This window comes from Macrobrachium nipponense, chromosome 23 (assembly GCF_015104395.2).
Source record: "Macrobrachium nipponense isolate FS-2020 chromosome 23, ASM1510439v2, whole genome shotgun sequence".
In the NCBI taxonomy this organism is placed as follows: domain Eukaryota; kingdom Metazoa; phylum Arthropoda; class Malacostraca; order Decapoda; family Palaemonidae; genus Macrobrachium; species Macrobrachium nipponense.
In genome coordinates, this window is record NC_061090.1 from 16,279,932 (window position 1) to 16,402,257 (window position 122,326).

The window sequence follows — 122,326 nt, forward strand, 5'->3', positions numbered from 1 at the left end:
GTGACAGTGAGATGACATATTTACTGTTTGTATATATCATCAGCGTTTCACAATTAGAACAAGACTACGAAAGAAAATATATACAAAAAAAAATCCATAGGTGAGTAATATATAATTATGGCTACTGGTACAAAATCACAGAAAGCCAAATTGCGACTTTTCAAATATGTCTTATCTCGTTACCGTCATTTACAAAAATGGTGTCTAAAACCGTTGTTTGTGGGTAATGCGGTAGGAGTTTCGTCCCTCTAATTATCAATCAAATACAATAACCCTTCTAATTTTATGGTTGAGCATGATTGGAATTTTGGAAGTAAAGTTGAAATGCATGTGAAGGATAAGAATATGATGGAAGGATTGGAATCTGAGCTATCAGAGTTCAGAGTTAGATGCTTGAATTTTTACATCGAACTAGCAGGACAAATTTGTAAAAGACTTTCCGGCATGAATGAGATACTGCCTTTGCTAAATGCGCGTGATCCAGTGGTAGCAAGAGAAGTCTCTGTCAAAAGTGTAATTCCTCTCCTCACTAAATTTCCCCAGCTGGTAGACGAGGCTTATTATGATCAGTATAATGATGAGAGGAGACAATTAACATTTCAAGGGGAAATTAAGTCAATCAAATGATCCTACTAAATTTTGTTGCTCTGTCAGGAAAAGGAAATGCACCGATGGGACACAAATATTCCCTAAAATTTCTCGGTTTATGCTAGATTTAATGGTGCTCCCACACTCTTCTGCTGCTGTGGAAAGAATATTCTCACAGGTGAAATTAGTAAAAACTGATGTGCGGAACAGATTGAATACGGAATCAGTAAATGGCATTTTGTTGACTAAAGGGAATGGAGGAGATAACGATTGCTATGAATAGGAGCCAAGTGAATCAATGATTCTATCAGCTCAATCCCTGCATAAGGTAGATGAATAATGGCTATCCAGCAGCAGCTTGTGTATTACATAATGAACATAAGGTGATAATTAGATATAAAATTAATATTTCGTTGAATTTAATATAAATTGATGATCATATGTTTAATCATGCCAGGTTGCCATAATGCAAGGTTGCCAAGTTAATGCCTCTATTTCCAACTATATAAATTCTATAAATGCTATATTATATCAGGCAACCTGTAGTTCATAATAACATACTAAACCCATACTTTATAGTTCATAATAACATACTAGAATTATAGACAAATGTTTTTATATTCTTAACAAAATAGACATGTCACTGTGTGGTTCGTTGCCAGACGAACGATCAAAGCTGCGTTGATGTAAGTATGTATTTATTATTTTAGTTATGCAAATTTATCTTATGTTTGTGCAGGATGATGTGATACTTATTTTGATACTTTTCTGAAAAAGTGATGATACATTCTTAAGTTTTTTGAAAAATTCACGATACTTTTGATAATTTATCACGAGCAACACTGTATGCTTACCGTCAGACATATCACCAAGTAGGGTTTCTTTTGACTTAGGACAGTGGGTGACAAAACCATCCGCTTTAAGCAAATGAGGAACTATTGAATTACATTAAAAAGGGCATATTCGAGATAAACCCACAATTATGTTGCTCACTTTACCAGAAATGATTTCTTTCGTAGTCAAATCATATTAGTTTTAAGTTGAACCCATGAACTCTGAAAGCTAAACATTCAAATATATATATATATATATATATATATATATATATATATATAATATATATATATATATGATATATATTATATATATATATAATATAATTATATTAATATATATGTAATATATATAATTTAATTTCAATTAAATGTTCTTTCCTTTTGACCAACCACCCGCAACATGCGACTCCTCTTCTGTGAGGTTCTATTATAGCAATTATGAAACATGACATTGCTTTTTTATATTCTCTTAAAACAAAGAAATTTCATGATGACCTCCACAAACCTGCAATTACTGAAACGTGTAAATGACAGGACGCTTCGAATAGTTTTAGGACCAAATATTTTGATTACGGACTGTACTGAGAGCCAAAGTACGCTTCAGTCATGACAAGTCTGTGGGGGTATTCATGAAATCCCTTTGTGTTAAGAGAATATAAAAAAAGCAATGTCATGTTTTATCATTCGGATTTTGTGTGGGTAGTTAGTGAAAAGGAAACACCAGTAATTGTAAATGAATTGTCGTGGAACGCTGAAAAATACAGGAGGATTTTCTTTGGCTGTTTTAGGTCGTTTTATTCTTGCAATTCTTAGTTAAGTTGTGCACTTCCCAGAAGATACTATGAATGATTTCTATGCACTGAACAGAACAAAACTCTTATCTTGAGCAGACATACCGAGTCACGGTTAGGTTGTACAAGACTCCCTCAAATAAAAATCCGGACGTTGCTTGGTTTTTTATGAAAAACTATTTCAGGATTTAATCTAGGGATTGTTGTAATACCGATAAAAGTTACTATCGCTTCCTTATACGATGTGCATTCTTGATCCATATTGTGTTTCTTGCATACAACATCCTAGTCTTACTATAATTCTCGTGAATCAAGAACTTCAAGGAAACGATTCTCAATGGAAGGTAAGTGTAGGAATTTCTTTGCATTAAATTATTTACATTGTCCCTTTTTTAATCAGTAATTCTAAGTTCATTGCAAAATACTGTCCGTGGAGAAATTTTCTTTCAACGTTCATTTCATAAAAAAAAAAAAAAAATAAACGTAAAAACGACTAGTTGAAATTTAAGCAGCAACAAACATTTTTGTGCACTGATAAGAGGAACGTATTTAACCAAAATAATAATAATCGAGACATATCAATATTCCTCTTCCATCAACAACTTGGATATACTGCCTTTCAAACGTTATTCTCGTTTCTATTTATACGGTTTTGCACAGTAACGTTTAAGGCAAAGACACGAAATTTTCATGTCTCTTATGCCTGCAAAGCACTTCGCTATATATTCCTTTGCTCGTTATTTGTAGGCTCCCTCTCCAGCTGGGAAGCTTGTTTGTTTGTTGTACTTCACTCTTGTAGGCTTAAAAAGAAAAATAATACAAGGCAGAAACGATCTTCCAAACAACACGACGTCTTAGAGCAAATAGCAGGATGACTTGAGGAACTACACGCCCTCGTCACCTACAAACTACTGAAGGACTAGCTGAAATCATTGTTCAGCATGCCATCCGCCCAGAGAACCAGGAAATTCTTCAACCACAGCAGGGTACCCATAGAAGACAAGTGACCGTCGCACTTCTATGGGCAGCTATGGCGGCTCATCATGCTTCTACCACAGGCAGCCAACCTGAGTCATCCTTGGGCATTGTGAAGGAGGTACCCCTTACAAACTACCCCACCAAACAGTAAAAGCCATGACCAAAGCCTCCACATGACCACAGAAGAATTCCTGAATCTGGTCGATGAAGTGCACATGGGCCCACAAAACACCGAATACCACACAGCCAACAGCACCACCACCACCACGTCCTACCCAGCAGACAACTGACATGAAATCCAAAAGTGATCCAGAGGGAACAGCTACCCACATTTACAAAAGAAACTTCCCCAAGCAAGTTATCAAGGGGGCGACCAAACAGAAAAAGACGAACCTACTGAGGGCATATGGTTTTTTCCAAGGGAAATTCAGAAATAAAGGCCTGAACGTGTGACAAACACTGCCTGTTTTCAACGTCAGCGGCAAGCAGAGTGGTTGCCTCATAAGAGAAGCCATGCCTGCTCACTGCTGTGGTTCTTCCATGTATGAATGAAGGGGTCCCACATGCTTCTTTATAATAAATGAGAGGCCCAACATGGAGTCCCTCGTGGACACCAGAGCATGCAGATCATTCATACCAGCCAGTCCAAATGAACGGTTCAACTCCGCTCCCCACCAATCTATATGTATTCACCGGTAGTGGAGCAGCACTCACAATGTACGAAAGGCTGGAGATGAAATTATCTTTCAACAAGAAAGACTACATTTGGACTTTTCATTATGGCAGACATGACGATATAATTGTTGGAGGCGGATTTTTTAGCAGCACACAACCTACTAGTTGACGTAGCAGCAAAACAGCTAATTCTGAGAACAATGCTGTCATCATCTCCTCAACAAACAAACAGATGTAGCGCCACAACACAATCAACGAGGCAACAAAAACAGCAGATATGCCCAATCACACCAGCTGCCCCACCATCAGAAATGCTTGCCTATGCCAAGCAAGTGTTCAAAGAAATGGAAGAAGCAGGATAATGCCAAAACACCTGCAGCACATGGGCATCACTAATTCACATGGTACCAAAGTCTGATAGAACATGGAGCCTATACAGAGACTACCAACGGCGAAACATCAAAACAAAACCAGACAGATACCCACCACCAAATATTGCAGACATAACCAACTAAATGAACGGAGCAAAGATCTTCACATAAATAGACCTGGTGAATGAACACTTCCAAGTCCCAGAGCAAAGAAAGCTATCGAGAAGAGCGTGATCATCACCCCCTTCGGCACTTATACATTCAACTACAGCTGCTTCAGCGTCCATCATTCAGGGGCAACATTCCAAAGGCATTGATTGTTGCTTGAAAGTACAGTATGTCCACTGACAAATCTCATAGTTGAACTACTCGTTTTCCTAGTTTTATGCATTTTGGGTGCCGTTTAGTGAATTTTAACTGTCACAATGTTTTGTTTGTCCTTGGGAAACCCTCTTACTAACAAACTGCCCTCGTCAAGTTCCAGTGAAGAATGAAACAGTCAGGCTTTATCAACTTTGTTGTTTCTCTTTAGACTTTCCTTCATGTGGAATCGTGGTACATAGTTACTTCTTCGTAGCCATGAAGACTGAAGTTTATTATTACTAACTGACCAACCCGGCACTGCCTGTGAAAACTCTGAAGGACTTAGAAAAATTTTCCTACACCTCGTTGTGCTGACTGTCCCTTTTATCCATGAATTACTGTTCTGACTGTCCTCTTTATCCAACTACTGCTATACTGACTGTCCCATTTATCCACAAATTACTGCAGTAACTGCACCTTTTATCCAGAAATTGCTGTAGTAATTGTCCTTTTATCCAAATATTACTGTGTTGACTATCCCATCTATCCAGAGATTACTGTGGTAACTATCCCATTTATCAAGGTATTACTGCTGTGACTGTACCTTGTATCCAGGTATTACTGTTCTGCCTGCTCAATTTATTCAGGCATTACTGTGCTGACTGTTCCTTTTATCTACATATTACCCTTTTAACGTGGTATTACTGCTGTGCTGACTATCCCATTTATCCAAGAATTACTGTGTTGGCTACCTTTTGTCCAGGTATTACTCTGTTGGCTGTCCCTCTTATTCAGGTGTTACTGTAATGACTGTCCCTTTTAGCCAGGTATTACTGTGAGCCTCTTTTATCCAGGTATTACTGTAGTGGCTGTCCCATTTATCCAGGTATGTCTAGAAACTTAGAATCTGGTGATTATCCTCGTCTTTGGAAAGATATCCAGTCTTTAAACCCCCAAACTAAAAAGCTATCGCAGAGAGTAGGGAAAGCAGTCGGAGACGAAGCTATTGCAAGTATGTGGGGCGATCACTTCAACAATATCCTGAATTGCATAAATGATCAAGATTCCCGAAGGGATGTAGATAACCTCCTTACTGACAATATTCAATTTCATTTTGCAGACCGTATTACGCCAGGTAACATCAGCGATGCCTTAAACAGCCTACCTAATAATAAATCGCCCGGCTGTGATGGTCTTCCTGCAGAGGCCTTCAAACTCTGCCATCCGATAATTTACATTATTCTAGCTGCCCTATTCAATGCGTGCATAATTCACCGGTTTCTTCCAGACTCCCTACTCTTAGTTCACAAGATACCATTAATCAAAAACAAGCTAAAGGATGCAGCTGACCCTGGCAACTACCGACCGATTGCAATCACAACAATCGCATCGAAGATACTTGAGTCTGTTCTTCTAGTGAGACTTCTCCCCTCTCTACACACCACTGACAACCAGTTCGGGTTTAAAGCAAACCACTCAACCGACACCTGCATCTACATACTGAAAGAATTGCTGAACTACTACCTATCATCAGCCTCTCCTGTTTTCCTTTGTTTTGTTGATGTGAGAAAAGCATTTGACAGAGTAAACTACCTGAAGCTCTTCCTGAAGCTGCGTAAAAGGGGCACACCCCTGTATCTAATTGGCATTTTACATTGCTGGTTCTCCACACAGCAATTCTGTGTCAAAAGGGGTAACGTATTATCTTACTCCTTCGGCTCTCTAAACGGGCTTCGGCAAGGGGGCATTCTCTCTCCATACCTGTTTAATATGTACACAGATGCCTTGAATGTCAAACTGAACTCGCTCCCAATCGGATGCACCGTCAATGAAACAACTATAAACAACCTCTGTTACGCCGACTGATTTCCCCATCAGTGCAAGGTCTCCAACGACTCATCGACACTTGCCGCCAATATGCAGAGGAATTTGATATAATCTACAACGAAACCAACGACGACCTAAAAGATACGGCAGACATTGAACAGAGGCGTCGTAAACTATGTGCAGCTGGCGACGTGATTGCAAGGAGGTTTGCCTTCTGTCACCGAGACGTGAAACTGCTGCTATTCCGCTCCTACTGCTACAGTATCTATGGGTGTTCCCTCTGGACGAACTATTCCCGAGAGACCATGAGACGCATCACTGTTGTGCACAATGACATTCTGAGACGCCTCACAAACACTCCCCGCTACCACTCTGCCACACAGATGTTCATTGAAAACCAACTGGACAATTTAAAAATCATTGTTAGGCGAACAATGTCCAGTCTGGTAACCCGAGTGAGAAACAGCAGCAACTCGCTCATACAAAGCATCCTAAGGAGTGAAGCAAGAAGAAAATCTAAATTGTGGGAAAGATGGGAAAATGAGGCCTTTGTCCCCTAAAGGACTTAATCTCTGTATTGGCAAGATGTCATCTGCAGTTTTTGTCATTATTACATTTGTTGCCGATATTTTAATTTTTCATTATTACTGTGATTACTATCAAGTTAAAGTTTTATTTACATTTAATTTATGTATTAAGCCCTCTAAGGACCTGACTACTGTAACACCTAGTCTCTAGTTGAAATTTAAGTTATATAATATGTGCACTAACTGTTATTACTCTCAATGCATATCTTTTTTTTCTCACCAATATTATTACTGTTATTACCAGTACGATGATTACTAGCTTTTATGCTACCTCAGCTATTTTGTGGATGAGTGCCGATTATTCATTTTCTATTTCTATTTTATCATGTTTCATGTATCTAGATTGTGTATGTTACTGTCTGTATTTTGTATATTCAATGTATATGGCCCCGAGCTGAAATAAAGCATATTATTATTATTATTTTATTATTATTTATTATTATTATTATTATTATTAGTACTGTTGTACTGTCCCTTATATCCAGGTGGTATTACTGTGCTGTCCCACTGAAGCCAAACACACCCTCCCATACCTAAACATACACTCCTACTAACTTAAACACACTCCTCCACTAAACCTAAATACAACCTTGATACAGAATTACTAATCACAGTAAAGAGAAGCATTTATCAATAATATATTTATGTGGTATCGAGCACATGAAATGAAGTATGATAAACCCAAAAACTTTATTTATATTAGTCACTAAGTCTACAGGGAGCACCAGCCCTGTTTCAGGGAAAGAGAAGGGGGTGGGGGGAAGGGAAGGAGATAAGGGTTTGAAACCTTCCCTATTATCTAAGTTGGGTCAAATGATGGCCACGTGCCAAATTTTGTCTAGATGGGTCAAGCGGCTCGGATTTCCATAGCACACAAAGTTACAAACAGAAACATACAAACATCCACTTTTATATACCATAACATGTCGCCGAGAATTCTGACTTGCCTCGATTCGTATCGTCATAAGAGACCCACTGTCTTCGACAAAGAGAAATGGCGAGGCTTCAGTTCAAGTAGGAAACTGCAAAACATAGTCTTCTCTTCCTCGTTTTTTATGACCATAATAATAACGACAAATAAATAAGTCGCTTTGCTGATATGGAAAATGAAATTATAGCAACAACCACATCGACAGTGTGCTGAAGAGAATGCCGAAACTTTCGTTGAATCAGAAAAGGAGCATGGGGAATTTCTACGAAGTTATACCGTTAGAGTGACAACATATTACATATGTTGCCTCCGAGAAGCAATATCTGGTCATAATCATTTGCTAAATAAAAAAAATACCAACGCCTAATACGAGATTTTCATTGGAGTTTTTAAGGAAGTGACGAAACATGTCTTCAGACTGGGATTCAAACTCAAGAACTCCACCAGGAAACCTGACACTATGCAAGTCTGTATAAAGTTTTATAAATTAAAAGAAAATTTTGTTCTTGCGAAAATGGATCAAAGACGTTAATTTTAGCTCGTGGTAATGGCTATGGTTTATACCTCTGCTGTGTCGACTTTTATTACTTTCCAGGACTTTTAAACGAGGCCATTGCGCCAATTAAGATCGACCCAGATATTAATGTCAATTAAGCTGACAGAGAAAGTATAATACTATCCATGGATAAGACCGATTCAGGATATCATTAATAGGATCAATGGTCAGAGGCTCTTACCATGCCCTACCTGTATGGTAGGGTAAAAATCCAAAGATGGAAAACCCCTTCGTCCTGCTTAGGTGCTGTTGGGAACCGTTTCGCATAAATCATCAAAATTTTTAGTATATTCTCTTCAGCTACTTGTGGGATCTAATTCCAAATCTCACGCTGAAATTCACTACACTTTTTCGTAACGTCCAGTCAGATGATTTAGTGGTTCGCTTTGACTCGAGAAGCTAGTTTACTTGTGTACCTATAAAAGATATTGAAGCTGTTTACGAGGTCACTTCACAAAATTTGCTTCAACTTCTAACTCCTGTTGTTATTGCAGATTTAGTAAGTTTGCACACTGCTGACACGCATTTAACTTTTAAGGGAACATTTTTTGGGCTATTCTTTATCCTCCGTATGACCTAATTAATGTATACATAGACTCTTTTGAAGTGGGCATCTTCTCAGACATTGATTTTTGGGTAAGATGTGTGGACGATAATTTTAGTCTTAAAACAGGAGCAAAATATAGATTCAAAGTTCACTAGTCTTTAAAGGGTAAGTTCTGTCCATAAATTTTATGTGCATAACTCGAATCAGTCCAGAACAAAGACCTACGATGTCGGTTATTACAATAATTTCAAGGCAAATGAAATTTACCTGTTTTGATCTAGCTAAGAAAATATCTTATGGAATGAGAGTTACAACTAAGATTAGTTACAACTATACATCAGCGCGTCTTTCCATTCATGACATGGTTTTTCCACTTGAACTTTTAAGCTGTTTCTTTTTCCGTCCCTTTCACTGTTGGCTGTTCACTCATTCACAATATAGTCCACAGTACGACGAATGAAAAAAAGAATCGCATAAAGTGTTTCAGGGAATCAAAAGAAGAGATTAGTGGGGTACACTTAGATACAACCTCCTACGAGGAGAAAAAAAATTACCAAAAGCAGTAATTTCCTTCCACAACTTTTGTGAAAGTTACAACGAACTATTTTGAATTTCCATGAGTCAATTATAACACTGCAAAAGGTTACCTTGCGAGTGAGAGGCATTACGAGTGTCACTAGATGTAAACTGACATTCAAATAAGTTATACAAACTGCCACAGTCAGTAAAAAAATTCCTTAACAGAGAGAGGTAATGCGATAAACCAAGGACTGAAATTGGAAGATGGAATCGTTTTCCTTTCAATTGCTTACCTTAAAAAAACAAGGGTAAACAAAAACTAGTAACGTTGGGCAGATGGAGAGACTGCAAAGGCTATACGAATTGAATTCACCGACTGGTAAAGGTGGTCAACTTATTATTTTGCCCTTAGGGACTAAGGAAGGAGTCGTCCCAAGTACAGGTACTAACAAGCGTAAAACTATGGTCATTAGAATCACCAAATGATCCAAGCTGTATCTGAGGAATGGTTTCAAACGAAGGCCGGGTCTTCTATAGTTATAGACAATGCTCGTTATCATTGGTTGGGGTTGATAAGCCACCGACAGTGGTACAAAGTTAGATATAATGAGCTAGCGGGTGGGGACGATCACAGTCCAAAGTCATCAAAATCGTATCAGGCTGATGTGAGGGAAGTAAAACAATCAGTGGCTAATCGTAATGATTCGAAAACAGCTGACTTGAAACACCTTGAATTCTGTGGCTCCTGAACACTGGGTAAATGATGTTCTTAAATAAAATGTTTATTTTGTAACCGACGTCAGCCCACCATCACACGAAGCTGAATATTGTATTTAATATGAACCTTTATTATTATCATTATTATTGGAGAAACAAATCCACATTTATGTAAATGTATATATATTTAAATTTAAAACTTTAAGGATAGCTTTCGGAAATCTGTTCGGTTCCCCTCATCAATCTCAAGGGGAACCGAACAGATTCCCGAAAGCTATCCTTAAAGTTTTAAATTTAAATATATGTACATTTACATAACTGTGGATTTGTTTCTCCATTTGAAGACTCGTGCTACTGTGAGGATTGTTTAATCATTATTATTATTATTTTTTTTTTTTTTTTTTTTTTTGCTCTATCACAGTCCTCCAATTCGACTGGGTGGTATTTATAGTGTGGGGTTTCGGGTTGCATCCTGCCTCCTTAGGAGTCCATCACTTTTCTTACTATGTGTGCCGTTTCTAGGATCACACTCTTCTGCATGAGTCCTGGAGCTACTTCAGCCTCTAGTTTTTCTAGATTCCTTTTCAGGGATCTTGGGATCGTGCCTAGTGCTCCTATGATTATGGGTACGATTACCACTGGCATATCCATATCCTTCTTATTTCTATTTTCAGATCTTGATACTTATTTCCATTTTTTTTTCCCTCTCTTTCTCTTCAACTCTGGTGTCCCATGGTATTGCGACATCAATGAGTGATAGTTTCTTCTTGACTTTGTCAATCAACGTCACGTCGGGTCTGTTTGCACGTATCACCCTATCCGTTCTGATACCATAGTCCCAGAGGATCTTTGCCTGATCGTTTTCTATCACTCCTTCAGGTTGGTGCTCGCACCACTTATTACTGCAAGGTAGCTGATGTTTCTTGCACAGGCTCCAGTGGAGGGCTTTTGCCACTGAATCATGCCTCTTTTTGTACTGGTTCTGTGCAAGTTCCGGGCATTCACTTGCTATGTGGTTTATGGTTTCATTTTTCGTATTGCACTTCCTACATATGGGAGAGATGTTATTTCCGTCTATCGTACTTTGAACATATCTGGTTCTTAGGGCCTGATCTTGTGCCGCTGTTATCATTCCTTCAGTTTCCTTCTTTAGCTCTCCCCTCTGTAGCCATTGCCAATTGTCATCGCTTATTATTATTATTATTATTATTATTATTATTATTATTATTTTATTATTATTATTATTATTATTATTATTTATTATTATTATTATTATCATATTATTTCATTTAACATTGTGTGAAACAGGTTTGGGAATCTTAGGAAATATGAATAAAATTTAAGTAAAAAATATCAGTTCTGTTCATTATTCATTTGCTTCCATCATACTTTTAAGCATCTGATTTCAAATTACTCTAGCTGCAAATTGTATCAACAAATAATATTGTTGTCCAGGCATATTTCCATTTAAAACATAAGAAGACTACGAAGATCAGTAAACTATATAACAAATTATGATATAAAACACATTACATCGAGAAATGAATTTATAGTCACCAGAAATAAATTCCTCTGATTCCACGCTGACTGACAGAACGAAGAATCGAACTTCGGACTACCGAATCGGTAGGCGAGCACGAAGCCCACTCATCCAACGAGGAACAAGGAAACAACAGTATCTAGCATTCGAGAAACGGAATATTATAGCCCCAAGTCCCCGTTCAACAGTTTGCCGATGGGGCTCTGAATTATTAATGACTTTGTCACGTTTCGTTTACTCGGCGAGTAAGCCTAGTACAAACTACTTTGTTGCTGTTGTGGAGGCAGGAAGGCCTACAAATGTGTGGAAAAGGTGTTTAGAGTTGAGTTAAAGATACAGGAATTCTAGGACAGGTTATTTATGACTTATTTATTAGATGAAAAATGTAAAAAATAAATAATGTGCATGCAAAACAGTACAAAAAAATTATTTCTAATAAAGTATAGCATATTTATTTTAATTTTCGTCGGTAAAACAACGCTTTATTTGACCGTGGATTCTAGCACGCGCCCTGAGTAAGCTGGAGATCGGATCACGCCTTGTTTCATCACCCATCTCAACATTGCCTTAGCTCTGATTGTTGAAACTGTCTCGATAGTTATTGGTTAGTGTCTGGTGGTCGATAAGGGTCATTTAAATTCCACTGAAGGAATAATCATTGATCATAAAGCTCACATGATCAACCGAAGTAAAAGGCCTGAATGAAAAAATGCATGGAATGGTCTTATTTCGTCAATCCAAATATTCCATCATTTCTTGCAACTGAAGGAAGTGCGCGCTTTCAAGAAAAATAGATAGTAATGCAACCATAAGAAATATTCTACACAAGCTTTGATTAAATATACACTACATACATAGTGTATATATATGCATACATACATATGTATATTTATGTATGTACACATGTATATTTATGCATGTACACATGTACCTCATAATGCCCTGAACATTTTTTATATTTCACAAATACTAAGCTACATGTTTCTCTTGATTTGCAATTTCACACCTCAGGACTGATCTACACCCAAGGGGAAATATTGGCGATAAGTGCTTCGTCACCATCGTCCTTTCATATATATATATATATATATATATATATATATATATATATATATATATATATATGTGTGTGTGTGTGTATATGCTTCTGTTTGAGTTTGTATACGTGTTTTCGTGCATAAATGTAACCGTGCATGTATACTGCAAGATCACATAAATGGGATGGTTGATGCTGATTCATTATATTTTTTCGACTCATATTAAATGGTATTACTCAACGTGAAATGAAAGATTGAAGGGCAATTCTTTTCAGAATGATATAATCCCAATATACTATACGAGAAGTTATGAAAGGCCTAGGCATCAGGAAACAGTAAATGAAACACGGTAACATGAGAGAAACGGGAAACTGTAAATGAAACATTGTAATATGAAAGATAGGCCTAGAATGAAACACCGTAACAAGTACGAAAAAAAGGCCTAGCATAACAGTAAATGAAACGCCGTAATATGAAAGATAGGCCAAGCATAAAGAAACTGTAAATGAAAGACCGTAATATGAAAGATAAGCGTAACGTCAGGGAACTGTAAATGATGCACCGTAGTATGAAACTGGCTTCGAGATCTCGTTTGTTCTCGGAACGAAATTCATACAGAATTCTTGCCCAGTAAAAATCTCAGCTGGAAACTACTGTCTCCTGAGATACCGACATGACGTTGATTGAGAATTTGCAAAGTTTTTATTTGCTTTCAGTAAAAGACGATTTTTTGTCAAAATAGTCCTACAGCAACGAAATGACATGAAAATCCGCCCAGTCACCCATCAGAATTTTTTCTTTTATTGATCATGCAACACGTGCTATTTTATATCTCAAGGTTTCAAAACGGTAGAGTGAATGATTTTAAGCCTACCGTTAATTTTCCAAATTTCCAGTAATCTGTGGTTGTTAATATTGTTATTTTTATTATCATTATTGTATATTATTGGTAGTAGTGTTTCCTGAGAGGTGACGGAGCGATTATAACAGAATCTTTAAGAGAAAAGCCATAATGATCGTGAATAAGCTGTAACAGTTCACATTTTTCTTAATGAATAAAAAAGAAAAAAGAAAAAGTTAACAACTGGTAACTGGGACTTAAGTGTGAACGCATTTGAATAGCGAATAGGTGGATATGAAAGCGTAAACCAAGATATATAATATCTATGTCAGTCCCCCGGTAAATGATATGATGATAATAGGGGACAAACAACTCATGTATTTCGGTCTTCCTTTGCAAGTACCGGTGCCAGATTAAGACCTTTCGGACCTTTTGGCTGAGGATACAGAGGGGCCCTGTCTGGGGAACGAAGCAAGCCAAATCGAATAGGCCGAGGTTATTTCCAGGGCGCCCTGTACCGAATATGAGAAACCCGAATTGCGTTCATCCTACAAATGCTTCTTGTGTTCAGGGTGCCATGTACTGATGAAGGTAAATGAACTTGCGTCCAGGGTGCCCTTGCTTCACACACTGGAAGCTTTTTTTTAATTTTATGGCCACAGGGCGCCCTGGAAATAATCACTTTGAATCGGGTTGGGTTTTTGAAATATGCGCAATTCGAAGAGCATTTTGAAACTATTTGCAAACCAATACATGGACAATTTTCATAAATTTGACCTCTAGTTCCTCGCGTACCATTCTTTTCATAGTTATAGTTTTTAATATTATGGCTGGTTCGATTGCACGCCCCTTACCCACCCTAAAGATTTGGGGGTCCATGGTCTTAGCCTATGTCGGCCTATTGGGTAATACGTCACTGTCCTTTGCGGTCATTTAACGAGTTTCCTCTCAAACGTATTAATGTTGTTTAAAAGATATCGCTTATTTCACAACAAAGATGAATATAAGGAAACACACTAGCTATAATGAAAAAAAACAAAACTGAAAGACTCACGTCTCAAACGGTTGAAAGTTAGGCCTAGTACTCAAAAAGACTAATAGCTTAAGTCTCATGGTGGTTGGTAATGATGTGGGTATTTGGCTCTCAAAATTTAATGCATGGAATCGTCTAAACTGCAATGTCTCGAAAGATCCATTAGCCAGAAATACTTAGTCAAACTAATCATTAAATTACTCACTGAAACGGCACTGTAGTAGGGGAACACGGCCTTTTCAACCGATTGCGTTTTAGGTAGATCTATGGTGCAGTTTGAAATTCCACACTGAAAGAAATACTAATTTTCGATAAAAACCACGGACTTTTTTGGCCTTAAGCCTTCGCCAACGACTTCCTAACCTTGCAGTAGCGCGGCGTATACTGAAACACCTGCGCAAGTGTTTCACAATGAGCGCATGCGCACACGTTACTCATTGCGATGCGGTTGGGTTACGGTAACTAGACTTAAACTAGTATATAAAGCGAGGCTTCGGCACTATTTTTCAAGCCACTGGTAGGAACACATCCTTTTGAGCAAAAGCTTTCTTGCTGATTACACTTCTGTGACTCCATTTGCAGGGAACCATGAAGACAATCTTGTCTCTCCTTTTCATCGGTTGCATTGCCTTTGCAGCAAACAACTCTGCCGTAAGTTTTCTTCTCCACTACGCAATGGAACACTAACTTTTTTACCCCAGCCCATATATTCCACACACAAAACTATAGTGCCACCCAATTCTCACGTCTATTTCTTTTAACAAACGTAGACTGTATGTAGTGCAATAAATACCACCATTGTTCCACAATCAAGAAAATATATTAATGCAGGTCTATATTTCCGTCACAGGAAATAAAGAAAACCAAAGCGAAGTCATATGGGACTTTAAAAAAAAAACAATATTCCTAGGCTTATTATATATCAACTCTTGATTTATTCCCCTCCAGGCAAACTGTATCAATAAATTTCAGGTCGTAAGAGGGAGCTCATCAAATATTTCACTGAAGGTCAATGCTGGGTCAATTCTCCATTTTTATTTAGACCTCAGAAAAGTTATACAGAATACAATTTAACTGCTTTGTCAGCTTCATTTTGGGCCTTTAAACGTATCTTGATATTAACAAATATCTTCTTAACTCTCTTACGACGTCTGTATGGTCTTGCTTGTTTCCAACTTCATTGGAATGTTGTCAAGGGATCCTCACTTCACGATTTTTTCTGCTGCACGAAGACCAGAGACGTTACTGTCAGTCAGATGTGATTTATAAATTATATTCTTCATCACCTTTAGTACTTGATTTCAGTAGTAACCTTCAATAAGGAAGCCACTCAGATCTGTTGCTCACATTCAGCAGAACCTTGTTTTTCCAAGTATTCCCAGTCACAATACCTGTCTGGTATTCCTTTACCTGTTAGAAATAAGTGCCAGCAATAGCCTATGGCCCTAAAGATACGAGATGTGCTACCACCGCTTTTAACATGTTTTGATAACAATTATTCCAGGTATGAATACTTTGTAATTCCAGTAATTTTTCTAAAGCACAATTACTATAGTTTAATGCGAAACGTAGCCATTCTTATCGACAATCAAATTTTTAATTCAATTGTTCTTCATTTTACAGCAAAGTGAAGATGGAATAAACACCGCAGGTGAGTGCAAGCGCTTCTTCTTTGAGGATTTTCTTAGTTTGCTTCACAGCATATTTTAGGACAGATATTATTCTCACCTCCAACATACTTTGTACTATCTTGAAGGAACTCCGTCTGAGGTAACGTCTGTGCCAGACTAAATAGTTCATGAGTATTTTTCAGTTGCAATTCCCATTATTCGAAACAACAGAATTTCAGAAAGTTTAGATTTACTGTCCTGTACATTTGAGATAATATTTAGACCAGCTTTTCCGTTGCACATCCGTTTCAGAGTTTTATCTTGCGCTGTAGGTCAGTGAAACCTGGAATTGCAAAGGAAAATAAAGCGTTATCAATTTCGGTACAATAATTATAAGAAGAACGAGAGGAAAATGAACAATGTCTTATGCACTCACAACAGATCAGAGGAACTCTCAAGTTTAAAAGAAGTGGTTGTATCACTATTATTGAGATTGCCATGCTCGCAAGTTTATATATTTAAGATGCAACGGATTCTTTTGATATGAATATTGAATTATATTTGATTTTCCATACATATATCCGATTTAAACATACGGAAGTAAAAACGTGTGGGTGTATTTCTGGAGTCGTGTTTGTATAGAGAGAAGTGTCTAGGACTGATTTTCAAACCCTCACCCCAAACAGCTAGCTGCAAGCCCAGAAAAGAATGCGCTGATTACAAAGGCTTCTGCGTCCGAGACTCTGATCCAACAGCATGCTCCAAAGGACTCCTCTTCCCCTCGCTGTGCACCAGCGACCACTGCGCTTGCTGCATAGGAGGTAAGAATGACTGCTGTTGTCTCGTGTAGAATTTCGGATAGGAAATGCAAACCCTATTTTCGACAGTCAACTGCTTTCTAATGTTGGTGAAAATTCCATCACGACTGAAAGGGATTAACACTCCCGATTCAGATAAGTATCTATATTATAAGAATATGTATAACTTCCTTTTCCTCAGAAAGCATCCAAGGCACTGTATCCGTCAACCAGAATAAGTGGTTTAACATACTTATTTTTAATTCTTTAAAACTGGAGATAAATACCTTTCCTTGTTTGATAAGATTAACCATTTACATATGATTTTAAAATCATTAACCTTGCAGAATACCATGATGCATACTGTAATTTCAATCAAGGGTGTGGAGGAAGAAGCAGATGCAGGTCTGTGTTCCTCTGATCTCGTTCGTGATCTAGAGTTCATAGAAAGACAAGGTTTTGTAACTTCTCAAGGTAAACTGCAACAACTAAACATGACACTGTCTCCTAACCGAAGGGAAACTTCGTCTTCTTTTAACTGCCTTTTTCCAAATTATTCGCTGACATTAATTTCAAGTATTGGGGGAAAATATGGAGACTTCGAAAAGTAAACGAATTTTAAAAAGCTATCTTTATTATTTACTGGCTTATGCGAAGTTTCACAGGCCATAAAATCCCTTATGGCTTATGTACTTATTCATCTTGATCACTTATCAGGTGACAAGTGCTGCATATAAAATACGTAAGGTGGTAATGAACCACACCACCAGTGATTACAGATGTGTTCGTGCTCTGTCTGTCTACCCATCTAGCTGGCTATCTGTCTCGTACTACACGCCTAAAATTTCTTATCTTTTCCCATTTCCTCAGACAGCTGTTCCAATGCTACTTGTCCCGCCAATTCGACTTGTGTCAATACTCTCCGAGGTTACGAGTGCACCTGCGCGGAGGGATACAAAAAAGTGAATGGTACTTGTGAAGGTAAGAACTACAGCCTCATTTCTCACTTCTCGATTGTAGTACAACATATTTTCTGTTATTCTGAGATTCTTTTACTCAAGTGAGGTCTCCTGAGAATTAACTACGTTACTCTTCCAACTAGGCAGTGGTCAATATCATAGGAGAACGATTAGTAGTACAGTTCTATGCAAGTTTTCAGTTTGTTTACATGGGTTTTCCTTTAGTACTGATATGATCAGGGTGTGCGTACGCATCACTTTGCATTCCCATGGGGGTTTCTGGTGCCTCATTTCAATTTGTGGCCGCGTTGCGTTCTCCTGGTTGTCAGCATTGATGACCATAGCCATTTTGAAGCGAGATTCCAAAACAAATCAACCTGAAGTGCCTCCACTGAAAAAAGGACATCATCGCTACATTCATCATTTAACTGCAGGCAATTTCCCTTGCGTCACCTGCTTTAAATGCCTGCATTACCAGTGTACTGTAGTACTACTTGTGTTTACAATTTCACTCGAACCTTTTACAGCTCTTCCTTCAGAAACAAAGACGACTTTCCTTCTACTACTTCCCTTCAAAATTAGGATTGAGACAAATTCTCAGCGACTGATGTCGACTGTCTTTGACGTGATCAAAATACCTGAGCTAACCTGCATCCCATAATAGCTCCTGGGGTCTGAACTGTCCCTTCTACTCTGTAACAAATCCCTTCTTCCGTCTTTCTATCTCGACCGGTTGCGTTTACTCTTAAATATCTCCCCTGAAGAACCGCGTTCACCCCATCAACATCCATGACATTGTAGTATAATGCTCCATAGCATAAGGTTCTACTTGTCTTCAAAGGCTACTCTTACTGAAAGACATTTTCAGTTTTCTCCCGCAAAAAGAACACGCAGACTCTTCACCAACTGACATCGTCTCCGCAGCAATATTAAGTCTGCCTCACTTCATCCACGTTATCTTTTACCTGGAAAACCAGCACCGACGGTGCCGGTCCTCTCTTGACTTTTCTAATCAGTCTATCAATATTATTAGTGAACTTAAAGAAATGTTATATGTTTGTCTTAAGCCACCTTTGCACTAAATCACATACTTTCAAGTTCACACTCTCTTCATTTTCATCGTGAAAACTACCATTTCTACCCAACAATCACATTATTGTCCTACATATCCTCAGCGGCTCCTTGCTCTAGCTCCACCTGTTCTATCATGAGCTCTGTGGGGGCTTGTCTGTCTACTGAGTATATACAAATATTTCGTGTACCTTTTTCATAAAACTCACAAAACTTCACAAAACTCCAGGGTATTTTTTAATTGTATTTTGATTTCCAGATATAGACGAGTGTTCGCAGCCGTCTGCTTGTCTTCCCGGTCAAAGATGCACAAACACTCCAGGGTCTTTTGAGTGCAGCTGTAGAAGTGGCGAGCAAGCGATATGCATCAGTAAGTAATTGCTCCTTTGAGATCAGTTCTGTCGAGTGAAGGAGCTTTTTTTCTTGTTCATATGCAGCAAAAACTAGATAGAGTAAGTTTATGTATAATGACAGTTGGCATCTCAAATGTTGTTTAACGGAAACTGAATATCTGCAACCAATGTAGATATGAATGCGTTGGGAAAGGGTGATATTTTGCATGCACCTTCCACAATTGCGTTCAATATTTGTGTGCAGCTTTGCTTGCATAAACAGAAAAGATGCAATTAGGATCTTACTGTCGATGACTGTATGCATGATGTGTTTATTTTGTAGACTTTTGGTCAGCTTTCCTTCAAGATTCATTAAAAAAAATTATAAAAAGACGATTTCAAGTTTCAGTAAATTATGGAAAAGATTTTTTCATTTTGGGTTTAGATCTTGACCTCCTACAGTTCACCGCAGTCGAGGGAGTACTAGGTGCAAGATCGCTAACTTTTGCTATTCATATGCCATTCGCTTTTCCTTAAGGACAAGAATAACTTTGATGTTCATCGACTTTGCAGAAAGATGTCCTCTCTACACCAGTTATTATCCTGCATATGGTTGCGTTACGAAGATTTACGGACCAATGACCCAAGAAGATGCTAGAATGAGATGCGCTTTTGAATACGGAAGTTTGTTGGAAATCAATAATACTGCAATGCTGAATGACACGAAACTTTTTGGAAACTTACCACGTACGTAACATTCAAGTCTGTTTTATTTTTCACTCTTGTGACGAGACTTACTGCATGGCTATATGTATATATATATATATATATATATATATATATATATATATATATATATGTGTGTGGTGTGTGTGTGTGTGTGTGTGTGTGTGTGTGTGTGTATTTATGTATATATATACATGTATGTATATATATATATATATATACTAATATATATTAAGATATATATATAATTATTATATAGGTATATATTATATATATATAGATATAATATATACATATATATATATATATAGATATAGAGAGAGAGAGAGAGAGAGAGAGAGAGAGAGAGAGAGACATCCGAATTTCTTAATTTCTTCATTTGGATGTAAGCTTAGTACTGGCAGGCGTTACCAAAGTGGGAAATTATCATTATCAACGAGTTAATAATGTGGACTGAAAAGTGTCCCTGTTGCTGAAACGGTAAACCTCTGTAGTTAGGTCCTGTGATCTTAGAGTTCATCTACAACGAGACTGAGACTAGTGCATAACATGGCCATCGGCGTCCATGAAGAGTTCTGATATTCTGCAGATATTTCCTGTCCCGATCATATCTTTTGTAGGCCATCAAGATTGTCACCCTGCAGGAACCGTTCCGCTGTAGCTTTGTGCATATCAAAGCCTCACAACATGAGGAGATAAAAAAAAAACTGCATGCAAATCATCGAAGCTATAGTGTAGTCGTGAAAATTGTTCGTGAACTCTTTCGTACAGCTGGCACATCCGGCTTTCGATATTTAATATATCATGGACAAAAATGAGTGATATTCAAAGCACCCTGCCCCCAAAAGTAAATAACAAAAAATCCTGCATTTCCGTATCTCTAGAATTAGTCTTCTGCTGCAGTGCATGAGCTAAGCCTGAATCCATTTCACCCTCAAATTCCTTTCTTTGATCCTTTTAGTTTACTAGACATATTTCAAATGTGAGAAACGTTGTTAAAAGAAGATGCAAATACGGATGTAATTTAGAAATTTTTGATTCAATACAAAGCCAGGGGACTGAACATTTTACCAAGAATATTAAGTTCTCCTAAGACCGTTGTTGTTCTTCGTTTGGCAAATTTAAGACCACATACTATGCTTGCTACAGAATATATTGAACAAGAATGGATTGATAAGTCACCAGTAATTCGTCATTAAAATATTTCATTTCCAGTGAAAGCGTGGGTAGAGGTAACTCTACCTGAATGGAATTCATCGGCCTGTTCGTCGTCACCTGCCATTTCTACGTCAACATCTGGACCTACTTCCTACACACTTTCGGGCACCGACTGTATGACGAGACTGAGTACAGCCTTCTGCTCTGTAATACCCAATTGGCTTTGAAGGATCATATTATAAATATGAATCAAACCTACTGCTGAGTAGGCTATTAAAGTTTGATTGCATTGCTTTAGAGTTTTAATTTCCCCATTTTAAAGATATGAATATCTTCATTTTTTCTCTTGGGTTTACGTCACACGTGTTTTTCAAAATACCATAAACTTTATATATATATATATATATATATTAATATATATATATATATATATATATATATATATATATAGAGAGAGAGAGAGAGAGAGAGAGAGCGAGAGAGAGAGAGAGAATGAGAGGAGAGAGAGGAGAGACCTTACCGGTGCGTACTATCCCGAGGCAGACATATGTGAATTCGAGACGGGTGGAAGGAGGTTCTGGGTAAATGAGGGGTTAGTTGCCCTCTGATGTGTGGTGGTTTAACGATATGAAATTAATTAGGTCTTCACCTCCACCAACTAATGAGAACTGCCATCAGGATGGATAAAGACGTGAGAATGGTTTCTTACATGTCTGTACTGTAATGGCCTGCAAGGGGATCACAAAGAATACACATACAATGTAATAAGCAAGAAAGAAACCTTATTCTGCGCAAAACACTTGACAAAGTTAAATTAGGTGAGAGCGTCGTCTGTCATGTTCGCTTTTGCTCATCAGCGTAGTACTGCGCATGCACCAGATATGCTTCATTTGTTTACAATCTCTCCTATATAGATAGTTTTGGCCCAAAAATTTAGAGTAGAAATTGCAAATCCAGTACTACTTCATATAAACCACATATAAAACCCGATGGGAGAACTTGTGAATAGTCGCCGTTAACAAAGCCGGTTTACATATGGAAAATTTGTGCATGTCTTTGCATAAAATGTTGCAAAATATTTTGTTTAGACAGGAAAATGATGAATCATGAATGCACTTAACCCATATGGGAACCGACAGGGTAGCCCAGTCAAGCATTCAAAACGAATAGTGTCGTTATTTTAGTTTTCCCAGTGGTGCTACAAGAAGACGTTATTTCTAACGGTTTTTTTAAATACTTTTTTTTTTTTTTTTTTTTTTTACTTTTAGCAATTTATTTACAACCTCACAACGTTTGTTGGCCGCAGACTTCGCATATCAGTCTACTATTTCATTGAAATGATAAACATAATGAGTGGCTATGGTTTCTCCGACGCTTGCTAACGTGTTTGCTGATGTCAGACCCTTGACCTCAGTATCCATCGTGGTTGGTTATGGAGGTCACCGTCAGACCATTGATCTACTTATCCATTGGGGGTTAAAGATGTCAGACAATCGGTGACGCTTGCCGTGTAGGCTAGACGTCATTTTCCGCCTTCATAGAGTCCGTAAAATTCATACACATCATAACAATCGCTTTTAGGCTGCGAAACGTCCTTTTTCCCTACGATAGGAATTTTTAAGATATTAAATTAAAAATAATAATGATAATTCGTATTATTTATAAAAATAATTTTCAGGCTGAAACGTCCTGAGCTTTTGAAGCTAAGCAATCAGCTGAGGACGTATCTCTCCCTGAAACTTGTTTATTCTGAACTATTTCATACAAAATTTGCACTTCGCTCCAGGGATGTTAAGAAAATACTGAATAATCTTGATAGCTGGGGTGATGATCCTGATGGTTTCTTCCCTTTGTTTATTTTTTAAAAGGCTCTTGGTGTGTTGTCTCCCAAGATTACTAGATTTTTATGTTGACGTAGTATCGTTGTGGATTATCGTAAGCTTAGTAATACAGTGCCTGTTCCAGAGTAGCATATCTGCTGACTGCAGTGACTATAGGCCGATCTCTATTCTCCTGTGCTCTTTAAATTGCCGAAAAAACTTATTTTTAAGCCCCAATATAAGTATGTGGAATTGTTACCTGCTAGTCATGATGCATGCAGGAAGCAGATGGGCACCTATATACCTGCAATGCTCTTTTACACTTGACATGCCATTTGCAAGAGAACCTTGATAAGGGTTTTGAGTGCAGAGTAATTCATATAGATTATAGTGCTGTTTTCGATTTAGTAGATTACAAGACATTATATATATATATATATATATATATATATATATGTGTGTGTGTGTGTGTGTGTGTGTGTGTGTGTATGTGTGTGCGTCTGTGATATGTCTGTATAATAAGTTATGCATAGCCATTAAAATTCCACATTAAATACTGTGTTTTACTGAGACGTGCACAACTAAATCATGAGTGTTTCGACTGGTATGTTTATACTGAAGTATTATTATTCTATCAGTATTACGTATTTAATATATTTAAAAGTGCAAGTTGAAATTGCTTGTAAACGTTGCTTTTGGTTCCATGGGAAACCCCTGGTATATGACAAATTGTATTGGTCATTGAGATATCCGAAATCCCGAAATTAGTCAAGACTTAATTATGAGTTAATTTTTTTGTTCAAATACTGTTATTGATTTTTGTATATAAATAATACTGAGGCATTAATACCGTGTGCCGAGGCAGAATAATTATATTGCAATACACCCCCTGAACACCTGAATAAGCCCTGGTCACTTACCAGCCCGAACCATCATTTATTAAAAATTTACCAAATCTTTGGTTAAAATAAACGCTCAGTGTTGCCAATCTCCTGGCAAACACCCTCGTTACCTAGTTACCAGCCCACCGCTGGTAGCCCTGCCTCACGGGCCGGTCACACCTGCCCTCTCATGTCAATCACTTATCGTTCGCGGTGGAGTACAGATGTATCCACAGCGAACTCCTTTTTGGTCTTGCCCGGCCTTCATTTGCACCTTTGATTTGATTGATTTTGGTGACGAATTATGCATCCCTTTGGATTACGGTTGGATTACTCTTAATACCTTGTCATCAGACATTGATTCTGCAAAGGAAGAAACAACACAAGCTACGACAACGACTACTGCATTCTCGGCCACGACATCACAGAAAACGACAAGCGGAAGTTCAACAACGTATCGTCTTTGCCAACAATGCAAGAAAAGGATGAGTACCCTATGACACGATAGTCATTCCTTATGCGTAAATTGTAGGCCTGTTCAATATAATGTAAAGACCAGATGTTTGGAATGTCAGGAGTGGTCTTTGGACCAGATGTTAGGGTATCTCAAACATAGGAAAGGTCTCGTATTAAGAAGTGTAGGCAGGAAGAGACTAACGTAGATCAAGATAAAGACTTAGAGACAGTGCTCTTTAAGAGACTTGAGAGTAGGCTGACATCGAGTATGACATCTCTGTTACCGATTTCATGTCAAGATTAAGTGAGGATAGATCGAGCAATAGGGATACTGAAATTACTAATCGTTCTTTTCCAGCTCCCCTGCCTGTTCCAGAACCAGCCCTAACCGGTGCTGGGGGTTATGGGGATCCGCAAGCCCACAGGGCAGGATCCGCCGTCCCCCCTGGCGCGGAGCAGGCAGTGTTGGCAGCAGATTCCCCTTCCCTCGATGTGGAAGTTCTCAGGATGATAAAAACTTAGGTCAGATATAGACGAGTAGGGATAATAGGCTACATAGTGTTTTAGTTTAGGAAGAGAAGTGCAGGCTTCTTGGGCGGGTCGTTTTCTATTAAAAGTAGTAGTTTTATAGAGGCACAGTGTCCTTAGAGCATCTTTAGGCTTTTTCCTGCTTCGAGTTCCTTGCATCAGAAGCTTTTAGGCCATGGTTGGTCTTTCAGATATGCTCCTTCGTCTTTAAGGTTACTTTCCTCTACTTATACGATACGATAATTGTTAATATCAACTAATTCTCCGTTCAATGCATATTGACTTACGATATTCAGTATGGAGAGAAATCGAATAAAATTAACTACGGTTAGCCTAGTGTTCACGATGATATATCGTATGCATATTCAGTAGCCTAGCCTAGCCTAAAGTATTCGCTGTACAACATATCGGTAGTTATTTTTATATTGGCTAACGCTGTAGGCTCAAGGCATTCTGACTTCGGATAATTCAGTACAGGTGTAATTGAAAACGAACGAGAATCCGATCTGAGGATAATTAATATGAATGTAATCGAACAGAATGAAGATCGGATTCTGTCCGACTAAAGCATTATAATTGTATTATATGTATCATCATATTAGCGTAGTTAATAAACACTAACTCGGCAGTCATTCACGCTGGAATCAGCGGATGACGAATACGGGTTTACGTCGCCGTATCCATATCATTCTCTCCTGATTGCCTAACAAAATGACTAACGTAACAACACTCTCACTTATGCCAAGTTTGTACAGACGTCTTGAAGGAGACGCGTGTTCAACTATGTTGACATTTAACATAGTCAATGAGGTATCTATCTTGGGGCATATAATCAGATGTCAGGAATTCGTATGTATGACGTCTTCATATGTTTAACAGACTATTGCCGTCAGTAATTACATTGCGCTTATGTCAATTACAGTTACAAATTATTACCAGTCGTATTATCAAATTACAATGACAACTGAAATTAATATTAGGCTATTAAAGTTAATTTAATTACCTTTAAATATTATTTTATTACTTTTCAATTAAATTACAATTACACTAGCCTGTCGTCAAACACACTATTGTAAGGAGGTGTGGCTTAGACAGACAAGATGGCCGGCTAGTCTGTTTTTTTTTTTTTTTCCTTGGCTCCAGATTCAACCATATCACTTGGTCTCGGCTAATGTTTTTGTCCCTAGTTAGCATATTAATGAATATCTAGATACTTAACTTATGAAACGAAGTCATACTGTTCGTCTTACGATGTAATTTAAGACCAAAATTTGACTGATACGTCTCATTGGAAGCTAGTTTTTCCCTCGGGTTAGATGGCGTTAAATTTAGGATTCCGTTAGTTTTTCCCTCTTTTTCATAGGTATTACGAACCTTACACTATATATACTTTATTAATCCTTTGTCTGTGTGAAAACAACAGTAATGAGCTCTTTCATGCTATTAGTTTCTATTACCACGGCTGCGTTTGAATTCATACAAAAGCTCGGGACTTCTGTCCAGGTTGCTGATGCACGTAATTTTGCCTTATTAGCTTCAGCTGCATTTATAACATGAATACAGGAATTACCGTCGCACGCGGATGAATACAATAACGGATGTTGTTATAGGAGTCGATCGCATTAGCAACAAGTTCTCGTTCGGTTGTTCATAGCTGTACGGAGTTATACGAGTATATTATCGTTAAGATAATACCCTTTTAACTTGAAGAGGGTGCAATTTACGGAGATGTTAGACGATTGTAATTTCTCTCTCTCTCTCTCTCTCTCACTTCCCTGATTTTATATTCTCTCTTTATCCTAGACGATTGTATTTCTCTCTCTCTCTCTCTCTCTCTCTCTTACTTTTCTGATTTCATATTCTCTCATCCTATTTTCCACGCTCTCCTAACACTGGACTCATTGTGTAACAGAGGTTTTTCTTCCTGTCACACCTTTTCAAACTTTGTCAATTTCCCTTCAGCGCTGACTGACCTTATAGGTCCCAATACTCGGCCATTGGCCTAAATTCTATTTTTAAACCCAACAATCTTGCTGTCTGAGTTAGTATTAGAGTAGGGAGCGAATATTAGGAATATGTATAAGGTATTCATGATATGATATATCACGAGAGGATTTTAAGTATTAGGACAGATAGGAAAGAACATGTCTGGGTCTATCTGAGGGTATTCTTCCAAGTGCCAACCAGGCAGAGTACAGACAGGCAGGTACAACACTACAAGAGAGGACATCACTACGATCGACGACACCGTCGCAGACGCACCGATGGACATGGTTGTCTCCTCCGTACATGAGAGGCCTAAGGCCACATGGGAGGTCTTCAGTTTCCCTCCATACATGAGAGGCCGAGAGCCACATGGGAGGTCTTCAGATTCCCTCCATACATGAGAGGCCGAGAGCCACATGGGAGGTCTTCAGATTCCCTCCATGCATGAGAGGCCGAGAGCCACATGGGAGGTCTTCAGTTTTTTCCTCTACTCAGGTGAGGCACATAGCCAGCTGAGAGGAAACAGGTTTGTATCCCTCCCGCACTCAATGAGTTTTGACCTAAGGGTAGAGGTGCAGGGAGTTTTTCCCTCCACATATGAGAGGCCTAGAAGGCCACACATGGGAGATTAGTTTGGACGAGTGACAAATGAACTTGAGACTGACCCGCATACTCAATTATATTGACTGACAACTGGTACAGTGGAGGGCCGGGTAGATTTGATTCCCCACCTCCAAATTAATGTTGTTAATCGGGCTTATTCAGGTGTTCAGGGGGTGTATTGCAATATGAAGTTTTTATTGTAAAACTAATATTGTAATACCTACCTGAACACCTGAATGATTCCCACCCTCCTCCCCTCTCATACAGAGTTATTGAGTTATGATTGACATGAGAGGGCAGGTGTGACCGGCCCGTGAGGCAGGGCTACCAGCGGTGGGCTGGTAACTAGGTAACGAGGGTGTTTGCCAGGAGATTGGCAACACTGATCGTTTATTTTAACCAAAGATTTGGTAAATTTTTAATAAATGATGGTTTCGGGCGGGTGGTAAGTGACCAGGGCTTATTCAGGTGTTCAGGTAGGTATTACAATATTAGTTTTACAATAAAAACTTCATTTTGATTTCGCTAGCAACGTTTGAATTCAAACGTAATATAGTTTACCTCCATCATGGCAGCATATCCAACACGCTTTACAATAAGGGAAGACGGCTTGTTGTGGGCTATATTTGTAAAGTATTTACAGGGAGAAACATGAAACTATAATAAAATGAAATATTCTTTTAGTGAAATAAAATAAATAGAAAGTTAGATAATTGGCAACTATGTTTCAAGTTGTCTGCTGCCTCTGCTACTGAGCGATGTTGACGTCCCCTCCTAACCGGTCGTTACTTAGTATATGTGGATGAATAATACAAAGGTAAGATACCTTATTCTATGTGGCGCCTCTTATTGCATTTTACACAACTAGTTATTGCAGCGAGTGGGGCCTAAAATATATGATTGGCTAGTAGTGGCGACAGTTTTGATCTTAGGCTATAAACTGGCATACTTACTAGGCTACTTACCAAAATTTAAATGGGATTTTTGGGGACTTAATTACACCACCACCTTGGTCTTCCCTAACATTTTTAAGGATATGTTTCCACTTGAACTGAACACTACCTTATATAGTATATCCTAACCTAACCAGTCAGGATTAAAGCTGAATGAAGAGAAGTGTGTGTTCAAGCAAAAACAAATTGAATTTCTGGGGCACATCATCGGTGCTGAGGGAGTCTGAATAAATCCAGAAAAGGTGAAGGCTATTTTGAACATAGATAAACCTTCAATGTACATGAGTTCTGTTGCGTATGGTCAATTTTCTGGTAAGGTTCCTATGAAGGTTACAAGATGTAATTCAACCACTTACCCTCCTGTTGTCCACAAAGAATGCATGGGTTTGGGATCAAGATCAAGAGAAGGCATTTCAATCCTTGAAGAAAATTTAGGCTTTGGCTCTAGTTTTGTGTTATTTTGATCCCAAGAATCCTACTAAGGTTTCTGCAGATGCAAGTTCATATGGGTTGGGAGGAGTGCTAATGCAGAGGTATGGTAATATATGGAGGCCTGTAGCATTTTGTTCAAGATTGCTGTCCGAAGCAGAACACAAGTGGGTGCAAATTGAGGGGTGCCTTGCAGCCACGTGAAAGGTTTCAGCAGTTTTTGATATTAGAGCCTCTTTAACTTTGGAGATGGGCCATAAACCTTTGATACCACTATTGAATTCATAGGAGTTACATTTGGCGCCAGCTAGATGCCAACGGATGCTAATGAAATTGGCAAGATTTTCATTGGTGGCTGAGTATACGCGTGGGAAAATCATGGCAGTAGCGGATGTCTTATCCCAGGCCCCGGGCATTAATAGGGATCAAATGGAAGTTTCATTACAGGCAGAAGTAGAGGGTTTTGCAGGTGGCATAGTAGAAATTTGCCAGTGACCAGCAATCGGTTACAGAGGATTAGAGAAGAGCAAACGAAGGGCAAGCTAAAGACAAGGACTTAGTTTAGTAATTAGTTTTGTATTGGGGGGTTGGCCGGAGACTGCCGGTAATGAGGCAGATTTGTGCAAATACTGGGCTCCCAGGAGTTATCTAAGTGTGGTGGAGGGAGGTTTGTTGCTGTATAATGATAGGATAGTCATTCCAAGTTCTCTGCATAAAGAAATGTTGCAGAGGATTCACTCAAGAGGGACAATTATGTCTGAATTGCTCGTTTTCTATACGAAATAGTAGTTGGCAGCAAAGGGCAGAATCTCTAAGGCCAACGGTGCTGCCAGGAAAGGCCACAGTTGAAAATAGGAATGGATTTGCGTTCATACGAAGGGAAGGAGTATTTAATAGTACATAGTGGATGGACTATTACAGCAGATGGATTGAGATAGTATATCTTTCTGAAACTATACTTCATCATTTGTTATTGGGAAGCTGAAGAATATGTTTGCCAAGTTTGGAATCCCAGAGGTGCTGGTGTCGGACAATGGACCGCAGTTTGGGTCCACAGCTTTCCAGCAGTTTGCATTAGATTATGGTTTCCAACGTTGTACTTCAAACCCCCATTTTCCTCAGGAAAATGGATGTGCTGAGAGGGCAGTACTGACTGCCGAGAGATTTTTATCGCAAAATCATGTGTTTTGGCATTGATGACATACAGGGCTTCTCTATTGGATACTACAGGATTAGGACAAGGCTACCAATGATCAAGTCCAAGTGGTTCCCCAGTGGCCAGATTTGCAGAATGTGGCAAAAAGTGAGGCTAGAATGAAGGCTGCATCGGCCCATAGTTATGACAGGCATCATGGAGAAAGGTCATTGCCTCCTGTGGGGGTGGAAGCCCCCGTTCTTATGAAATCTGATGGGGGTAAACAAGTGGGAAAGACAGTCTACTTTGGTAAGGTCTCAAGTAGGGATTAGATCTTGCTTGGTAAAAAACCGAAGGCACAGAAAATCTTTACCTATGGTCTTGGTACTGGCTCTTAAGGTTTAGTGCGCTCGCTACACCTTGGGTATGCCAGAGCAGGAACCCCTTCCTATGCCTGTCAAGGAGAGGTGTCCCTTAGTTATGAAGGAAGGGACCAGGCAGGAGCATGAGAATAATGCTGATCCCAAGTATGTTGTTAGTATTAGGTCAGGAAGACATAGTAAGCCACCTTTCCGGCTAGATTTGTAAGGAGATTATTTTGTATTTGTTTTTTTTTTCCTTTTATTATCTTTTTGCATAGAGGTAGGGGACATATTTATTTTGTTTTGAAGGGGAAAGATGTGTAGATATGTACATAGACTTGTAGGAAGTACGATACTTTTGTGGGTAAGTATGATAGCAGGATGTTTCCTGCATGGGAGAACGGGAAGATTTGGACAGGGGTTGTTAGCTAATGGCTTAGGAACATGTCATGGCAAACCTGAGTAATTGTATATGATATGGGTGAGTTTAGTTGCGTCATCACTTTCCAACATTCCTACACACACACACACATAAGTACCTGCACAACTATGCTATGCGCATGATTACGTGGTTATCCTATTACAGTAGTACCTCGTACTTCGAACTTAATCCGTTCCAGAAGGCTGTTCGAAGTATGATTTGTTGGAAATATGAAACAAATATCCCCTTAACCCATAAAGGCCTGTCCACACGACCGGGCCTGATCGGCGTGCTCCAGGGTTGACGGGCAAATTCTGGCGGATTTATCTGTGAATGTTGTCCACACGGGTGAGGCGATGGAGAGGTGGGCGAGCCCGACGGTGCCAGTAGTGTGTTCAGTGCGGTACGATAAACATGGTGCCTACCGCAAAGAAGAAGATAGCGTAGCATGATAATTGCTTTGTGTGTGATGAAAAAGAAGAGAATGTGGTGCAAAGAATGGCTCAGTAAAAGAAATGTATATGGTTCACGTACGTCTGCTAGGGTCGAAGCTCAAGCCATCGGGCACCACCATGGTGATTTTGCTACTAGACCCATCGGGCAATTTGACGGTTTGCCCGTCAAGTGTGTCCGTTAGAGGGGAAGTCCGCCGATCAGGCCCGATCGTGTGGACAGGCCTTAAGAAATAAAGGGAATCAGGGTAATTCGTTCCAGCCAACCCAAAAAGTCCCCCTTTTCATATTTTTTCTATTATTAATGTGTTCAAAAGTTAAATCAAGAGTGTAAAGTAATGAAGCAGTACGTTATATGAAGTAAAATTTTCTCAATTTTATTTTTTCTGTGTAGGATTTACGAACTGTTTGGTAAAAATGGCGCCGGCCGGCTGGGGGATGGAGGGAGGAGAGATGGGAACCCTTTGAGTAAACCGAATTGGTTGCAGTTTGCAAAGGTTGATAACAAAATAAATTTCACTCACATTAGGTACAAGGATAATCAAAGGAATCGATAGTGTGTGTGTGTCCGATTGTTTCTGAGAGAGTAATCAGCGTGTTTACACTTGGTTCTTAAGGGCACGAAATAGATTAATTATGCCACAATACATCAACTTACTGTTAGCAAACGGCAGACTTTTAAAACAAACATGAGGATTTTACAAACAAATAAGTAATATGTCAAGAATGCAAGAAAAGGAAAGGGAGATAAAATAACTTTTCACAAGGAAGCCGCTTAAACAAACAATCGAAGACATTCAGAAGCTGAAAGCGGCGCCAGTTTGTTTATTACAGAGCTGAGTTACTTACAGTAGTAAACAAAATCGTAAAAAGCAATTATCACTAGATTGATATTTTACCGTAACAAAAATACAAGTGATTTGGGCAGATCGAGTGTAAGTGATAGAAATGGGCGAATAATCATCCCAGATCAGCTATAAAACAAGTCAATGGGAAGCAGAGCCGTTCTCTCTCTCTCTCTCTCTCTCTCTCTCTCTCTCTCGTCCTCTCTCTCTCTCTCTCTCTCTCTCTCTCTCTCAGCGCACCGAACACTGACTCGAGCAAGCGTTTTGTTTTTACCGTATTGCATTTGTTTTCATGTTTTATCATTATGTTGAATTTATTGTGAAATATAATTTTTTATGTGAATTGGTACTGCTTTTATACGTACATATTATAGTAAAGATTTTACTGTCTCTTCATCTCTCCTCATCAATACCACGACGCACGATAACTTAGAATCATTCATTCGTTATTCCTAAAAAAAATATAAAGGCTACCTCCCTCAACGTCAAGTTAGCTGTGAATCACTGCAGTGACGAATGATTTTGTTAATCATTGGTGCTAAATTTTGTTGTGAAAAGCTTTGTTCTTTGATTTACTATTTTGTTAATATTGATCAACTCAAGGTCCAAAGAGTATAGGTCTTGTCAGCGCTGTCCCAAAATAAGCTGCTTCTGCGCAGGTCGAGAGCGTGACGTCACTCAACCTTGCCTTACGCTACCACGAGGAAGGTCGTTTATGAATCCAATGGACAACAGCTAATACTATACGTGTTTGCGGATGCTCTACATCTAGCTAAGCTTTTTAGAAATAATTCTCTTGACCATGGATTCATATTGCTGAATGGTACAGTTGCCTCAAAGTCTAGATACATAAAATAACATGATAAAAAAAGCTTAATCGGCAACCTCCACACTTGCTGATGTGGTATAAAAGATGGTAATCAAAATAATGATTATAACCGTGATTAAATTGAGAATAGTTAAATAATTGAAAGTAACAAATCTATATGATTATAATCACAGTAATAATGAAAAAAGGAAAATACCAGTAATAACAAAAATCGTGGCAATATAATAATAATGACAGATTCTGCAGATGACATATTTGTAAAAACAGAGATTCAGTCATTTAGGGAACAATGGCCTCATTTTCCCATCTTCCCCACAATTTAGATCTTCTTGCCTCACTACTTAGGATGCCTTGTATGAGCGAATTGCTGCTGTTTCGCTGTCGGGTGATCAGACTGGGCATTGTTCGCCTTACAATGATTTTTCAATTATCCAGGTGGTTTTCTGTGAACCTCTGTGTGGCGGAGTGGTAGCGAGGAGTGTTTGTGAGGGGTCTCAAAATGTCATCGTGAAGAACAGTGATGTGTCTCAGTCTCCGTGGTGTAGTTCGTCTTCAGGAATCACCCATAGATGCTGTAGCAATACGAGCGGAAGAGCGCACACATACCTAAAACTACAAGCTTTTCGGCAGTGGGGCTGGACCTCCGACAATGTTCACCTTTCATTTCACACCAAGCCTTTGGTTATGAGGTTCCTAGCCCCATGGCCATTTTCCCCCGACTGCGACCTATCACTGTCAACAGAGGCACAATGGATTTTTTCAAGAACCGTCCCCAAGTAGTTTTTCTGTCCCTGGGACTGATCCCCGCCTCGTCCCGTACAAGGCCTGGTTGGAACCAGGGAGCTAAAGAGATCCACTAAGAGTTATACGGGTATACACACACACAAATAAACAAACGTACATACACATAATGCGAATGTGTGGCTGTGTGTGCTTATAAAAGCGAAAGTACTGGGTATGAATCTCCCGATTCTTTTTCCTGTGGTTTTCGCTTTATCCATTGCATCGCCCGTGATTTTCTTTGGCATATATACATACATACATACATACACACACACACGCACACAGACACACACACACACATATATATATATATATAGAGAGAGAGAGAGAGAGAGAGAGAGGTTTATATATGTGCATATTATGTATGTATATATATATGTGTGTGTGTGTGTGAATGTGTATGTGTTTGCGAGCGTATATTCGGTCAAGATATACGCCTTTTCCTCTTATATGGTGCGGCGTCAGATGTGGCTCAGGGTTATTTTTCCCTCATCAGAAATACTAATTGCAATGCACTTCAGCCAAACTTCAAGAGCTCCGGAGATCCCAAACGAGGACGGATGAGAGGGTCTATGGGGAGGTAATCCGGTGGGCCAAAAAGGTGAAATACCAGATTACCTTGACAGGTAACCTGTTAAGATCTTTTGAGGCCGCTGGGCATAAGTCACTGCCACAGGCCAGAAATACGTTTAAGTGATATGATTGATGACTAGTGATGTCTAAATTGTCGACAGAGATTTACTGAGTTCTTGTATTAATTACAGCTGACATGATAAACAAGAATTCGACGTCAAAATGTAAATTTTGTTATAATTATTTAAAATGAACCTCTCCTTTTTTTTTTTTTTTTTTTTTTTTTTTTTTTTTATCCAGAAATTATAGAAAATGCACAGGTGCAAAGTAACAACTCACATTTCTGAAAAATAAAAACATACTCATTTCTGAAAAGTAAAAAAAAAAAAACATCAAAATGCTAGTCCAGGTCGATTAAAATAGTTGCGAGTCCTTCACAGGGCTTTAGCGCTCAGTAAGGAACATGTTAATCTGCCGAGTAATGTAACCTCTTTCTAAAATGGAGTTATTCGTGCCAATATCTAACGTGAGATCATGATTTTCATCATAAACCAAGACAACGGCTGTAGCTAACGACGTCTTCATGAACGCAATAAAAACTGGCCGGGACTATATACCGTTAACCATGATTCACTTGTTTAGTTAATCTAATTCCTCAATATTTTATACATGTTTATGTTTGTTATTTCGTGTGTATATATACTACATTATAATATACATATATATATATATATAATATAATATATAATATATATACATATATATATATATAGTATATAATAATATAATAATATATATACATATACATATGCATATATATATGTGTGCATGTGTGTGTATATTTCGCCAAGTCCAAGAATCATAAACGAAACAGTAACTATTGTCTTGTTTTCCAGTAGCCATCCTTATAGTATGGAAAACGGTTTATTACGTTTGATATCATATATATATATATATATATTATATATATATAGTATTTATATTTATATATTATATAATGTATGCATGTTATTTATAACCTAATAAACCTTTCCCCGCCCCCCCCCCAAAAAAAAAAAACCTCCATCCCAACATCGTAATGATCTTCTCTCTGGTTAATTATTCGTTCGAGTTTGTGAAAAGGTAACTCCTCTAAAAAGGAAATGAACCACGAGTGAGTTTATTCAGAATCAAGGTTCACGTCCTGAGGGGCGTTAACATCATAAGAGCATGTAATGGAGGGCATTGGGCATGTTAGCTGACCACAGCAGGAGGATGTTGAGAGCGCTGTCAGCGCCATACACTGGGAGAATTTCAATTTGAATATTTTAATTATCTTGCAAATTAGACTAAACAGGAAGATTACTACTTTTATAAATGGAGACCACCATGTCAAACGTTAAGACACTTTTAGAGAAGAATTGTTATTTACTTAAGAGTCTCTTGAGTGAAATAGGGTAGAATTGAAGAAGTTGGACTGAATTGAACTGAATATAGAATTTAGGCCAAAGGCCAAGCACTGGGACCTATGAGGTCATTCAGCGCTGAAACGGATATTGACAGTAAAAGGTTTGAAAGGTGAAACAGGAGGAAACCCTCAAAGCAGTTGCACTATGAATTATTAGGAGAGGGTGGAAAGTAAGATGGAAGAGAAGAGGAAAAGAGGTACAGTAAAAGGATCGAAAGGTGTTGCAGCTAGGGGACCGAAGGCACGCTGCAGAGAACCTTAAGTAATGCCTGAGGTGTGCTGACGGCACCAACTCCCTGCGGAAGATGTTTTAGTGCCATCTCAAGTGTGCCACAAAAGGCAGCTCCAAGTTGTAACACCCTAAGCCTAAGGAGTTAACTGTGTAGGGTGTAAGTCATCGGATATCAAGGAAAAACGCCATCTGGCCCTAACGAAGTCCAGTTACATATGTTAACCAAGGCGCTGATGATATCTCAAAGAACGCAACAACTGTAATGAATTCTTGCAGATTTCAACAACTGTTCGAGGGCGTTTTGACAATGAGCAATCTAGACAACAATGAAGGCGGTTCTACAGAAAAAGGGTCAACTGGAAAGGCAGACATTTCTGTTGTATGGAAATGCCGAGGCAGATGCCCACGATGTCGGACTCAGTCAAACCCACAAGGATGACAGAGGAATGAGAAACGGCTGTTTACTTTGGCCATTCCTTTACTCAAAGTATTATGTGGAGATGACGCGCCGGGACTCGGGGAAAATTTATGCACACGTTTTGTTTGGTTTCAGCTATTTTATATATATATATATATATATATATACATATCTATATATATATATATATATATATATATATAATAATAGATATATATATATATATATAAAGTATATCGAAGGACCTGAAGTCAATTTTGGAAGAGAGTAAAATTGGTATAATGAACTTTACATGACAAAGACGGAGAGATGGTTTAGTTGGAAGTTAAGGTAACGGTTAAAGCTGAACGTTTGTGGCTGGTAAAATTATGGCGAAAAATGATTAAATTGTTAAGGATTTGATCGATCAACTGGAAGAAATGCACCTTGAAACACGCAATTAAACATCGAAAAAGTTTTAATTTAAAATCTAGAAAACTGAAAAGAATAACATCCCAGCAATATATAACAAGTAATATCTAAACTATGGACGAAATTCGCCTAAAAGAAGTTCATTGGACGAGTGGGTTGCGTACTCTCCTACCAATCTGGTACCCTGAGTTCGCTCCCACCCGCCTCCAATGGGGAACCAGATGAATTTATTTCTGGTGATTAGAAATTCATTTTTCGATATAATATGGTTCGGATCCCACAATAAGCTGTAGGTCCCGTTGCTAAGTAACCAATAGGTTCTTAGCCACGTGAATGAAAATCTAATCTTACGGGCCAGCACTAGGAGAGCTGTTAATCAGCTCAGTGGTCTGGTTAAACTAAGATAGACTTTTTTTTCGCTTCAATTTCCTATTCCAGATCCAACTCCTTCTCCTTACGGGAAAAGGCAACAAACCGGTATGGAGAAAGAAATCAAGAAGTCAAGAATGAAAACGTAAGATACGTAACAAAATTGTTATATTGAATAACAATAAGTGATGTCAACGGAAGTCAAGTTTGAAGCTTTTATATAACGCAACAAACTATCTTCAATGCACGACAAATAGAGAGCGTTTCTAAACTTAGCTGAGAAAAGATATATGTAAATAAAAGCACACCTTACGCATTGTTTGTTTGTATGGTGTTTTTACGTTGCATGGAACCAGTGGTTATTCAGCAAAGGGACCAACGGCTTCACGTGACTTCCGCGCCACGTCGAGAGTGAATTTCTATCACCAGAAATACACATCTCTCACTCCTCAATGGAATGACCGAGAATCGAACTCGTGACCACAGAAAGGGCAGGCCAAGACCATACCGATCACGCCACTGAGGCGCATAAACTGCTCGTAGTGAAAAAAAAAAAATAGAAGACCCTTAACTCCAGCTCCAAGCCATATACAAAAGCACAAGGCAAATACAACGATGTTCCAACCCCCAAAAACAATAATCCCCTCAGCAGACCCCAATTCTACAGGCGGTGCCGGTTCCATCGCAACCAAAAAAGGACCTTCGTAGGCCCATGCAGTAATCCATGTCACATCTTTCACCCTCTCCCCTTACAACGCCATCACCCATAAACGTCCTATTCCCTTCTCTTCCCGCCGCCCCCCCCCCCCCCCCACAACGCCCAAAGAGCAGAGGGTGGGCGTACTCTTCATTACCAGGGCAGGTGTTAACAAGACGGATGAGTCGAACTCCAGATCTCCTATGTAGAATGAATCTTCTTCTTCTTCTTACCCATTTCCAGGATACCTCGACGAGAGAGAGAGAGAGAATTATAAGGATTAGAATGTCTCAAAGACTTGTTAGTCCATCCGAGGAGAGAGAGAGAGAGAGAGAATTTACCACCTCTTTGTAAATTGAGAATAAATTTATTGGTATATGAAGAAGACTTGATATGGCGAGAGAGAGAGGAGAGAGAATAATATTGAAAGTATCATGTTTGTTGACAATTAATTGTTTTCACGAATCAAAAGTGGCGGAAAAAAAACTTGCATTTTCTTTATTTGAACGAATCTATCAGAAGATGTATCTCGTTTCTAAAGAGTACCTATTTCTTATTCATTAGTCGAGTTAAATGTCGAAGCGACAACTCTACTTTCTCCACTTAGTGGGTAGGTGGAAGAGGGTTAGGGAGAATAAGGATTAAATGCCCCATTTGGGACGACTTCAACACAGCCATTTAGGCGATACGGTTGCAGAGCTTGAGCTTCAGTTTGCGATCTATGCATGAATGTTGCTGTTGTTGCAGTTTGCCGGTGCGTCACTATGCAATCTATGTATACCAAGCTATCATTTTATATGAAATATCGCTTTACACTTTCTTCCGAATTACTACAAGACGAAATGTTAACTGCAATCGTTGCCCAAGTCAAATGAGCCCTTTGACGGTATGCACACACACACACACACACACACAGTCTGGCAGGACACAAGCATTCCGACCCGTCACTCACACACACACACACACGAGAGTAGACTCAAAAATTGTTCATGAAAACATTCTAAAATTGCAAAGAACCGCGGGGAACAAATGTCCTTAAGAATAACCGAGGTAATAAAACTGATACACGAAATGTGAATTAATAGACTGCTCCCCGAGTGAGATTTGCCGATGTTATTCTAAGTGCTGTATCTAAAACCAGGCTGGTCAAGAACAAATCAGCGGATAGTACTGCGAATATAAAAATGTCAGAAAAACAGCATTAACTAGGCTCTAAGGAGAATTACATGTGCAAATAATAATAATAATAATATTAATAATAATAATAATAATAATACATGCTTCTAAGTATATCTGCAGTAGCAACAAGTTACGTAACATTAACAAAACTCCAAGGGTAGAATTACATATTCATAAAAAATGCTTTTAAGTACATCTACAGTAGCAATAAGTAACGTCTCATTAACAAAACTCCGAGCATAGAATTACATATGCAAAAAAAAAAAAACTCCAAGAGTACATAATATTAAGTATATCTACAGTAGGAAAAAGTTACGTCTCATTAGGAGACCAAGCTGAGTAACCTCCCATGACACGAACACGTAACATTTAAATGGATATGATATCAAGATGTCAAAAGTCTACTAAATGAGACCCCGAAAATAACATATCAGCCATAAAAAAGGAAGCAATGAGTGGTCGTCATTGAAAAGCGGTTGGAGAGCGGCTGTTAAGATCCCTTCTACCTAATATAGCTGCAAGACTATCTAAAATCAAATTGAGAGGCAAGAATAAGAGAGCGAGCGTAGTTTCAAGGAATAATAACAAAAAATGATTGTGTGGAAGCGTTAACTGTAGACCTTCACAGACAGACCTGGTGAAGAAAAAAATACATTCTCCCACGGATAGTGATCTCGATAACAGGTTAGAGTGCGAAGTTCATCCTACTGTATTGCAGAGCGTCCAAACCGTCAACAATTTCGCTAATGCAAGAAAGGGTCGAGGTGGCATACTGATATTGGGGCTAACGGTGAGAAAGGCTATTTCCAGATTGCACAACATTGAGTCTAAACGTGGTTTCATTACCGGTTCACTATTTTTGTTGCATACACAAACAAAAACAAAAACGTAGATACACACTAGATTTCATTATATAGAGTATAGAAAAGAATACAATTTAGGCCAAAGGCCAAGCACGGAGACCTACGAAGTCATTCAACACTGAAATAGGAATTGACAGGAAAATGGTCTGAAAGGGGTAACAGCAGGAAAACCTTGCAGTTGCACTATAAATCTGTTGTAAGGAAAGGGAGGAAAGTAAGATAGAAGAAAGAGAATGAGAACGGAGGATTTCATCGAGAAGAAGAAAGCAGGAATAAGTAAAATGAGGTCAGCACTGAAGGGGAATCATCTCAGCATACGACAAGACAAATTGTAGAACAATTCACTATATCTTAGTTTACAGCAAAGATAAAGAAAAGTAAATCTATACTAACTCACTCATAAAAGCCCAATGATGCAAAGGCTCCGTGACTTTTGTTACTACCAAAAGCCTCAAGACTTTTGTTAACAGCAAAATCTGAATATTTTACCTTGTAACATAAAACTGCAAAAATATCATGAAACAGAGAAATTTATTAAGTCAAGATTTATCCGCTGACGTAACAGCCATTCCTATAGTTGCAATCAAGAACATCCTAAGCCTTGGCAAGGGATTGGAAATGTCACCTGGGCATAATTCGAGCGTCAGTGATCGCCGAACACCTGTAATCAACACCCGCACTGAACCCCTTTCCCCCGGACCGCCCACTTCAGCCTTTCGACTCTGTTCGTCACCGACAAAGGACACCCCTGGGTGGTTCCCCATGAAAGGGTACGCGACGACCAAACATTTCCTGGAATGACGGAGACGAAGTGACCAATAAGGAAGAGAAATACGAACCTGAGGCTATGAAATTCTCACTCCCCTCATTTAGGGCCATATTTTCCTTTCAATTTCCCAGCCAGGAGGCGAGTGAGTCCAAGGTCAGTATGGCTGCTGCGCCCAGTTTCCATTTCCCTGTCGTCTCTGAAAGAGGTCATTCATGACGAATTTCGATCAGGCCAAGAGTGAGTCTTACGGGATTTCAAACGCCTTTTATGACACCTGCATTCCTGTTTCACACCTAAAATTCCTTACTTTGGGAGAGTGGAAACTCAGATTGCATGACGGAGTCAAAGTTAAATCATTGGTTTATTTTTACATTCGCACAATAAACAGCGATTCCAAGAGATCTGCCAATAGTCTCTGAATGCTAATACAAAGAACCCCAAATAAAACTCATTATTTTTCTTAAGGCTTACGGCTTTCAAGAGTACTTTAATAAACTTTCATAGATAATTCTAAGACAGCAACTAAAGGGACATGAAATCAAATTCCTTAGGGAATAAGATAAAGATAACATGTCCATTGCCTTGGCTGACTAATACATACGTAACTTAGGAAATGAACTGTGATTTAAGAGACTTCTCTAAGTCTCTTTGCCAAAACGAGATATTCACACACTTTATATTGGATCAACATTTATTATTATTATTATTATGTACATTTACATAACTGTGGATTTGTTTCTCCATTTGAAGACTCGTGCTACTATGAGGAATTTTTAATTATTATTATTATTATTATTATTATTATTATTATTATTATTATTATTATTATTATTATTATTATTATTATTATTATTATTATTATTATTATTGTTGTTGTTGTTGTTGTTGTTACTCAGTAGATGAAACCTATTCATATGGAACAAGTCCACAGGGGCCACTGACTTGAAATTCAAGCTCCAACAGAATATGGTGTTCATAAGGAAGAAGTAAGAGGAAGTGAAGGAAAATACAGAAAGAAAGATGTCTTACTTATTAAAAAAAATACAAAAAAGAAAAAGAGAGATCTCGTTTATGAGAGAGAGAGAGAGAGAGAGAGAGAGTTCCTTCGTCGACGCAAGAAAAAACAAGGCTTTCATTGACTCTACCTTTATAAAGCGAAATATCTTCATTAGTATTCAGTCCGCCGCTCGAATAACTAACGCGACGGTTATTTTCCGATTCAAATTATAATAAGTAAAAGACCCTTTGGCCTCCATTACTCCTGGTTGTGGTAGGTGGAGGTGCCATAAATCCCGCCTTTTGGAGATCTCCGCTTCCTTTCACAACTGCAGGTGCGAATGGCTCCCCTTTTGTCGTGGCTTGTTTGCCAAAAGACTCACTGTGCAGTCAAGGGGGGCACATCCCCCTCGAAAGGGAAGTCCCCGACGTCTATATATAAAAGGAAAATTGAACAGATTTTTTTGTGTCACTCGCATTCCTTTCTTAGAGACAAGCTGGGCACATTCAGCATCGCTGGTCCGTAGCAAATATTCCTTTCACGCTGGGAAAAAAATCACGAGTGTTTTTCAGTACTTCACTGTGAACACTACAAACAATGAATTTAAAAAAAAAAAAAAATAAATAAATAAATAAAATAAACATAAAAATAAAAAACGGACCCAAAAAATCTTACAAGTTAGCAACAAGTTACGAGCAGCCTGCACTGTTGCTCTACACAGTTCATGTTATGAATGACGATTGTTTAATCTAAAAAGTGGCACCAGGAAAATATTCCGTTTGAAATGAGTGACCGTTTTGATTAGAAAAAAAATAGGGGTGGGGTAGAAGTAATATACTGCATCTAAATTATACAGACCACAAACAGAAATTAATTATATCAGCTGGAACACGAAACACGGAATTCAGAGAAAAATGGCCTCCACTTCACCCATACCATAGATTGCATCTCGGTCGCGACAGGTCCCTTGGAGACCAGAGAATGTAGCCAAAGACGAGGCCCTGTATAGGGAACACGAATCGGCTTCCATCTCGGAAGAGAGAGAGAGAGAGAGAAGCTTAAAATCCGTCAAACCCGCCTTGCTCAACAAGAGTTGCGAGTGGTCCTTAATGTGTGCAAACATGTTCATTCATCAGTCGGTCTGTCCAGTTTCACAAAAGGCGCATTTGATTCTAATGTAAAAGTGAATAGCCTGCAAGTAGCTTGGCATAAACAGGACTAAAGATCCCTGAAAGAGGTAAAATGTGAAGATGGGATGGGGGAAGAAGAGGGGGGTTGGGGGAGGAGGTAAATAGGAATATATTTTACAGCCCCCATCTCCAGTGTGTGACGTTACGAGTAGGCCAGAAAGATACAGATGGTAATGGAATGGCAGAGGGACGGCGATGGGAGTGGAATATGAGGAGGAGGAGGAGTGGAGAGAGAGAGAGAGAATCTGACCACGATGAACATGAGACATGTATATTGTTGCTATACTGAAATAACCTGTAATAGTTACCTATACACAACATACAAACTCATAGTGTAATGGTGTTTCCACAAGTGATTCAGTCAAATAAACCATGAAATCAGTTGGCACAATAAATCTGAACTAAACAGGCGTTAAAGCGTCCGTTTATTACTTCTTTGCTGACAGTGACATCGTTCGGTTCATGGCTTTATGGCTTAAATAATTATGCCCATCTGCAAGTAACCACCATGATTTGATTTTCTTTGCCCTCGCTCGGTGTGACATGGGAGCGTCCTCGGTTTGATCCCCGGGCGTTGAAAGAACAGCTATTACTACTTCTCTATATTATAATATATTATATATATCTATATATATATATATATATATAATATATATATTATATATATACATATATATATATATATATATATATATAATAAATATATAATATTATATATATATATAATATATATATTATATAATATATTGTATGTATATATATATATAGAATTATATATATAATATATATATTAATATATAATATATTATATATTAATATATATATATAATACCGAGTTCCATGAAGTTCCATGACGCCACCTTTCAATAGATTTCTCAACATCTGTGAATCCCTTTAATTAACAAATACTCCTACATCGATTCAACCTGATTGCAATTTAGAAAACCTCTTTATCACATCATTTATACATTACTTGTTGGGAAAAGCTATTTAGTATTTCAAGAAATGTATGCTTACTAAAAAAAAATCCAAATCAGTTGTCTATAGTTTGTCCTATGACACCAAATTTGCCAATATGACTCATTAAAAGTTGTATTCCTTGATATTCTTACCATTAAATACCAGTAAAAATTAATGCTTGTTGTTTTATTATCTGTATCATTACGATTTTATCTTTTAGCCTGTGTAAAACATTTACTTTGAATGTTAACAATGAAAACATATCTGAAAAACATTTTAGTTCCAGGGAAATCCCTGGATTATTTTCTTATTGTCCCGAAATACCGGGATCCAAAGTCGGGCTCAAACTGGAAGCCCTAATTGCGACCTTACCTAAGATGAACTTGTTTCACTTCTTATCTCAACCAACAGTTCAGAGTAGTGAATATTGGCTGTTCGGTGTCAGGCTATTGAACCTAGGCTTTTATTAATATAATTATTATGCCTATGGATGGAGCTTATATGGGATGACGGCAGGCCTAAACCTAACATGTTAACTGAGTGGGCGACTACCCACCTACAAAAATAAATTGCCAACCCACTAAATCAATTTCGCCCAAAAGGTCTGTAGGTGATTTGAATATAACTAAAATGCCACTTCTTGATTATGACAGAATTTTAAAACTATTTGTGGCTGTAGGTAAAAAAAAGACAAGGGTTCAATTAAATAACAATTTCATTATATACGAACAGTTATTGATAAATTATACAAAGCTGAGGAAATGAGTGTACAGTATGCAGGTATGATATTTTATATGCGATGACTAAGGGGAGGAAAAATAAAGTCCAATGCCCGCCCACTAAAACATTCTTAGGTTTAGCCATGGATGACAGCGTTGGAGATGACAATTATTTTACCATACTGTTATTAATTTCTATTGTGTCAGTTTGATTCATGAATAAAGAACGATCATAATTAGTTCTGCCTCTAGAGAGTAAAACTACTGTAAATTTACGATGAGAAAAATAGGCATAACGTCGACAAATTCGGCAACTATATTGCTCGTGTGTATAAAATCTACAACAGGCAGATTTAAGATTTTTATTTCTACATAAAGTACACACTATCGGAGCTCCCCGTGGACGAACTACACCCGAGAGACCATTAGACGTATCACTGTTGTTCACAATGACATTTTGAGACCCCTCACAAACACTCCTCACAACCACTCCGCCCCACAGATGTTCACAGAAAACCACCTGGACAATTGAAAAATCATTGTAAGGCGAACAATGCCCAGTCTGATCACCCGACAGCGAAACAGCAGCAATTCGCTCATACAAAGCATCCTAAGTAGTGAGGCAAGAAGAAGATCTAAATTGTGGGGAAGATGAGAAAATGAGGCCATTGTTCCCTAAATGACTGAATCTCTGTTTTTATAAAAATGTCATCTGCAGATTCTGTCATTATTATTATATTGCCACGATTTTTGTTATTACTGGTATTTTCCTTTTTTTCATTATTACTGATTATAATCATATAAATTTGTTACATTCTTAATTTAATCACGGTTATAATCATTATTTTCATTACCATCTTTTATACCACATCAGCAAGTGTGGAGGTTGCCGATTAAGCTTTTTTTATCATGTTATTTTATGTATCTAGACTGTGTATGTTAGCGTCTATTCTTTGTATATTCCATGTATATGGCCTTGAGCTGATAATAAAAACTAAAACTGATTATGATTAAAATATATATACAACTATGTATTATGTATTTTATAATTACATAACTATTGTATGTGGTTTATATACATATACGTATATAGTTAGTAATATATGGTACACCATGAACACACATGTGATTATATGTATATATGTACATCTTTATATACTCATATGGTAATATATATATTAATATATATATATATAATAATATATACAAATATATATATATATCTATATAATCTTATTATATTAATATAAACTACTTACTCCAGTAAGTAGTTATCCATATCCAGGAATATGGATAACTACTTACTGGAGGAAGCATTGAAGTCTCCGGGAATATGGATAACTACTTACTGGAGGTAGCATTGAAGTCTCCAGGAATATGGATAACTACTTACTGGAGGAAGCATTGAAGTCTCCAGGAATATGGATAACTACTTACTAAAGGAAGCATTGAAGTCTCCAGAAATATGGATAACTACTTGCTGGAAGAAGCATTGAAGTCTCCAGGAATATGGATAACTACTTACTGGAGGAAGCATTGAAGTCTCCAGGAATATGGATAACTACTTACTAGAGGAAGCATTTAAGTCTCCAGAAATCTGAGGAATAAACTTCTTACTGGAAGGAAAGAAAGCATTGAAAGCTCTTCCAGGGAATATGGATAAACCCTACTTAACTGGAGGCAGCCATTGAAGTCTCCAGGAACTATGGATAACCTACTTACTAGAGGAAGCATTGAAAGTCTCCCAGGAATAAATGGATAAGCTACTTAACTGGATATATTCTGGGCAAGCATTGAAGTTCTCCAGGAATATGGAAACTAACTTAGCTATTAGAGGAAGCATTGAAGGTCTCCAGGAATATGGATAACTACTTACCTAGGAAGGCAGCATTGAAGTCTCCAGGAAATTGGACGGAAACATACGTTACTGCGGAGGCAGCATTGAAGTCTCTATTCTATTTCTCTTTTAGTAGATTTATGGAAGCAAATCTGAACCTTCAGCAAAGGGAGGAAGGAGGTCCTGACAATTAGTCAAACCCAATGCTTGTAGTGTTTGCCTTACTGTTGAGGTTACATTTACCTCCCTCATTCAAAAATGGTTCAGAAATCTGACATTTGATCGCACAGCGCACAGTTCCCATACGTACTCCGATTAGTTTGCCAGAGGCAAGGTTCTCTCCCTCGCTCAATCGACCAGGAAGAGAATCCCAGGTGTGGCGGACTCTCAGTTCATAAAGACTCATTCAGATTCCTCACTCCAGTGAGTCTTCCTAATGTAAAGGACCGATGGTTTGGATATCATGTGGGATCAAATCACAAATTTTAAAGGACTACTGTAAATTGTATTTTTCCTAACTGTACAAAGGTGAGGTCCTTTACATTTCATGCCCACCTTAATCTGTCACCTGGGTCAAAAGACATATTGGAATGTTTACATTTGGGCAGGCGGGCCTTGCGCCTACTGGACAGCAGTTAACTGCCTAACCACCTTGTTTGAAAGTTCAATGGCCATTTTCCAGCTCTGCTGAGAGCCTTGTATAGTTAGGAAAAATACAATTTACTTTAAAGAAATGTGATTTTTAAGGTACCTTCTAGTTTATGAAAGAATTTGTTAAGATATTTCCACTCACCTTTGAAAATTTCAAATTGAAATTTTAAAAATTTTAAGTGATAAACTTTATCAGTGCTGGTATGAAGCATATTTCTCCATTATAGAGGTAGTGGTGTGTTTTGTGTAATATATCTCATAAACAATACAGTAGCATTTCTATTGCCATGTTTATTGCATTTTTTTTTTTTGCACAATGACTGTTGAAACTTTGGCCACCATGAAAAAGAGAGGATTAAGCGTACTATAATTTTAATGAAATATTTTCAGGGAAGCAAGTTTTAATTATCTTGTAACAAACTCTTTAACACTGTAAGAAAAGAACTAACACAGATTGTAACAGCACTGAGGATTGTCGAGCATGAGAAACGTGCTGACCAGGTTGCCCTACAGGTACGTATTACTTTTGACTATAAGTTTAGTAGTACTAATAGCGTTTTTTAGGGATAAATTGTTCACATGTATTCTTGTCGAAAGAATTCGCTAACTGAAAATCATACTATGGTAAATGTTTAGCATTTTTATGGTTATTAATGTACAAATCACCTTCAGAGACAAAAAGGATCTGGTTTCTTGCCACCTGGGTGTCTAAAAGAAATGGCGTGAGAAGTCACATAGTGTGTTCGAAGGAGTTGTTGCCTAGCCAAGTGAAGGCAACCATCTTGAAAATAGAGAAAATATGTAGTAAGAGTTGGCTTATAAAACATTTAAGAGATCATAAGGCATACACACTTTTTTTTGTACATTACACATACGTAATACAGTGTAAAAGATGTGCATATAAGGCAATGCATAAGTAAATCATAAAATTATTAAGGAAAACATGTCAGTTCTTGGTGATTACATCATATTGTATCTATCCAAGATTGTCATTAGAATATGTAAAAGAAAATGCCTTTAGTTATCAAGATTGACATGATTAGATTGAAATGGTGTACAGCAAAGTAACATGGCTACGTCTAATGTGATTGACAGACAGTGGGTCTCGGTGAGACCTGAGGGCCACAAGGTGAGTGGTAGTGAGAGAGAGAGAGAGCTATGCAGATAAATATGAATCTTTCCTGAATATTTTTGTGAAAAAACATTAATTTTTCTCTTGTCTTTATAAGCTATTGACATCTGCAGATATTTAGTGGGCCAAAGCCTCCTGGCCCCCCTCTCATGGATAATAGGGCATAAAAAAAAAAAAAAAAAACTGAAAACCAGTGCCGCGTTGGTTCCTCTCTCCCCCGGTAGTGGGCGGGGATGTCGCTTAGCCAAAACAGATAGCCTACCGCAAATTTTCAAATTTCTAGCTGTCAACGGTTTAGAAACTATAGCTATGTAACTACTTGGTAAGTATACATAAAGTCTTATTTTATAAAAATTTCATGTTGCTAACTTGGACCTTAATTTGCTGGACAATAAGGTCTTAGATGATCGAATATCAACTACCTTCAAGGTAAGGACATTTCAGAATTCTTAGAAAAAGTATGTTTATTGATGTTAATTGAAATTTCATTGAACAGATGCAGTAACAATTAATAATACTGATTGCATTAAATGCTTGTTTCTCTGGCAGGTCAGTATTTCATATTTTGTCAAGTTTTTGAATTTCTCCCAATTACTGATTTAATTATTTGCAGTATCAGCATATTTATTTTGTAAAATATTTTCTCACTGATAGGTAGTTTGAATGGTCTGTGATCAGTATAAAAGAGATATATTGTTGGTTTTCCTGAAATCTTTCAGAGGGCTGTAAGTATTCTCATTAGCTGTCCTTTGCCATTGTCAGGAACATCTTGGCATGGTTACACTGGGCCCCATGATCTGAGGTTCCACGCTGCTATATTGTCAAGTGACATGTTTTGGATAGTAGTCACTGCAACATTGTTTTTCCTTGCATGATACATTTTTTTTATAAAGGAGTATTCCCAGCATGAGCGGGAAATGGTTAAGTTTAGAAACAATATGGATTATTGGTGGTAAGTGGATCAGGGGTTAGGTTCCCCCTCAAGTGTTGGAAACCTGGCACTTTTGTGGCTGCCCCCGTTTGCTTGATTTTGGACTACAGTTGTGTGATTCAGGATGTTTGTTTTACAAAAGAATAAGGGTTTGAATGATCTGCATACATGTACAACATGAATGACTGGTTGCTTCATGTTGTCTTTAGCTGTTCATCCTCTCTGTTCGCTCTTATTTGGAGGGGTACAATCTACAGTCATGAGTGTGTTGGGTAATGTCTTTTGCAATTGCAGAGTTACTGCAGGAAGGACAGGAGGGCCAAATAATGTTCCCTGGAATCTTCAGAAGGGGAAGGCTCTCTTTTAACATTGCCAAACATTTTCTGTCCCTTTCGGCTTTTTCTGCTTGTTCTTCCCTGGCTTGGTGTGATGTGGTATTTGCATGGAAGAGGCGGCACAGGTTCTCCAATATTGAGTGAAGGTGTCAGTGTAGCTGATTCACCTGGTTAGACCCCTGTGCATTGTTGAATGTTCCAAACATGGAAACAGAGCTGGGAGTTGATTAGGATTAGTTTTGATATTCCAGGCGACCGGTCATTCTCTGCCAATTGTATTTGGCTAAGAGATCCAGTGCTGACGTTGCTGTTCCTGCCCAGGAGGCCAACTCCATTGACTTTCTTGTTGCAATCCTCTTTCCTGTAGGAGTCTTTGCTTTCTTCCTATCCTGACTTCATCTGCTGTCATCATTGGAGAAAAGAGTGAGCCCTTGGGCTGGAGTAAGGTGAAGTGGAAGCACGCTTTATACTCCTCTTCCTCCTCTATTTCTTCTACAACTTCTTCCTCTCAAAGAAACAAATAGCAATCTTGGGAGTCCTTGTACAAGAAGTTGAGAGATCAGGATTACAATCATGCCCCTGGCAAGAGGTACAAAGGTCTGAGGGTCCACATCAAAGGAGGAGTGAAGATTGTTACACCCCTTGCCGCTAACCCCAGGACACACATTGGGGGTTGACGGCCTTATACACAGGCTTATCAGATTCGTGGCTTTGCATTGTATTACACAATATTAAACCACATATTGCACAATATCAAACACATATACACAATCAAAAACAAGAAAGATCCCTTGTTAATGACAGTCGGGTGGAGAGTGAAGGAATACATGCCTGCACAGTACGACGGCCGAAAACAAATTGGAATGTTTACAAGATGTAAATTATATCTGGGCAGGCAAGACTTCTTCTTACCGGATGGTTAGTTAACTGCCTAAATACCTTGTTATAAAGTTTAATGCTCGTTTTAGCTTCACTGAAAGTAATTCCTAATGTAAAGGACCGATGGTTTGTAAATCATGTAGTAACAACCTGTATTTATGGATTTTGGTTTGATGTTGAAAAAGTTACCTTTTGTGAAGCTTTTTATAAATCTGAAATATAAGCCATTATAAAGAATGAGCCTCACTTATGAGTGGTAGCTATGCTTGAGAATGACAAGTTTTTTTCATTATCTAATGTAGCTCCAAACTTAAGTTGAATTGACCTTTTTAAATTTATACCTTTCATATTCCTAAAAAAAAAAAACATTATGGGTCAGCATTAGTAATCCCATCACTTCCTATACTGATAATGAAGAAAAGATGTAAAGCAGCTAAGAATTTTGTTGTTCCAAAGTGAAATGTAGATGGGTTAGAATACCTGGAAAGTTTTTCCACACACAATAATACATAAAGCAAAGTATATTTTTTGTAAATTATAAGTTGTATTATATAATTATATAAAACTAAGCTATGATGTAAACACTGTATAATTATTTATAGCTATACCAGTTCATACATCACCATGATTTCATAATCTTCATTAGTTTATAAGCAGCATTTTTCTTCAATACAATTGTGTAGATGTGACAGGAACACCGTAACTTGAATCACAAGTTTAAACTGCTTTGCTCTCAAGCTCATCAATAGAAGTTTGGTACTATACTGGTTGAGAGCTAAGAGATTAGTAGGCATTTGTGTATTTGATGACTAAAACTAGTTGTAGATATCTTCAAAGAACTAAGATAATGTCAATATGCCAACTCATGTTTGCATGGGAAAACATGAATATTTTGGGGAAAAAATCTCTGGAGAAAATGTGAATTAGTATGCTTGTGTGCTTGATCAACAATATGTACTAACTATAATTGGGGGAAATGTGAATGAGAATGCTTGTGCGAGTTTGATCAACAATTGATACAAAGTTATTTCCTAACTGGCAAGTTAGGATACATTCTTTGTGAATTAGGGCACACAAGTTTCTTCCCTTTCATTGGATCACCTGCAGTAAATTTTGGCATGTTTTATTAGAAAATTTAGAATGTCTACCTTTCTGTTTCTCATACCAAGTTAATTTGATTCAAAGACCAAAGACTATCTGTTGCCAATGAAGTCAAGAATGGCAAAACTACTTGTAAGGTCATTTTGTGTCTCCGATATCACAGATCTTTCATGTAATATCATCCCATTGCCTCACTTCCCAAAAGATCTCTTAGCATATTATCTCTTTTACATTCATTGTTCCTCACATGGCGTCATTTTTTTCATTGTTAGTCTCATTCGTTATGAATATTCAGTGTTCTACAGGATAACTAATTTGCATTGCTTTGCTGGCTATGTCAGTGTGATTTTCTGCTGGTGAGCTACAACACAGCATGTATGAGTCAAATTTTGCTTGTTTGTTAAATACTGGTCTTTCATCTTGTGTGTACTAAATATTGGTCTATCTTTTGATACACCATAAGTCATATGTAGGTTTTTCAGGAATTTTGATCTTATAGTACAGCTATCACTGAATACTGTAGCTGTGTGATACACTACAGCAATTCTTCACAAGACTCAACCTCAAAACCCAGGAAGATAGGAAAATGATTGTCGAGCGGATAATTGATGCAAGTTGAATTCAGTTTTGTTTTATCATAATAGTATTAGTTGTGAACCCAGTTAACAAACAGTTTAGTTGTTTTTAAAATACTGACCTGTTTGTAGAGCTATTTACCTTAAATTATGAATGCCATTCACATTGAGGAACCATTTCACTTTTATCTGTTTCATGGGGTTAGTCTTGAGACTAAAATTTTATTTATATATATATATATTTTTTATTTTATCAAATTTAAGTTTCATCATTCATAGGATAATCTTTGAAAGTTGGTACAGTAAATGGATTTAAAATGTATAAATACTTGCGGTTAAAGTTATTTAAAAAAAATTCGTCGATTAAAGCTTGGGTCATCTTACAGGTACCCTGACATGACAAGTGACCACTTGATGCACTACTGCTGTTGAGAGGGGATTTGAGTCGACTGGATGTGAGGCAGTAGTGTACTGATAAAATTAGTAGTATATCTATTATAATAAATTGGATTTACAGGACAAATTAGTTTGTAAATGTCCCAGGACTAACAGGGACATTTAACTACTCCTATTATGCTCAACTAAGTACTGTATTTCCTGGATTATGTGCTTTTTCAAGTTTTACATGTTTGCCATAAGCAGCTGGTTTCACTGATGGTCAACAAATTGAATGCTGGAAACTACAGTATCTGCACTATGATTATTGTTATTGAACTTTCTTGAATAACTACTGGCTACTGATAAATATTATTTAAGTTGAAGCATACTGAATCAAATGACTGTTTTATTGCTTTAGAGGAATTAGCCAGAAAACATTATCAGGTACTTCCTGTGAAAATATTATAATTAAGGGCAATATAAGAAAACATGATTACATGAATATACTTTATTAAAAAATCCAAGATCACCCAGCTTCTTAATAAAGAGGTCATAATTTGGATGGAACCTGAAATGATAGAAAATATATTAGAAAATACTACTTAAGGCTGCAAGCAGCTTATTCATTTATCAATATTTTGATTTACGTATTTTTGTTAATAATAAGGTGCCCCAAACAAATGTTTATTCCTTAATACTGTACTCATATTTCCTCACAAAAAAAAAAGAAGAACAAGTAGAAAAAAATAATGGGGAAAAAAGTAAGTTTCAAGATTCCTCGCAAAAAAAGAGTAAGAAGAAAAAAACAAGGAAAAAAGTAAGTTTCAAGAAAAAAAAAAAAAAAAAAAAAAAAAAAAAAAAAAAAAAAGGGTCGGGGGGTTGCAAGAATCCTGAGAATCAGGACATATTGAGCATGTTATCCCTCTCTCTGCAGGACATGTCAGTGACAGGGATATTTTAGTGGGTTACTATTTTTGAATAATTTTTTTTTTTTTTTTACACTTACACAATTTGTCCTTCACAGTGACATGCAAGTGAACAAAATTGTCCATGAACTAATCTTAACTTAAAGCATTACATAGTGCTAAAAAATGTTTATTTACATACACAACACAGTTAACTCAAACTTGATCCTATCCACGATCATTCATAGACTTTTTTAAGTATTATAAATTTGGAGTTCAGTGTCATAGAAGCAATGAACAATAATGTCCATGAACATCCAAAATAATTTTTTTTAGCATTACTGCTTCAAGATATGTTTTACACAAAACAGTTGAATACTGCTAATAACTAAAATTCGATAATTCCTTTAAATTCGATGGTCATCACAGCCCTTAACCCAAAGTAGTGAAGAAAGCCCTTTTAACTGAAAGAGAAGTCCATAGCACCATCATTAACTTGTACCCCTCAATAAGACATCTTCCGCTGCAAGGTACCAGACTGAACAAAGCTTTTAATAGCCAACAGTCATAGCAGACACAGCCCTCAACTATTCAACATCCTGCAGAGCAAATATACTTTTTTGCAGTCAAGAGGAAGAGGGCAAGGACCATACCACGGGCAACAAGCCGGGGGCCCATCATGATCAAGTACAAGCCGAGGGCGCGGTGCTAGGTCAAATCCAAGAACAAGATAACTTGGGAAGAGCTCATGCCCAAAGAAGGATGTGGCGTCTGTGACAGTTTTTGCACACTTTCAGCCAATATCTTGTCACTTCCAGGGATCCTGAAGAAGTAGGGAATTAACCACAGAACCACCCATGGAAGTCTTGCAACCAACCAACAGTTTCTCCAGGAGATTTGATCTCCTTAGGGGTCAATGTTTGGCATCTCTTCTATAGGAAGAGAGAATGCAAAGTAAATACCGAAGGATAATTGCAAAGAGAACAGGCACCCCTGTTTCTTTAGCAAACAAAGAAAACAGGACAGAATAAAATACTGGCACTCCTCAGGAAGGTGCCATACAATCTGCACCTGCACAGGAAGACATTGATAAGAGTTTATTATAAAAAACCAAGTTCTGCTGTAAGCACAAGTTACCAGTGGCAAACCTGCAGACTTCTATAAAACAAAACAGTTTCTTGAAACAAGAAAAACAAAATTCATCTGTTGTTCAAGTACTCATGACAAAATGAACAAACAAAAACTGTTTTAATTGTTTACTGAACCCCAAAACAAATAACACAAAGCTTAAAAGCAAAGTCAAGTTCCTTGACCAGAGAAGCAGAGACATGTAGACTACATTATCAAAATAGAAAAAGAGGGACTGGGTTACTAGCAGGTGAGTGGGCAGCATCCACCCACTCATGTGCCTGACACTATCTTGTTACAGGCTTTAATTACCTCAGCAGTCACTTAGTTATTCATATAAAAGATGAAGGTTTTGTATCCTCATAGGAACAAACAAAAACTTACTAATACAGTACAGGTAACTTAATGCTTCTAATGTAAAAATTACTTGAACAATTTCTGTTAGTACCTTCTAATTTTGTAAAACAGTTACTTGAACATAATTTTTGTTAGTACTTTCCCAAGTTTGCTATCGATTTCCTGAACAACCAACATGCTATCCAACTATATACATGATTAAATTGAAAAACTACTTGAAAAATATTTGTGAAATGATTAAGGAAAGACTGAAGTAGCGAAGACAGGATAGACAGCACAATAATTGCAAGTGAAAAGTATTTTACAATGGCCAAACTCAGGTTATTATAATCACAATTTTAAGTATAGGATGAATTCGACAAAGCTACTATGAATTATGTTGATCTGGACTTATTACCATGTTATGGTGGAGGCCTTCATAGAAAAATAATTATTACTAGACAGTTTAACCAAATAATAACCAGATTGCTAGAAAGGCCTTTGTTACAACTTTGAAGCTGTGTGGTTTGTAGAAAACTACATGAATATACTGTTGACGCATTTTATTTATGAGGGAATGTCAAATTAATGCCGTAACTCCAAATTCAATCAGCAGTCTATCAAAAATTATAATTAATTTGGGTATATATATGTTTAAACATTAACTAGGCAAATGATGAAAAGGTAAGTGCTTCATTTCTGGCTTGGCAGTGGACATGCCTTGAAGAGGGAGAACTATATATATGGGAAAAGAGAGGCGAGATGTCAAGAGAAAGATTTTGGGAAATGAAATCAGGATCTTAACTTAAAATTATATTATCCCACTAGTAAATAAGAGAAAAATACAAGATCATGTCTTACTTAAAAGCCAGTATACATCAATTATGTAATAATCTTGGACAATCCTAAGAGCTAAGAATTTTGACTCAAGGATCCAATTAAACTATTATAATAATAATAATAACATACCCCCATGCAGTACAGGAGACTTAGGACATTTTATGGGGTACCTTTATCAAAATGGTCTTGGTTTCCAAGTATTCTGCTAGACCCTCTTCACCTCTGAAAAAGAAAAATCCACATCTCATATTAGGACACAGCAATTGGGCTTAATATCAAATCCAAATATTTCATCTCTCCTTTTTCCTTGCATATGGGTTGAAAGATTCTTCAATTGTACACAAAAAGATTATTTATTTATAACATCTGCTCTATCTAATTATGCATTCATGAATTGGGAAAAGGGTAACCATATTGACTGATTAAACCTCTAATGGAAACTTTCCTTTTATGAATACACACAAAATTATTGTATTGCTACTGTATTATGAAAAAACTACTAAACATTTCTCATACTTTTTGAGAGACTTGAGGTTCTGATACCTTCTACCATTCTAAGCATCAGTGCTTCCTAACACATAACATACAAATAAGCTTCCTCAATCTGAGTGACTTCTTGCCGAGAGTCCAATGTAAACACTATAAAAATTTGTTGAAGTTGGATCAGTACATAAATGTTTGAAACGAATGCATTTCACTTTAGACACTTTACATACTTCTCTAAAGATTTCCCTCACACAAAATACAGTAGACATACTGAAAGTACCACATTTTGACACTGGGAGGTATTAATCACTAATTAAGGCAGTCACTCAACAATTTGTGTGAACCTAAAAATTAAAATCATAGAAAAGACCTAGCAAAGCAATAAACAGAAGTGAGCACAAATACTTTACTAGTTCTAGCTATAGCAGACTATGCAAAATATTAAAAATCTGGAATACTTCACATCCAACCATGTTATATCATATGGTTAGTTTCCATACAAATATTAAAATTAGTACCAGCACAGCTAACTGAATCAAGTCAAAATACTAAAATGATCTTTTAGAATTCACAAACAAAACTGATATTTTTTTTTATTCTTACTCTTAATACCTTACTGTAATTAAAATAGACACTGGATCAGCAGTCAATTATTCTGATACCCGGGGCGACTACAAAAAAAAAAATACTTGATGGTTAACCTTTAAGAATTACAAGGCTAATACGCCTGAACCTTATTCCAAGAACAACCTTTTTAATAATATCGCAAACTTACAGTTCCCTGCCATGTCCAGACTGCTTGTAGCCTCCAAATGGAGTTTGCGGAAGGCACAGGTCGTAACAATTAATCCTGTAAAAGCAACAAAATGCATTAAAAGTCAATCTTGTAAAAGCAACAAAATGCCCTAACCCCTGAAATAAAAGCTTACAACAGGTCACCTACCATAAGATGACCCTTGAAGTTAACTATCTAGATATCTTCAGTGCTAAATGTATATGGTAAAATATTCAGATGAAAAAAAAAAAAAAAAAAAAAAAAAAAAAAAAAAAAAAAAAAAAAAAAAAAAAAAAAAAAAAAAAAACACTTGGGAAATAACAGAGACTTGTCTTGGCATAAGGAGAGCTTAACCTAACAATATAAACTCTTCAATCACAGGATGTTCTTATGTCAAAAATAGGTTCACCAAGTAGGGAATTAATTAAACCAAAAGCTCTGCTCCCACAGGGCTAACATGACAATTTAGCAGTCATTAAGAAACACCTAAAAGGACATTTGTAGTTTACAAACAATAAAAATATTGCATATGTATTTAAGCATCTTTACAATCCATTTGTAAATGCGCAAAATGAGCAATAAATATTTGATTGCAAAAGGTGAAAAATAATGCAAAGTATAATACTCTGTACCAAAAATACAATTTCAAGATAGGGATACAGCTAAGGTAAATAAGATTAGACAAGATCAAATGAGGCACAGTAAAAGGAATGAAAGATTCTGCAGCTAGGGGCCAAAGGCATGCTGCAAAGAACCTTAATACTGCCTACATGACAGCCCTAATATATTGTACTATACTGAACTTATAATAAATTAACTTAAAAAATTTAATGACTAAGTTTCTACATTCCTTACAAGAATTTGTTTACCAAACTTTATATTTGCTGTTGGTAGAAAAGTGGACCATCACAATGCTCAACTATAAGCATTTCTTTGCATTCTGGGTCTGAGTAAAGTCCATTAGTCAACTGAGTATGATCTATTTGATGACAAAATACTACTACTTCACTGTGGTATTCTTTTTTAAATGAACACCAAAACCTAGTAGTAGGTTTACTACTCCAATTTGTTGTCAAATTCATTATTTTAAAAGTTTGTTATTACAAATGATTATGGTTTTTAAGTGACATTATAAAAAATCATGTGCAGGAATAGGTACATCTGACCTGGTCACATTAATTGCAGATGGCTGCCTTACCAGCCTCTTCATTTCCAGTAAAACCTACCTTAGCAAGTTCAAGGATTCAAAATTTACACCAAAATTCATCTAATTTGTGACAAACACACTTAGATTTGTAGGAAAAAATGATTTATCAGACAACTTTGAAAACTTTAAAATAATTTTCTGAATCACTGACAACTAAAAATCCAAGTGGTGGAAAGTTTTATATTAAAGTTAACTGCTGATACAGCTTCTTGGTATCAACCTGGTATGTATCCACCTTAAAAACAAATATCATAAAGACCCTGGACTTTGACAAAGGTATTGTCATTATGATCATTACAGTTATGTTTATGCTTTAACGGTCATCCTCAACAGGTTTGTAAGCAACACACCGCAAATGTGGATACATACGTAATACCCAGCTTCTCAATAGCCATCATAATCATACTGTGTTCCCAAGAAATGGATACCAGCTACAGTGTGCACTGTGTGATGCACTGCTGATGGCTCTTAGCAGTATCCTACAGCCCTGGGGTGTAATGGTTTCTGCTTAAAACTTTATATCTACTTCCACACCAACTTCTCCATTTTAAACCTAAGTTTTCATGTATGTATCATTTTAGAACGCACCTGTCTTGGAGAGGGCTATTAGTTGTGTAAGTGACACTCAGTACTTTTACTCTTACCATAACAAAATGGTAGTGTTTTCCCAGATATGTCAATAAATCATTTTAAAATAATTTATCTGAACAAAATGGTACAGACAAAATATTGTTTAAAATTTATAAAAAATACCACTAAAGGCTAAAATTAACACAATTTTCAAAGATATGTCATTAGTATAGACATGAAATACCAGATACAGTACATGACCTAACTGAAATCTCTTTCATCTTAGATTTAGAACATAATGAAACTTCACCTACTAAGAATTGGAAGAAACAGACAACACTTGATTAAGAAACCACATAATGTCAAAATAAAACTTGTAGCTACTTCACTACTTACCAAACTGAGCCAGCACGTACAGCTTGTGCATACATAAGAGCTTTATCTAAATCTTTGGTAATAATACCTGAAGCAAGGCCATACTCGGTTTCATTGGAACGCTTAATCACTTCATCAAGAGTTCTGTACTTAAGAATAACTTGAACTGGCCCAAATATCTGAAATTGAAATAAAGAACTTCCAAGCATTCTGATATTCACATCCCTAAATAAAGGGTAACAACTTTTTAAGTGTAATTTTGTATAGCAAATTATAACTTTTTAATGAAACAAGTGTACTTTTGTACTACTGATGTACCAAAATTTTCAAGTCTGACAAATGAATAATTGGATCAATAAAATACAGAATCTGAATGCATTTAAATATACATAAACTTGCCTCTTCCTTTGCAATGGTCATATCATCTACAACATCACAGAAAACAGTAGGTTCAATGAAATAGCCTTTTGTTCCTTTCCGGGACCCCCCACATGCCAGAGTGGCTCCTTCAGCTTTACCCTTCTCAATATATCCTAAAACTCTCTCCATCTGCAACTGGCTAACCTGTTGGACAGCAAAAATCAACAATTAACAGCACCCTAAATGTGTATCACTCCTGAAAGTACTTTATACAGTTAAAAGGAACATTAGTTATACTAAAGTAGATTACTTGGACAAAAGGGGCAAACACAGGCACTAAGACTGAAAAATTACAAGCTCCTTAAAATTAATTTTCCTTATACATTTTACAATGCCCGATACAGAATGAAAAATGAAAAATTTTCTAAGACCATTAGTATTTTTCATAGCGACAAACCTTCGGTCTTAACAATGGGATAATTTATAGCGCCTAGCTGGATCCGGTTAAATCACAGATGAAGCAAGGAATCTTGTGAGATCTGGCAATGTGTGCGTATATTGGGTGAAGAGTGGTGACGGACCATGCACCTACGCAGTTTTACTACAGAACAGTCACCTAACCAAGACAGAAATCCCTGCTGCTAGGGGGAATCCAATGGGGTGAAATGGTTATTGCTTTTACTCCTATCATTACAAACATTAAAAAGTTAAATGAGACCACAGTCACCACATCTAGATTTTTCATAGGGTTTACACACAGCATTTGATTTCATATGGGGTAGAGATCAGAGTAAGGTCAAGTAAAAGCAGTTGGACAGTTTAGTGATCAAAGGGAACAAGCTAATGGGAAAAATATAGTGCAAGTCAAAAATGATATTGTAATGATACAATAAAGTTTGTTCATACTTACCTGGCAGATATATATATAGCTGTATTTTCCGAAGTCCGACAAATTAAAAAACTTACGACACACGTAGTGGGAGTCAGGTGGTTAGTACCCATTCCCGCCGCTGGGAGGCGGGTATCAGGAACCATTCCCATTTTCTATTCATAATTTTATTTCCACTGTCTCCTGAGGGGAGGTGGGTGGTACTTAAATTATATATATCTGCCAGGTAAGTATGAACAAACTTTATTGTATCATTACAATATCATTTTGTTCATGAAACTTACCTGTCAGATATATATATAGCTGAATCCCACCTTTGGTGGTGGGAAGAGACAGAATAGAATTTTAGGAAACATATACATGCAGATAATTGATATCTTGGTTTTCCTACCTGTTAGCCATAGCTGGCTTCGTGGTTACTGCCACGTAAGTCTTGCTTGTGCTACTAGAGTTGCCAGCGAGGGTAGAGGACCTATAAGCTGGTGCACTCAAGATGATCTGTCAACGGGGGCGTGACCACGATGTGACTAGACCATTGACCATACAATGAGGGCAACGAAGTAAAAAACCACCTGGCCTAGTCTACCAAAGGTATTCCACTAAACTAGACTAAAGAAGGGAGATCCACCTCGGGCGGTCGACCCCACAACCAAAAACACACACAATTAAAAGCTCACCTAACCACTAAAGGAAAGGATGAGTGCTACCTCCTGCCCCCAAAACAGTGTCTGCAGCAACGTATGGTCCAAGCGACGAGCAATGTTCGTATGTCGCTTTCACCTCCCGCAGGTAGTGTGAAGCGAACACCGAGTTGCTCCGCCCAATATTGTGGCACTCAAAATGTCACTGAGTGCCAAATATTTCTGTGACAAAGGCTATCGATGGTCGAAATAGGCCCTCACCTCGTGGGCATTCACTTTTAAAAGCTTCATGTCACTATCACTACATGTGGAATGAGCTTCCTTAATGGTGTCTCTCAAGAAGAAAGGGAAAGCGCGTTCTTTGACATGGGAAGATCAGGCTTCTTAACAGAGCACCGCAAGTTGCCCGAAGGTCCTCTACAGTCCTTCGTTCTGTCTAAATAGAATTTGAGAGCCCTGACAGGGCACAGGACTCACTCTGGCTCACTACCCACGATCTCTGTCAAACCCTTGATTTCAAATGTCTTGGGCCAAGGGTTGGAAGGGTTTTCGTTCTTTGCTAAGAACATAGGGCTTAAAGAACAAACAGCATCAGAGTTCTTAAACCCAACATGCTTGCTTATTGCCTGGATCTCACTAACTCTCTTCGCCGTCGCCAGAGCAGTTAGAAAAAGTTCTTCCTGTAAGGTTTCTAAGCGAAGCTAAGTTGAGCGGTTTTTCAAAATCCACTGGACATCAAACACTTTAGAACAATGTCTAAGTTCCTAGAAGGAACTCTTGGTTGAGATACCTTCGAAGTCTCGAAAGACTTCAGAAGATCATGAAGGTCTCTGTTATTGGCTAAGTCCAGCCCTCTATGCCTAAAGACTACAGAAAGCACACTTCTGTAGCCTTTATCGTAGGCATGCCGCTAAGCGAACTTCATTCCTCAAGTAGAGAAGGAAGTCTGCGATCTGGCTCACAGAGGTAGAGGTGGAGGAAATGCCTTTCTTCCTGCACCAGCTCCAGAAAAACAGCCCACTTGATTGGTATACGGCAATAGAAGAAGGTCTTCTTGCCGTTGCGATCGCTTTCGCCACAGGTCTTGAAAAACCCCTCGCTCTGGCCAACTTCTGGATAGTCTGAACGCAGTCAGACTCAGAGCGGGGAGGTTTTTGTGATACCTCTCGAAGTGGGGCTGTTTGAGTAGATCTATCCTTGGAGGCAGAGTCCTTGGAAAGTCTACTAGAAAAGACATGACCTCTGTGAACCAGTCGGTCGCTGGCCAGAAGGGCGCTGAGAGTCATCCTCGTTCCCTCTGATGCCGCGAATTTCCTTATTACTTCCCCTAGGATCTTGAACGGGAAAGGCATATACGTCTAGTCCCGTCTAGTCCCCAAAGAAGGGCGTCTACTGCTACTGCTCCTGGGTCTAGAACTGGTGAGCAGTATAGCGGGAGTCTCGTTGTCCTGAAAGTTGCGAAGATGTCTTACGAGAGGACAATCCCCATAACTTCCACAACCTCTGGCATACTTCCTGAGATGAACGGGTCCACTCCGTCGGCAGGAAGTTGACCTTGTCGACTGAGCAGATCTGCACGGACGTTTTCTACTCCTGATATGAATCTCGTCAGGATAGAGACGTCGTGTGCCTTCGCCCATAACAGGAGCTCTTTTGCAAGGAAGAACAGGGATCGAGAGTGGGTTCCTGCCCTGCTTTCTTGAGGTATGCCAGGGCTGTGGTGTCCGTCCGAGTTGATGTGCACCACATTGCCGGAGACTTCATTCTGAAAGAACTGGAGCGCAGATGAACTGCTGCCAGCTCCTTGAGGTTTATGTGCCAGGACACTGTTCCCCTCTCCAGGTGCCTGACACTTCCTCCCCCCCCCCCCAGTGTTGCTCCCCACCCCGCTGAAGAAACGCGTCGGAAAACACACTAGGTCGCTGGCTCTGAAGCTTGAGGGAAAGACCCTCTGCGAGCTTCAAAGGGTCGGTCCACCATCTTAGATGTTCCTTTACCTCTTCTGATAACACCAGAATCGATTCCAAATTGTTTTGGTGCTTCCAGATTGTCCGACGAGGAAGAATTGAAGAGGTCTGATGTGCAACCTCCCTAGGGAAACAAACTTCTCCAGTGAGGAAATGGTCGCCCCAGCAGATCTCATCCGATTCCCTCACCCCGGAGGGCATGATTCTTTCCCCAGAAAGGTTGACACTTTGCTTAGGCAATCTAGTTGTCGCCCCTGGAGGACGGAAAAGCCCCGAAAAGCCACCGAGTCCATCTTAATCCCCAGATAGACTAAAGACTGAGAAGGGGTCAGATGTGACTTCTTGAGGTTCACCAGAAAGCCCCAGGGACTTCGTTAACGACAAGGTCGTGTGAAGGTCCTCCAGACACCGGTCTTTCGAGGAGGCTCGTACGAGCCAGTCGTCCAGGTAGAGAGAGATCCTGACTTTGGAAAGAATGAAGCCACCTCGCAATGTTCTTCATCAGTAGGGTGAATACCATCGGAGCAGTGCTGAGTCCGAAGCAGAGCGCCCTGAATTGAAACACTTTTCCTTTTCAGGACAAACCGCAGGTATTTCCTGGACTCGGGGTGGTATGGGGACGTGGAAATACGCGTCCTGGAGAATCTAGTGAAGCCATCCAATCCCCCGGTCTTAAGGCTCCCATCACTGACTGAGGTGTCTCCATCTTGAACCTCTGCTTGATGACAAAGAGGTTCAGGTTGCTGACATCGAGTACCGGTCGCCATTATCCCCCGACTGCTTTGGCACCAGGAACAGTCTGTTGTAAAATCCAGGGGAATTCAGGTCGGAGACTGTTTCTACGGCGTGTTTCACGATCATCTGATCTAGCAGATCGTAAAGCACTTGTTGCTTTTCTCCCCGATAAGAAGGTGACATGTCCCTGGGTGTCGTAAGACAGCGGGGTGGTTTCAGGAACGGGATCCGGTAACCCTTCTTTAAGATGTCCAAGGACCATTTGTCCGCACCTCTCTCTTCCCAGGCTTGCGCAAAAAGCTGAAGCCTGGCTCCAACCAGTGACTGAAGACTTCTGTTTCACTTCTTGTTCTTGGCAAGCGCAGCGGCTCTGCCTCTGAAGTGCCTCTTCCTCGAGGGGCTGGTCTCGATGAAGAACTACTCGAAAGGGCTTCGATTTCTTGAGAATCGAAACTCCCGAGGACGAAGGAACCGCCAGGTCTCCTTGAAGATTGTGCGAGGAGATCTTGCGTGGCCTTCTCCTGTAGGCTGGTAGCAATGTCTTTTACCATAGCCTGGGGGAAGAGATGATCCGAAAAAGGAGCGAAGAGCAAATCTGCCTTTTTGTGATGGAGAGACAGATTTAGCTGTAAAATTGCAAACAGGGATCTCTTCTTCAAAGAGCTGTGCAAAGTGAGCTGTAAGCTCCTCCGAACCATCTCTGACGGCCTTGTCCATACACGACATTACGCTGGACAGCTCCCCCAGACTAATCGAGTCGGAACTCCTAGACTTGGCATCCAGAACTCCCAGACCCCAATCTAGAAAGTTAAAGACCTCTAACGTCCGAAAGAGGCCTTTAAGGTGGTGGTCCATTTCCGTAGTAGACCAGGAAACTTTTGAAGAGGACAGGTGAGAGACCTCCTCGAGGCATCCACAATGCTTGCGAAGTCTCCTTGAGCTGACGAGGGAAGTCTAATACCTACGTCTTCTCCCGTCTCATACCAAATGCCAGCTTTCCCACTAAGTCTCGAAGGTGGCAGGGCAAAAGAAGTCTTTCCCTGAGACTTCCTTTTCTCCATCCAGTCATGGACCTTATGAAGAGCCCTCTTAGTTGAAAGGGACTTCTTCATTCTGACAAATGCCGAGACCTTGTTGATCTTGGAAGAAGAAAGTTGCGAAGGAGGAGAGCGAGGAGCTTCCGGATGAAAAGTGCTCAAACCTCCGATTGAAGAAGGCGGGTCAATACCTGGTAGTCAGAAGAGACTGCCGCCAAAGGTTTCTCATCATCAACTTCAACCGAAGCGTCGCTAACCTCTGCTTCCGACACAGGTGAAGTTGGAGGAAGTAAGGCTGAACTAAGACTATCTGGTCTAAGTTTCCAAGAGGAGCGTTGCTGTGAAGTGGAAGGCAAAGCTGACTCCTTAATAGAAACTCCGGTCGTCTCTCTAAGACCCGAAGTAACTTGCAAAGTCTCATCAAAAACAGGTGGGTGACGACGAAAATCCACATCCTCGTCCACCCGAGCGTCCGCTGGAGCACACCTGGCGTCCGCTGGCGCACACCTTGGCGTCCAACTGGCGGCCACGCGCCTGGCTGCTACTAGCGCGGGATTGGCGTCCACTCGCGCGCTGCTGGCGTCCGCTGGCGCACGCTTGGCGTCCACTGCGAATGATGTTCACTAAAGCGCGCTTAACATCTCGCGCGCGCTCTGCTTCCGCCGGTGCACTCTTAGATGCCACTGGCGCTCGCTTGGCTTCCGACCGAGCGTCAAGATCCTGAACTTGCACCGAAGCGTCCACGCAAATATCGAGCTCTCGCACCGCAAGTTTACGAGCGGGTAATACCGCTTCATGCGCAGAGCGAGTAAATTCCTCTTCACGTCCTCTAGAGAGCCGCTGGGGAGTCGCACGAACTCTAGCAGGCGAAGAAAGTGGAGAGATAGACGAGCGAGGAGAAGGAGAGGGAGACCTTCTAGATCTCTTCACAGGAAGACGGTCATCCTTTCTCCTGGGACGTGGTTGCGTCCCTCTCTTAGAAAGAGCATCAGCAAGTTGTTGCTGCAAAGAGCGCAGGATCTTCTCAGTAGGAGAGGATTCCTTGTCAGGTGACGGGCTGATCCTGTGAGAAGGCGAGGGGCGAGGGGAACGCCCTTCTTCCTTCTCCCAGAAACTGCCGTTGCACGCGCTAGGGAGCGACTGGGGCGCTCAACAAAGTCATCATCGATGACTCCTTACGTTTCTTCTGTGGCGGGAAGGCTGCGAACATACTCTCAGGCGAAGATCGCCGCTCGAGAGCAAAAACTGGACGTGAAGCGTCACGATCACCAACGCTCCTTTTCAGCGGGCGTGAAACAGACTGAGAGCTCCACCCCTTGTGCGGGGAGGAAGCCTCTGAAGAAGAGAAACACTCTTTCAGGAGACGTGCACGCGCACGCTCCTTGGCAGTCTGGGTAGCGTCAACAGATACTGCCGAAGGCACGTCAGATCGGTGGCGTTCCCCGTTTCCTGCCCTCCTGCGGCTTTCGACATGCCCTCTCCCTGAAACCTGGGAGTCCGGCAGCGGTCTAGGCCTAGAGGCGAAATGGGGCCGATCTGACGCACCCTCCACAAACGAAGGAGCACTGTCACTGCACTTTGCACCTTCACTTTTGCCTTCTAAGGCGAGCACTTTAGATTCTAAATTACGAATCGACTCTAAGATAAGTGTAAGGGTATTACCCTCCACAGACACTGTTTCAGGGCCCGAAAGCAACACACAGGGTTAGGAGTAGTGATTAAAGGAGGGTTAGTAGGAGAAACATGAACTTCCTGACGTTTACCTGAAACGCTCCTGGAGGAAGACCTCCTTAACCTATCCCGTTCAAGCTTACGCAGATAGGACTCATACGCTCTCCATCCAGAATCAGAAAGACACTCACATTCCTTGCAGCGAATTTCATACATACAATCATGCTCTCTGCAACTCTTACACAAAGTATGAGGGTCTACTGATGCTTTTCAGTAGCCTACCTCGACAATCACTCTTGGTACAAAACCTGGCGCTAGCCGAACTAGAACCAGACATCTTATTAAAAGAGAAATCAAGCCAAAATCAATCAAATCCACAATTAACGTGTGCCTAGCCACCGATCCAAATGTCAAGATACCAAAAAATCAAAAAGGGGTACTTATAGTAGCCAAGTTTCCTAAATTCAAGACGGAGGTGCTGAAATCTGTGTTTACAACACCGGCGACAGAAAAATTATGAATAGAAAATGGGAATGGTTCCTGATACCCGCCTCCCAGCGGCGGGAATGGGTACTAACCACCTGACTCCCACTACGTGTGTCGTAAGTTTTTTAATTTCTGTCGGACTTCTGAAAATACAGCTATATATATATCTGACAGGTAAGTTTCATGAACAAAAGGAGCTTTAAAATTGATTTGGACAAACCTAGCCTCCTATCCATAGCACTGATTTTTATGTTAGTATGATAATGTAATAAAAAAATGCACTGGCTACTACTACCCTCCACAATGTGAGCCCAGCATTTTATGACGTTAGTTAAATAAGGAAATAACTATTAGTTATATACAGTATGCAATTTTTTCACTAAAAGTAATTAATAAATATTTGTAATTAAATAAACATCTTTGACAGTTTTCATTTCAAATTTAGATATCTGTTCTGAACACAAAATTACTTTAGAACTCAAACACAATCATCAGTTTCTTAGATGCACATAGGTAATGTAAACAGTCCGTTTTCATACTGAAGTTGACACGCGACAGAACTTTAAAATAAGGTAACAATTATATATATATAATGGACCGCAGTATATGTACTTCTAGATACATCAGGGCAAAATGGAATTATCGATTCGAGGGTTTTGTCTCTGGATTGAGCACTAACTGTTTTTTAAAATTGGAATGCTGGGAGTTTGAGTGAGGGAGAAAATTATAATACGTAAAAGCTTTTACTGTCCTGCAGTATATATTAATAATAAGGCTTTTATCTTACTCTATGGGTACTGTTATTCTATGTAATTAAGAGCCTTTATAGGGAAAAGGAAAACAGAACAAGTTCAATACTGTACTAAGAGAAAACAACTATGCTAATGTATACAGGGGTAACTTGATTAGTCATCACAATTCTGTAAGAAAGATTTATTAAATTTGTATTTCATTGTTATAAGCATTCTAAGGGTGTATATACTCGAGAATAACAGTTGTAGGAGGGTAATGTAAGATGACTTGGGGTGTTTTGGGATGATGGTTCAGGGTGTATTTTTGTTTGAAATATTAAATTGTTTTAGTATGATAATTTACGATATATTTTTGTTTTAACTATAAAGTTAGGCAGTGAACTGTTAAAATAGGCCGTTTTAAGCATTTTAGTTTAAAGGGTACAAGGCACTATAAATAAACTTTATAGCAAAAACACGCATTCACATATGTATACATACTGTATATACTCACATAACATGCGGTCACGCATATGCGACCCCTAAATTTTCACCCTCGAATAATTATTTTATCACGTATCTCACGTACCATGCGAGTTAAATTTACGAGACCAAAATTTAACAATAGGCTAACTTCTTTTCCTTCTCTTATCTATTCCATTTTTTAGTTAGGCTAACCCCTTTTCCTCCATCTTCTAGTTAAGTTTAAAAACGTAAAAGAGAATGCAAAAAGTATCGGTAGTAATGATAGACTTGTTAAGAAAATGCATACAGCCAGAAACAGCTGATTTGCTGTGAGCAACCAATCCTATAAAAACAGCCTTTTTGCTTGCATTTCAACCATCGTACGATAGTAAAAAATTACCATTGTTACGTTACAAATGACGTTAATGAGAATAGGACTGATATATTTTTACGTTACAGGTAGTAGTTGACTTACTACTGCAATTGGTTACGAACAACCAGTCATAAATCGATTTGGACGTAAGTCGGCCCATGTTAATTTACTGTAAAAATATACAAGCGTAGCCTACAATAGGGTAATCAGTACCATCTTTACATATATGGTAGCCTAGCCTACACTACACAGCATATTTTATACATTTATGGCATACTAATTATTAATTTCAGCTAATTCTCTAGGTTCAATGCACACTGGCTTATGATGATTCAGTACAAAGAGAAATTGAATAGCATTTAACAAGTTAGCCTCGCTTATACGATGATGATGATATCGTGGTATCGTATATATACGAATACAGTGGCCTAGCCTTCAGTATACTGTATAGTACTACATATACGATATAATTTAGAACTTTATTAATTAAAGCCAATTTTGGAGTTTCAATGCATTCGGACTACAGGAATCAGATTCGGACCAACATCTGCATACCTAATTGAGCGATGTCAGGCTGCTGACGGCTACGTATATTTATGAAATAAATACACAGTGAATATGCATCCTGTCTGATTCTTTTAAAAAGTTATACATTACAGTATCCTGTAATATTGTATATATTCTCATATTATTGTATCATTTTATTTGTCCGTATTTAACTCATTTCGGAGCGAATTGCCTTTCTTCTAGTTTACGTAAAATATCTAGATACTCTACTTATATGAGACAAGGTAATTTGCCATTATACGATGTGTTTTTAAGTAAAAATATGAGTTTATTACGTCTCGTGTTAAGTCAAAATACGAGTTTATTACGTCTCTTGAACAGAAGTATTTTTTTTGTTAAAAGATTGCGTTGTGGGCTTGTTTATTGTGTAAAAATATTACGTGATTCCGTTTGCTATTTTCACTTCATTTCATTGTAATACGAACTTTACCGCTACATTACTTGTCATTTATTGGTGTGAACACAACAGTAAATTGTGTTCTTTTAAGACTTGAAGTTTTGATTAAAATCATTTTCTCTCAATTTTATCTACGGCTGTGTTTGATGGCATATGTTTACTTAGTTATATCCTTGTTGCCGATGCACGATAACAGTATTATAGCCATTCTCACTATGGATATAAGATCGGCAAGGGCATATATATACTGCTAAATTTAATCTGTAAGTTTTAGCTGAAGTTGAGGAAAAAATATTATTGGATACAGTGAAGTAAAACAAAATTTTTTAAAATATCCATGGAAAAGATGCATATGATATGTTTGTACTTTATCATATGATACTAATATACTATGATTATTACAAACTTGAAATTTATATCTCATGTAAGATGCGACCCCCTTAAAATTACCTCCAAATGTTGCATGATACGCGAGTATATACGGTATACAACGATACATATCAGAGTTTCTTTAATAACATAACATTGTAGGCTTGTATGCTTTAATCCATTATATCAGTATGCTACATTACAATACTATTCTTAATAAGTTCAACAAGCCATTGACACAGGCCTTAGACCCCAAAATGGCAAATTAACCAAGCATCAGATAGTGGCTTCTTACCTGTGGGCCCTGCAAAATCCCTTCTTGGAATGGATCACCTACAGGTCTCTTCTTAGCAAACTGGACAGCAAGTTTAATAAACTCATCATATATGGATGCATGGACGAATGTACGAGAACCAGCACAGCAATTCTGTCCATGATTATTGAACATAGCTGAATGGCACAACTCAGCAGCTGCATTTACTGCAATACAATCCTTGATTAATATACAGTTATTTAAAGTCATCAAGACTAAAATATGAAAGCAAATAAAGAAATTAATATTTTAAAAACTGCTACACTAATGCCCCAATTTGTTATGCAACATTAATAGCCAACATTTTTAGGAGAGAGAGAGAGAGAGAGAGAGAGAGAGAGAGAGAGAGAGAGAGAGAGAGAAAAGCACTCACTATATAACCATCAGCTGAAATTCACAACAGTCACCCAACAGCCCAGTACTTAATTCATCGCTTGAGCCAACAGATTTTTTCAGGATTTTTTTGGGAACAACTTTATTGTTATCTCACCTTGTTTGGAAATCAAATGCTGGCAATTCATTTGCATGGTGAATGCCCAACCATTTGTGGAGAGAGAGAGAGAGAGAGAGAGAGAGAGAGAGAGAGAGAGAGAGAGAGAGAGAGAGAGAGAGAGAGAGCAAAGCACTCATTTTCAGTGTTAATCATTAAACATCATGGCTCTCAACATGATCAAGTCTACTTACGATCACCGCAGTCTTCACAAACTACAATTGGACTTTTCCCGCCAAGCTCCATAGTTACTCTCTTCAAATTGGATGCACTGGCAGCACCCATGACTTTCCTTCCAACTGCTGTAGAACCCGTAAAAGCAACCTGAGGTGAAGCAATTTTACATAATTTTACATTTGAGTTAAATACATATGTATAATCATTATGAGTTTCTTACAGTTCTCTTATGAAACTCATTTCTGGCTTTTAATTTAAAATTCCTATTAGCTATGAACATCACAAACCCTGCTCTAAACTCATTTCTGTTTTTTAATTTAAAATCCCCATTACCTGTGAACATCACAGACTCTTTTCCTCTCCTCATTTCTAAGGGCATTCCTCAAGGTTTTGTTCACTCAGTCATTTTCTCTTTCTTATAAGTAAACTCTTACCGACTTCCATTTGTGTTTCAAACAAGATATGCCTTTTCTCTTCCAAAACATTCTCGTTCTTTTGAATTAAATTTCCAATGGTTTCGTTATTCATCTATCACCTCTGAAATCTCTTAATACTTTTTACTTGAACTTGGGATGCTTACCAGAGACAAAGTCAAAGCTTCCCCTTAGCTCAGTTATATTTCTATCCATTCTTCCATCCAAGTCTTTTATTGTTGACAAAAATATAATTACAACTTTCACTTTATTGAAGTATTTGGGTTTCTGGGTTGGTTCCACTTCAATCAACAATTAGTGTGTCCAGGTTACTTCAATGTTTTGGAGATCACTCAATTCAGTCTGCTAAAAATGCTATGCTTTACAAGAAATTAATAAACACAAGCAAACCACTTCTTGCCATTTTACAATTTCAACAGGAAACTAACCTTGTCAATGTCAGGATGATGAGTTACTGCTTGGCCAGCTCCTTGACCAAGGCCAGGCACAACATTCACAACTCCTGGTGGAAATCCAGCCTGAAAAACATCATGTTCATGAATAACTATCTCTTAGCATGGGTACATCACAAGTGCTCAATTATCTGGTAGCTGAAGGCAATAAAATTTTTCTAAATAGGCAAGGGTATAACGAAATGGGAACTGTGGACAATTTAAAAAAAATGTACTATTGACATTACACAGTATGCCAGATTCCTAAACGTAATTTATATTTCTGGGCTCAGCTCGTGTCGCTTGCGCGAAATATCCTTTAATCTATTATTTCTAGGGTAAATGTACTAACACATACCAGAGAATAAATAAAATAAATAAAGAAAAAGGTCCAGTATGACTTGACTCGCTCACCCTCTAGGAGGGTGTCGGTATGAACACTAGGGCGAGTGAGACCACTACCACGAGCCAAATGCCAATAGAAATCTCCCACTACAAAACCCTCCAAGAGGGGAGCCGTCCCACAGAGGGAGCAGCTCGTACTACTACTACACCATCCCATGCTTGCGACTGCTGCGCCTCTAGTGGCCATCCTTTTTCGTTAGCTCGCACGAATCACAAGTGCTATTTTTCTCTCTGTGTATTTTGTGCCCTTTCTTCGGATTTTTCGATAATGGAGCGTGCAGCTATTGCAGCAGCTAAGTTAAGTACTCAGTATTACGGTTAGCGAGTTTTTTTCCGTCCCCGAGACGGTATTTGCCGTTTTTTTTAGGTATAGATACGTTCTCGGGGGCTGGAAGCATGGCAGCATGGTCCTGCCGCATGTTGGGTTCGTTCTTGGTCTCCCATACCTAGAACATCCCTTATTATTTTACGCTCTATTTTGATTATCCGCGTTATTACGTCTACTCAAGTTGTTATACATGTATGTATTTCACCTTATGTAGGCTTTTTCTATCCAGACCCTAGTCCAGGTTCTTAGTATCGGCCCCTGACTAGCTTTGAGTGGTAGACTTGCCTTCGGGCTAGTCGCACACTCCTGGATTTTTTCTCCTGCTATTTTACCTTCTTTTTCTTTCATTTTTATATATATTATATTTTTATGTTTTGTTATTGTTAGGTTAGTTGGCGTCTGGCTTAGCCTAGGTCCTGGCTCGTAGAGCCTAGTCTACCGTTGATCAGTTCGGTCGCTTCCTCATAGCTTCTCTCTGATCAGTTGGTTTTCGCCCTATGGGCCTATATGCTACCGCTTTTCAGTTCTGGTTGCTTCCCGATAGCTTCTCTCTGATCAGTTGGTTGGCCTAGGCTTGCTGTTACCGTATCTTAGTTTACCGCCTCGTGGTCACTACGTGATCACGAGTCAGCCAGGCGCCTGCCAGTCCCCCTTCCCCCTCTCCCGCTCTCCCATAGAGTCTAGAGTCGGGCGGGGGTGGGTCGGTCTGTCCTTGCTCGCCCAGCATGCCCGAGCCTGCCTCCCCCTTCCCCTCACCGGAGGGGCCTGGGAGTCCGACAGTCCCTGACTGGTTCCGACCTCTCCGCTTCTCGGCTCGGCCGGGTGGTACGTTGTTGTGGGGGCTCTGGCCTTCCCCCCCTCCGTTACTTCCTTGTCGCTCCGGGTTAGCGCGAGTACTGTATGTCATCTCGCCCTTCCCTCCTTACTAGAGCTCCTCCCTATCGGAGTCCTGATATCCAGCGGAAGGGTATAGTCCACCATAGTTGGCACCGGAGCATACAATAGGTCTTTACTAACCGTACCGTATTGCTGAGTTACTACACTCCGCTTCACTGGACCTAGTCCGGTTACTTGCATGTAGTTTAAGTTATCTTTAAGTTTATCTTAAGTTTCTTAAACCATCCCCACCCCTCCTTAGTATTTACCGGATCTCTCCGGATTATAGCCTATTCAGGCAATGCAGGGAGGGGTTATGCCCAAATTTTTTCCGAGCTCCGCCACGTAACGGAGTTCTTTTGTCCTTAGTCTGTAAGTGTTACCCCTAAGATACTCATGTGTCTTCCCACTTACAGGCCACCAACTGTGAGCATCCGGGATGTTCCGCTACACTTCAGGACCCCTGTGGACACGAAGTTTGCCGGTCCCATGCTCCATGCGCGACTCCGCACGGGGACATCCAGGTCTGGTACCATGAGACGTGTACCATATGTTACGATCTGGTGAGCCAGCTTTTGGAAGGCGTAAGTATTCCAATCTCCGCATGCCGCTCCGCTTCTTTTAGTTCTTAAGTTTTCATCATTACTTTAACTTAGGCATCTAGTTTAAGTTATATCCTAAGTTTTAGTTTTAAGTGGTTCTTAAATCTAAAATATATCCTCTCTTACAGGCTCCGGCAGTAAGAGATACGGCATTGGCTACCCTGCGGGCCTGGGTCGGAGGTTTTTGGCAAGAACGCCGCCAAGGGTCAGCCCTACATACTGGAGAAGCGTTTAGCTTTGTTAATCTTCCCCGGAGGCAAGGCGACTGGGTACGTCGACCCGGTAGAGGCGGACCCCTCTATTGCCTTTATCCAACAACAGCTGGCGGCCTCCTTGACTGAACAAGACAGGATATCTCCACACGGATGTCGCAACCCTGGATATAAATGTTGAACCTATGGTAGGTATAGACGACCTGTTGGTCGAAGAGGCTAAGTAATGCAGGTACCCAAGGCCGGGTCCCCCTTGGTAGTGACTGTTTCTTCACCCCTGCAACTTCACCATCCTTCCCAGGCTTTACCGGTGATGAGTTATATACTCCTCCAGAGGCTTCGGTTAGGCCTAAGATCAAGTCTAAGCATATGACCTCGACTAAGACGTCATCGTCCTCGAAGAAGACGTCCTCGTCTTCTTCTTCGCGTAAGTCTCCGGCTCGTAATCCCGGCCCAGACAGGTCTAAAGGGTCTAGCTCCGGCTCAAAGTCCTCAAAGAGTAAGCCTAAGAGAAATCCCGCACCCCGGCAGTATCACCAGTTCCACTACCTTTGGTGCCTATTCAGAGTCTCCCCTCCACCTCCGCAGCAGCTCCGGCTCTGGACACCAATGCTGGCCTGTTGCAACAGGTGGGCGACTTGTAGGCTCCCTTAAGACGAGTATGGAACATATGATATCTCGCCTGTCGGATAGGATAACTTCTCAGGATACTATTATAGCCGGCCTAAGAGAAGCCCCTCTTGCCTCTCCCTCAACCTCTAACACTAGTGGATCTCAGCTTCCCCCGTATGACTCGCTGCCCGCTTTCTCCATGAACAATCCTTGGAGAGTAGCGTCATATGCTCCCTTCCAAGATGGTCTCATCTCCGTACCGGAGTTTGGAACTCGAAGAATAGAGGACTTCGAGTTCTACCCGGAAGGCCTACAGCCTCCCTTCATAGCTACGCTAGGCTCACGCCTTCGGCTATGGTTAGAGATGACAGGGTACCAAAGGAGACAGTCCTCTATTCTCGGGACCAGGCCCAACGAGAATGGCTTAGATGTCTAGACGACATGGACTGTTCGAATACCAAGATCCAACCATTCAAAAGTCCCTTTACCATTTTCACGATGGACGAAGGTACCCCGCTCCCTTTCCTTACCAAGATAGCAGAAGGCGACCATCTCAGCAGCTCAGAAAGGGGAACCCATGCCTCAGCTGAAAGAAGCAGACCCCACTTCTCCGTTGCTCCCGTCAATTGGAGAATTATGGGAAGACTTGCCTAACACTTTCACAGCTGGCAAACTCAAACCTGACTGTGCTATGGAGCAGTTTGGTGAAAAGCTGCCCAGGCTCCCTGATAGTCTTATTCAAGCGGAGTTTGACTCGAAAACACGACTAGCCAGGTCAATCAACCTGCAGGCTATGTCTGAGGTAGCAACCATGGCTTATGGTTCAGAACCAATTTTTAAGTTGCTTAGACCAAAGCCCTGACTCAAACGGTGCAGTCAGACATGTTCGAGTTTGCCACTGCTAGAACAAATTGCAGAAAGCATGTATTGCTAGAGGCAACCATTCGGCATGAACCGAATAGGTTACTTTCTTCTAACATCTGGGGCGCAGATCTCTTCCCAGAGGCTATGGTAAAGGAAGTACAAGCAGAGGCTACGAGGTTGAACAAAGCCTTAAGGACCGTGGGGTCTTACGGCTAGGAGAAGGCAAGACTTGACACCAAAAGGTAAGGACAAAGGAAGCCTAGACGTTTCCAACCTTACCAAAAGAAGCAGCCGCGCTTCCCTCAACAAGTTCCTACAGTGCCGTTAGTGCAGACAGCTCAGCCCTCCACGTCTAAAGGTCAATCACAGCCTATTTATGTGATATCCCCTCAGCCTCAACCCTCCACCTCATACGCCATCTCTCCAGCTTACAATCCAGCCTTCGAGAGTCAAGCTTCTCAGAAGTATGACCGCTCGAACAAGGGAGGCAGAGGTAAGCGGTCCTTTCGTGGGAGAGGATCGGGAGGCCCCTTCAATAGGGGAAAGCACTTCAGAGGAGGTCGAGGGGTTACCAGAACCAACGAGGAACTTCAGGTAGGAGGGAGGCTGTTTCACTTTCGCCACCGGTGGAACTTCAGCCAGTGGGTACTCAGAGCATAGTGTCAAAAGGGCTGGGTTGGAGCTGGTTGACGAACCCACCTCCAGCCAGACCTTTCCGTCAACTTCCTTCCAAGGAATTGACAGAGTACGCAGAGGACCTCCTTCAGAAAGGAGCTATAAGTCAAAGTCAAGAGATTAAAATTTCAAGGTCGCTTGTTCAGCGTCCCAAAGAAAGGCTCAAACAAAAGAAGGTAATCTTAGACTTGTCCCGCTTAACTTAGCCATCCGCTGCGACAAGTTCAAGATGCTCACGATCTCACAGGTGCGGACCTTACTTCCCCGTGGGGCCGTCACCACCTCTATCGATCTTACAGACGCCTACTATCATATCCCTATTGCAAGACACTTTCCGTCCGTTTCTGGGATTCAAGATAGGAGACCAGACGTTCGCCTTCAAGGTTAGGCCACTCCCGTTCGGCTCAACGTGGGCAACCCAGGGCTGTTCACGAAGCTAGCGGAAGTAGTAGTTGCAACAGCTCAGAGCTCAAGGGATTATGGTAGTAGCGTATCTCGACGATTGGTTGATCTGGGCCCCATCAGTCGAAGAATGCAACAAGGCCACACTGAAAGTGATCCAATTCCTAGAATATCTAGGATTCAGATAAACAGATCCAAGTCCAGGCTCACCCCAGAGTCAAACTTTCAGTGGCTAGGCATTCAATGGAATCTATCCTCACACACTCTGTCGATTCCATCCACCAAAAGGAAAGAAATAGCGAAGTCAGTCAAGCAATTTCTAAGTCACAAACTAGCATCGAGGAGAGCTCAGGAAAGAATCCTCGGCTCTCTCCAGTTTGCTTCAGTAACGAACATCTTAATGAAAGCCAAACTGAAAGATCTAACCAGGATCTGGCGCTCTCGAGCAAATGTCAGGTCCAGGGACAAGCTATCCTCAGTACCTCTGATTCTAAAGAACCGGCTTCGGCCGTGGGCAAAAGTCAAGAATCTGTCAGTGTCAGTCCCTCTTCAGTTCCCTCCACCAGGGATTACCATCCACACAGACGCGTCCTTAAGCGGCTGGGGAGGGTACTCCCAGGTCAAAAAGGTGCAAGGAATTTGGTCACCCCAGTTCCGTCAGTTCCATATAAACGTACTGGAGGCAATGGCAGTCTTCTTGACTCTGAAAAGATTACGCCCACCAAGGTACTCCCACATAAAGCTAGTCTTGGACAGCGCAGTGTAGTACATTGCATAAACAGAGGAGGCTCCAAGTCACGTCATCTAAATCACGTCATGATAGCCATTCTCCCTGGCAGACAAATTCAGTTGGCATCTTTCCTCCACCCACATAGCTGGAGTAAGAAACGTCATAGCAGACGCCCTATCCCGATCAGTACCCCTAGAGTCGGAATGGTCTCTAGACGAGAGTTCGTTCCAATGGATCCTTCAAAGAGTCCCAGGGCTACAGGTGATCTCTTCGCATCACAAGCGAACCACAAACTACCGTGTTATGTAGCCCCCAACCTGGACCCTCTGGCTTACGCCACGGACGCGCCCTGGCTCTGGACTGGAACAACTGGGAGAAGATTTACGTCTTCCCTCCAGTGAATCTCCTTATGAAGGTCTTAGACAAACTCAGGACATTCAGGGGTCAAGTGGCTCTAGTAGCCCCAGACTGGCCGAAGAGCAATTGGTACCCCCTGATCCTGGAACTGGGGGTCTTCGTCCCCTTCGGATCCCCAGTCCCAAGCTCTCCCAGTCAGTACAAACGAAGACTGTGTTCGCTTCCTCAGGAATTCTCAAAACCCTAACTTTATGGATTTCATGAAGTTTGCGGCAAAAAGAGATGCGAATATTGACCCTCAGAATATTCTTTTCCTGGAATCCGATAAAAGGGATTCAACTTTGAGGCAGTATGATGCTGCCGTCAAAAAGTTAGCAATCTTCCTGAGAGAGCAGATATCAGAATCATGACAGTTAATTCTGCTATATCCTTTTTCAGATCTTTATTTGAAAAGGGTTTAGCAGCTAGCACGATTACGACAAACAAGTCAGCATTGAAAAAGATATTTCAATTTGGATTTAACATAGACTTGACAGATACCTATTTCTCGTCTATTCCTAAAGCATGTGCTAGACTTAGGCCCTCTGTCAGGCCTACGTCAGTTTCATGGTTCTTAAACGATGTTCTAAACTGGCTCGAAACCGAAACCGTAATGACACATGCTCGTTTATGATGCTCCTAAGAAAAACTCTGTTTTTATTAAGCCTAGCTTCAGGAGCAAGAATTTCAGAACTGTCGGCGGTTTATCCAGAGATCCGGATCATATTCAATTCCTTCCCACGGGGAAGTGCTACTTTCTCCGGAACGTAGCTTTTTAGCAAAGAATGAAGATCCTTTGATGAGGTGGGAACCTTGGAAGGTACTACCCCTTCCACAAGATGTTTTCCCTTTGTCCGGTTTCAACCTTACGAGCCTTTCTATCCAGGACCTCCTCTTCCTCATCGGGGCCCCTCTTTAGGAGGGAAAAAGGTGGTACTTTATCCACTAAAGGCATCAGGCAACAAATCCTGTACTTTATCAAACAAGCCAATCCTGACTCCTTTCCAAAAGCACATGATGTCAGGGCAGTAGCCACCTCAATTAATTACTTCCAACATATGAATTTTGCTGATTTAAAAGAAGGCTATACCGGATGGAAATCGCCGACAGTGTTCAAAACGTCACTACCTTAAGTCCTTGGAAGCTCTGAAATTCCCAGCAGTAGCAGCGGGTAACATAGTTTCCCCTGACTCTAGCTAGATTATAGTAGAAGATTCAGTCCTCCTTTCTACCTGCCTCACCCAACAGTTCGTCTATTCCTGCCTTGTTCATTAACATTTACCTTGTGTCTTAGCTGCTTTATGATTGTATAGTGCCCCTTTTGTCTGGTTAGGGACACTCACATCTGATTACCATACTGATCTCATAGATGTTATCCCCTTATTTTTATGCTAGGGGATACATCATAATGCAATGGTTACGGTTTTGTATATTAAGTCATATACATTCCTAAGATATTTTATTTTATCATTGATCAAATATTTATGTAAATTTATACTAATTGCTATTTCTATTTTTTGATACATGTTGTTACACAGATTTATTGTGATAGGTAATCATTGTACCTATTTGTATATATGTAAATTACCTTATATTATTAACATAATTAGATTTAAGGGTAATTTAAGCATAATTCTGATTTTGCTTTACTGTGTACTTGTATCTTTTTAGCAATTATATTCATTCTTTTATTTTGTATCTTTCATTTGAGACCTATTATGTTTTATATTTTATTTTACTTTGTTTACAATCTTGTGCTGTTTCTCTGGTACGATTTCGCGCAAGCGACACGAGCTGAGCCCAGAAAAAGGATTTTGACGTAAGGAAAAATCTATTTCTGGGCGATTGGCTCGTGTGCCAGCGATAAACCCCCCCTACCCATCCCTTCGCTCAAGATTGTCTGCTAACTTCAGGATGGCCACTAGAGGCGCAGCAGTCGCAAGCAATGGGATGGTGTAGTATAGTAGGCGAGCTGCTCCCTCTGTGGGACGGCTCCCCTCTTGGAGGGTTTTGTAGTGGGAGATTTCTATTGGCATTTGGCTCGTGGTAGTGGTCTCACTCGCCTAGTGTTCATACCGACACCCTCCTAGAGGGTGAGCGAGTCAGTCATACTGACCTTTTTCTTTATTTTATTTATTCTCTGGTATGTGTTAGTACATTTACCCTAGAAATAATAGATTAAAGGATATTCGCTGGCGAACACGAGCCAATCGCCCAGAAATAGATTTTTCCTTACGTCAAAATCCTTTTTTTCATACGTATACAAACTTCAGCCTTTATCTAGTAGTAATCCTAATTGGAGCTGGAAACAGTCACTGAAGCATGGTCTAAAGGTGGTTAATTGGTGGTACAGTAGAACCCAGAACAAATTTTACATTGGGGTCCAAACAAAAACCCAGAATCTTACCTAATAAAATGCGTAATTTTTTTAAAGGAAAGTATTTTGATCAGTCGGCACCAGTTGGCATTGTTCCTATGGGTTGTTTAAACATTGCTCAGTTGTGCTCTTGAGTGTTATGATATAATTTCTTAGTTTTTTTTTTTAACTTTTTATACTATTTTTTGATAAAAAAAACATGGGCCACAAAAAAACCATTGCAGACGTGCAGAAAAGGTAAACGGTAAGAACCACAACTGAACTTGAAAAACATTATTGAAAAGTATGAAAGAGGTATTCATGTCATAAAAATCATATACTAACACAATTTAAAATTATGTAAACACACAAAGAGAAATAGTAAGTAATAAAAATAATGATGTGAACTAATTATGAGAGAGAGAGAGAGAGAGAGAGAGAGAGAGAGAGAGAGAGAGAGAGAGAGAGAGAGAGAGAGAGAGAGAGAGAGAGAGAGAGAGAGGTACATGTCCATATTAAAAATACTTAATACACTCATACACTAATGAGTTTGTAAACAAAGCATCATGTGGATAGCTGGTACCCTGCTGTGTGATTGACTATGTACTTCCAACCCTTCCAGCCAATATGAACGAGGAAAGCTGATACCCTACTGTGTGATTGGCTACTTCCAACCATTCCAGCCAATAGCATGCCATCATTTGACTACGTAATACTGAAGCGTAGTGAGAGAGAGAGAGAGAGAGAGAGAGAGAGATCACCTCTCCTAAAACTCTAGTAGGATGGCTCTTACAGGCACATGGAGGACTTCTGTCTCACTTCCTGTGTGATTTGGAAAAACTCTTCTTGATGGCTCCAGATGAAAATCGGACATTGAGTGGGACGTGAATGGCATCCAAGATCTCCCTCCACAAAAAGGTTTTGCTTGAGGGAAGAGGTGGTCCTAGCTTGAAAAAAAAGTGTCCGAGGAAAGTCTAGATGACCAGGTCAGCAAGCCTCAAGTCTTATTCTTCTTTGAGTTCCAAGCTATCTTTATCTTAATGGTTCTCCCAATCAAGGAAACTGAAGACTTAAAATACTACTGTGAATATATCCTTAACCAGATGTTTCAATTTTGTGGATGTAAAAAAACTAGCTGACGAGAAAAAACAGATCAACGAGATGAGCCAAAAGACTGGAGAAATCCCCTTGGGAGGAGGCAAAAATTCCCAAAGAGGGAGCCTACCATATAATTAGGGTCGAATAAAATAACCAACAGCCATCATGATATTTTTGCTTTTGGCAAATACATACTACATTGCACCTTCTCTGCTTCAACACCAAAACAATCAACTTCATGGCTATGGGGCACAGTTACTCTCACATCATCCAGGGTTAAGCTTGTTGTGAATGCATCCTTACATGGTTTGGTTTTTCGCTGGGTACACTCCTATCAAATAGTACGTGTCTTTTTTGTCTTTTTTGTCTTTTTTTTTTCGTGAACATGTAGCCTTCGTAATAAATCTTGCCTCCTCCCCTGGGCGCCACTGTCCAAGTACACTGTGATATTGAAACTATCAACTGAATTGGCAGAACTAGCATCCCAACCACTTAAACTATCACTAGGGCAATTGAGTAACTTGCTGTATACTAAGGAAGAAAATGTTCATGGGGAGGGAAAATTTCCAGGGTGGAAAATGACCAGGCCCCCTCACAGACAGCGAAAATTGCTGATAACCGAGAATTACTGATTTCCAACACTTATCGGCACCGATAACAAGCTAATGGCACTTCTAATAGGTATGTATTGGTGCCGGTACTCTTATTTTTTGCCGATAACCAGAATCTGGCACAATCTGGTGCCGAAAATCGGCTCAGCGCTAGAGAAGCACCATAAAACCGAAACGCCAATAACCGAATTTGCTGATAACTAGGGACTGCCTGTATCACTTTCTCTGCACACATTCTCTTTATAATCATTTTAAAAGTCTTCATATCAGCAAGAGTACTTACTACCAGATTAAGCTTATTATCAAATCTGGACTTTAGAATGGCGATGATATTAGGATCGGAAGCCAGGTAAAGAAGGTAGTTTTACAGTAGGAGGGCAAGCACAGTAGCAATAGGAGTATAAGGGAGAGTAATAGAGATAACCTGCAAGTTAACAGGGTTTTTCAGCTTTAAAACTGGCTTCCTTTTTCTCTATGTCTCTCTCTTACATGTTTTATGAAAATTACATTCTTGCCCCCTGATGTAGGAGGATCATGACAATCTTTAGTATGTCTCGACTTTTAGCTTAACTCAGGCTAGTCTCTAAACTATGAGAAGATTTTTTGCTTTAAAACTATCGACTTATAGCCTAACTCGGGCTAGTCTCTTAACTATGGGAGCAGTTTTCAGCTTTAGAAGTAAGCCTGACTTGTAGCCTAACTCAGGCTAGTCTTCAAACTATGAGTGTTTTGCAGCTATAGAAACAGCTTCCTCTTTCTATCTCTCTCTTTGAATGTTATGAAAATTACATTCTTGCCCCTATACTTGGTTTGGACAGATCATATGCGGATCATAACAAGCTTTAGTAAGTATCGACTGTTGCCTAACTTGGTACAATAGTGAATATACTACTAGAATTCTGATAATTCTAATAATTAATTGAAAACTAGTAAAAACTACCAAAAATAAATGCTTAAGCACTGTCTAGCATAAACATAACCAAAAGAAAACGATTGCACTTCACCAAACACGAATGAAATGTAGGCAATTCGCCCCCCCCAACAAGCTGTTGCAAATGGTGTGTTGTTTACATCATGAACAGCAGAAACAAATTGCATATGACTGCCGTTTTGTTTACTTCTTCCTCCAGTAGTGGTGGGAGGTCACCTACTTAAACCAAAAGAAGAGCTACTGCTAAATTAAAAAAGTTGCCATACAAGGGTAAATACATTAGCTATGTAATTACTTCTTAAGTTACTTATATGAAAGGCAGGGTTAGGATAATGACTTGGTGGTCAGGAACGGATTAATCCATTTTCAGTTAGATTTCTTACGGGAAAAATTTATTTGGATCTCGACTGCATGGCATCACAACGCTCTTTTCTAGAATGGATTAGTGTCGAGGTCTGGGGTTATACTGTAAGCTTGCAAGAGGGGGAACTCCCATTCACCTGCCATAGTTCACATTACTTAAAACACTTTTCCTACAATTTGTATATCCCAAGAGAAATGACCACAAGAGTGCAGCCAATCTTCAATGTTCTTACCTCTTTTGCAAGGGCAGCAATGTACAAGGCACTCAAAGGTGTTAGTTCTGCAGGTTTGAGGACAATGGTACAACCTGCAGCCAGTGCAGGGCCCCATTTCCATGCCAACATCATGGCAGGATAGTTCCAAGGAATAATTTGTCCAACAACACCCACTGGCTCACGACGTGTCATGCACATGTAGGGGCCATCTGTTAAGAAAATTAAAAGTATATACATGTATCCAGGTACAAGAAAATCTACAGGAACTTCATTATATAATCTTGTCATCATAAACTTTACCTAAACATACTTGTTCCTGAAACTACTCAAAATCAGAACGCAAATTCTTTAGCAATGGATGCCTGAACAGAAAGTAGCACACTATGTAAGATAATCTGTCAGTTTCACTTTAAGTACACATTTTCACATGCAGCGGCAAACCTCTAAGATTGCTGAAACAAAAGTATTTTTTGCAATGGTCATAAATAACACACCTACAAAAATACTAAACCTTTGATACTGCATAATGTTCAACTCAAATAATTATAAAAAATAATCTAAGAATAGTATAAAGCAATAAGAAACTTTTGTCAAAACAAAAACTAAGAATTTTTATTTCACTCTTTAATATACAATACTTAATATAAGACCTAAAAGATTACTAAACAGGACATGGGCCTATCCCAATTTGTACATGATAAAAATCATCAGTTCATCCATAAACAACCTAAAAGGTTAAACATGGCATGGGCCTATGCATCTTTGTAAATGATAAGAACATCAGTTCATCAATACATAACCTAAGAGGTTAAACGGGGTATGGGTTTACTCCACTTTGTACATGATTAAAATTATCAGTAGTACATCAATACACGATCTAAAAGATTAAAGAAGGTAGAGACCTACTCCATTTGTACATTACCAAATCTTTAGTTCAAATGATTCAAAATAGTATACTTATTTACAATACAGGTTAGGAAAATTTGCAGATTTCACTGCTTTTTTTCCCAGGAACTTAAAACACTTTATGGGGGGGGGGAAGGGTAACGAAACTTAATCGGAAAAATATCCACAACATAATTAAAATGTCAAGATAACTTGAATGAGAATCACAAAAACACTGAAATCTTGCATAGCAGACTAATTAAAAAATGCACTGTCATTGTTAAAAAGGCTTATGGGAACTACAGGGAATATATTCACTAAGCAATATTGTGCCACATCATCAAAACATACATGCAGATGCCTTCAAAAATCTATAGTGTAAGGGAGCTTACTGTTTGCACGACTGAAATCTCTACATAATCACTTTGAGATTCACCAGAACTACTTTTTGACTATCTTTTCAACTGATCATTTATAACCCATACCTATCTAAGTTGTGTTTTGTTTGCTAAATTTTCCACATTCAAGAACAAATCCTGTCATATGTCAATCAAACTAAATATACAAGTGCAAGACCTAATGGTAAAATGGCAGTTACTAACCACAAGGAACGGTTGTTCCATGAATCTTGTCACACCAGCCAGCATAGTAACGAATAGTCTTGATGCTGTAGTCTAAATCCCCCAGAGACTCTGTAAAGGGCTTGCCATTGTCCAAGGTATCTAAGCTTGCTAGGTAGTTTATATCACGTTCAAGGAGATCACAAAGCTGTAAGAAAATCACAAACACCCATCAATTTCAACACTGCCAGTGATGACATATATAAAATGCTATACATATTGCCACAATAGAAAAACTTCATGGTAGTTTTGTTCCCATTTTAGCTACAATTAAAGTGTCACAATGAGTGTAATAAAGCAACATTTATTAGCCTCCAGAAGGAATTGTGTACATAAAGCATTTATTTTCTAAAAATCATAAGTCATTTTCAACCAAAATTAACTGTTGAATAAGAAAAAAATGTACACCAATATATCAATTACATGTCTGCTTTGTTATGATTAGATATTGTTCCTGGTTTTTGCAGCTTTTACTTTACATCTTATCATACAATACACTTACAATATGAGGTCACCTAGCTAAACAAATTCTAAGTTCATAGAAAGTGGAAGGAATATGGCAAATATCAAGACGTGGCTGTAATTCAGCATGTACTGTATCTAACAGTTCTCAGATGTATCTAGGTGTACAGCACAGTACGTACTGTGAATTTTTTCTTCTGACAATATGATATATCATTAGCATTTTGTACACTTTCAGGTCCAGCACAGAAGAAATACCTAACAAAAAAATGATTAACACAAACAACATAAGAGAAATATTGATAGTACTACAATGCTGTATCTCATCCAAAAATCAAGTAATCAAAATTTAGGACCTTTGAAATAAAACTCTTGGGAAAAAAATGCAATGCGGTATTGAATGATGTACATTCTCTCTAACCTTACCTTAAACATGAGCAATGCTCGCTCTGAGGCATCCATGGTTCGCCATGGCGCATCGTAGCTGAAAGCTGCTCGGGCTGCTTTAACAGCCTTGTTGACATCAGCCTTCACCATGGAAAGAGAAAAATAATATGCCATTAAAACCATGTGAAGAATCTTTATGCAAAAGAAATGTAGAAATTTCAAAATAATTATTATTCTGATTACAACAACTATGGATTTGATAACCAGAAAGTGTAAATTTAGCTCAATCTTAATCAAATTCACATTTAAAATGATATTGTTAAGATACAATAAAGTTTTGTACATACTTACCTGGCAGATATATACTTAGCTATAGACTCCGTCGTCCCCGACAGAAATTCGAATTTCGCGGCACACGCTGCAGGTAGGTCAGGTGATCTACCGCCCCTGCCGCTGGGTGGCAGGAATAGGAACGATTACCGTTCTAGAACCAGATTTTCTCTTCCACCTGTCACCTGAGGGGAGGTTGGGTGGGCCATCAATCGTATATATCTGCCAGGTAAGTATGTACAAAACTTTGTATCTTAACAATATCATTTTTGTACATGGAACTTACCCAGCAGATATATACTTAGCTGATTGACACCCTTGGTGGTGGGAAGGGAAAGAGACAACTATTTACTGAATAGACAGGTAAACAACATACGTTGTAGGTAATAAATAATAAACCTTGGTTCCTACTTGATCAGGCGGAAGACTCCATGGCTAATGCCTAGGAATCTCCTTCGCCTCAAGAGGCCTCAGCGAGGATGTGACCTATGGCTAAGAGTTCTTGTGGGTCTGTCGATGGGGTCTTATCCATTTACTCGACAGAGCCTCTTACATGACAATATGCCTATGCCTAGTGGCATAATTAAGGAGCACAACACCGATCCCGATCACCTGATCCTAACACGAGGGTTAGTGCTTAAGTTGAAGAGAGTTATCTACAAACTCCTTTCAAACAACCCAAAGAAAAAACACGACGTTAAATAAAATTTAACTCACTAGTTTTAAGGATCAGTATCTGCTCCCTATCCCAGCAATGTATCCGCAGACACGTATCAACCAAGAGAGAAGGAATCCCTCGAAGGTTATCTTGACATCCTTCGGATAATGGGAAGTCAACACAGAGTTGCATCTCCCGTATGTGACAGCTAATATGTCCTTATGACATATTGTTAGGGAAAGAACAAGAATTCGGAAAAGCTCGCACTTCATGCGCTTTTAATTCTCAGCTGTTTGAAGGAATCATCAATGCACTTATCAAGTGCTTAGGAGATCACAATGTCTCAAAGAAGGCCAGGGCGTTCTTTGATATAGATCTCTTCTGGGTGAAGCCTGGAGCCTGGCTAGCGCTTCGTGCCTGGCAGGCGAACCTAGCGCCTGTCTAGCGCCTCGCGCCTGCTGGAGCCTTGCGCCTGAATGGCGCCTAGAGCCTGGCTGGAGCCTCGCGCCTAGATGGCGCCTTGCGCCTGGCTGGCGCCTCGCGCCTGGCTGGTGCCTGATTGGCTCCTCCTTCCTGGCTAGCGCCTCGCGCCTGGCTGGAGCCTTGCGTCTGGCTGGTGCCTTGCGCCTGGAAGGCACCTGGAGCCTGGCAGAAGACTTCATGATTACTGTCTATGAGTCTGCATGCCTCAAGAGTTTCAGCGAGGTAGGACCTATGACTGACAAACCCTTCTGGATCATGTCAATGGGGGCTAGCCCGCTTACACGACAGAGCCTTCTTGGATCGTGCCAATGGGGGCTGACCCACTTACATGGCAGAGCCTTACCTGTATCATATCAATGGGGACTAGCCCTCTTACATGACAGAGCTTTAGGTTTCTCTTTACTGACTGGAGCCTAGCCTTGAAGGAGCCTGGCACCTGGATGGCGCCTGGCTGGCTTCTAGAGCCTGGCTGGCTCCTAGAGCCTGGCTGGCGCCTCGCGCCTGGCTTGGCTCCTCCACACTTGCTGGAGCTTCGAGCTTGGAAGAGTCTCTAGGCTGTCTGGCAATGTCCACATCGGACACTCTTATATCTGTCCGATTTGTTCGCCAGGTTGGAGGCCCGCTCCTTCTCAGTATCCGACCATGACAGAGTTCCTTGGAACTGTCCGCCTCTGGCGTTTTTCGCCTGTATTGGCATTTGGCGCTTGGCTGGCGCTACATTGTCCGAGAGTCCTGAAACAACCACATAGTTTATCAGGAGACTGGAGAAGGGTGGAAGAAATTCTTCCCCTTTGAGCTTTTGGCCCCTGGCAAGGGGAGGTGATTTTAGTCAGCTACACCCAGTAGACGACAGGATATCTAACAATATGAGAGAGAAGAGTCTTCCTCCGAGGAGGATCCTTCGTGAACACTTCTTTTGCTAACGAGATCTCTTCTTACATGTTGATGAGGTTCCTCGTTGCAGAATCTTCCCTATCCTTGCCCGAAGGAAGGGAAGGAGTCTGGAAGTCGAAGGAGACTCTGAGCTGAAATTGGGCGGAACCCTGATTTCTAGCTCTTATTGTATCCTTCTGAATACCTTCTGGGAAGCATTTTGAGCCCTCATCGCACCCCGAAGACTCTGTAGGCAAACGTTTAAACCATCTCTTCTTCTGTAGATGAAAATGTAAGTACCCTGCCTGGGCAACTAAACTTCTATCTGAAAGCGTTGCGTCAGGAATAGAGGGATTTATTTCTTTTGCCAGACATACTATGCTGGCAAGAACCCATTGCCGAGTCTCCATTGAATCTGATGCGAGATTCCAATGCACAAAAAATTCACTTGTCTTCTTGGTCGTTTCGGGCTAAGAGAAACAAAGAATTCCTTCATAAACTTCCTCAAAGAAGTTTGATGAGGAGCAGTTCCATTTTGTCGGAACACGGTAATCTGTGGCCACAAAAAAAAAATCCCATTCGAAGTACATGATATCCTACTCTTGTCGTATTGCGGTATCGTATAAGATCCCGAAGATCTTAATCCTCTGTTATCTCTAATTCCTTTGTAGAGACAGAGTATGGCCTTTTACTGCGTTCTTTGATAGCAGATATATACATAGGTGATTCTTCCCTCTGAAAGTGAAGAAAAAACCTCGCTATGTGGTTCCAGAGGTATCGGAAAGAGGACAGTTTCCTCATTCCATCTAGCACGATCTGCAGCAATTCTATGTCTTAGCCATGACTATTGTCATTTACCTTGAAAAAACCTCTCATTCATGTCCACTTCTGGTCAGGTCTGCACGCGGACAGACTCAGAGTGGAGAGGTTTTATAGGTCTATTTATAATAGATTCTGATAGAATATCCAGATATCTTGGAAAAGCCTTACGAAACATGCTGTGAGAAGAACGTGACTTCTGTGAATCCAACCTCTCTAAGGCCAAAATGAGGCATACATCCTCTCTTCCTTTGACGCCCAATTATCTTAATATCTGTTAAGAATTTATAACTAGGGGAAAAAAGGCTAAAGTTTATTCCTTCTTTAAATTTAAAGATGTCTTATATTGCTACCTCTCTTGGTTCGAGGAAAAAAGAAACAGTCTAAAGGAAGCCTGTTCGTCTTCTACCTTACAAAGAGATCTATGAAGAAGACTTCCGCAGGTTCTCACAACTTTTCAATAAATGTTAGACATACGTTAACAGTTATTATCTTCGATCGAGAAGGTTCTCACGGACATGCAAAAATCTGGCATCGAACCTCTTAAGGATCGTTACGTTCCGTGTCTGTTCCCAAATAGGTTCTCTTTTGTTAACGCGAACAGGGGCGAAAAAAGAGATTCTCGATGCTCTTTGCGATATGAGAGAGTCGTGGAATTGGCCTAAGTGATTAAAATAAATCATTTCATCATTCCTTGTAAGCGACCCCTTTTCGATTAAATGGGTAACGAAATCAGGAACGAATCTTGCCGTTACAAGAGCCTGCTGTCCGAGAGGCTACTGGACTCTTAGGTTAATAACTCGCTAAAACGGAGAAAATATCTTGGATGGTGCTTCTGGCGCGGCAGGCGCTTCTGGCGCAATTTGCGCCAGGCTGGCGCTTCCTTCTAGTTCTTTTTAGGAATTATGTGCCATAACATCTATGCCTTTATGGTACCCGACATCCTTCACATGTTAATTCCGTTCTTAGTGGGAAAAAACTTTTATATACGTAGTATAGTCCATTCAGGGAACAAACTTCTGCCACTAAGAGAATGTTTCCCATCCGACTCACCCAACTTCTCTTGAGCAATATCCGAATTTAAAAAGGTTGTGTGCGTTTCTCGAAAGGATGAGAGAATTATATATATCGCGCGCTGCCGTATTAGAATCCTTTATAATACTGTCACATTGTGGTAAACAGCATTAATCTATGAAACCTTTGTAAGGATGCTAGGAATTCTGTAGTTAACCTCGGTATGTGCATAAGACTTGACCATACCGTAGTTTTAAAGTGAATTCTCTACTACATTCATCTTCTCACTAAGCATGTACTCTAATAAGCCATGCTTTCGTAAGCATGAGAGCATTATACAATATAGAGTTCCGCTGCGTTAGAATCCTTTAAAAATGTTACCTACGGTAAACAGCATTGAAATGTTGTAATATCTTTCTTATTGAAAGCTTCTTAGCAAAAGGCAGACAATATTTTATTTATGTTGCTTAACTATCCCCTCAATCCGAGGCTAAAACCACGATTGTAGGGGAGAGACATGGTTTATTCATTCCATCCCGCAGGAGAGAGACACTGTTACCGACCACTCATGACCGACACCTACATGATACTGCGTTGGTGTCTAAGCGATAGCAGTCTCGTTAGCCGACTGGCCTTACTCTTCCAGAGTTGCCAGCTACTCCATTTAATAAAGGAATCTTATAAAATTATTATCGAACTTCAGGAAGTTCTTATAATGCATATCTAAGCGAAACAAGACTTCGATAAATCTAGAAGCTAAGTAGGTATTGTCTTAACAATCCCTTTAAGCGTAGTCCTTCCTAGGAAATTCCTGGAAGGATACTGGTAATTGAGTTGCTCAGCAAAGAAGTAACTACGGTATGTGCTTACGTATCGTATTCTCATACAGCAGATACTCTACTACCTTCTTTCCCTGCCGAGGCAGATAGAGAAAGGATATTCTGGCGCCTGGATCCTTGCACCTAGCGCCTGAATGTTCCGCGCGCCTGGAATGTTCCGCACGCTAGAAAGGAGACTCGCTCCTGGAACGTTCCGCTTGCGTGGAAGGTCCCGTGCGCCCTGACAGTTCCGAGCGCCTACTAGACCCCTTTTAGAAAGAGCCTCTTGCCCGGAAACGTTCAATGGAAGGATCGTTCTGATTGCCACTCTACTGTAAGGCTCCTTGCTCTAGCCGTCTGTTTTTCTGGCGCAATTTGCGCCAGGCTGGCGCTTCGTCTCTTTGAAGGCGCCTTGCGCCAAGAAAAATTTTCTAGAACGCGGCTCGCGTTTGGTTGTAGGAACGCAGCTCGCGCTAGTCTGTTAGCTGGAACGCGCCTCGCTGCTGGCTATAGGAACGTAGCTCACGCTAGCTTGCTGGAACGCGGCTGGCTCTTGCTCAGTGTTCTCTTAGTTTTCAGAGGGGAACGCAGCTAGATTCCATCGCTCCAAACCAAAAATACCATTCTTCGTCTTTTCGGATGTAAGATGAAGAGACGCACTTTTTTAAGGATGCCTTATCAATGGCTATCCTTGGCAGTCTGGGACGTTCTACAGAACCTGCCGAGCGGGGACGCCTGACCGGTGGGGGTTCTCCCTAACCTTCCTGCGGCTGTCGAATTTCCTCCTCCACTGGGTCTGGGAGTTTGGAAGAGGTCTAGGCCTGGAAGCGCTACGGAGCCGATCAGACGCACCCTCAGCTGCACTGGGAACACTATACAGGCAGTCCCCGGGTTACGACGGGGGTTCCGTTCTTGAGACGCGTCGTAAGCCGAAAATCGTCGTAAGACGGAACGACGCAAGGAAATATGTCTTAAACTAATAAAAAGTTATATAAACCTTACTTGTAATCCTTTGGTTACACTACATGTTGTTTCCTGTAGTTTTATGTACAACCTGGAGTTATTTTCATAAAAGAATGCTGGTTCTTGAAGGTAAAAACTATTGTAATCCTCTGGTGACACTACATTCTTGAAGTTTTATGTACAAACCTGGAGTGATTTTGCAAAATCTTGAGGGCTACAAGAACAGCTGATTACTATTTACGTATCATATAGACTAATTAAAGTAAATTATCTTTAAACTAGGCTTATATATTAGTATCAACAAAACATTTCCTGCCATGAGTCAGAGGCCGTTTAATGAAACGAACACTTCTCTGTCCTATCTGTTCAGAAAATAAACGTTACGTCAATCCCCGAGAACCATTGTTGACAAAGCGCGTCTCTCTCTCTCTCTCTCTCTCTCTCTCTCTTTCTCTCTCTGATCAAATTACAATGGAAACTGACATACGATTGCCCTAATATACGAATGTTTTGAGATATAACAGAAAATTTGCGAAAATACAAGCTTTGATACAACGAAATATTTGAGATACGATTTTGCGATGAGTGTTAGTTGTATAGGCGACCGATAAATGGCGTTCAGTCTGTTTGTTTGTTGGTGCTGCATGTTAACACGTCGTTGTTTAGTTCGTTGTATTTGCGGCTATTTTTCGTGTTATTTGTCTATTTTATTATTAACCATGGGTCTCAAAGCTAAAGACAAAGCAGGTGATAAGAAAAAACCCAAGAAAATTATTTCGATGGAAGCAAAACATGAAATTATAGCAAAGCATGAACGTGGCGTTCGTATCGTCGATTGGCAAACGAGTATGGTCGAAATCCTTCTACAATATCCACGATCATCAAGCAGAAAGGAAGCTATAAAAACCCCGAGACCATTGTTGCCAAAGCGTCTCTCTCTCTCTCTCTCTCTCTCTCTCTCTCTCTCTCTCTCTCTCTCTCTGATCAAATTACGTACTGGATAATGTCTCTCTTTGGATACTTCGATTTTGCCAAATATTGAGGGCTACAAGAACAGGTTGGATTACTATTTACGTATCATATAGACTAATTAAAGTAAACGTATCTTTAAATAGGCTTATATTATTAGTATCAACAAAACATTTACTGGCATGAGTCAGAGGCCGTTTAACGAAACGAACACTTCTCTGTCCTTAACTCGGAGCGTCGGAAGACGCCTCTCTCTCTCTCTCTCTCTCTCTCTCCTCTCTCTCTCTCTCTCTCTCTCTCTCTCTGATCAAATTACTGGATAATGTCTCTCTTTGGATACTTGGAATTTGCGTTGTAATCTAACCAGAAACTTCGTTTTGTTATTATTACTGGAAACAAGCAATGATTTTTTCATATTTGCGCTTTTGGACTGTTATATGTAAACTAGTATGTATTCATTCGCTCGGAAACTAGTTCCGCATATGAGGCGTCACTAAAAAACATAGAAAAATACAACATAAAAAGTGTCGAAAATCATCATAATCTCAAAATTTTTGTTGTAATCTAACCAGAAACTTATTTTTATTAATATACTGTGCTAAACTATAAAGGATTTTTATCATACTAGTATGCGTTTTTTAAAAGCGTCGTTAACTCGGAGCGTCGGAAGACGCCTCTCTCTCTCTCTCTCTCTCTCTCTCTCTCTCTCTCTCTCTCTCTCTCTCTCTGATCAAATTACTGGATAATGTCTCTCTTTGGATACTTGGAATTTGCGTTGTAATCTAACCAGAACTTCGTTTTGTTATTATTACTGGAACAAGCAATGATTTTTTTCATTATTTGCGCTTTTGGACTGTTATATGTAAACTAGTATGTATTCATTCCGCTCGGAAAACTAGTTCCGCATATGAGGCGTCACTAAAAAACATAGAAAAATACAACATAAAAAACGTGTCGAAAATCATCATAATCTCAAAATTTTTGTTGTAATTCTAACCAGAAACTTATTTTTATAATATACTGTGCTAAACTATAAAGGATTTTTATCATAGTATGCGTTTTTTAAAAGCGATCGTTCCCAAACTCGGAGCGTCGGAAGCGTCAGCGTCGTAAACCTCGGAACAAGCGTCGTAACCCAGGACGGATTTTTCCATTGAATATTTAAGAAAAAGCGTCGTAACCTCGGAATGTCGTAAGCCGGAACCGTCGTAACCCGGGGACCGCCTGTATTCACTTCTTACCTTTTTAGAGCTCGCCTTTTGAGCTCCATCCATTTATCTTCAAATTTGCACATATGAATTTGTAGATTCTGTGGAGTAAGAAGGTGATGCGGATGCAACAACTACTAGAATTGTCAATACTCTAACTGCTCGTTAGTACGAGAGCTCTTAAAGCTTCTAAAGGAAGCGTATCTAGTTATATGCTTTCTGACTTCCTAAAGTAGGAAGTTAGATCTTATATTTCCTTCATCAAGTTCTAACTTACTTTACACGTATTAGTGAAAAAAAAAAAAAAAAATATCAATATTTCCCTTATTGCAAAATATAAGTGTCTACCGAAAAATTCGGTAGTTTCACGTAATATATTCTTCGAAATTTCGAAGCCAAATTCATTAAAAAGTTAATAAAAGCGTATGCCAAACCAAAGACCCAGTACTTCCCTGCAAAAGACAGCCCAGAAGGTCGATGGCGATGAAAAAAATGAAAATCAACGTCAGGAGGTAGCAACAACGTATGTTGACACTACCGCGACAGAAAATCTGGTTCTAGAACGGTAATCGTTCCTATTCCTGCCACCCAGCGGCAGGGGCGGTAGATCACCTGACCTACCTGCAGCGTGTGCCGCGAAATTCGAATTTCTGTCGGGGACGACGGAGTCTATAACTAAGTATATATCTGCTGGGTAAGTTCCATGTACAAAAAAATCCAGTTAACAACAACAAAAATTTCATCAGGTCTTACTTCTCCTCCTTCAGCAACATGGCATATAACTTCCTCTGTTGATGGATTAATGACTGGGAAGGTCTTCTTCCCAACAGCATCGACAAATTCATTGTTGATAAAAAGCTGAAATACAAAAGTATACAAATGCCTTAAATTAACTAGCTCAAGAAGAGCCTTCACTAGGCTCAAAGGTCTGGATAAACTATTCCTTTATAATATTAATAATAATACTATCAATAACAATGCCTAAAATTCCCCGAATCAATATCATCTATGACAATTTTGCTGTCCAAGACAAGCAACTCTGACAATGGAAATAAAAATGTCAACCTATTTACATAAACCTAGTTATTAAAAACTTAAATGAAAATGCAATTCATAATAAATGAGGGAAAGTAAAATCAAAAGTTATATCACAATGATTTTCCTAATTTTTTTACCATAACACAAACATAGAATCTTTTTTTTTTTTTTAAACAAAAACAAAAACGAAAATTATAGAATATTCCATACAGTATCAAGATTTCTTACTTTCAATTCTTTTGTACTATGAAGTAAACTTGAGTTTAGAGATTTGTGGCAGGCCCAACACTTGTCAATAGTTTCTCCTCTCACAATTCCATGGAAACTACTATGGTAATACAATACATTATTAGTTATTCCATCTCTGTGAATGCCTAGGTTATGGCATCCCAATGGGTAAAATTAAGTTAGCATCCCAGAAATGCTTGCAAAAATTTGGAACTAACCCAGTAAAAATACCAGGGAGAAAAAATATTTAATTCTGCAAACCAACCAATAAATATGGTGGCTTTTATAATATATATGGTAGTGGTGATGTTATGCTATAAAGTGATACATATTAAATGACTACAGTGATTTCATGTCGTATACCATTAATTCAGGGCCTAATCATCAGTGCCTAACACCGCATTCGTGACTAAGCACACAGGACTGGGATTGAATATTTGTGACTAAGCAAACAGGATTGGGTTAGAATATTTGACAATTACCATTTGTTTCACCATTTCTTAACCCTTAGTGGATGGACATGAGTAGCAATAATAGGTTTTGGGTGGATGACGGAGTGACTCATGGCGAGTAACAATATTACGCGCCATCGATTTGAGGGAATCGAGCAGGAAAGAGGTGCCATTACGGAGAACCCCCGTATTTGCGGATTTCTTTCTGGAACATAACCTCCTCCTTCTTCGCAGAAAATTTGCCTAATCACAGATTTTTTATATGAAAAATATCCACAAATTACTGGTTTTTTATCAATTTCACCATGAATGCACTTCTTGTGATAAAACTATTAAAAACCAGGTATATAAATTATTAGTGGGTTTTTCTCATGTTTTAACTAACAAACTGGGCAGTTTTAAGTATTTCTATAGGGGTTTCAACTTATTCCCGGGTTCTAGCTATTTGTGGGGGGGGGGGGGGGGGGAGAGTGTCTGGTATATCCCCCATGAATATGAGGGGAACACTGTACTTCTATAGCCAATAAATTCACTAATGGCAACTTTCAGACTGGCTAAGATGAAAGACTGAGCAGCTGAAAGCTTAGCTATGGTCTTGACTTCAAGGGAGAATGTACCGCTTCTCTGTCTCACATGACATCTTTCTATAAATTTGCTTATATCAAAAGGTTGCTGCTGGTTTTAGTTCTTATCTTTTATGATGGTATGTCAGTTATAGATGTAATTTTCCAAAGAAATAAAAAAAACTTTATAAATTCCAAAAAAGTTATTGCATCTTCGTGGTTGGTAAATTTTGGTAAATGTTTTAAAACAACAATGCCGGAATTTGTTACTGACTTTATTTCTTATCTGTTTTGATATTGTGTGAGCTGTAATTATAATTTTACAAAATAAAATAAATTTATCTATTAGAAAAAACATGTATAACATGGTAAAATTTACAACTGCCTTGTAAAAAAAAAAAAAAAAAAAAAAAAAAAAAAAAAAAAGACCCCACAAGGTGTTGTAAATAGTAATTTTCAACTTCTCGTGGAAGGTAGGGAAAATTTTTTTTATTTTTCTTACAGCATGTGCATTTGCATATCTTCCTCTTTCCATTGAGGTGTTTTTTTCTTAAATTGGCCGAATTCAAAGTTTCCCCAGTCTGGGGTGCTGCATATTAATTTTTCATACCGGCTCCTAAGGTTAATTTTTAATTTAGTAGTTCATCAGTCTATACATAAATCTAGAATTTCAAGTCTGTCACACATAAAACCATTTTTTCACACTCCATGAGCCTTCATTACTAGCCTGTACTAAGTAGGTTTTTTTTTTTTTTTATTAGAAATCCTTGCTCTAATTTAACATCTTGATCAAATCTAAAAGTGAAGTCAAACAAAACAGACAGGCATTTATAAAACCAAGAGCACAAGATAAACAAGAGAAAACTTGGACATCAAGTGGCAAAATTACCAGTCCGAGACACTACTAAGCTACCACTACTGCAAACTAATTTGGTCTTGTCTATTCTAAAAAGTTAATAATATTAATGTATATTTTGGTGGCACATGCACGGCTAAGTCTTGCAGCCTACATGTGCTGGATATGAATAACAATACTGTAGTAGTTTCAGTATTGTGTAAAGTGAATACTGTACCAAGTTTACTTATCCCATTTGCTAATGCTAGCCTACTGTGGACTTAATAGACAAATTTTGATCAAAAGCTAGCTTATTCTCAGGTTAAATATTCTGGTGCATACTCAAATACTATTCTTTAAATGTGCACAATACACAATTAAAACTCAGGCATGAGGAATAACATTTCCTTCCTAAGTACTGTGTCGCTGCTACTGTAATAGTACTGTAAGGGAAATACGTACAGCAGGAAGCATGAAAGGGAGAAGCTAACGGTAAAAGTTCATTTCTGGTCTGCGCTCCAATTTCACACGATGGGTAGCACTTAACACATCATGTTTAGTACTATCCCCTGGGGTTCAAATGTATTTCACTGTGTGTAGTATTAGCCCCTGGGGGATCAAATGTCCCTAAGAGCATTTCACAAAATATTGAAACTTAGAAAAATTCCTCAATAATATTAATAATATATTTTATTTCTCTATTGTGATAAATACTAGTTTGCAAGAATTATATATATATAGAATTTTTTTTTATAAAGATTAAAGATATAAAATAAAACCGAGTAGGGATCTTCAGACCGGAAACGAACATTATCCGAACTAACCTTACCTTGAATAGTAGGGTAGGCGTTTCATCCCTGGACCCCCAATAGCATAGAAATAGGTACTGTCAAAACTAATGGTAATTATTAATTAAATTAATGGTAATTAAAAAAATTTCTTGATGAGTTGCGATAATAGCAGCAATGGACAAGGTCCATGTTAGATATTGTATTCACTGGTTAATGCCGCAGAAATATTTTCAATTTGAAATCTTTCTACAACTGTAATCATCTACCTCAATGGTTCTGGCAACTTTTTCACTTACACACAAGTGGCACAGCTACTCTCAAAGATTAGTACTCTGCAATAATAACATGTCTTTTATTCCTTTAATAGTATCTTAGTCCTATTAACAAGTTAAGCTGGGAATTGCTCCACTTTCCTCAATCCAGTTATTGGTAAATGTTTAAAAGCATTTCCCTTGCATCACCTGCAAACTGGATTAATTAAAAGACTTGAATATACTGTAGTGTCCTGACAATTACATAAAGCCTAATCTATCAGACACAAAGTTATAGCTACCTATAATAACAAATAAAGTGCCCGACACCCAAAGGAACAAATCCTCCATGATATTGCTTCTAGGCCTCGGTAGTGCAAAAATGCAAAGGCTAACACCAAGTACTGCATCCGGCGGTTCCCCCACCTCTGCGAATGACTTGGATATACAGTATTGGGTTACTTTATCCTTTAACAACCCCCTTCCCTAAAAAAAGCACGACTTCATGAACCTTAATTTTGTGTCCGATTCCCTTTCAAACACAGGAATGTAACATCCTAAAGTCTCAAGGTCAAAGACAAGGGACATCAATTAAGTGTCATCTCACGCACCAACAACAATGGCAGTGAAAAAAAAAAAAAACTCATAGCCAACAACACAAGCAATTGTAACTGCACTACCGATAACAAACCAAAAATAAATTTACAGCCTATACCTACTAGGTGGTAGGAAGTAGTCTAATTCCATTCTGATTTGATACGGTACCTACCTACCTAAGCTCATGTCTTAAAATTGTCAATAAAGTAAACACGGGATTATAGGTAGATAGCTAGGTAGTACCTAGTACTAGGTCCCTAGTCTACTACCTACTAGCCTAGGTCTAGGGAAAGCTTCGCAGCAATCTATAAAGCAAGATTACCTAAAGATTAAGGAAATTAGGTTTTCTTACGAGTGCCTAGGACCTACTAAAAAGTCTACCTTGTGTTTAGGCAGCCGGTGGTAGGTCTAGCCTACCAAAATATTCTTGGAAAATAGGTATATGACAGTTGACTGCTTACGTAGATTATTTAGCTATTATTTCCTTATAGGCCTAGCTTAGTCTAGGCCTATGGCTAAGGTAAACTAAAGTACATCCACGGCGAGGTACCTAATAAATGGCCAAGCTACGTTTCAGAGGATGAACATCTCTTTCTTTTAGCAACGAAATAAACCTGCAATATTAAAATGACAACACCAACACACTCATACCTGGGTATACTTGATCTCTGGGTTTCTAATAGCCATGACTGCGAACGGTCTTCGGTGCTTCAATGGCCACTAATTATGACTGACAAGTTAATGCCGGCAGAGTCTGACAGACTGAAGAAGAATCTTCTTCAGTTCAACATCGTTCACCCAAGACCTCCTCCCTGTCGGGTAGGTAGGGAGGGAGTGGGGGGGTTTGTAGGGAGGGGGTCGCTGTTGCCAACGCGTTTAGGGCACTCGGATCACTCGGCAACTAAGGGCAAAGAGGGGCGTGGTTACCCTCGTTACTTTTGTAACCTTGATGTCGTTTATAGAGAAATAAAATTAGGTGTCATTCGCAAATTGTCAAACTTACCCTATGTTTCAATTTTTACATAATGCAAAAATATGGGTAGACCTAGAACATTTCCCGAATGTTTCATAAGATGGATGTAATAATATTTCCGATCTGCACTTATAATGCAGTACTTTTTGCCACATAGTCTTTCCAGTACTCAGCAATTCCAACGGAATGTAAATAATTTAGATTAGAAGTAGTTTATTTACACACTAAGTAAGCCAGAATACCACCACACTAAATGTTTTATTACAACCATCCTTTCGAATTTGTATGCGTACACACACACACACACACACACACACACACACACACACACACACACACACATATATATATATATATATATATATATATATATATATATATATATATATATATAGATAGATAGATAGAATGATCATAATAGATAGATAGATAGATAGATAGGTATGTAGGGTACCTAGGTAGATAAATAGATAGATAGAGAGAGAGACCGGACAAGCTAAGTTAGTCCTCGGCAGCCACAAGGGAAATTCCACCTCGCCGATTTTGGTCATTTGAAGCCTCTTGTTTTGTATGATAATTCAAGAGTGTATGCTGTAACTTGTTCCCTTGCTTGAGCAAGCAAAACGGTATCTAAGCAGAACGGTCGACTGATAAGTTATCTCTTTCATTATCAGTTTTTCATCTAGGGTTTCCTCAACAGCATCGTATTGTAGTTTTCCTTTTCAATTACTTTATCTGTCATAATAATAATAATAAAAAAAAAAACGTAAGACCTGAAGTACAAGAATTCCACTTTTCATTTTTATGCTACTGACCCGCCATTTCATCTTTCAGATTGAAGCGCATATTTGTACGAGACTATTTTTAAATATAAATCCATCTCTCTCTCTCTCTCTCTCTCTCTCTCCCTCCCTCCCCCTCCCCCCCCCCCCCCACTCTCTCTCTCGTCTCTCTCATCTTTCTCTCCTCGCTCTCCTCCTCTCTCGTCTCTCCCGAGTTTTAAGGTTTTATGATAGTCTACTTTATACATTAAAGCCAGTTAATTGTATTGATAATTTACTAATTCTCTCTTTCTCTCTCCCTCTCTTGACTTATATCATTGTTAGCCATTTTGTTGTGGGTCGTAGTTGAAGCGGAGAGGGAAAGAGGTTAATTCTGGATTATATAATCACTCCACTGGCTTGAAATAATTAATTTCGCTTTCTCTGCTGGAGGCAAAACTCAAGTAGATAGGGATAACAGGCCAAGAGCCGGTAAAAACCAGCTCCTCCTTCAAAGATATGAACCGAGATGCTGATCACCTGACCAGTTTTAGGTGGTTCGACGTCGCTGTGTGCATACAGTATGTACAGATCATCGGGTACAAAGCCCTTAATGGTCTCTAATGCTTGTTCTGTGTTATGTATGTCCGCTTATTTCGAATGATACTAATAGAATTATAATATGACGTGCAAAATTGGTTCGTTGACGATTCAGCCTAACGTAATGGGATATGTATTAGGACAGAAAGTAATGATTCTTAAGTGAAGCATATTATTATTATTATTATTTATTTTTTTATTTATTTATTTATTTTTTTTTGCTCCATCACAGTCCTCCAATTCGACTGGGTGGTATTTATAGTGTGGGGTTCCGGGTTGCATCCTGCCTCCTTAGGAGTCCATCACTTTCCTTACTATGTGTGCCGTTTCTAGGATCACACTCTTCTGCATGAGTCCTGGAGCTACTTCAGCCTCTAGTTTTTCTAGATTCCTTTTCAGGGATCTTGGGATCGTGCCTAGTGCTCCTATGATTATGGGTACGATTTCCCCTGGCATATCCCATATCCTTCTTATTTCTATTTTCAGATCTTGATACTTATACCCATTTTTTTCCCTCTCTTTCTCTCTTCAACTCTGGTGTCCCATGGTATTGCGACATCAATGAGTGATACTTTCTCTTGACTTTGTCAATCAACGTCACGTCTGGTCTGTTTGCACGTATCACCCTATCCGTTCTGATACCATAGTCCCAGAGGATCTTTGCCTGATCGTATTTTCTATTCACTCCTTCAGGTTGGTGCTTGTACCACTTATTACTGCAAGGTAGCTGATGTTTCTTGCACAGGCTCCAGTGGAGGGCTTTTGCCACTGAATCATGCCTCTTTTTGTACTGGTTCTGTGCAAGTGCCGTGCATTCACTTGCTATGTGGTTTATGGTTTCATTTTTCGTATTGCACTTCCTACATATGGGAGAGATGTTATTTCCGTCTATCGTTCTTTGAACATATCTGGTTCTTAGGGCCTGATCTTGTGCCGCTGTTATCATTCCTTCAGTTTCCTTCTTTAGCTCTCCCCTCTGTAGCCATTGCCAATTGTCATCGCTGGCTAGTTCTTTAGTCTGTCTCATGTATTGTCCGTGCATTGGTTTGTTGTGCCAGTCCTCTGTTCTGTCTGTCTTTCTCTGTCTCGTATATTTCTGGGTCTTCGTCTACTTTTATTAGTCCTTCCTTCTTCCCATGCACTCTTTAGCCACTCGTCTTCACTGGTTTTCAGATATTGCCTCAGTGCTCTGTTCTGCGATGTTGACGCAGTCCTCTATACTTAGTAGTCCTCTCCCTCCTTCCTTTCGTGTTATGTATAGTCTGTCCGTATTTGCTCTTGGGTGTAGTGCTTTGTGTATTGTCATATGTTTCCTGGTTTTCTGATCTATGGTGCGGAGTTCTGCCTTCGTCCATTCCACTATTCCTGCGCTGTATCTGATTACTGGCACTGCCCATGTGTTTATGGCTTTTATCATATTTCCGGCGTTGAGTTTTGACTTGAGTATCGCCTTGAGTCTCTGCATATATTCTTTCCTGATCGTGTCCTTCATCTCTTGGTGTTTTATATCCCCTCCTTCTATTATTCTCAGGTATTTGTATCCTGTCTCATCTATGTGTTTGATGTTGATCCCATCTGGTAGCTTTATCCCTTCAGTTCTCGTTACTTTGCCTTTTTGTATGTTGACTAAGGCGCATTTTTCTATTCCAAACTCCATCCTGATGTCCCCAGATACAATCCTTACATTCTGGATTAGGGTATCTATTTCCTTGATGCTCTTACCATACAGCTTGATGTCGTCCATGAACATCAGATGGTTGATTCTGTTGCCTCTTTTCTTGAGTTGGTACCCGGCATCTATCTTCTGTAGTACTTTTGTCATGGGAATCATGGCTACTACGAAGAGTAGTGGGGACAGTGAGTCGCCCTGGAAGATCCCTCTCCCCTGATATTCAACCTCCTTGACCAGTCTTATTCCAGCTTGTAAGTATTGTATTCCAGTTGCGCATTGTATTTTTTTGAGGAGCGGGTGATGGTGTTTTCCTCTGCCCCATATATTTTCAGGCATTCTATTAGCCATGTGTGTGGTATCATGTCGAAGGCTTTCTTATAGTCTATCCATGCCATGCTTAGGTTGGTTTTCCTTCTCCTACTGTTCTTCATTACCATTTTGTCTATGAGGAGCTGGTCTTTTGTGCCCCTACACTTCCTTCTGCAGCCTTTCTGTTGGTGGGGGATGGTGTTTGTCTCCTCTAGGTAGTTGTATAGCCTTTCACTAATGTTACCTGTTAGTAACTTCCACATTATTGGTAGGCAGGTGATAGGCCTGTAGTTACTGGCTATATTTCCCTTACTCTTGTCTTTTTGTACTAAGGATGTTCTTCCTGTGGTCATCCATTTGGGTGCTTGGTGATTTGAGATACAATGCTGGAGTTGTTCTGCTATTCGTGGGTGTAGGGCCTTGAAGTTTTTGAGCCAGTATCCATGGACTTCATCGGGACCTGGGGCTTTCCAGTTTGGCATATTCTTTAGTTGGTGTCTGACTGTGTCTGTCGTGATCTCTGTGAATCTTTGTTTTATTCTCCCTGTTTCTTCTTCCTTGACTTCCTGGAGCCATGTTGCTTGTTTGTTGTGTGATACCGGATTGCTCCATATGTTTTCCCAGAGTCTCTTACTTGGTTCGGCTTCAGGAATTTCTGGGTGGTTGTCTTCCCCTCTTAGTTGGCTGTATAGTCTTATTATTATTATTATTATTATTATTATTATTATTATTATTATATAATACCACTTGACAGACCCATTGTAAATGGGTTTTTTGTACTTTTGTGACAAGAGAGAGAGAGAGAGAGAGAGAGAGAGAGAGAGAGAGAGAGAGAGAGAGAGACTCACCATTGAGGAAGAGATTATGAGGCAAACTCGCGAATATTTTGAAACGCTGAATGAAATTTAGTGCACGAAGAGAGAGAGAGAGAGAGAGAAGAGAGAGAGAGAGAGAGAGAGAGAGAGAGAATCGTTCCCATTACCATTCATTGATTAGGAGATTATGAGACCAACTCCCGAATATTTTGAAACACCGAAATGAAAAAATACGACAAAATAGCGACTGTGGAACTCAAAACCTACGCAACTGATGCAAAGATGATATTCAATCGAATATGTTTGGAAGACAATCTCACGCTTAATTACCGCCACTATTTGCTACTACTACAAAGACTTAATTACTACAGCACCGTTTGCTGCAGAAGAGCAAGTTTTCTAGCATCTGTGATCGCTTGATCACCGAAATTACAACAAATAGCCAACATTTTTTACATTTATAGGAAACAACATTAGTGTGTAGAGATGTAGGAAATTTGACCACGTTACACGTCCAGGCCTATAATGTATGATAGGTAGTGCGCATGCGTCGTGCGTTAAATAAAAAAAAGATATGATGTGGTGGAATATGTATTTTAAATGCTATTATTAATGGATTTAATTGTATCAGTTTTACTGGGAGTCATCAGCTAAAATAACAAGGAATATTCCAATAGACTTTTCAGTCCCTTTATAGGCTTCATTTTCCCGTTTGGAGCCGCCAAATGATTTGTCAGTTTCAGTTTATAGTTATCTCGTATAACTGGTTTTCGTGTGTCATAACGGTTTGCGAATAGATAAGTCTTTAATCTAACAACAATAAAAACAATCTGTTCTTCGCATATGCTTAACTCGGATCAAAATTCGAAGGGACTGTTATCTGCACCGGGTGATGTTTCGTAAGTTTTCGTTATCGGGGTCGGTCGGTTTATTATCACTTTTCTCGAGAGGGAAACACACATATATATTGTTATTTACACACACACACACACACATATATATATATATATATATATATATATATATATATATATATATATACAGATATATACACATACATATACATTACACACACACACACACACACACACACACATATATATATATAGAATATATATATATATATAGATCTATATATATCTATATATATTTATATATATATATCTATATATATATATATATAGATATATATATCATATATAGATATATATCTATATATAGATATATATCTATATAGTATATAGATATCTATCTATCTTTATCTTACCTTAAACCTACCTACCTATCTATTATATCTATCTACTCTATCTAATTTTATGATAATATATATTTATTTATAATTTATATTATATATAATGTTATATATAGATTATAAATATGTATATCCTATCTATATATATTTATTTTTTAATATATATAATATATACAAATATAGATATATAGCAGATCTATATATATATATATATATATATATATATATATAATATAATATATATATATATATATATATATATAGATATATATAGAGATTATATAATACTATATATATATATATATATATATATATATATATATATATAGATAGATAGATATACATATTTATATCATATATACACACACACATATATATAATATATATATATATATATATAAATAGATAGATAGATATATAGATATAGATAGGTAGGTAGGTAGGTAGGTGGATAGATAGGTAGGTAGGTAGATAGATAGATAGGTAGGTAGGTATAAATAGGCGGATAGATAAGTAAAAGAAATAGGCAAATAATCAACCTAGCGAAAGCAAATGGAACAAAATCGCATGAAAGTCAGGCTTCGTAGAGACATACGAGAGAGAGAGAGAGAGAGAGAGAGAGAGAGAGAGAGAGAGAGAGAGAGCGAGAGAGAGAGAGAGAGAGAGCATGACTCTGATCCATTCACATTTACAAAATCTAGAAAGAACTAATAGTGTCATGAGGGATTTTGCTGAACAGACAGAAGACACATATTTCATTATGTGAGAGGGATATACATTAAATGAAGAACTACAATACTTCTAGTATATATTTTTTTATTGCAGAAATAATCTCATTTGAATTATCCATTGAATTATTGTATAATAAGGCTAGTTATTCGTGTGTTTCAGCGTATACATATATGATATGACACACACACACACACTCAAGTATAACTTTTTATCACTGGACTTATATATAATATATAATATATAATATAATATATATATATATATATATATATATATATATATATAAATCACACTTACATCTATGAATATGAAAGTAAAATTCTCTAAGGAAATTTACACTAGAGACAAAGATATTTAACACGTTAAATAGATTAAATAAATGGGTACATATATAGAGATCGGCAAAGCTCTATTATGTACTTATGCTTAAAAGTACAAGAATACTATGCAAGTAAGTTTACGCACATTTATTGGCCTACTAGCAAGAGAGAAGAGAAAACGGAGAACAACCTTATAAGATGGGGCAGTATTGTCGCACAGTTATTAACTAAATAATATGATGCTTAAGCTCGTTATCTTATTTATTACTCCTCTCCCTTTTCCTCGAATTATTCCTCGACCAATTCCTCAGTGTCTGGCTCGTACTTGTCCAGTTTCTGCCTCATCTGCTTAATCTGCTCGTTTTTCTTGTTCAGCATCTTCTTCATGTTCTGGTAGGCACCGGTCTGCGAAAACTTCTTCTCTAGTTCCTGTTCGGAAAGAAAAATCAGACCGTCTGATTAGGAGCCGTTGCGAAGGGTAACCCACAAACAACTACTACTGCTACTACCACCACTATACCCTGTTTTTTTTTTTTTTTTTTTTTTTTTTTTTTTTTTTCCATCTGTCCATCCGCCTGTGGTGTTTTTGTATGGTAACACTGCGTCCCGGGCTTTAAATAGTTACGGCATGTGCAAGTTTTAGGTAAATAAAAGGATATCTGGATGTACATTTGCAACTGAAAAGTGTTTTAATAACTTTACTGTATGCGAATTAAACCGTTAATATTCGAAATAGGATATTATTATTATTGTTGAATGTCAGCTGAATGTAACTATCTAAAGCCCGGGACGCAGTGTTACCATACGGAAACACCACAGGCGGATGGACAGATGGAAAAAAAACAGAGTATAGTACGTCTATAAGTTTTCTTCTTCCTACACGACTTCGTGAATTATAGACACTTTCAACGTTTCCAAGGGCATCCTTACCAAAAATCCAAGGCCAATTATTTGTGGCAAGCATATTTGCCTTCTTAATATGATGTTGAAAAGTCTGCTGTTGGCCTTCTAAGAGGGGTGAGATAAGAATGAAATTCTCCCTAAGAAGTCTTCTGTGATCATAAAACTTCATTCTGTTCTCCTTTTGTATTTGAGAAATTATAGCTTTCTTTGCATGGTAGGTTCTTCAGCAGGTGAATTTAAGCTTATTGTTTATAAGTGGCTCAGTGAATATACTAAATCAACTGATATGGTATTTATAAGAACAGATATTTCAAACTCTTTATCTTTCAATGAAGTCCAAATACATGGAGCAGTGCAAGTTCTGATTTCTAGTCCTTATATGAGGCAATAATATTATGATTACATAATTAATTATGATATAGTTTATCTGTAGTTTAATATAACTTTAGTTTAACTTTTAACCAAGTACTTTTGAATTTCATCAGCCATTTCTTTGCCGAAGGTAAGATTCTTTGTAAATATGTAAATTTTAACATATCAAGCTCTGCCACATTTTATGTGTTTACCAGCTTACTGAACTATCTTCATGAAAGATCATTAATAATTCTCCCGTTCTTATCGTTACATTTTCATTTATGTTTAAACTTTGCTAAGTAAAAGTGTAACGAAGCACGAATAGGCGAAATACTCGGCGACAGGACAGACATTACCAAATATTCAGTTGACCATTCTATTCATTTTCTTTGATTTTAAACATTTTCGTTTTCTCTGTGTTGATATCGGTAACTAAAGAATTTTTTCAGATGATCTCTCTTCCACACCCAACGAATCTTCAAATACCCTCTTCTTTGCTCATCCTTCTCTCCTTTAATGCTCCTTATGCTTCTCACTTATGAAGCGCAATTGACTTAAATTAATTATGTATCTTCACACCTTCCTCTTCCTCTTCAAATCATTTTTATCATAACAATGATCACAAACCCCTAGCTATTCCTCTTCTCACTATTGCATAAAAACCTTGGCCTTCCGCATGTTTTATACTCATTGTTACATCAAACAACTTATCCTTCCATATATTTCATATTCACTATCAAATCAAACAACTTGCTACTCCACGTTTTATACTAACACATGTTTTGGTAAGTTCATTCCCTTATCAGTTTTCTTTTCCAAGTATTCTTATAAATATTCTTCTTTGGAATCCATGTATTTCCAACAATCACGCTCCTATCCAACTATATTTCCACGAGGCTCTCTTTAAAATGACTGCGTATCCACCTCACTTGACTACACCAGATTAGCAGTGGTCCTATTATCAGATAATGTGCAACACTGCAACAAAGTAGAAATATATGTCGTATTTTAAGAATGTGTTTTGACATCACTTTATTGCGCAAATCTATAACCTGTTACATTGTTTCTATTTTTTTTTAAATTTCTCTAAGCTCTGACTTAATTCCTCCTTCGAAGATTGATATTCTGTTCAACCTTTACCTGTCCTTTTTTTTTTTTTTTTACTTAACACCTGAAATATATACTATATATACCAAGCGCACGTGTTTACATGCTTCGTCAACCTTCACATGAAAGTAATGTGCCACAAAATCTCACCAAATTTCAGCCTTCACGAGAAAATAACGCACCATAAATTCACCAAACCTCTAATGATTGAACGAAGGGCATTTTCTTTCTCGGACAAGAAGCGAGGTGCTTTGCTACAGCTTGTTCAAAATTAAGGTGCATTTATACTCACCATCGTAACTAGCAATTGATGATTTTTCCTCAGTCTATAGGTAAGATGCTTTGATACTGACCTTTTCAGTCAACTTGAGCTGTTATTAATTGTCATCTAATAAGTAAGGCCCTGATTTTTCCTTAACAAGTAAGTGAGATACTAACAAGAGCTGCTACTGTCCAATCTAAAAATAAGGTGCTTCAATGCTAACCATCCTCATCCTAGCCAACATGTTCTGATTGTCAAGTTAACAGTTAGTTGAATTAATAGACAAGGTGCATTAATATATACCTTCTCAGCCAAAATAGGTTCTTTTTTTTTATTTGTTTGTATGGTGTTTTTACGTTGCATGGAACCAGAGGTTATTCAGCAACGGGACCAACGACTTTACGTGACTTCCGAACCACGTCGAGAGTGAACTTCTGTCACCAGAAATACACATCTCTCACGCCTCAATGGAATGCCCGAGAATCGAACTCGCGGTCACCGAGGTGGCACGCCAACACCATACTGACCACGCTACTGAGGCGTGTAAAAAATTGGTTACTTTCAGCCAGTGAGTAAATGTACTTTAATGCTCACCTTTCCGGCCAAAAACTGTTATTTTCCCGCCAATTACGACGTTGCTTTAATATCTATTTCAGCAGCTAAACTGTTCATCTCATCCAATAAGTTAGTGTACTTTAACATTCTCCTTCTCAGTCAACAAGAGCTTTTTGTTTTCCGGAAAAGAAAACTATTGAGATGGCTGTTTGTCTATCCGTCCGCACTTTTTCTGTCCGCCCTCAGATCTTAAAAACTACTGAGGCTAGAGGGCTGCAAATTGGTATGTTGATCACTCAACCTGCATTCATCAAAAATACCAAACTGCAGCCATCTAGCCTCAGTAGTTGTTAGTTGATTTCAGATTAAAGCTAGATATGATCGTGCGTCTGGCACCACTATTGATGCCAACAACACAGGCCACCACCAAGCCGTGGCTGAAAGTTTCATGGGCTGTGGCTGAGAGTTTCATGGGCCACGTGGCTGAAAGTTTCGTACAGCATTATACGCTGTATAGAAAACTCGATTGTGCCAAAGAAAATTGGGCTAATTTTTTTTACTAAAATAGATTTACATCAGCCGTGCAGTTGATGTCTAGGCCAGTCCCTTACGACGCTCCTGATTGGCTGTTGATAAGCCAATCACAAGGCTGGAAATTCTCAATCTCTCTCGAGAGTTCACATGGGCATGATATATGTTCCATCTCTCCTGAGGAATATATCTTTCAGGAGAGGTGGAACATAAATCCTGCCTACGTGAACTCTCGAGAGAGATGAGAGTTTCCAGCCCTGTGATTGGCTTATCAAAAGCCAATCAGGAGCGCCGTAAGGGAAAGCCTAGACATCAAATGCACATTTGATGTGAATCTACTATCGATGTCTTTGTCGCCCAATAAGCAAGTAGTTTAAACACTTACTTTCTCAGCCAACATAAGCTGCGACTTGACCTGCATGAGGCTGTTCTTGTAGGAGGTGAGGTCCTTGCTCAGCTGCTCATGGGTATCCTCGTGCATCTGGCTCTGGGAGGTCATCTCGAGGCGCATCTTCTCCACCTCGTCTGAAAGCTAAGCATCAGAACGGAGGACCTGTATTGCTGCCACAGTGAACAGGGATGATTTCGGTACTATAGTAGATTCACATCAACCGTATTTGATGTCTAGGCCAGTCCCTTACGACGCTCCTGATTGGCTATTGATAAGCCAGTCACAGGGCTGGAAACTCTCATTCTCTCTCGAGAGTTCACATGGGTAGGATCTATGTTCCACTTCTCCTGAGGGATATGTCTTTCAGGAGAAGTGGAATATACATCCTACCTATGTGAACTCTCTCGAGAGACTGAGAATTTCCAGCCCTGAGATTGGCTTATCAACAGACAATCAGGAGCGTCGTAAGGGACTGGCCTAGACATCAAATGCACAGTTGATGTGAATCTACTATATAGGGACTTTTGGAAAATTTATACTTTCACTTAGAGGTGGATTTACGCTAAATACATTTCAATATTATGACTGGAGAATTTTCCAGCTTTTGCCTCTCTGCCTCCTGGAAGAAGAGAGAATAGTTTGAAAACTGAGAACAACTGAGGTGAGGAGGGAGAGAACGAAACTGGAATAATCCCCCAGTCAGAGAAAGTGATCAAGGAAAACGGAAGATGATGTTGATAAAGTGATGCTTTACTGCCTCTTTTAATCCAATGCGTTATTATTACTGTAAAAGAAACAGTGCCGACTCTTAAAATCTGCTAGAGAAAAGGTTGCACTATAATCACTTGTAATTAGGAAAAGAAATTTGCTAGGATACGATATATTCAACATATTAGGACTAAAGCTCAAAATCTAGAGCAAACATCAACTTTCAATCTGCATAAGGCAGCAACTATGAGTTGGGCTGATATAGGTAGGCCTAATCTGTAATTTCGATCGTCTCACCTCCGAAACGTCGTCCACCGTCGGCCTAGAGGAAACATTATCCTTTAGCTTCGCTAACTCCTCCTTGGTAGACTGCAGAGCGAGGAAGGATTCTGTCCTGGCTTTTATTGCGTCTGATAGCTGTGAATAAGAATCGGAATCAGAGTAGCTGGTTAGTTGCTGTCAGGAAAATGTGCGTCATATAGTCTAACCATAGTTTATGAGTCTAATAGACTTTCACAAACCTGGCATTTTCTGCCAGACTTTCACCACCTGTGAAAAATTTTCCCACCTGCAAAAATTTTGTAAACTCCGAAATATATGTTTTTATTTTCTTACCTTGTTGCAATAAAAGACGCCAGTCATAAATATACAACAACATACAACAACGTTGCCCAGCAACATTTCAAAATCTACATTTTATTCAAGTTTCCGAGTGGAGTGACCGTCCTCCTCGCTGGTCTGGAAGAGGCTCTGCTTTTTCTTTCTTATTGGTTTTATTGAATAGCAATAAACTAAAAGGCAACATAGGGCGGCGCTCCCTATAGGGAAAGCAATATAAAAACAACTGCCTTGTTGGCTTGGGAAACAAAAATAACTTTTATTTTTTTTAATTTTTTTTAAGCTAACTGAAAGACAAGAAAACTTATTACCGAGAATCTCTACCTAAATAATATTTGTAATGGACAGAGAGAGAGAGAGAGAGAGAGAGAGAGCAGAGAAGAGAGGATGAGAATGAGAGGGGAGAGAGAGAGAGAGAGAGTACGGAAGCGGGTCAGAATTACTGCCTCATATTACCGAGGTCAATATCTATTGAGTATCCATCAGCGATCAATACAGGTCAGATGCTGCGATTTTATTCGTTCTTTTTACTTCGTTTTCTTTTTTATTCGCGAATATTGTGTAAGAGAAGAGATCCAGCTTGCCCTTCCCATCAGCCTGTAATACTGGTCTTCCTTATAACCTTCCATTCTTTGAGAGGTGTGCCCGTACCTTCCTTGGGACTAAAGCCCGCCCTTGTCCTCTCTAAAGTTAAGTATATCTTAGTTTAACCAGACCACTGAGCTGATTAACAGCTCTCCTAAGTCTGGCCCGAAGGATTAGATATTATTACGTGGCTAGGAACATCTGATTGTGGGATCCGAACCACATTATAACGGGAAATTAATTTATAATCACTAGAAAAAAATTACTTTGATTCCACGTTGACAGTGCTGGGAATCGAACTCGGAACTACCGAATCGGTATGCGAGCACGTGAACCATCGTCCAACGAGGACCTTCAAACCGACCCAATATCTTTTCCCCATTTTCCTTATGACTGGACTAGTTAAGGGCATTTCCTGGCCCTTCCAAATTGGATAAAAGTAATGCCATTAACCAAATTTATTATCACCAGAAACAAATTCCTCTAACTCCGTGTTGACAGAGGGGGGAATCGAACTTGGGGCTACCGAATCAGTAGGCGAGCACGTGAACCACTCATCTAACGAGGAACTTGAAACCGACCCAATATCTTTTCCTCATTTTTCTCATGACTGGACTAGTTGAGGGCATTTCCTTGCCCTTCCAAATTGGATAAAACTAATGACATAAGCAAGCGTCTCACCTGGTTGTCCAACGACCTGAGTTTCTCCGCGAGTTCGTTGTTTTCTTCAGTCAGCGTCTGGATACGGTTCTGGAGGAGGGCAACGGGCGCCCCTCCGTCATTCAAGGGCGCCAAGGTCTTCTTCTGGGGCGAGGGCATCTCCACTCCGCGCCCTTGCAGCTCCAGATCCTCGAACTTCCTGACTTCCTCTATGAGGTCTCTGTGGGGGGAGGAAAGTAGATGTCAATGACATCAATTTTCACAAAGATATCTTTCAATGAAAAGTAAAAAAAGCTATCCGACTTGAACAGCTCATCAGAAGTGTTGCTAAGTATGGCGCATTCATTCCATTTCCAACTTTACTTATATTTCCCATACTTTTTGGAAAAAAAAAATGGCTAGATAAGAAACATCTCCCTTATTTTAGCAATCCGTCGCAAGAGCTAATGGGTCTGCCCCAATCTTTGCATTTCCAACTCCAGTGCTTTTTCCATACTTTCAAAAACTTCCTGAAGAGGATAAGGAATCTTGACTGAAGCGGCTCATCAAGACGGTTACTGGGTCTGTTCCATCCATAACCTCTACTTCCCACCTTATTTAATTTTCCCTTTACTCTTTCTCTCTTATCAGTTAATCAGTCCACAGACTCAGTTTATCACCAAATTCACTTAAACTGTCTGCATTGTTTGTCTCGCAGTCATATGAGACTCATTATACTCTATTTTTTTCCATCTGTCCACCCGCCAGTTTGGGTATGGTAACACTGCACCCTGGGCTTTAGATAGTTACGCTATGTGTAAGTTTAAGGTAAATAAAAGGATATCTATGTGTACATTTGGAACTGAAAAGTGTTTTAATAATTTACTGTATGCGAATTACACTGTTAATATTCGAAATAGTATATTGTTATTATTGTTGAATGTAAGCTGAATGCAACTATCTAAAGCCCGGGACGCAGTGTTACCATACGCAAACACCACAGGCGGGTGGGCAGATGGAAAAAACAGACTATAGTGAACAATCACATGAGAGCTGTTTCTTTTCTAACAATCACCTGAGAATCACCGCTTAAATAGCAATAAATTAAGTATCACCTCGGCCAAACATTTGAACAATCGTACGAGAAACACTATTTCTAAAACAATCACACAAGAACTCCTACGGCAATAACAATCGTACGAGAATTTCCACTGTTATAACAATCACACGAGAATCTCCGCAAATACATCTCTACAGTGATAATCACCGATGCAGCATCAAACATATCAGTATACTGCCAGTTATAATAATCACTTAAGAATACGAGGTTTTATGAATAAGAGAGTAACTAAAAAACTGTCAACGAAAGTAACTGGTTCTACTTTCATTACTGTGATTTGATACTAATAACAGGTGCTCTTTATATTACACGTGCGGATCTGTCGTCAAGTTCTCTTGTTTTTTTTTAATGAAATTTGGAAAACAGGTTTCTTTAAAAACACAATGAAAACAACTATTCAAAACACTTATGCCAGGACTACTGCAGCTGAAAGTTAAACAGATGAGATCTCTCCTGATGGACCACGAGAGAGCAGCAGATAGGACGGGAGGTCCCTCCCCCCAAAATAAACCAAGATGACGACGAAACGAACACGCAGCAATTTACATTTATTCACTCACTGGTTCTCGAGGTCGGACGTATCCACGTGGAGGTCCAAGTGCCACTTCTGTGCCTGCCCGAAGAGTTGGGAGAGGAGGAGGGAATTGGTGTGAGTGTCGTGGATGAGTTCGCCCTCGACCTCCGCCCGCACGACGTCAGCTAGGGAGTCGAGGATCTCGGTCATTTCGTCCGCGGTGTAGGTGTCCTCCACGATTCTGGAAACAAAAAGAAGAAGCGAATATGCTTGAAATACTTTCAAAGGTAGAATCGGTGTTGTCTTTTAAATCCTCTGATACATAAGGTACATGTAGTTTAAGCATTTGTTGATAAACGCAATGCACATTCACACACCCGTGTATGTGTATATATATATATATATATATATATATATATATATATATAATATATATATATATATATATATAACTGAATCACGAAAGTTAGGAACGTGATAAATCCATAAATAAAGTTATATGCTACGAAGGGAAAATAAACAACGGAGTTTCCGCGAGATCTTTTCGACGTTCAAACGTCCTTTACTTAGCAGATGAACTGACATACATGAGAAAATGACGATACACAAAAGGTCATAAAAATGACAGATAGGGATTATAAAGAGATTAGTACCTAGAATCCGACACACCTGGAAGATGAGTAATCCTCCAAAACAAGCGAAAACATGGTTACAATTAAAGGTTTAAGACAAACTGCTCAGACACAAGGGCAAGACAATTAAAGGATTATTATAGGTGACAGCTATTCAGAACTTTGGTAAACAAAAAACATATTCACAATACATATACAACGAAAATATCTGTAAGGCAACTAAATTTTATTTAAGTCTGTAATTATATCTTTGAGGTCATTCTTAAACATATTACAAATAAGGGTCTAACATGTTTAAGAATGACCTCAAAGATATAATTACAGACCTAAATAAAAATTAGTTGCCTTACAGATATTTTCGTTGAATATGTATTGTGAATATGTTTTTTGTTTACCAAAGTTCTGAATAGCTGTCACCTATAATAATCCTTTAATTGTCTTGCCCTTGTGTCTGAGCAGTTTGTCTTAAACTTTTAATTGTAATCATGTTTTCGCTTGTTTGGGAGGATTACTCATCTTCCAAGGTGTGTCGGATTCTAGGTCTCTCTAATCCCTATAACTGTCATTTTTATTGACCTTTGTGTATCGTCATTTTTTCATGTATGTCAGTTCTTCTGCTAAGTAAAGGACATTTGAACGTCGAAAGATCTCGCGGAAACCCTGTTGTTTATTTTCCCTTTGTGGCATATAACTATATATATTATATATATATCTATATATATATATATATATATATATATATATAAGATTTTGAGTATAATTATGTATATATACAAATGTATATTTATACATAATATATATATATATATATATATATATATATATATATATATATATATATATATATATATATATATTATAAACACACACATATATATGTGTGTGTGTATGTGCGTGTAGACACAGACATGTATTTACAATTGCACAGACAAATTTTTCTGCTCAGTAAAACCGTACTTCATCAGCCTCTAATATAACAAACAATGCTTATTTTCTAGCTAGAAAACAGAGGTGCTGCCCTAAACCCACTTCGCCCAGAAGGAGGAACAAACAGAGGCCACAATCACCTGGTATCCTTGACATCCTGAAAGCAAGCGTCGACGGACCTCAGTCTGTGGGCTCTCTGGTACTTGCAGAAGCGAAGGTAAGAGGACAGGTTCTTCCTGTGGTGGTCATTCAAGTCCAGATCGCTCTGGAATAAGAGATTCTTGTTGAGATTTTTCTATCGCGCTTGCACTGTTATGTGGAGAAAGCATCTTTATTTTTTTTAAAGAGGAGTTAGTATTAAATAAATTTCTGACTCACACTGGGATCGAAACCAGGTCTTTTACTTGAAAGACAAGGGCGCTACCAGTTGACCCCCGCAGGTCATAAAAGAAGTTGAGACCTAAGCAGCATCAGAAATTGGTTCCTTTTACACAAGTGATAAGAGGTCTGTATCTATGACTCTGTTTGATGCTCCCAATACAGGATACAAGAGAAGGGAGCAGAGGTGGAAATATTCGAATTCAAACATTGCATTCACAAACATTTTTTTCAAAATGACAAGTATCTATAAAGTCACTCAGCTGAGGGTTTAAACGTATGGCAATCCAATGCTTAGAATAAGGAAGGCTGGATGAAAGCAGTTTACATATTACCTCTTTGTGAAAAGTAGAAAAATGAAATATATTCCAGAAACTTGTGATAAACCTTGGCGGGCCGGTGTAAGTGGCAATGGCTTGTAATGTTACCCCCATTTAAACATTATTCTGTCTATAGTATCACCATTCAGCAAAGGTTTACCGCAAGAAAGCATAGGATTGCCATACCTTTAAAAACCCTCTGCTGAGTGACTACAGATATTAGTAATTTAAAAAAAATGTAGGCTCGTCAATGCAATGTTTGTTTTCGAATCTTTCCAGCTCTGCTACCTTCTCCTGCTTCCTGGATTTAGAACATCAAACAAATTCATAGATACTGACCTTCGATCACGTGTGTAATAGGAATAAATTTCTGATTCCCATTAGGATCGAACCCAGTACTTAGGACCCAACTTCTTTTTATGATCAGTGGGGGTCGAAACACGTAATCATTAATTGTTCTACCTCTTAATAAGAGTATAATATATATATATATATATTATATATATATATATATTTAATATTATATATATTATAAATTATATAACGATATATATATATATATATACGTCTGTAATGTGTGTGAGCGCATGATTGTGTGGTAGTATATGTCCACGTACACAAACTATACAAACACTACAGGGATTGATAAATCTTATTCGTAGATCAATGTTAATCAAACGAACCGTTTCCGGGTTAAGCGAACATTAAAAGAAATAAAAAATCAATTCAGGTATTAATCGAGTTAAATAAAACACTGAAACTATACATGAACAATAAAGAAACCCCAAATGAGCAGCAAATAACGCAATTGCTGAGAATACACGACAACCTGCCGGAAAGAAAACAAGACTGAAACCATTGACGCTGCATTTGTCACAATCACAAAGTTTTCTCTCAGCTTCGAACAAAAACTCCATTTTCCCTCGTGACAATCCGATCTAGACACTACCGCAGATCTCTGTTGAAGCTGAATTAAGGAAAATATCAGTTTTCACAGTCCTCACCATCTTCTCGAAGCTTAGAGGAACAGAAAGTAATAAACTTGAGCGAATACAACAAACAAGTGGAGTGAAAACAGAAACTATGTTTTGCAGGCGCAAGAGAAGCTGTTTGCTTCCAGGGCTTGTTCGTTACGACACGAACGCTTCGTGGAAGCCAGGCGAGTTACATCGTGTGTATATATATATATATATATATATATATATATATATATATATATATATATATATATATATATATATATATATATATAATGTATAAGTACACAGTATATGTAAAAGATTAAATATACAAACGTTAAAAAAATGCGAGTAATTAGACATACAAGAAGTTATGATATGCATTTTTGTAGATACATAAACACATTTCTAAGTTCTAAGCAAATGAGCACGCACATACACACACATATACGTACATAAATACAAACATATATGCATATATATACATACACGTATAAATATCCACGTACTGAGTATCTATATTTATCCGATTTCCCGATATATGAACAAGTCGAACTCACCCGTGAGTAAAAGTTCCTTGCTCATATTGAACTACGCACACCTGGCAAGCTGGCGTTGCCATGACAACGTAATAAACAAATAATCAGAAGTTACGTGCTCGACTAGCTCCAATTGAAACATTTCGTTTTCGTTATTAATTTCGACTTCATTTTTCAGAGAGAGAGAGAGAGAGAGAGAGAGAGAGAGAGAGAGAGCAACGATGTTTAGGCATAGGCGTATCAGATGCCAGTATTTTTATAATGGGCTAATATATGTTTCCTAATTTTTTTTCAGTAGCAGAGCCTACTAAGTCTTGGGTTACCTGTAATCGTTTTAACACAAACAACTGCACACAAAAAATCCGTAAAACAAGAGCAAGAATAATAATGATAATAATAAAAACAGACGGAGAACGAGTGATGTCTTTTCTTTCGTCAGAACCATCATAAAAAACATATATATATCATACCCGGTAACGTAACTGGACTAGCATTTTTATTTTTTAGGCGTTGCAAAAGATAACAATGCCAAGTAAATATAATTCAAGCAGCTGAATGCAAATTCTCAAAGCATAATTCTCTCTCCTCTACGCACAGACATACACACACATACGTATACGTATATATACATATATACGTATATGTATTACATATACATGTGTATATATATATATATGTATATTTATATATATATATATATACGTATGTATATTATACATATAATACATATATATATATACTATATATATATATATATATATATAATATATATATATATATATATATATATATATATGTGTGTGTGTGTGTGTGTGTGTGTGTGTGTGTTTGTGTGTGTGTGTGTCTGTGTAAACATTTATTCATTATTTACTCCGAATAACCCCAAAGTCGTACACGAAGTATTTGGCCGAAGCAAAATTTAAGAATAAGAAAAAGTAGAATAATAAAAAAAATTTCCTCGAGAAGCGAAGTTATTGTCTGTTGACCAAGGAAACAGAAAAAGGCGAAAGAAAACGGAGAAGAGAGAGAGAGAGAGAGAGAGAGAGAGAGAGAGAGAGAGAGAGAGAGAGAGAGAGAGAGAGAGAGAGAGAGAGAGGAAGTTAGAAAATGGAAGGGGAAAGCAACACCGGTAAAAGCCAATATTGGTCAAGGGATCATGTCAGTCCTCCTTTCGTCTTTGGTCTCTCTCTCTCTCTCTCTCTCTCTCTTGTTTTTCCTACATTCAGTCTTATCTTTCAATTTTGTTTTGTTATATTCTCTTTTTCTTTCTCTCTCTCTTGCTTTGCTTTTCCTACATTCGGTCTTATCTATTATTTTTATAATTTTTATTTTTTATTTTATTTTCTCTCTCTCTGTTTTTCCTACATTCGGTCTTATCTTTTATTTTTATCATTTTTATTTTTTATTTTATTTTCTCTCTCTCTGTTTTTCCTACATTCGGTCTTATCTTTTTATTTTTACATATTTTTATATTATTCTCTCTCTCTCTCTCTCTCTCTCTCTCTCTCTCTCTCTCTCTCTCTCTCTCTCTCTCTCTCTTTTGATTTTCCAACATTCGATCTTATCTTTTATTTCTGCCATTTTTATATTTTTATTTTATTCTCTTTCTTTCTCTCTTTTGCTTTGCTTTTCCTACTTTTGGTCTTATCCTTTATTTTTATTATTTTTTTTATTTTTTTTCTCTCTCTCTCTGTTTTTCCTACTTTTGTCTTATCCTTTATTTTTACCATTTTCATTTTTTCTTTTACTATCTCTCTCTCTCTCTGTTTATCCTAAACTCGGTCTTATCTTTTATTTTTACCATTTTTATTTTCTATATTATTCTCTTTCTTTCTTTCTCTCTCTCTCTCTTTTGATTTTCCAACATTCGGTCTTACCTTTTATTTTACCATTTTTATATTTCTATTTTATTCTCTTTCTTTCTCTCTCTTGCTTTGCTTTTCCTACTTTTAGTCTTATCCTTTATTTTTTTCATTTATATTTTTTATTCTATTCTCTCTCTTTTGTTTTTCCTACATTCGGTCTTATCTTTTATTTTTACCATTTTTATTTTATTTTATTTTATTCTCCTTTTCTCTCTTGCTTTGCTTTTCCTATATTCGGTCGTATCTTTTATATTTACCACTTTTATTTTTTATTGTACTCTCTCTCTCTCTCTCGTTTTTCCCACATTCGGTCTTATCCTTTACTTTTATTATTTTTATTTTTTATTTTATTCTCTCTCTCTCTCTCCCTCTCTGTCTGTCTGTCTCTCTCTCTTAGGTAGTCTCTCATCGCTGGTGCATTCGTTCGTACTTGTTTATTTTTTTTATTTTTTCTATTTTTACTTTTTTCTATTTAAGGAAATACAATTTTGGTTTCCCTTCAAGGCTCTAAGCCTTTCCACTCAAAATCCCATTTTGCTATTCTCTGCCCCGACGGAGGCTCAGTAGTTAATACCTATCCTCTCTAGGGATTTATATATATATATATATATATATTATATATTATATATATATATATATATATATATATATATATATATATAATGTGTGAGTATATGATAAATTTACAGAGCACAACAATACAAGGCACATTATAATATAGATTAAAAATGTTAATCAGGGAAAACGCCATCCAGCCACAGAAGTAACAGGTACTACCACTGGCAAAAATTATTCTCGTCTCATCTAAATTAGTCCTATCTACTTGGTTCCTAATCTACATTTGAACATTGTGACGTTCAAAACATCTTTATTATTTGAATGACTAATTACTTCAGGAATCCGTGTTATTTTAGTTTTCTGTAAAAGTGACTAATTACTTCACGAACCTAATTTATTTTAGTTTTCTGTATAAGAAAATGATTGAGATGGCCATATGTCCGTCCGTCCGCTCTTCTTCTGTTCGTCCTCAGATCTTAAAGGCTACTGAGGCTAGGGGGCTGCAGATTGGTACGTTGATCAGCCACCCTCCAGTCATCAAACATACCAAATTGCAGCCCTCTAGCCTCAGAAGGATTTATGTGATTTAAGGCTAAATTTAGCCACGGTCGTGCGTCTGGCATCACTAGGGTGCCATCAACACAGGACACCACCGAACCGTGGCTGAAAGTTTCATTGGCCATGTGGTTGGCTGAGGGTTTCATACAGCGTTATACGCTGTACAAAAAACTTTATTGCGCCGAAGAAACTTCGGCGTATTTTTTATTTGTTTATCTCTTATAATTTCTTGAACATTTATGAAGCTCCAGTTATCAGTTGAAATGCTAATATTACAACAATCAAATAATCTATGAATAATGGTAAACTGCTGTTTTACCTATACATCTTATTTTTGGCTCCGTGGATTCTTTGCTCGAATGTTGGTAATGATTTTACCAGAAGCTTATCATTAACTTCAAAGACACCCTTTAATACCGAGATACCTAAGCAGTATATTTACCACTTAGAAGACGTGCCTGTGACATTGACTGAGTTTTTATGGTTGAATGACCTCTGTTCCTTTATGGTTTAATAATCCATGTTTCTTTATAGTTTAATAAGTCATTTTCCTTCGTGGTTTAATGGTCAGTGATTATTGAGGGTTTGATAGTTCCTGTTCCTTTATGGTTTAATAATCTCTGTTCCTTTATGGTATTATAATTCCTGTTTCTTTATGGCTTAATAATCCCTGTTCCTTTATAGTTTAATAAGCCATTTTCCTTTATGGTTTAATGGTCCGTGTTTATTGAGGGTTTAATAGTTCCTGTTCCTTTATGGTTTAATAATCTCTGTTATAATTCCCGTTTCTTTATGGCTTAATAATCCCTGTTCCTTAATGGTTAAATGATCCCTTTTCCTTTATGTTTAATAATCCTTGTTTCTTTATGGTTTAAGAATCCCTGTTTCTTTATGGTATAATAATCCTTTTTCCTTTATGGCATAATAATCGCTGTTGCTTTATGGTTAAATAATCCCTTTTCCTTTTTGCTTTGATAATCCTTTTTCCTTTACGGTTTAATAATCCCTATTTCTTTATGGTTTAATAATCCTTTTTCCTTTATGGTTTATTGTTCATAGATACCTGTTCCTTGAAAGGTTAATAATTATTGTTCAAAAATACCTGATCCTTTAAAGGTTAATAATCCCTGTTGGACCATTTGTTCAAAAGTACCTGTTCCTTTAAAGGTTAATAATCCCTGTCCCACTTTTGTTCAAAGGTACCTGTTCTTTTAAAGGTTAATAATTCCTGTTCCACTACTGTTCAAAAGTACATGTTCCTTTAAAGGTCAATAATCCCTGTTCCTTTAAAGGTTAATTATCCCTGTTCCACTATCGTTAAAAATTACCTGTTCCTTT

The 122,326-nt window shown here is 38.7% G+C and overlaps 3 protein-coding genes and 1 long non-coding RNA gene across 6 annotated transcripts in view; 1 reads left to right on the forward strand and 3 right to left on the reverse strand.

Annotated features, from left to right (window-relative positions):
• The window catches only part of LOC135198994 (uncharacterized), a 50,094-nt gene extending 35,029 nt beyond the window's left edge, over positions 1–15,065 (reverse strand). Inside the window, exon 1 of the long non-coding RNA XR_010310900.1 lies at positions 14,883–15,065. This is a non-coding gene — a long non-coding RNA (uncharacterized LOC135198994). The remainder of the gene's footprint in view (positions 1–14,882) is intronic.
• Positions 15,066–15,170: 105 nt separating this feature from the next.
• Positions 15,171–21,623, forward strand: LOC135198976 (adhesion G protein-coupled receptor E2-like). Its single transcript, XM_064226897.1, has 7 exons — positions 15,171–15,328; positions 16,301–16,328; positions 16,974–17,108; positions 17,955–18,065; positions 19,374–19,484; positions 20,020–20,193; positions 21,388–21,623. The coding sequence occupies exons 1-7, from the start codon at positions 15,266–15,268 to the stop codon at positions 21,555–21,557; spliced, it is 792 nt and encodes a 263-aa protein (XP_064082967.1). The 5' UTR covers positions 15,171–15,265; the 3' UTR covers positions 21,558–21,623.
• Positions 21,624–52,949: 31,326 nt separating this feature from the next.
• Positions 52,950–99,368, reverse strand: LOC135199003 (aldehyde dehydrogenase X, mitochondrial-like). 3 transcript variants are annotated; one of them, XM_064226928.1, is made up of 14 exons: positions 97,722–97,762; positions 95,043–95,142; positions 94,530–94,634; positions 85,681–85,782; positions 84,775–84,940; positions 83,306–83,496; positions 71,609–71,698; positions 70,764–70,893; positions 70,062–70,246; positions 59,478–59,642; positions 59,100–59,257; positions 56,927–57,001; positions 55,836–55,887; positions 52,950–53,024 (listed from the first exon to the last, which is right to left on the reverse strand). In XM_064226928.1, the coding sequence occupies exons 1-14, from the start codon at positions 97,745–97,747 to the stop codon at positions 53,007–53,009; spliced, it is 1,563 nt and encodes a 520-aa protein (XP_064082998.1). In that variant the 5' UTR covers positions 97,748–97,762; the 3' UTR covers positions 52,950–53,006. The 3 variants fall into 3 exon arrangements, with proteins under 3 accessions (XP_064082998.1, XP_064082990.1, XP_064083003.1); XM_064226920.1 differs by having other exon boundaries at positions 55,795–55,887; XM_064226933.1 differs by lacking the exons at positions 95,043–95,142; positions 97,722–97,762 and adding an exon at positions 99,183–99,368 and having other exon boundaries at positions 55,795–55,887.
• Positions 99,369–105,947: 6,579 nt separating this feature from the next.
• Positions 105,948–117,604, reverse strand: LOC135196258 (leucine zipper transcription factor-like protein 1). Its single transcript, XM_064222951.1, has 7 exons — positions 117,514–117,604; positions 115,952–116,076; positions 114,299–114,493; positions 112,661–112,859; positions 111,074–111,193; positions 110,063–110,209; positions 105,948–106,394 (listed from the first exon to the last, which is right to left on the reverse strand). Exons 1-7 carry the CDS (start codon positions 117,514–117,516, stop codon positions 106,254–106,256), a joined length of 930 nt encoding a protein of 309 aa, XP_064079021.1. The 5' UTR covers positions 117,517–117,604; the 3' UTR covers positions 105,948–106,253.
• Between the last annotated feature and the right edge of the window lie 4,722 nt (positions 117,605–122,326).

Bases quoted from the DNA above. Each gene is read 5' to 3' on its own strand.
- LOC135199003 (XM_064226920.1), bottom strand. From the start codon at position 97,747: ATGAAACGCCTACCCTACTATTCAAG. The intron at 71,699-83,305 runs GTAAGAACATTG...GATGTTTTTCAG, and splicing joins TTGCTGCCCTTGCAAAAGAG to GCTGGATTTCCACCAGGAGT. The intron at 59,643-70,061 runs GTAAGAAGCCAC...GCTGTCCAACAG, and splicing joins GGATTTTGCAGGGCCCACAG to GTTAGCCAGTTGCAGATGGA.
- LOC135196258 (XM_064222951.1), bottom strand. The intron at 110,210-111,073 runs GTGAGACGATCG...TCTGATGCTTAG, and splicing joins CGGTGGACGACGTTTCGGAG to CTTTCAGACGAGGTGGAGAA. The intron at 106,395-110,062 runs GTAAGTGTTTAA...CTTTCCGAACAG, and splicing joins AGCTTATGTTGGCTGAGAAA to GAACTAGAGAAGAAGTTTTC.
- LOC135198976 (XM_064226897.1), top strand. From the start codon at position 15,266: ATGAAGACAATCTTGTCTCTCCTTTTCATCGGTTGCATTGCCTTTGCA. The intron at 15,329-16,300 runs GTAAGTTTTCTT...TTCATTTTACAG, and splicing joins TTGCAGCAAACAACTCTGCC to CAAAGTGAAGATGGAATAAA. The intron at 19,485-20,019 runs GTAAGTAATTGC...TCGACTTTGCAG, and splicing joins CGAGCAAGCGATATGCATCA to AAAGATGTCCTCTCTACACC.